Source organism: Amblyomma americanum, chromosome 9 (genome assembly GCF_052857255.1).
Source record: "Amblyomma americanum isolate KBUSLIRL-KWMA chromosome 9, ASM5285725v1, whole genome shotgun sequence".
Taxonomy (NCBI): domain Eukaryota; kingdom Metazoa; phylum Arthropoda; class Arachnida; order Ixodida; family Ixodidae; genus Amblyomma; species Amblyomma americanum.
Window position 1 is genome coordinate 71,997,741 of NC_135505.1, and position 144,179 is coordinate 72,141,919.

The following is a 144,179-nucleotide window of genomic DNA, read 5'->3' on the forward strand; positions in this document are numbered from 1 at the left end:
TTTAAATTCCTTTTAATCTGATTGTAGGGTAGTTGTTTTTGTTTTGGCTATGGTGTAATTTTTTAGGTTTTGGCGCTTTGCGTTAGACTTGTATTTATATGGTTTAGCACTAGTCTTGCTAGGACGTCTTCATCTGTTTCTTGATGAGGCGGTTATTTTGTGCTTCCATTGAAAAAAGCAAGCTTGATACGTGTCGCGTTCCTGGCTTTGCGACAATGAGCCACGTGGTTTTCAGGGTCTATAAATATGTCACCTGCTCATTCGAATAAACGCTTGGCAGTGAGTGCACTCGTGTTTTCTTCTGTCGTTTGCGTCTCGCCTTTAGCTTGTATTGTGATGCACTGCACCGGTGACCATGCTACGATTAAAAAAATAGAAACGCTATTGTAACTCACAATGCCTATGTTAAAAATATTAACATTTTTAAGTAACAAATTGTGTGTACAAATGATACAGGAGAATAAATTACGTGAATATAGGACCGCACAGCTTGATTATGGAATGAATAATGTTGTCGAGCAGCTGCTAAGGCTGCCTGAGCACGGAAGAATAAGTGCACGACGGGCCGTGTGACAGAAAGCGCAAGAGAGGGCCAACGAATCATTGTAGAAGGCCGCTGTGTGCCCGGCGGGGATACGTGAGCGAAGACGCAGCGTTCCAATGGAGGAGTGCTATCGCTCAAAATATAGCCTATTGTTTTCAATAAATCTGCCCTTAATAAACGTCCTTCTGCACGCATACATAGTCAATTGCGTCTTAAATATTGCCACCAGGCAGGGATTGACATTCGAGAGAAGCCAAAAAACTTGCGATAAAGGAAGTGTTGCTGCCATAACGAAACAGTTTTGCAGTTAATTTGTGTACATGAGCAGCCCCAAATTCATGGAATAAACTTGTGAGGGCCTATTTGAGTTCTGGAGTTTACACATCTTGGCTGAATGGATGAATTGTGTCGGCACCCGGTTTAAATCAAAGCGGTTGCTGAAGCCGCCTTGTCTAGAGTTAATGCCCATGTCCGCACTGCATTGAGCACAAGAAAAATTTTTGCTCGAAATCCGTCTTACTCCGAGTGATCTCTGCTTTATGTGCTGAGTTATATGTGATCTTAGGCTATTTATGTCACAGCTCTGGGCGATTGATGATATATTTGTTTCACCCGCCGTGGTGACTTATTGGCTTTCGCATTCGGCTGCTGATCCCATGGTCGCGGGTTGGATCCTTAAGGCGAGAACGTATTTTGATGCAGGCGAAATGCAAAAAAATGACTATGTGCTGTTCGATGTTATCGCAGCCTAAAGAAAACCAGGTGGTCTAACTTAATCCGGAGGCATCCACTACAGAGTCTCTCGTAGCCAATGAGTCGCTTCGGGAGGTTAAACTCCGAACTGTGATGTATTTATTTCGAACGTTTTTTGTAACTTTCAGACCTATTCAGTTTCTTTCCAATTCTAAGGTTTACATGGAGCGCCATATGTGTGCTCGTGTTTAAGTCTAAGATATAAATCCAACGTTAGTATGTGGCGATAGAGATGTTTATGTTTATGTATCGCTCATGGCGCAGTCAGCACCACTTCTCTAAGCTGTTGTTGATGTCTAGTCTCCTGGGCGCCCATCAGTAACTTGGTGTCTGAACAGCTGTGCTTCTCAAAATCAGCGGAAAATGGGACATGCATATAATTACAGCGCGTAACAATTTCAGTCTGGACGTTGGCGGTGTAAGGATAAAGGTTTTGTCGGGGGCCCAAATATGTCTCAGCCGTTTTCCATCTGAATGCCCAACTGCATGGCGAGAAGGCCCCACGTGTTACGAGAGTTTCGAAAGCATGTTTCAGTATTGGGCCCATTTTTATTGCCTTTGCATAAGTGAGGATTTAGAACTTTGACCCTCGCAAGCAGAAGATGAAAGCCCTTGAACGGTGTAGACTGAACTGACGTTTTTCAAACACGTTGTCTGTACGTATCAGGTTTGTCAGTAAGGTCAGGAGAAGTACCACGGTGCCTCAACCGTGCGAATCTAAAAAGACAGCAGCCACATGCTGCATTGACAAAGAAAACGCAAGCGAGAACGATAACTGGGGGCACGTGTACGTTGGAATTACAGCGAAGGCTGTCGTCTCTATGACTGTCCCGGGGCAATTCTTCGCACTAAATTTTGCACGTATACGTAGAGCACGAGCAATAGATAGCTTTTTTGCACACCGGCAACGCCACATCATCGTAACAAGTGTTGCGACATACAATAGCCAGCAGATTTAATAACGCAGGCTAGGGACCCTGTGGTCGTAACCTTAAACAAAAATTCTGGAATGGCTAAGCAACGCTAAGCGACGGCTTAACGTAAAATTTGCAGCGAAAGGTATGCCACAGCCATCTTGAGGTTTGCTTATCGGTATTTTTTTATGTTTTCACTTATGCTTTAGCTAGAAGAGTGCAAACGGAAATGACGAGGACTAACTATCAGCAGCCTGTGGCAGGTGACAGCTTGTCACCGGCTAACAAATGAACTTTTTATGAGACCTATAACCAACCCAGTATACTGCCTCGGATAAAACGAAGCTTAGTGTGCCACCTAGGATGTAACGACCTTTCGTGTGTTAACCTCGCCTCTAACCAATCCTGGTATGCCACTTCCAAAATAACGAACATTCTTGTTTTAACCTCGTACATAACGTACTTTCGTATGTTACCTCGGACAAGACGAAACTAAGTATGCCACGTCGGATATAACGGAGTTACGTTTCTGGTTCTCATGTCCAAACAACTTATTGGATATAATAATAGTGCCACCTTGGTCTTTAGTGCGTCAACCTGGCATATAACGAAAGGTGTGCTGCCTACACAATAAAACGTTCCAACGAGGACCGCCTAGGAGCTTTTATTTTTGTATCTCCTAGTATTTTTTTATTGTTTTTCTAATTTTATTCACACCTCATATTTCTTTAGCTAGGTACTAGCACCTGCTTCTACTTGGCTCTGACTTAGCCGCAGTTGGCTGTGTGGCTGGCGACTGCTGATCGAGGGTCATTGTGGATGAGCTCCCTGCAGCCAAAATAGTGCATGCGCAGCTTTTAATCGCGCTCTACTCAAAACATTGGTTGTCAGCCTGCTAGAACAGTTGCCTTTAAAGCGCAAGTGCAAGCACTTATTGCGGCATTCCGCTGTGCATACATTCGGGCTAGGAACTGCTTACTGAAGGCACCTCGCTATAACACCTTTTCATTGTATAAACGAAAATCAGAGCACCAAGCGGCTCGGCCTCACCTGAAACTAGCAGAGCCATCAAGAGGAACAGGAGGAGAGCCATTGGAGCTGCAGCCGGCTGCTACGCACGTTTCTGTTTTTGGAACGAGTGGGTGTCTCAGCGCTCGCCGAGCCGCCGCCGCTCGTCATATACGACCGAAAGAAGCAGAGTGAAACAAAATATACTTGTATTCCGCAATTTGCTCTATGACGTGCCACGAGTCGCGCGTGTCGTAAAGCCCCCCTCCCCCCCCCCCCCCCCTCTTCCCACTCTCCACCTTCTCTGTCGCTTTTCTCCCCGCCGCCCACCGCCTTCCGTTAGTTTACTCCTGGCCGCTTAGAGCGCGCCATGAGAAACAAGATTGCGGCTGCTCGCTTTGGTGCGGGCTGCTGGCACGCCGGGTCTCTACGCTGTTACTTGCTTCACGTGTTTTTACCCGTTAGTGAAAATCAGATGCCTGAAGCCCTAGTCAGTCGCTTTCCAAGGCGAGCTAAAACGCCTAAATGCGCTCAGTCACAGTCGGAACGTTTTCTTTCACCGCAAGAAAAGAACCCCAAGCCCGACTGAGAAGAGCCCGAAATCGAACTGTGGATATCCTATGCTCGACACCCAGTAGTTCCAAGTGGCGCTTCGGGGAACTGTTGGGAGATTCAATAAACATTTCCTGAGCAAAAGAAAGGGAATACCATCGACATCGACATCGAAATTTTTCTCTCACCCTCAAATCCATCCAGATTTATGCAGCAAGGTTCATTCAGTCTAATTACTTCTTTCATTCTAGTGTCGCCAATCTTAAATCAAAATCTAATCTTCGAAAGCTCTGATGACTTCGTAAACTAGCCATTCTATGTCTTTTTCATGCATTGAACTACTGAGCCCTTGGAACTTGTGTCATCACAGCTGTCGTGCAGCACTCTAATGGCTCCGATCTCCAATCTTTGCAAACTGATTTAGATTCCATTAACAACTGGTGTTCATCTTGGTTAATGACCCTTAATTCCTCTAAAACAAAACTTGTCTCTTTCACTCGCGAGTCATGCCGTATCCCAACATCTTACACTCTCCTTAATAGCCCGGTAGAACTTTCTACTTACTTCAAGTATTTGGGACTACATCTTTAGTCTAATTTAACATAGAATTACCATCTTAGCCAAATTCTGGCAGCTCCTAACCCCTCTTTTGGTCTTCTAAAACGCAAACTTAAACAAGCTCCTTTTCACCTAAAAAAAGTAGCATACGTTAATATATACGGCCTAAAATCCAATTTGTGCCGGCAATCTGGGACCCAGATCAAGCACACTTATAGATGAGTAGGAATCTTTGCAAAACCGCGCCCTTAGATTCATATTTTCGAATTATTATCGTCATTCTTGCGTCACCGCACTAAAGGCTCCCGACGAACTTGATACGTTATCACATCGTCGGAAACTGGCACGCTTGGCTCTTTCCCATAAACATTACCATCATGTTCTGCTGCATGACAATTTTTTCAATTACCTGAATCTTTTTTTCCCACGTCGCGACCACCCGCTGAAAGTTAACGCATATGGTGCCACACTTCTTCTTTTGCGAAATCTTTCATACGTCCTGCTATAGTCGACTGGAATAATCTACCATCGCACATCGCTTCAGAAAGGAACCTTAACAAGTTTCTGGATCTACTAACCAACATGTCTGTCTAGCATTACTCATTGATTGTACCATATGCTGCATTCAGCTGTTTTGTTATTTTGTTTTGTTCCAGCGGTTATGTTCAGCCTCTAATGCATTATCTGTTCTCTTTTCGTGTGAATTATAAATTATATTAGGGGATATTTTTTGTTTTCTACGTGTGCTTTGTTCTGTCTTTTTGTATTGCACCATGGTGCTAGCACATTTTTTGTTTTGCATTTTTGTGTGTCAATGCTCCCCCCTATGTAATACCCTCGACTGAGGGCCTTTAGGGGTTTATTGAATAAATGAATAAATAAATAATAAATGAGATATTTACTGCATCAAGATACAAAGCATTTATGCTTAACAGGTAGCAGTAAGTTCTCGTCGTTTTTAGTAACAGGGCGATAGACAACGCAGTCGTAGCAAATAATCGCATGCTCCAAATGACAACTGTCGGCAGGTGGTTAATGTAAATGAGAAAAAGCAAAGGCAGAGGTATGATACGTTTTGGCACAGCAGAATCAGTGTGAGCCAGAGGAAAAGAATGCCCAGTAGCACATGCAGTTCTGACGATTAGTGAGGAAGCTACATATCCAATCGAGAAGGGAGGCCTTTAAGCTTTTAACACCGCGGAGACAGGGAATTCGCACTGCAAAAATTTGGTTCGTGTGCGTCCGAGCTTTGGGCTAAAAAGAAGGAACAGACGCAGGGGGGTCAATATATAAAGAGCGCTTAGCTGTGCTAAATATTCGCGGCCGCAGATCCATCGCTGTGGGTGGCCGAAGGAACGCTGCCCCACGGCTCCCGGGTAAACAGCCCTGCTGCTCGACAGTGGAAGAACGAACGCCAGTTTGGGGAAAGAGCCTGGGAGGAGATACTGTTCGGCTGCCATGACTTTCAGGCCCAACAAGCCTCGTAGGCGTAATTTTTGCATTCACAAGATTCCTTCCATTAACTCTGGTGGTTGCTTGTGTTCGGTAGGTTTATCTTTTTTTTACTTCTAGTTGTTATAGCGCCATTCCAGGCCTCCTATAAGTCATGTTTTAACTATTCTTTCACGAAGCACACGACGACTATGTTGAACGGGCACTACCAGAGCCTCAAGAACTTCATTACTCTCGGCATTTTTTCTCCACACTTGAAAGCTTGTTTGAACAGTTGAGAGAAAAATGCCCCTACTTTTTTTTTTTACAATCACTGGAAAAACATATCGCACAAAAGAGCTCTTTAACTAGCCGCTTTATGGCACTGAAGTCGCATGCTGACAGTAAAGAAGTTACTGCGCAAGGGGAGTGTTGTGTATTCAGTATATGGCACCGTACCTGAGTACGGCCGCTTTGACAAGACAAAATTTTTGTCGCCTGTCACACTTTCTTTCAAAAGCGCCAGAACTTTTGATTTACTGCAGGCACAGAAAGAAGGCAGAGGGAGCGCTAAAAGATGATGACTCCGTTTCGGAGAATATTTTCGTTCTGAGTTGTGCGTGTGTGCTCCTGCCGACGGCTGCGGCTGGCACTGCTCAAGAAAGACAGGTTCTCCTCTCTTAAAGCAGGTTATCATTTGTAATTAAAAGCCCAGTGCACAGCCCATTACGCATTTTGTTTGACAGAAAATCTGATACAGCAATGGCGACAAAACGGACTGCCAGCCAGACTTTCACAGAATGCCTCCTGATCGGTCTGAGAACAAATGCACGGGTGCAATGCGCGTTTTTAGTAGCGCAGGCGGTGGAGTTTTTGACGCAGAAGTGCCACGATTTTGAGCTTTGCGCCCTACGCGTTCCTTATTTTTCGGCTGTTTTTAAAAGAGTACTGTCTTCTTGTCACTACTAATACACTTGCCTTCGACACGTGTGCCCGTTTTAACGCAAAAACGTTGGTACCGCCATGAGGGAAAAAATTGTGCGGTGTCAGCCGCAGCACCCAAATGGAATGTGGCGCCGGGCAAATAGGTCAAGTGGCCTTGTAACGTCATCCGAACTTGCCCCCTGTGGCAAGTGGCGAACTGTGCACCGGACTGCACGAAAAATGCTCACAGTCGCAGGTCGCAATTAAATGCATGACTGGACGCGAGAGGTTGCGCCGGAAGAGAAACCTGGGTCTCACAAGTGTCTCATGTGGCTCTGCTTGAAACTACTTGCCGGGGCAGGGGTGAATCTCTTAACCCCTGCACCACTGCGCCAGGAGGGTTATGAAGACTCCCCGCGATCTATGAATATAAAGCAGAGAATGACCAATTCTACATCTGCGGCGTTATATCATTAACGCAGTCGCGTCATACTCTTACGGTAGCGCTTCATTGTACACTCCAGCTTTTTTTTAAAGTTGACCACACTTTGCCCCGCCTTCAATAAATCACTCGAAAATGAGTTGTGTATTGTTGGGGTCTTAAAAAACAGCATGCCCCCGTAAGAGTCAGAGCAAAACTGTTCTCGATACAGCATGGAGGCGCGCCATGACGCGATTTCGCTAACTGCGCAGTTTGTGACGCCGACCGGCACGTACGACAAGCATTCAGGTTAAAAGGCTTGCAGTGCTTCGTGAAGTTTGACATAAACATTATTTTCTTCTTGCCACTCTCGGAAACCAGAACAAAACTGACCGACGATTTGCGCATCTCGGTAATGCGATTTTTCAGCGCAGCTGCTACGGTGTTTCAACCGTAGGCGACAGCAGACGAAAGACGCAAAGCCGAAAAGAGGTGGACATAGGATTAGGTTTCAGCAGCACGCACACACTGATCTGCCGCCGCTGAGGTTTTAGCTGATTCTCTCCTCGAGCGAATCCTTTCTGGAACATTTGCAAATGACACAACAGCTTTACTCACGTGGCAACGACGCAAAAATGGATGTCAATTGCGGCTAATGTCATTCTTCGGAAAAGGATTAAATTTTCCATGTAAGAGGGGGCTATTGGAGTTGTTTGAGATAACGTGGGTTCTGCCGCACAATTCAGTGCCCAGTTCGCCGTCCCCCCTCTTCTCCTCCAGATTCCTTAAATTGGTTACCCTTCCTTAACCTACAGACTCCTTAACCTAGTCTCTGACTGCCCTCGGCTTGACCGTGAGCATACCCTCCTAGCAGCAACGCTCCGCCGCTTGAATGCTTGTCCTCTTATAGAAGCCAAGATTATGGGTCTTTGTGCTAAGCCTTCATCTGAGAGGGCAGCTGTGAAAGTGCTTTTGAAGTTCTTAAAGGGCTCACGGTTGAGTTCAAGGTTATAAATTTTAATTGAGTGCCCTGTGTACTCTGATAGTGATGACCTAAAGACACGTGAAAAACTGATCTTTCATTCCTGGCTCCCCATTCATTCAGTCCCTCCGCTTCCCTTCCCACATGAAGGGCAGCACACTTGGCGTCGCCTAGTCTGCCTCCGTGCCTTTACGTTCTTCTTTATGTATTTCTATCTGCACCATGTAACACAAAACGTCACACATCACTGACTAAAAAGGGTCGCATATGGAGAAGGGCTCCCGCACATGCTAGTTAAAGCGCCTAGCAAAATGCCTCGGGCAACGGCTGGCACATCTGATTTGAAATGATAACTTTAGTAAGGAGTTCATTCAGTTAGGACGGGGGAAGAGGCGAGAGACTAAGACTGCATGCTGAAGCCATTATTAATAAAACCGTCGACGCGCGCGTGCGATCTGCATAGCGGTGTCGAAAAACCCAGCACGAAATTTCTGGAACTGGGCGGCGCTGGTGGGGGTGAAAACATTTATCAACTAATTAATGGTTACAGATAGGTGATTGGTTTAGGACATTATTGTACCCTTCCCCTAACAATACTGGGTGGAGCCTCTATTTCAGACCCATTTGGCAAACAACGACGCCGGCGTCCGTTGAACATAGGCCTTTTGGTCCACGAGGTCTTGGCAGCCGAGCAGGGCCGCTTCCCAGTCCGCTCAGGAAAGGGGGGGGGGGGGGGGGCGGGGGGGGGGGCGTATGGCGGCTACGCCGCGAAAGAGAGTAGGCACCTCAGCTCGCGTCAATCTCCGTCTTCCTACCCCTTACTTCAAGAGAAGGCTCAACGGATCTTGAAACATATGTCCATGCACATCGCTTTGCCAAGGTCGCGGGTAGAGAAAGACAAGGGCCGCGAATTCAAATGCGCTTGTTGAAGCCCGAGTCTTCGAGCAGGCTTCAAAACAAAGTTTTTCGCCTCTTTCTTTTTTTTTTCTGCTCTGGGTCTGTGCCGTGTGATCGTCCTTCACACTACCGTATCCCTTCTCGCGCTCTCTACGCTATCGCTGTCTTTCACCTCTCGCGGAGCTCTTCGTTCACTCTCGTTTATCCTCCGATGCACTCCTTTCCTCAGTTACGCCGAGCCATGCCGATCAACGCAGTAACAGCCGGCGCGCTCTAGCTAACTGCGCAATTCGTGACGCCGGCCATGCTAAGACTAAATTGCTTGCAGTGTAGCGTAGTTCAACAAAGAAAACGTAGCTGGTTTTTCTATTGTCAAAGACCGAAGGCTTCAGTGTCGAACAGCAGCGGGGACGCGAAAACACTCAGATACACAGTTTGTGCGACCTGCAAAAGAAACACGGGGAATGCCGTATGCTACATGGGCCGACTGTCACGGGCCCAGGTTGCTACGGTCTGTGCTCGGAGACACGCCTGCCCGCGCGCACGCGGGCACGCCAGAGGCACTATGCGTTTGTTGTTGAGGTCCATAGCTCTCTAGGCTGTGTGACGTACTTCCTGAGGCCACATTTTGCCGAGTGTCCGCTCTTCACGAATTTCTCTTTGTTAAACCATTTTTTAAGCGGCGGTTTACGGCGAAACGAGCCCTAGGCAAAAAAAAAAAGAAACAACAACCGCGCTAGTGCAAACAAAGTGTAAGTTATTGTGTACTGTAAGGCGGTAGACGGACGACATAGACAATTTCTGTGCGTTTGGGCACTGGGGAGTCGCTGCGAAGCAGTCGCTTAGTCGAGGACCACGTTTTAGTCATGTTTCCAAGTGGATGTATGAGGCCGAACCAATGGCGCATAAGTTTTCACTCAGTACTCCAAGAAGCTGCCACCGGACCTGTTTTCGTTACGTGTTCGTAGTTGACGGTTAGCAGCATATCATCTAGTGTGGTCTTGACCTCCCTCCCGTGGACGAGACTATAAGGCATAACCTGGGTGATCTCTTGCACTAGTGTCTTGTAGGCGAAGAGGGCGTAGAGGAGGGATGACGCAGCAAGTCTTCTTTCCCGTGTCGAGATATTTTGCAACCATGTCTGGGACTCTTTTTGTTCAATTGCTCCATAAGCCAATTATTCAGCGGGTGGTAAGGAGTGGTTCTTTTGAGGGTTGTATGTTGTAGTTGAGAATGGCTAGGGTAAGCTCCGCCATAAATACTGTCCCAATATTTCTGAGAAAACATGACGAGCGTTGTGGCGCAGAAGTATCGGTTCGATGAAAAATTTGGCGATTTATATGCAGTACCGCTCGGCAGGGCTTTTGTCTCGGCGTAGCGGGACGGACAGGTAGTCGCTAGTCTAGATGACCCACTTGATGCGTGACGTTCACGTTGCGATTGTGTCACATATAATAGGAAGTTTGAAATGGAAGTATAAACTAAAGGAGTTTGGAGAAGACGACGAAGACGACGATAAGCATGACGTGTATTAACCCAGGAATAAAGGAGACGTATTCGGCAAGGGGGGAAGAACGGAGAAGCTGAGGTTCCGGCGAGTCAAGAACCCCTCGGATGGAAGAGAGCAACGCCGACTACTGCTCCGGTGATCTCGAGTTTTACGGTGTCGCACCGTGGACTTCCTGCCGTTCTTGAGCCCATTCCGGTGAGTCAAATGCGAACGCAACAACCTGCTACGGCCAGCAGTGCCTCCAGCGCTGTTGCCCCTCGTCCGGATGATTCCCACAACGTCAACATCACCAGCCTCACCTGCACGCGCACTTGGACCGGGAGCTTGTACGACGCCGCCAGCGACGCCAGCCTCAGCACTTCGAACACAACCTCAACGCCAGCTACTGGACCCATGCAACGCTGAATCAGCACCTAATCGTGAGCACTAACGCCAAACGCTAGTGGAGTGGGTGTTCCCGGATAGTGTGTATTGGTAGTATTTGTGTTATGTTTGTTAGTTTTGTGTGCTAGTGTTTGTGTCATGTAAGGTGTATTAAATGTACGTCTGTGTGGGTACACCTGTCACCCAGTCCATTCTCTCGACCGAAGTGTTCTCCGGGGATCCGTGACAAAGTGGCGAGCCTGTGCCAGAGTTTATTTCCTTGTTTTTTTGTTTTGTCTCGGATCTTTCTGATCTCTCGACGGCAGAAAGTATGCATTTGGCAAAAGCGTTAGAACTGGCGCTCAAGCTAGGGTTAAGGAAGGAAGAGCGGAGCGTCTCTATGACGAGGAGGGAAAGAGGCAGAGAGAGGAAAGGGCGAAGCATGCGCAGACGCTCGCGAGGCAGAAGAGCGGGCGGATAAAAGAGCGCACGAGGCAGAAAAGCGGGAGGACAAAAGAGCTCGCGAGGACGAAGAACGGGAGATAAGAAGAATATAACGGGAGAATGAGTTTCTTTTTGTGGAAACAGGCGCATGTCGCGGGAGGATATGAGGAGATCACGGACGATGGTCTGCGTTCTTTAGCGTGTACAGAATCTCACTGACCGGCAAGAGTTTGTCTCAGAAAGCTGATGGCTCCTTTTGATGACAAAAGAGATGATTTGTAAGCATATCTGCAACAATTCGAGAGGATAGTTTTGTGGTTTTGGTGCAAGACTGGGAGCGGAGTGAATGGGCCACGGCACTGAGCATGTGTTTAGTCGGGCAGGCGCTGAATGTGTTTGGGAGGTTGCCTGCTGCTGATTCTATGGACTACGATATAGTCAAGAAGGCACTCCTCCAAAGATTCAAGCTTACGGCAGAGGGTTTTTGCGAGAGATTTCGCACCACGAAACCTGAGGATTCTGAAACCACTAAGCAGTTTTCCTGCAGGCTGAACAACTATTTCGACAGGTGGCTTGATATGTTGACCACAGAAAAGAGTTTTGAAGGGATGCGTGACAAGCTGGTAACAGAGCAATATTTAGCATGTTGCAGTCCAAAGCTAGCGCTATTCCTGAAAGAAAGTTGTGTTCATCGGAAGAGTTTGTCGACACTGCAAAACAATTCCTCGAGGCTGAAGGGCGGCGAAATATGAGTAAGGCAAAGGACGAAACTCAAGAGGTTCTAGAAACAATTGTGACAAAACCACGAGCCTATGGCGGTACACCTAAGGCGCCAGTAAGGTGTTTACTCTGTGGCAAGGTGAGAAACTGTGCAGTTGACTGTTGAACTAATAGCGTTGCCCAGAAGACACAGGTTGTGTGTCAAGGGTGTAAGCGGAGGGATCATACTCTGGATGAGTGCCGATACAGAACGCAGGACCGAGCTGCATGCGTTGTCGATTCTCGGGTAGAACTTGTCACACCACCTGAAGTTCCACAGCTAAAGGAGGGGAAACGCCGCTGGAAAATGAGGCGAAAATTAGCGTATTAAAAGAGAAAAGTAGCAAGAGCTCAAGCGCAGTGAATCATGCAAGATGTACGAGGAGATTGGAAAAGGTTGGTGGCTTTTGAACAGGGTGTTTTGCTGGTCAAGTTGGTTTGACTTCTGAACATTGGAGCGCTGGCAGACGACGGACGAAGAGAGGTCGAGAGAGACAGTTGTCAAAAAATTCGGCGCATATTCGAAAAAAACTGCGCTGCGCATAAGCAGTTGCGCCCTCGCGCGGTAAAATAAAAGAGAAAACAGCGGGGAAGGAATCCCGGAGAGCGCAGAACTTTGCGTGTGCTGCTGCCCTTTCCACCCAGCTCGCCGCCGCGGCGCCAAAGGAAACATGATCACTCGCGGCGTCGATTTTTCTAGAATGTCCGAGTAGTTTCTACTCATCGTCGATGGAGAGCGTGTAACCTTGACCGCGCTAAAGTGATACCCTCTCTCTTCGCTCTCGCGCCTGCGTCTTCGCATCTCAAGAAAGACCCAAGATCTTCAGGAAGGCGGCTGGTCGAGCGCCCAGCGCGAGAAGGAGAAGAAAATTGTGCAGTTAATACTGCATGTATGTGCGCGCCTGCTTGGCGCGAAGAACGAACAGACGCGGACCGCGTCTATAAATGAGGGGCTGTAACCGCTGTCTGTCAGCCCGAGCCGCGTTTAAGCTTCCGAGAAACGCACCCGCTCGACTCCCGGAAGAACACCACTCGCCCAGCCATGGACCAGCGGGGCAACGTGTGCTAGTTTGCGGATCGGCCTCGCGTTGCTCCTCAGGTCGTCGGACTGTCGCAGTGCCCACTGAACAAATTGTGTTTTGTTTGACTCTCTCTGTGTTAGTGCACTTTAGGTGCAAAGATTCTGTTGAATTGTAATCTCTCTCGATTGTTTGTTTGCATTAGTTGCATTGTATTTGTAAATCACTCCGTATGTGCTCGTACGAGTGATTGCGAAATCCTTTGTATCGTGTCTTCGTTGTATAAACTTTGCTTTGTTTTGTGAACCTTTGGCTCCTACCCATTCTCTGGCTTGCGACCGGCGAAAGCTGGGCACCAAACGACCAACCCCTTGTCACTTGGTAGCCGGTCTCCGGCTGAGCTTGCCACGCTGAGTCGAGGGCATCTCCTTTGTGACCGATACCGTTACCCCCACACGCTCTAAGGGTGTCTGGGAGCGCACGCAAAAGTGCGCGAAGTGGTGACAACAGTGCACTGAACTAACAACTTTAATACCAAAAGAGGGCAATCCGCACGCTTTTATACAGTTACCCATCGCAAGATTATCCAGTTATTGCAGCGCGCACACATAATCCAGAGGAAAAAAAAACAAAACAGAAGAAACGCTCAAGCGCATTTTTATAGCCTACTCTTCACAGAGGCAGTTTCAAGGAAGGCGAAAGCTAGCCCAGCGTCCTGTAGTTTAAAGCCGATAACGAATGGATCGCGATAATCGCGGCGATGTGAAATGATGGAAAGAGATAGCAAGTGAAGTGGCACACATTAGCAGCCTGGGACGGCATTTCGCACAGCGTCAAGTGGCACCGAGCGTAAGACGTAGATCGATCGCAGCGGCTTGTACGCGTTACACACTCGTCGGTTTTTCGGTGGCCCTGGACTGGAGGCCAATACGTTTCGTTTCGTCAGCTCCTCCCAGCACAATATGCGGGGCCAGCGGACTCCTACGCCCTGTGGCCGCCCGTTTTCCCTGCCAGCACGTCCTGTGCGAGTCCTGTTATGAGCTGTCCGCCCAGGGCGACCATGCATGCGTCTGTCCCCTGGACCGCCTGCAGTGTCTAGACGAGGACGTCGGCTTTCAAGAGATGGCTGCCGACGAGCTGCTGAAAATTAAGGTAAGCGTGGACGAACTTTTAAAAATTTATCTCAAGCGTGACTTTTTTGAAAGCATGGTGAAATATGGTAGGCGGGTCTCCAGGAGTTTTGTAGTGCATACTGATGATTAATGTCTCAGAAATAGCTATTTCCATTCCTACGTGTCTTGAGCAATACAGGAAGCATAAGTAGTAAGTCACCCCACATCATTCCTTAAGTTCCCTAAATCCTTAAATTCAAACTGTTCGCCTGTGACATGGAAGAGCCCTTTTGTTTTGGTTTCGCTCAGAGCGTAGAGAAATAGACCGCCTTTTATCAATTTTAGTAGGACGTAAGGAGAAAGCTTGCGTATACAACTCCGACTTCATTGCGAGCTCGATGAACAGTGCAGCGAGGACTCATTTAATTTGGCATGAAGCAAAGTCCCTCAAGTGGAGAGGACGCGATGGCGCATGTAGTCACAATATGGCAAAGTAGCTTTGCTTTTAAGCTAAGAGTAACCTAGGTTTTATGAAAGTAGCTAACTAGAGGCTTGAAACGAATTTCGTGGCTTTAATAGCCCCATGGCCTAGCCAGCAGTGCTTTTATTTTGCAGAAGCGTAGTTGGGTATCCGCCGGTGATACAAAGGGTACAAGCATCACCCGGTTTGGTGCTCGGCTTAATCAGGGTGAAATGCTTATTAAATGGGTCTTTGACCCCACCTCGAGCAAACGAAAAAGATACCTTGTGCCATGGCGTTCTTTGACCGCAGATGCGTTTGCTCCGAAATAAACAAACGTATTTATTTACAAAAGACAAGTCAGCTAAATTTAATTTTTTTGTGTCCGGAATGCGTCAGTGCGGAAGCTGTAAATCGTCCTTAAAAACTGCGGGCTTAAATGTTTTCTTGAAGCTACCTTTTAAAAATTGAAAATCAAAAAGCTAGAATGCTAAAGCTGAAATTTAGTCTGTTCTGGACAGTTTACTTCGCTTTTTTGGCGTTTTATTCAGCTGAGTTAAGAGAACCTGCGAAATACAAAAAGCTGCCACTTGACAGCAGTGCTTCTTGAAGGTCCCTAAAAAATTTCAGGACACTTAGGGGTGTGACACGATAGCGTAACGGGTTAATTCCCAAATTTGCAGAACAGATCATTCTCTACTTCAGTCATATATCCCCGGCAGTTCTCACACCACTCCTGGCGCAGTGCGCAAGCTGTTAGATGACACAAATACTGCCTTAAAGGAAAGGATGCAAGTGTGCAATTCACTAATGCCGAGGAAAGACGACGGGTAACCAAGTAGCACTGCTGGTACTGTTAGTGCACTGCACGCCAGCTAACACTGCTGTGGAGGCATTCTGGCTGTTTCTGAAGAGTAGTGCTTCCTTTAAAATCCCTCTGACTGTGCATTGCCGATAGCTGTCCTCGCCCTTGCCTATTTATGTTCTTTTTGTCCCCTGAAAGGACAACCGAGGAGAATGTGAAGTTTGCCTGCATCGACCGACTATAGCATTTTAGCTACAAAGGCACCTCCCTTATATAACGTGCCTGTAGAATTTCTATGTACTATCGTGTTCAATATGACTTGCAACACACGAGCGTATGGTCGCAGCGCTTTTTGGGTGCACGGTTGTGCTAACAAGCGGTGTGCTTGAAAACAAAGTGGAAATTATTCTATTGCTCCACCAGTCAGCTGCATCCCCCGCGCCGTCTGCTCTACACAATCTGAGATCAACTGCGACATGCGCCTTGCATTGTCACACAAATGTCGCCGCGTTGGCGTTGGCGATGCGATAACGCTATGATTCTTTAAAGACCAGAAGGCAGAGGGGAGAAGGGTCACTGCAGGAACAGCAAAATCATTTCCTTTTCGTTTTCAAGCGCGCCGCTTGCCGGCCCCACGTATTTAAATAAAATTTTGGGCTTTGTGGTGTATCTAATAGGGCACACTATGTAGTATTTTTATCGCCTAAATTATCAACGAAAGGTGCTGAACAGCAGAATGCGACTTGAATAATACATGCTTGCAGTTCATGTCAAACGATGCAGCAGCAAAGGATTCGACTCTACGCAAAGAAATAAGGATTTTGCTTCCTCCCGAACATCGAATGGCAAATAATGGCGTTGATGAATCCTATTATGTGTGTTATTAAAACATATACCACCGTGAACGCTTGCACATAATTCACCATGCGTCGACTGTGCACCTGGCCTTCGAGGGAAAGACAAAGTTTAGTGAAAATTGAGCTTTAAAAACTATGAATTGGGGGCGGGCTATAACCCAGAAATTACTGTACGAATGTGCTGCATGCCCTCATACGTAATTCGTACAATGAAACCTGCACATTGCACCATCTGCGACAGACACTGCTGGCGTCCATGTAGTTGTAATTCGTCGTAGTGAAAAACTTCCGTGCACGGCAGCTGTGTCCTAGTTGCTTCAGCATCCGCCTCGCATGCGGGAGGTGTGGAGTACGGTTCCCAGTGCCGCCGGGTATCTACCGGTGATAGAATCGATAGAAGCTTTCGCCTTGTCTGGTGCTCGGCATCTTTAGGGTTAAATGCTTGATAAATGGGTCTTTGACCCTACCTTGAGTACTAGAAACAACATTGTACCATAGCTCTCTTTGGCCACAGATGCCCTTGCGAGATAAAAAAAATTCCATGTGCGCGTGTAGCCCGGTGATAATTCAATTATACGAAAGACCTTCTCATGGCATTCTTGACCACGCAACGCAAGATGAACAATGGCGAGAGGGAGAGCTTCAGTCTGTAGGCTATCAGGATGAGGTTGCCCATCCACCGTTCTTCCTTTTGTTTTGTTTTAGGAACGCCATCTGACGGCATTTTCCACAAAGGCCATATCAGAGAGAACAAACTCCCCAGAGGTTGCCATTTGTGGTGACGTGTCGGAGAGCATTGAAAGGGGTCTCTTTCACCCTGACGATGTGACACTTAATTTTGGGAGGTGTGACTGAGTCTGGAATTTCGTTGAGAAATGTTCTATTTAGAGAGTAATTTCTCTGCACGAATATTTGGCATATACGTTGAGTTGTGCTCTGATTTTATAATGATTAATCGCCAATAGTAGAAAATGTGCGAATAGGTCTGTACCCCTTCAACCTGCGGGATCCATTTTTAACAAGTGAAGCGTTGATTAGGTTTACGTTGTAATCGAAAACGTAGCCCATAAGACACCGGTACTCACATTAAATCACCTGTGCTATGCTTACATCGCTTTATGCAATGTAGTATTTTCTTTTCTGTGCAGGTCAGATGCTGGAACGAGCAAGCTGGCTGCGACGCCATCATGCCTGCTTCAGAGCTGAGCGACCATTTCCACAATGAATGTGGCTATCACTCGGCCTCATGTTCCAAATGCTCGGCATCTGTTCTCTGCGCCGACATCTACCCACACCTAATCAGCGATTGCAGCGGCTCAGTCCTGTCCGCATCACTTTCATACCAACGAGGGTCGGACAACAGGGGTGAGACGGTGGGGTCAGAAGCCTTGATGAAATTGCTCGACCAACGCATGGCTGATATAAAAGCTGGACTGGAGCAAATTCTCAACGACCACGTGGTTCAGAACCAAACACTCAGTGAAGTCCAAAGCTGCGTAGAAGCACTCAATGAAGGACCGTGGACAGTGTTCGCCGAAACTTCATCACAGAGGCGCAAAAGTTCCATAAGTAGTGTAGCGGACCCCGCCGGTACTGTTGAAATGGAGGTGGGCGAGTCCTCAAACCAACCGAGTAGAGAGCTCAAGGAAGTTTCTGGGAGGATGCACAAACTACAGCAAACATTCAGACATGAATTGCAATCAGCCATGGGCCGAATTCGTGGCGACATAGCGCAAAACACTGCGAAAATCATGATGACGCACTCTGAATTTATAAAAAGCAGTCAGGCTGTACTGTCCTGCCTCGAGACAGTGATAGCAGAAACGTCGCTTGAAAGGACTTTACCGATTCCCTCTGGAAGGAATAGGACGTCTGTTGGACATTTCTGCAAGTTGCGGGTCATCCCAATTTTTCGCCAAAGGCGTTTACCTGAGAGGTTACTGTATGTCATCCGGAGTTTGCCTCCAGGGACATGGGGAAACGGCGTCGCTGCATCCTTGCATCGTTGTGCACAGGGGCGAACACGACGAATCTCTCGAATGGCCTATGCGAATGGCTGTAAAGTTCAGTGCCATACACCCTGACACGGGACTAGAGCGGACGGATAGCTTGATACACCCTGCCAGCGAAATCGTTTCAATAGGGGAGAAAGAACCCCAGTTACGCCGGTTACCGCAATCTTTCGTCTTCAGCAAGCTTCAGCGGGACGGGTTCGTGAAAGAAGACCGTCTTCTTCTGAAGGATGAGCTGCTTTCGCGAAGACGACCGAGCTAAACACTCCTTTCCTTCCTTGGTTGTTTGGTCATTGTGAACTCTGCCGAGGCTTTGTACGAAATTCCTCTTGACATGCATGAAATATACTTTGTGCAAGAAGCAGTTCAACTTTATTTGCTGGGCTGCAATTTTTATTCATGTTTTATTGCTTTATAAAGATATTCAGTGAAAGATATTTTATTAAATAAAACAAGCGACGCTTACATAATGCTGACGCCATTTTTCTGCGCGCGAATGATGCATTCGTGTCCACCAGTGGGATTTAATTTCAGTTCCACTTCACGTTTTATGTCATGCTGCTCAGAGCTCATTGTTTAAAGAGGCTAATTCATTTCACCCATTCTAGCTTAATTAAATTCAAACATTGCTGCGAGAGGTGGCTAGAGAAGAAGCCGGTTCATAATCGTGTGAAGCTTCTTACGAGCAAATGCAGTGACATTGCAGCCAACAGCGGAACGAAGACTCAGCACTGGGCGGGGCACCACTCGGCCAAAGCCTGCTCCGTTTTTTTTTCAATGACAGCCAAACAAGCACATCCGATCAAGGCCCTCTCCTTTATTCCTTACTTTCCTTACCCCGTTGGTAGCTTTCGCGCTTGCTTCAAGGCTGTGCGGGAGAGAATGTTCTCGGTCCCGCTGCACGATGAAATGCGGCTGAAAAGAAGGTGCCTCAGATGGCGTCACTCCGCCTTGGGTTAGTTCAAGCAGCCGTTCCATAAGACGAGCGCGGCGTCGCAGCCGCTAACTGAATTCTACCGTCCAAATGCTCCCACCTGGAAGCCAGCGACACAGCGGACATTCATATTTAAAGGAGGTGCTGGGTGGGGAGCACACATTCTGTGCGAATAAAAGCAACTTCGTGTGCACACGTGCATGCCAGTTATATTGTTGATTTCGAGAAAAAGAAATGTCTTGATACATCGCGCATTCGTAGGTGATAAAGACAGCAGTTTTCGTAGCGAGAGCTAGATTCACCGGGTATGCATATCTGCTTGTTCGTCGTGTTATCGTAGGCCTTCCAAACATGTTCATCCCTTAATTTTTTCTGGCGGATAATAGGTTTATGAGGGTTTAACGTCCCAAAGCGACTCAGGCTGTGAGGGACGCCGTAGTGAAGGGCTCCGGAAATTTCAACCACCTGGGGTTCTTTAACGTGCACTGACATCGCACAGTACACGGGCCTCTAGAATTTCGCCTCCATCGAAATTCGACCGCCGCGGCCGGGATCGATCCCGCGTCTTTCGGGCCGGCAGCCGAGCGCCATAACCACTCAGCCACCGCGGCGGCTCTGGCGGATAATAGTAGTCCGAGAAGTGGCGGTTATTTCTTTCGTGCTCAACCGGATCGCTGTGCGCAGCCGATTTTAGTGGTGTCCCGTTTGTTCAGGCATTTAAATGCGGATGAAAAAAAAGGATGCTGCAGTTGACGTCACGGCGTGTTGGTGCAGTTCAAACAGCCTTTCCACAAGACTGAATTCGACCATCCAAAGGCTGCCACCGGGAAGCCAGCAATGCAGCGGGCATTCAAAAATACAGGTGCTGACGTTCTGTGCGAATAAAAATAACTTCGTGTGTACACACGCATGCCAATTATATTTTTTAGCCCGATAGCAAGAAATGACTGGATGCATCAGTTATTCATAGGCGATAAACATAGTTTTTTTAGCAGTGAGAACTAGATTCACCGGGTATGCTTACCTGCTTGTTCGTCCTGTTCTCGTAGGCCTTCAACACGTGTTCATCCCTTAAACTTTTCTGGCGGATAGTACAAATGCGATGAATTGAAGGCGAGAAGTAGCGTTTATTTCTTTTTCGTGCACAACCGCATCACTGTGCGCAGTCGATTTTAGGTGTCACGTTCGCTACGCCGATTAAGGCTAGTCCTTTCGTCCAATATACATCGTCCCATTGTCAAAATCGCTGTTGGGGCCCGTTAAAAATACGGCACGCTTTCGTAGATGACACGACTAAGGCGCATCGTCCGACGAACGAGAAGTTTCTTTTATGTACAAGTATTCACAGTTCACTACACTATGGCGCGACAGCCTTGAAGGGTCACTGCAGTCGCTTAGTGCCGCCTGGCGCACCCTTTCGCATCCATCGACACTCTTGTTGTGGTCACATACTGGTTTATTAAGCGTATACAGCTCGTTCGGTCGAAAAGTCGTCGCTGTCGTAGTAGTAGTAGTTGCAGGCACCGCTCCTCGGAAATATTCGGGGGCTGCGTAAAAATCTGGGCATGTGCACTGAAATGAATAAAAAAAAACCGGGTTGTACATAGGTCAGGGATAGAACCAGGGCCTTTAGCGTTCGAGACGGGGAAGCTTCCACGCCGCCACGATGGCTCGAAGTTTGAACATGAAGAAATGCGCGTCTAGTGAATGCACGGATTTATTAGAAGCGTAGGTTCGAGATGTCCACTGAGGCGTACATGAGTAATTATGAGGATGTAACAGATGTCCAAATTAAGCGAACACCATGCGTTTACGGAAAATTTCACCCGTCCTCGGCATGCAGTCGTAGCGCCGTCATGTGGCACCCACCGAAATACCTCTTGGCGATGCACGGCACTGGCCCGGCAGATGGCGCGTGAATATATTCTAAGTCTGCGCTTTCCCTGAAGGGTGAGGTGCCATCTACATCAGTGGGCGGTTGACCACAAGGACACGCTATCGCGTTTCACTCGTAAGGCGGAGCTTAAGCATCTCCCAAGTTTTTACGCATCATAGTGCATAATATTTTGTGACGCTAATTATTGATACTAATAATCAAAGTGTTCCTCAAACGCAATTCACCTTCTATGCGGTGTAAAATGCTCGAACAAGGCCTCCATTTATCGAAGGGAACAAACGTTCCTCAGTAGTGCGTAGGTAGCGTGCCCAGCTCTTGACCCAATAGACAATGGTTAAGTTGCAGATTTCTACTTTTTCTTCTCGGCGAAACTTTTTTTATACGTCACTAACCTTTCGACGAATTGGGATTTTTCAGCCTTGGCAAGGCCGACGCGGGATTTTCCGCACATAGGGGCTGTTACTACTTTCGCATTCAAATGTGAACAGCGACTGCACATGTCTTCGATGCATTTCCAAAGACCGCGTGTTTTTCGATAGCGCACACCATTTCACTGGTTAAAGTAGGTGCAGAGAAAGATTTTTTCCCGAACCCAATGAGAGAGGATCGCCAGACTACAAATATATCCAGGAGAAGACGTGCGCGGATTTATTCCTAACCTGGCTGGGGTGCTGGTAGATTTCAGGAACCCATTTTCCAGCCAAAGCTACCGCCATGAGGACTGGTGCGTTTGTGTCCCACCCAGTCGTGTTGATATGTGAGGCAGGGGTGCCGGCATAGCTTGCAGTGCTCCTTGAAACGAAGCATTAACCATAGGGAAACGGATTGGCAAAGAGCAGAGCCTTCCATAGGGCGCAGCGGCCCAATTGACTGTAGCGCTCCAAGCGGCTAGGTGATAAAGTTCCGGTTTTAGTTTCAGGCGCGCGTAGTTTGAATGCTAGCATGCACTGCGGCCTGCCGCCCTCTCTTGGCTGATTTTTTCCGTTTCGTATGGTCTCCTTTGATCTATAAATTTTGGTCCAGAAAAATTACGTTGCAGGCGCCCTTTAACGGCCATCAACGCAGCTGCGCCACGGCCTTCGTTAGAGAGTACCAGTTTAGAAAAGACATTAAGTGCTTTGAGAAGTTAACATTTATTTACAACAAAAACAATCCGATACAGTTTCTGTCGCCATTTGGCACAGGACTAAACTCTTCCGCGCTTCCCCTGCGTCCGTTGTTGCGGGAGCACGGACTCAGCAGTGGTTGTCGCTCTCGCCAGGCACCGTCAGCTGAAAAATATCTCACAAGCAGGTGTCATTCCAATAAAGCTTACACAAACGCTGAGCGAAGAGCCGAAATGCACGAAAGCGGCGAAATTACAAGAACGTGAAAATTACTACAGCGTGAGTTTACGAACCTCGCATTCAAAACATTGATGGCCCACATACAAGATGACATCTGCCAATTATTTATTAAGCTCTTCTCCCCTCCGCGACATCATTCTCTGCCCTCTCAAAGGTATAATCTCCATTCCACGGCCCAATGTGCATTTTGTTCGACAAATGTTTGGCACCCTGACTGCTAGAACAAGGACTTTCAACCATTCGTTGAGTGTTCGGAGCATTAAGAACAAATTTGGGGGTGAAATACATGTCCTCGGAAGCGTAGAATACAATTTTCGGCGGACAAGCTCCTGATTTTCAAGCTTTCAGAAAGTAGACGGAGCTCGCTTTTTTTTTCCTGATCGTTTTAAAGCGCTTTTCAAAAGTACGCGGGTGAAAGGCGCGTTTTCACTACAGAAGTTGACGGCGTCTTCCACGCACAAGTTCGTAATTTTTTATCTTTTTATGCTTTATCCTTTTTTCGCGGCAATCTTGCAAATTACGCTGCCGAACTAAGTACGAGTGAACGGTTGCTTTCGACAGGTTTGTCAATTCTTTTTTCAAGCTGAGCATATTTTACCCGACCGTCCACAAATATCACTCGAATGAAGTTGTGTAGTGTTGGGGGCCGTAAAAATATTCGCGTCCCCGTGAAACTCAACGCGCAACCACGTGACACTAAGCGCTAGGTAAACCGCACAAGACGTGCCCTTCACTAACTGCTCAATTCAAGGCACCGGCCAGCGTGGTCTGCCTAAAATGCTTGAAATGAGCAGTCAGGTAAAAAAAAAGTTCTCTCTTTCTCACCTTGCCGTCGTCAGAAACCGCACGAGGTTCGTGTCGATGACCAAGAGAGACACATAAGCACGAAGTCTGCCCGCAAACAAAGACGCCGTGCGTTCACAGGCGCAACCTTGTGGACGACCTTCTCCTGGCTCCGTCCTGCCTTGTCTTCCCTGTCGTCGGCCGCATGCGCGCGCCAATGCTGGTCGCGTCCCTAACACGATGGTTGGGAAACTAATCCTTTACGCAGTTTCTGCGGCCAGATTTCGCCCAGTGTCTGCTCTTTATCAAATTTCTTTCTATGCATTTGCTTTGAAATCTGCGTGAAGCCCATACCTCCAGCAGAACAAGCACAACAGTAACCTCAGAGAAATGCCTTGCCTTAGGACAAGGAGCACATAAGTTAGAATGCTGAAGCGCAACAGATTCCTCTCTTCAAACGCTTGTTAGTATATCCGACTTGCTGGACCGAGTTCAGCTCGTTTTTATCTTTTGTAACGGGAGCCGCTCGTTTCTGAATTTTGCCTCCCCCCCCCCCTACCCAAAATCCCCGCTAAGTTTGCAGCAAAGAGATATAAAAATTTATAAAGAAAATTCAAAAGTGAAAAACATTATCGCTTTCAGAGTGACACTCTGGTCTGCGCGCCTACCCCGGTCAACAAACGTGACGTGAGTGCTACAAACGAATGACCTTCAGCCTAGACACGGTCAAAACGGGCCTAATAACCGGCAAAATGATGCCTGACGGTAGTGGCATGCTGGTCCGGGCTAACAAAGCGCTCAGTTAAATTCCAGAATGAGCAATACGATGGTGGTAACTAAAATTTTGCCGGGACGCCCCCAAATTTGCCCCACCCGTTTCCAGAACTCGACCTTGACGTAACGGGACCAAAATTCATATCTTAAATCGAGTACAATTGAGCTGCACTAATACGCGTCATAATTATCATTTATGACGAAATATTCAGCTTTACGCTACGATCTAAAATCATATATCGTTGGATAGCTCATGTGGAGTACAATTTAATTATACAAAATTACACGTCTTAATTACAACTAGAGAGTTAATAGTGACTGAAAATTGAATTTTACGCTATGACGTCGAGTAATATATCGTTGGATAGCTTATATCAAGTACATTTTTTATTTCCGTCAATTAGTAAACTGATTAAGATTAAACTTTACGCTACAATGTCGTCATACAAATTTGTATATGGTTGGATAGCTTATGAAGAGTACTATTTCCCTGTGCTAATCACAAGTCGAAATAATTACCGTTAATTAGTTATTCGTGACTAGAAATTTTACCTTATGTACTAAAATTTCGAGTCACATAGCGTTCGGTAGCTGATAACGTGTACAATCAGACTGTACTACATACGCTTTTTAATTACCGCTAATTATTTATTTGTAACGATACATTTATTTACGATACACTTTTGAGTCATACATCTTTGAAAAGGTCTTGACGAGTAAAATCTGAAGATATATTTATTTATTTTATCTGAAATACCTTACAGGCCCGTAGGGCATTGCGTACGGGCGGCGGCAAAACATCAAGAACAAATTTAAAAGGAGACAAACAAAAACAAGAAAACAATGATGATGATTATGGATTTTTATGGCGCAAGGGCAGCTATGGCCAAAGAGCGCCATGTCACAAGGTATTTCTTCTTTTTCTCAAGGTGGGGTCAGAGACCCATTTCCCAAGCATTTCACCCTAAAACAAGGCAACAAGAAAACAAGGCACTATACATGATCAGTAAAAAATTTGATACACTTCAATATAATACAGAGCAGTTGACATAGGAACACGGAAATAAGAACGCATGGTAAGTAAAGGTTAAGTTGACATAGGAACACCGAAATAAATTCAAAAAAGATACCCAGGGTACATCACACGAAAAATAAAATTTAAAAGCACATGGCGCGTTTTCTAGTGTCAACAAAATTTGGAAACAGAAATACAAACAAAAAGAGAGAAAATGTAAATGAAATGCGTAACAGAAAACGTAAAAGAGATTTCATCAACATTTTAAGATGGCTTCAGTGAAATATGCAATGAGTTGGTGATGGAAGGAATCAGGATTAGACAGCGAGGCGATGTTGTCTGGGAGGTTATTCCATAATCTGATGGCTCGCGGAAGTGCTGATGAATTGAAAGCTAATGTGTCACCATAGATGCGCGTAAAACTGAGATGATTGTGCAATCTTTTGGATGTGCGAGATGGGACATCAAGGTGAAATGAGCATGATCTATTGGAGTGCACGTACTTTTGAAATAATTTTAGCAAAGCGATGTCACGGCGTATGCCTAAAGATTGCAAAGAAAGATCGGTTTTAATCTATGTGACGCTTGAATGGTAGTTATAGTTTTTAGAGATGAATCAGGCTGCCCTATTTTGAATGGTTTCTAATGTGGTGACCATGTTGTTTCAATAAGAAGACCAAATAGAGGAAGCGAACTCAAGCTGTGGTCGAACAAATCTTATGTATGCTAGTTTCCGAATATTAGCAGGAGAATTTCGTAAGTTACGGCGTATGTAACCTAATGACTTTGAGGCCACAGCGCATATGGATGTGATATGAAAAGACCAAGAAAGATCGGACGAAAGGTTAACACCAAGGTATTGTAATGGGATACATGGGAGAGTAAGTCATCTTGAATACGGTATGTACTGCTAGAATTGTTATGCTTTCGGCTGAATGAGATGATTTTATATTTTGATACGTTAACGGTCATTAACCATTCACCACTCATTGATAAGATATTGCACCACTCATTAATAAGAAGATCTGATTGGAGTACCAGATGGTCGTTAGCAGATTTAATATGGCGATAGATAATACAATCATCCGCGAATATTCGCATAGAGGAAGATACGTTATTAGGTAAGTCGTTTATATATATAAGAAATAATAAGGGGCCAAGTACACTGCCCTGCGGCACACCGGAGGTAACTGGGGAAAGGTTAGAGGACAAATTATTAACAAATACGAACAATAGAATAACAATATACCATCTCACAGCTATTTCTAGATTGTTTTTTGAATACCTCGATTAATATATCGCCTAAAGAAAACTACTTATGAAGCAGCAGAAAAATCAACCATGCTGCTGGTGGGATTCGAACCCACGACCTCCCAATATGGCGTCCGGTGCTCTACCAGCTGAGCTACGGCGATGGCTGTCAAATCTGCTGCTCTCTTGATTATTTATGTTTTATTGCGTGTAAGCGAACCTTGAGAGTGTTCACCAGTCTCAAGTTAACGACTTCAGGAAGCTGTGGACCGAGATTTTGTTGTCTTTTTGTGAAAAGTAGTTGCAAAATGAAATTGGCATGGCACTACATGATAAAAATGTTATCAAGCTGGTCGAGCTGCAGGGTACCAGTGAAAAAATTTTGTTTTTTTCGTTACTTGACTGGTTATCTGCAAGCAGCATGGTAGTTATTTTCTGAAAATAATTTTTCGTAAGCGCAGAAGATTGAAATCTGCGGAGCATGAGGCCAGAACAGCTGCTTCGTTAACTCCGCCTGCTATTACATAAGAAGATCGCATCATCTCTCGCTTATTTAAGAGGCGTGAATTTTAAGGCGTGTAAGCACGAACAGTAAACAGAAAAAAGCACAGAAGCATGAAAAAAAGATTTTTTGGCATAATTGTTTTTACACACAACCTCTACACTGACTACTAAAGCAGTTAAGAGCTTCACAAAGGTAAACAAAATGGGCATATAAAAAAGAAACTTGATTTTATGCCGGTACGTCTTGCCGACAACAAATTGCTAAAGGTGATTTTGATGATGATTATAGATTTTTATGACGCGAGGGCATCTAAGGCCAAAGAGCGCATTGGCACAATGTATATTGGACTTCTCAAGGTGGGGTAAAAGACCCATTTCTCAAGCATTCCACCCTAAACAAGCCGGGCACCAATGATTTTAAAAGTGATTTTAATTACGGTGCTTTAGTTTGGTTAAACATCACTCTCCCATTTCGGCGTTACGTTCTACGTATTTCCTTACTACCTTTGCAGCGGGCTTGCGGATCACACCTTTGTTTAAAATAGCGCAGAACTTTTACAGCTGTATTTTTTATTTGATTACTGCGATATAAGCAGCGTAACCTTGGACAGATGTACATGATGAGATTGCTCATCTGCGTTTGCAAAGTCAATAAAAAATATTTTTTTTTTGTAATTGCCTTGCAAGTGAGTGAAGTGATGGAAGGTTGAGATGAATGATTTAATTTTTTAAACCCTTCCTCACCTATGGTTCAATATCTCGCTAGAGTATGCTGTCGTGGTGAGAAATGAATAAGGCCACGTGGATATTCCTGAGCGCCCCTGATTCTCTAAAGCTCATGAAGAGTGTCCACGGCCCTTTTTAGGAGATTTGGAAGCACTGTCTTCCAGATACAAAATCCCGGCCGCGGCGGTCGAATTTCGATGGAGGCGAAATTCTAGAGGCCCGTGTGCTGTGCGATGTCAGTGCACGTAAAAGAACCCCAGGTGGTCGAAATTTCCGGAGCCCTTCACTACGGCGTCCCTCATAACCTGAGTTGCTTTGGGACGTAAGATCCCCCATAAAGCATAAACCAGAAACTAAACTCAGTGGCACGCAAGTTTCATGTAAAAGCTTATAGTTAACGATTGCTTTTTTTAGTCTGAGAAATGCATCAACGTCACGAAGCGAACGACACCAGCTATGAAGTGATTATCAGCATGAATCATGAAGCCACTTACTTAAACATAATATCACTTAATACTATCAAAGTTTGTTTCCTCAGTGAGGTAAAACATGGCTACAGAATACTTTGCAAGCACTGCTGCAGACTCTATTGTGGGTCGCATGACGTGAAGTTGTCACATACTTTCACTTTGCATTCTCCGATCCAGCCGGAGGTTTCTTCAGGCAGTTCCCACTGCAGGCGTGTCAGTGAAGCTGCAAAGCCCAAATAAGTGATGTTGTGCGGTGGATTTGAGGTTAGGAAAAGAGGTAATAATTGTCTGAACCGTCAGTTGTTCTCTTGTACAAAGACTTAATCTTCAAAGATGCTAAAATTTCAGATCACTTCTATCCTATGCGATACGTAAAATATTTACCTGGACCAGGCGTGATAAAGCCGCTAAGTGAAGGCCCCCCTGACGCAATTTCTCGTGGCCCTTTGCGCAGGGTAAAACTCGCCCTTTTGCAAGCTTGTTCGTGGCTTCATGTGATGCGTGTCTGATAAGGGTAGATGATGGTTCCTTCGGCACATGAGACCCCGAGGTGCGTTCGAGTTTTACCGCCATTCTCATCGCTGCTTTCAGGCGCCTCTACCATGTAGTAGTCGAGGGGGCCCTCCACAGGCTTCCAGGTGACGATGAAAGAACTGCCATCTCTCGATTCTAATGGTCAGGTTTTTCACATCGCCAAGGACTGCAGAAATAATAATGCGAAAAAATTACTAGTACCACAACGAAAAAAGCCATCGGCGTGTGCGCGTGTCTGTGCTCTCAGATTGTGCAGAAAATCCCGGCTTTGGCAAGAAAAACAGGGTGACGTAATCAAGTGGGCGTATGGCACGTAAAGCAAGCCGAGCACCACTACTTCAGGCAAGCTTATAGAAGTCTGTCTGTTGCTGCCAGGAAGAAAGAAAAGAAAGTGCACAGGCCTGCTCACTGGCTCAAGCCGAGCCTCAATCGCTACCACGTGAAGATAGAAGGTGAGTTGGAAGATGGGATAGAAAGACAGGATAGTAAAGACGCGCTAAAGACAATGCCGATCCCGGAGGTAGAGCAGTACCGGGCCAACCGGCGGCGGGAGTGAAGCATCCTTCAAACTCTCCACCACATTTCCATAAATAAGTCCAATTGGACCCGTAACAGACATTCTACGGGGTCCGGACATTCGACTGAACTTTAGATGTCGTTTGTCTGCCTATACTCTACACTGGCCGACCTCCGTGTGGCGCTGGATTTCCCCATATTCGTACCGATATTATGACGCAACCGTTTATTGTAATGCCTTCCGTTGCTGACATATGATTTCTCCTTTTATATAGCTTACACGTTCTAGTCAAAATGGAGGCTAGCTGGAGACTGGGATTTGAATCGACGAGATATGCACTATGAATATTACGTCTTCCAAAACTTTCATATAAAATCTGTGATGCAACCGTTCGTTGTACAGCGTTCCCAGTGGTGCCATACGCACATTTGTGTGTGAGTGCGTCGTATTGCAGCAAGTGGGTCCGAACGTTAGCGGTCGGGTGCGCAACCAATGCACTAATACATAAACTCGGAGAAAAGAACTTTAATGCATGCACAAACTTTATGCCTAAGCAACTCAGCAAAGGGCAGTAATGCTTTCGCATTCCACAAATAAGCAGTTCTAATTATCTGTGCGAAATTTTTATGCATTTTCTTAGGAGCGAGCAACTCTAACGCGCGGCGAAGTAATATCAATATTTCTACTAAATGTTTTATTAGGCAGTGGATAGTACAGTTTTCGTATCGCGTTATTACAAAATCTCCCCCTGAGTCATCTAAATGTCACATGCGACGGCTACCTGTTAGAGGCTTCCACTGAAGAAGAGAAAAAAGGCACATGTTCAAGCAAGCACTATGGGCTGATCAAGAAGGCAAAGCCGGCCCTTCTATAACGGGGATGTCGGCGTCTAGTGAAGAGAGAGAAGTGAGACTGAACTGTTCCATTGGAATCTCAAATAAGCCTATAAATACTGAAGAAATACTAGAAATGACGGATGAAGAAAGCGATGTGAAAAAGCGAGTGGGCGGCCGCTCAATGGTTTACGTGCCTTGATATCACATGACACACAAAAAGGTTTTCTTTCTCTCCATCGCAATGAGGCAAGATTCTATGTACTACTTAGTGCTGAGCAGGTGAACACAGTGACTCGTCAGATAGACACTTACTATTTACGTTCAGTGTACGAAAATCTGCTTGTGTCCTGCTCAAATTATTTTGGGCAATTCTTTTCCAAATCAAAAGAATTAATTAGGAAATGAGGTTTTGAATTTTTTCAAGCCTATATTAAACATTCTTTATCCTTAGATTTCTGCCAGCTCAACTTCAGTTTGCTGGGTTACTCATCAAAGAATAATTTTCGTTATGCGCATCACATAAATATGTACAGTGGTAAAATAAAATACACACTCGCCAAAAATGGTTTTAAAACCACGTTTCGGGACCCCTACGGGTCTCTTGTTCAAAATGACCATGGACAGAATGGGCCGCTTCTTATATGCGCACTTGACACCGCAGGGAGTGGGTGTAGTTATCCGGAAGATTACCCTTCGGCCTGTTAATAACGTAATTCGTGGTCGGTATATAAAAAGATTTTGAAAGGAGCCATAACGATAAAGGTTTCATAGAATAGGGTAATCGCTCAGATAACGACGTCCACTCACTGCGCTATCAAGTGCCCATATAAGAAGCGGCTCATTCAGTCCATCGTCATTGTGAACAAGGGGCCTGTGGGGGTCCCGAAAGGTCATGTTTTAAAACCATTTCAGGTCGAATGGATGTTAAATTCGACCACTATGCTCCCCCCTCGCCAAGAAGGATTCTGTCGAACCCTTGACTACAGATAAATAACTCTCTGAACTCAAGCAGTCTGAATTAAATGAGGTCAATAAAATTTTCAGTCCAGAAGTTACTCCCACAGCCATCGCAAGTTTTTGCCTCGATTCTGGTTATGTGGTTTTTACATCACCGTAACTGCCGAAGCTCAAAATGTTCTATGAAGACAGAATAAACAGGCTACTCACTGAAATGCGAAGCGTGCTCGCCAGGGAATGACACCTAAACCAAGTAAGAGAAATTTAGATATCAACTGGATATCAAGAAATGCATTTGAATGCTCTCTTTCAAGGGATGTTCAAGGAGGGCTTGCCAAAATCTTTGTTCTTTTAAAAGAATAAAATGTGATCGCAATAGCGAAGACGAGCAGTCTACTTGACACAGAAGCAAAAACAAGAATCCGAAGTGCCCTCACACCGCGTTATGAACACAAGCAAGAAGGTAACAAAGTACTGAGGGCGTCAATTATAGCGGATAAGTGCGTAGAAGGGGAAACGTTTACTGGAGGCGTTTTTCCGAAATTTTTTTTTCCGCGGTAAGGCAAAGCTTACAAATTAAAAACGTAGATTTTTGAAAAACTGCGTACTTGATCCGCTAAAGCAAGCAGCAACTATTCGTTAGCGAGGAAATGGAAAATAATATTCTTTTCCACGAATCCGCGTCCAGGAAAATTTTGTAAATGTCTGTACGTGTTCAGAACATTAGCATTTTCTTTCCTAGTAAAATATTAAAGTTATCAGAATATCGAATATTGATATGACTCATTGTTCGATCTTAAAGATCTAGTCAAGAAAAAAAAATTGCCGACGAGTACGTTACTTCCTAACGCCAAATTCGAGCGCAGCTCATCAGCTGTTTCAGATTTTCGATAGATTGAGGCAAAGAATTCGAGTACACACTGAACACAGTGCTACCAAACTAATTGTCTGTAAACTGCCACCAGAAGGCCTTTGTGGCACCCTCATTCTTTTCGAGCCTTTCTTTGCGTGTGGCCTCAGTGGCGCGAACGGCAGGGTGTTCTCAACTGTGGCGCGTAGCCTCTGATTTAGCGACGCGCACTCCTGGATCGTCTCAACTGCGGCGACGGTAAGCTCCTGCTATGGCGGCACGCTTCTCTGGTTTCTGGCGGCGACGGCGCTGGGCCTCTGCCGGGTAGTTCGTTTAAGAGCAGCGCCAGACGAAGGACATACACCGGCTGGCTTGCTCGGGCTCAAAAAGAATTTTCAGAGAATAAACGATTTATACAGACAGGCGGTTCGCTGTGGCGAACGGCGGTGGCTATGCGTTTCGGCTCGGGCGGTGCACATATCAAGATCCGCCGCCACTGATCCGGCGCTCTTATTGCCCTCGCACAGGGGTGTCATTGCAGGAGAAGCGAAGATAACAATTAAGTTATACAGCTAGAAGCCGTGGGATGCAGCGCGGAAGCGCATAGGAACGTTGCGCAGCAAAGAGATAGCAGCGACTGACTGATGCCGCTGACTCCACCAGCGAGTCAAGTGACCGTGGCTCTGCGCTTCGGCTTATTATGCACGCACCGTGGCACGCTGATGCCGAGTCGGCGCTCCGGCAACCGGAGAACTCCGCGGGCTATCGCGCGGTCGCCGCCACGGAGGAAAAAGGGTTGGTTTGGTTGGTTTACAAGGTGTAGCGTTCCAAAGCGACTCAGGCTATGAGGGACGCCGTACTGCAGGGCTCCTGAAATTTCGACCACCTGGGGATCTTTAACGTGCACTGACATCGCACAGCACAAGGGCCTCTAGAATTTCGCCTCCATCGAAATTCGAGCGCCGCGGCCGGGATCGAGCCGCGTCTTTCGGGTCAGCAGCCGAGCGCCATAACCACTGAGCCACGGCGGCGGCACGGAAAATGGCGTGGTGGGGGGTACACGGTGTTGCGAACGGCGGCGGTTATGCGTGTCGGCTTGGACGTGCGGGAGAAATGGCGCCTGGAGCGCGAGGAGCTTGAGCAGCTCGCAGCTTGAGCTGCGCGCTGCTCCGGCTGCAGACCTGGTTACGAGGGACAAAGGAGACGCCGCGAAACGCAGGAGTGGGGGCCAACGTGCTGCGCTCTAAAAGCGGAAAAGGCAATTCAGTTTCAGATGAGACGTAAACACAGGAACCAGGAGGTTCTTGGGTTTTCCAGTGAGGCATGAGCTGCTGAATAATGCATGAAAGTAAAACCATTTTAGCATACCTTCTCCACATGCCGAAGCCAGAAGACCTGCTATAGTAAGGCATACGGACCACACAATCTTGAAAGCCACCAACGTTCTCTTTCTGCAGCTGTGCGTCTTCTGATGTTTTCGTGGCTCCGATACACTTGCTTGGCTCGTAAAGAGCTCCATTAGCTTCCCTGAATAATATTCCGGCACGCTGTGAAGACTGAGCTCCGGCCTATCTTCGCCCATTTTCACCTGTAAAGAACGCAACATCGTTATTCGCTCTAGTGTCTTCGCCATAAGGTCTCTTACTTCATTATACAACACATCCACAGAGCTTGTCAACAAGGCTATTGATATTCACAGTTTTTTTTTGTCGAAGCCTGGTCATTATCTAGTCCCCCGTCCCAAAAAAAAGAAAGAAGCGTAAGACTATTTCTTTGGTATACGAAAGGGAGAATGAAGCTGTCGCGGAATAGCAAAGAGGCATGAAATCGCGCAAGAGAAGCCTTAAAAGCGAAAAACTCACCTTCAACAGTAAAAGCTTCACAGCAGTAACATATGCTTGCAGTATTTCGTGGCAGTACTACTTTCGGCAGAGAATCTTAATTAAGGAGGACTTTTCTCTTAAAAACTTGTCAACGGGAATGAATTGTTTGAGTAAACGTACATGTTGCTCGTATTATTAGATGAAACACTTTAGTTGAGATGTTTATCGGACGCAACATGAAAGGCTAAGCCTGGCTCGACAAATCTCACAGCTCTAAGTCGCCTTCTTAATGAACGACCTTTTGGTCTTTAACCGAGCCGTTTCTGCAAGAACTGCCTCGTGGTGCAAAGATGAAATGCGGCGAAAAGGGGAGCAAGGAAATTTTGTCATAAAGAATCGCAAGCTGCTGATTACATAAGGGCCTAGAAATGCAACTTTCCCTCGGAAAAGTTCGCATGGCCTCAAAAGCGGCTGTTCCGTCTGTACATGAAATTTGGCTGCAATTAAACTCCTTTCAAACGAACTACTTTAGTGATTCCAGAGGTGGTGGGATATGCTATTGTGCCATCTTTAGTTACTGAGGTGCACTGTTGTAGCCAGTAGTGGCAGTAATGGTGCAGGTACCGCTAAAGCGTGTACAAAATGTTGTAAAGAATCTAACCCTCTACAGCACGGAGGCTATCTATTGCGCCTATTGTGAGCGCGACTATTCTCACTTTTCTATCGGAGCGGTCGTTTCTTATATTGAAAAAAAGAGTGGCGCTTCATGCGACGAAATGAGAAAGGTGTCACTGACCATAATCGAAAAAGCAAAAGTCGTTTCCAAACCTACACGCATGTCTCGCCAAAGCCCCTGTTCCGCACGTTGTGAAGAAGAAACCCGTACCTGACCAAACTAGTTTTCTTCGAACGCTGGACAACAGTGTTATTTTAACGGCTGTCGCTGAGGTAGGCCCTGTCGTGCCGCAAAGCTCAAACGTCATTCAAGTAAGTTAGGGGGAACACTTAAGCTGCGCTGTTAAAAGCATCAAGAAATATCGCTACTGACTCCTTTCAGCGGTTTTTCTTCGCACGCAGTGCGTGTTCGTTGCTCACATTCAGGCATGTATCGCATTTGCCAGGAGTGAGTTTCCGCATTGTTGTCCTTGAACTCTTCCGCACTTAATTTTACTGGCGTAATGTACTCACCCCACTAATTAGCATATTATGAAGCCTGAAATTAGGTCAGCCCTACTCATACATCACCGCTCCTTTACCTTGCAGTTGAGGCAAGTGAACGCGCCTAGGTCGCTTAATAAAGCAATGAATTTTCTTTGTGCAAAATATAAAAATCTTATTACATTGGGTCTTTTGATGCATGCGCCGAAGTTTATTTCATATTAAAAGTCCTCTCCCCTGATATTTGAATTGCAGTCATCCACTCGTGACGTTAAGGGTGTTGGGTTTCTGGACACAGCCCCGTAGACAGCGGATAACGCGGACTTTTCTGCTGAATGAGACCCTTAATGGTGTCTCGTTAGAACTGAACGCTTTTTCAAGACACACATTATCATTTTTTTCTTTCATAACGAGGTAGGTGCACGACAGAGTTTGCAAGACAACAAGGCGAGAGCTCTACAACTCTTCTAAGCTTAATATTTGCTCTGTAGAGGGCTTCTACTGCGGTCCGTAGGCGTTCCCAGAAGACGATTGGCCGCTAGGGTGTCGTGAAGTGCGGACGCGCTTCACGTTGGCTCCGTCCAAAGACAGCGTATTTTGCCAATCGTCTGCAGCACCAGCATTGAAACCTTCGCCAAGAGCCACGTGAAGGTGAGGGCGATATAAAAGAACAGCACAAGATAAAATAGCATGCGTGAGAACACCGCTCACAAAAGAGCACAGCGACAAAACAGCACAAGGAAAAACGACATAGCGACAGAACGGCACAGGGAGAGACCAGCATGGCGACAAAACAGCACAGGGAAAAACAACAGGCGTCAGAACAGCACACCAGACAAAACGGCAAAGCGACAAAACAGCACAGCGAAAAAACAGCCCGACGACATAAGAGCACAGGGAAAAAAACAGTACGACGACTGAACAGCACGTCGAAGTGCAGTGCAGCGCTGCTGGGGAGGTGAACTATCACTGCCGTAACCAGAAACGGTAAATCACAACACATACGGCATCGGCATCCGGAGTTAGCGAGTACTCGTTTCGCAGAATGGATAAGGAACACGGTAGGGTAATAATCACGATCTCAAATATTGTATTTTTTATAGCGTGTAATGGAATGAATCACGCTGAAGAACTTCTTCTGGAAGCATCGATTCTGCGGAATGACCATCTTGGTGCTGAATTATGGCAAATACGCCCGTAGCAGGGCTCTGGGTGTACCAGATGTTCTCATTTTTCAAAACTTTCACTTTCGTCAATTGTATCTTCAGCAATTTTGTTTGGAGCGAGCTACAGGGCCTTAACGCACTCAAAATATCCAGCATGCGATGCTTAGTTTTAAAGAAAGGATTGCCCGAGCTGACATTTTCAGGTTGTTTGGTGTTGAACATGGATGCTGCCCACTAGTTGTATGAGGCAAACCGGCGGTTACTCTACTTTGCGAAATGGGCTACACTGCTGACCAGAAAACTCATGCATCAATGCGCATTGTAATTTTGTTTAACTTTATATTGAGCCCTTTTTTAACTTCGAATAGAAATATCTCGAAACATCAGTTTTCCCCACATTTGACCAAAGCTGCTTTTTTCGCTAGGAAGCCAATCTTGTTAATACAAATTTTCGCCAAATTTGGCTGTTTTGCTCAGGAATAATAAGAAACACCTAAAACACACCTCACCTAACCAACACAGGTTGGAGTCTACTAAAGCAGAGTTGTAGAATGAACGCAGAAAATTTCGTTTCACAGGATGTTTATTGTCAAATCAGGCTTGAAGATTGGGAGCGTCCAGCATAGAAAATGACAAGAGTAACTAATTAATAATATGCGACGGCTTGCTTCATTATAGACAGACAGGAAAGCTGTTCATAATTATACCAAAAGGATGGCTCCAGCTCTGATAGTAGCAGTAGCAGCAGCAGCAGCAGCAGCAGCAGCAGCAGCAGCAGCAGCAGCAGCAGCAGCAGCAGTAGTAGTAGTAGTAGTAGTAGTAGTAGTAGTAGTAGTAGTAGTAGTAGTAGTAGTAGTAGTAGTAGTAGTGGTAGGGGTAGTTGTAGTAGTAATAGTATAAGACATTTATTACGCCAAGAGTTACAGGCTGAGCATATTTCTGGTAGATACTCATAAAAAGGGCCGCCAACCGCCGGGCTTCCTTTCATGCTATTTAAAAACTACAAACCAAAAGACGGCCGAGCTAAAGTACTTCCCTGAGGCGTTACTGACATCGTCGTATAAACTACTATAGAAACCCAACGACGTCTTGCTATAAAGCCGTTATGTGTTTAAATGATAGCTACGACGTTGAATATTGTTTCACCGAATATGCTTGAACTTCTCTAAAGACATTATCAGCAAGCTGTATACAGACAGCGTCATGAAACCCCGCGGCAAAAGCAAGTGCACTATGATAAACTACACGGGGCACTTGACCGCAGAGCGGATGCCCGGGCCATTTAATCTCTCAGTTTCCCAGATTATTCTTACATATATCACCGAAAGAAAGTAGATCATTGAAGCCAACCAAGCAAGGACTACTTAACCACTACTCCTGCCAAATGCACCGTTCAAGCAACGCTGTTACCCACCAGTGCCCAAAGTTGTCCCGAGTGGCATCTTTAGCGTCACAAATAAATAAATAAATAAGCAATGTTGTTACTCTATAAATGAACCTCCCCTGTTTCTTAATGAACCAGCAAAACGAGCACTCGCCAACTCCAAAGGTCGCTGCCGCATATGTTGTGATTTACAGTTTGCGGTTATGCTTATGATAGTTCATCCCTGCAGCAGCTGCACCGTACTCCGATGTGCTGTTTTTCCCTGTGTTCTTCTGTCGTCATGCTCTTTTTGTGACTTGCTGTTTCGTCGCTGTGCCGTTTTGTCTGGTGTGCTGTTTTGACGCGTGCTGTTTTTCCCCTGTGCTTTTCCCCCTGTGCCATGCTGTTGTTACCCTGTGCCGTTTTGTCGCTGTGTCGTTTTTACCAGTGCTGTTTTTGTGCTGTGCTGTTTTTTGTCGGCAGTTTGACACACGCTGTTCTGACGTGTGCTCTTCTTTCGTGCCCCCGAAGGTGAGCGCCACCAGCAGACAAATGTTTGGACAATCGAGACCATTTTCGGGTCCTCACGGCCCCTTTTTCACCAGAGCCAGCGCGCGGCTTGAGTTAGGCTTCGGTCCACCTGGAACCAGGTCTACTGCGTCAAGACCTAGCTCCCCTCGAATCCCCACCATGGAGGTGCATGTGCCCGGAGAGACCCTCGTGATGGATATGTACTTTTCCAAAGATAACTAGGGCGGTTGAGGTGGAGCAAATGTAGAGGTTGTTTGAGTAAGATTGCAAAAGAACTTAAGTTTTCAGCGCACATAAGAACGTCGTTTATATATGTAAGAATGCCATACTTGCCTGTGCGCGGCATAAGCTTTTGAGATATCATCTGTTTGCTCCTTTGGAGTCTGGATGGAGGAGAAGGAGGAAGAGGAAAGGAAGGGAGTTTTGCTACCCTGCACTAGGAGAAAGAACTGAGGGGATAACGAGATGAAGGAGAAAATAAACTACCAGAGAACTGAAGTCACTATCCAAACTCAGCAAGCGCTCGGTTAAGTGACAGCTTGTCGTGCAGGCCAGGAGTTCTCAAGAAATGAAGCGGTGCTTTGGATGCCTTCACCGCCGAAGATCGCCGCGGCCAGTAGGCGATGTGTGATAAACGTTGTCTTTTTTTAGTACGAAGGCCTGAGGCTAAATTGCCAATAAGCACTATAAAGGTTAATTGCTGAAAACTAGGCACATCTAGTAATGTATTGTATGATGTCCACTAAGAGCAATGGATGCACTACATATTAATGCACCGTCGTATAGTGGAATTTACTTCTTACCAGCGTTTCTTGTCTCCAAGGGATAGAACAATTGGAAAATCCCAGGAGCCAGATGCCGGAAGAATAATGCCTTGCTGCAACAGCATCTTGGTTTGAGTTTCTAGAAAACCGCGATCGTCAGGATCATATCTGTATATAGAGGTGGTCTTTAGTGGACAGTATTTGGCAAGAGGGCAGTGCGGATTGCATGCATGTGTAATCACCAAGGCCGTTATCATGACGGGCAAAAGTAGCGTTCCTTCTGGCCATAACATCTCTGATGGCTCACGACTGGTCCAAAGAGAGCTGCCCTCCATGTTGAGCTGGTGGAATGTTTTGAACGGGGGCTGAGAGGTTTTGTGTTGACTGTGATGCCAGGTGGAGTGGCAGAGGGACTGCTTGCCTCTAGGGTATGAGCCAGTAATGCTGGCCCGGGGGTCTGCTCTTCTGATGGCAAAGGACCTTTCTCCAGAAAATCATTGGAAGTAGACTGAGAAGACTAAAAATCTTTAACGAGCAGCAAGAATAGCGTTAGCCACGCGCTGGCCAAGCTTTTAACTGGCAATAAATTGATATTTGTGTCTGCGTGTTGAAACTGGACTGGCCTTGATCGGTTAAATAATCGAGCGAGCATGCGCTGATGAAACCCAATCTTTCCCTAATGTGAAGAGAACCACGTTGTTCTCCAGGCCTTAGGCTCCCACAACTCCTGAAATCGGGCCGATAGCTAATATTTGGAAGGCTGCTCGAATAGGTAGCACTGTACTGCATGCAACAAAGAGTAGAGGAGGCTCAGTACAAAGGAACAGCATCCAAATTACAAGGGTAGCTTTGATAATTAGTGTGACTCTAAGGGTGGTGACAATCCTCACGTCACGTCAAGCAGTTGTTACGGGGAGGTCTCGACAAATGCATGAGCAGCGCTGACAGGTACTGTATGGCATGAGTGTAGAAGAAAGCTCACGCATGCTTATTCTCAGCCTTCAAGGGCACTGATAGCCACTTCACGGTCGATTTTTATATATATACAAAAATAATTGCACCCATGGGGGATGCGTATTGTTTCAACTATTAAGGGCGACTAACGGCCGTTGAACGCACCTTATTGAAAGCGGTTACTAATAAAAGAATCAAAGCAAGTTAAAACATCTCAATCCAAGTATAGCGCTGAGAGTTGCAAAAATAACGGTAGATTGTAAACCTTGATTTATGCTGTGGAGAATTCTTGAAAAATTACATTTTTAGTGATCTTTTCTACTGTAGTCCATATTGGATATTTAAAATGGAACAAGACAGTAAACGAATATTTCTTAACATTATGCACCAACTAGCCAAACAATGTTTTACTTAAATTAAATAGTTGCTAGCAATGAAAATGAGCATCGAAAGCTGTGTTGGCGAGATGTATATAATTCATGAGAGGTGATAAGAAATCATATGGTGGAGAGTAGAAAATATGCTGAGTGAGTTTAGATGTAATATTGGTTCGAGGAACCGGTCAACGATGCAGAGGTAGATGTTTATTCCCTGATACATATCATAGAACCATGTTCGCACTTTTTAAAAATTCTAAATGTAGCATACCGCCACAGCCTAAAAACTTATGTTAGAAAAAAGATGTGTGCAAATAACGTTTTTACCTGGAAGTGTAAGTTGATATTTTCACTTCACAACGATAGCAGCACTTTCGAATAGTGAGCCGGCTTCTGAGTGCTGATGAATTCAATTCACACTAGAAGCATCGGACAAACACGGAGGTGCCGCTTGACTGCACAGTACAGTTGCACAGCTTCAGCAAAAAAAAGCTGAAAGAAATATTTTAAACGCTGAGAGAGCTGCAGCTTTCACGGCCATACCATCAGCATAATTAGGAGAAAGCTCATTACCTTTATGAGCAAACAGAAAAGTTCTGAACCTGAAGGTTAGGGTTAAGATATATTTTGTACGTTCTGAGAAGAAAGTGATCCTCTAAATCATAAAGTCATTGATCTTATTAAGCCTAATGATACATATCGCAGATATCACGTGTGTTAATGAATTTCGAAGAGCGCAGCAGATGTTTTTTGTATGCGAAAGCCGCATGGTGGTACCGCTGTATCATGGCGCTTTGTTGTTAAAAAGAGTGCACCTGAGGAGAAAAGGGGCATGAGTCGGCTTCTTTATTTGCAAACTATAAAAATGCCACAATCTCTTACGTAGTCGGCCGTTCCAAAAAGTCAAACTATGAGCCCTAAAAGCCGGTTATGTTTTCATTTATACTTTCGAAGTAACGTGTCTACATCAAGAATGTGTATTGTTCATAACATGAATCACGGTAGTCAAGTTTGAAGGTCTGAAGGCACACGGAGTGGATGCTCATAAAAGGAAGGTAGTTAATAGGAGATACACTTGCTGTTTCTTTTGTTCTTATGAGTGCAGTGTGTTATTCGATACCGCCGTTTGCCAACATGACGCCGTTGCCAGCTGCGCCACGTTAAAACAACAGTCTAAAGCTAGACATTTTTGGCAGCCTGCACTGATGGGTTCACAATGGGGAAGTGGCACACCAGATGATATGACACAAGTGTATTCCTCCTTCCAGATTGATCAGACAAGCTATAAATGCTCAAATAATAGCCAAAACAGCATCATGAAGATTACCCCCATGAGGCTACTTCAGCACTGCTCCTAACCAGAAGCGGTTGTCACATCATCAAGGCATAGAAGAAAAAAATTGAAGCAAGCTGAAAGATCTCCCAGTACAAGTAAAGTAAAAGTAGTCGATGAAGCCTGTGTGTTAAAGCAACATAAAGAACAACGCTGTCTAGCGAGAGATCTGTTTCAGTCATGTACCGTATTCAGGTTTGTTTTAGCAAACGGCCCACCAATAGATGCTTGTAAATGTCTGCTTAGACGTCTCGGCAGAGGCACACCGAACACGCAGCGGGAAGAAGCATCCGATGCCAGTCGAATTGAAGGTGTCTGGGGAAGTAAGGACAATCACCTGTCCTGCTTTCTTTTCTCCCCTCTTTTTCGTCTTGAATACGTATAGCATTTTCCCCCTTTCCTGCGGCGTTTCCATGTGTGTTTTGTTAATGGGTTGTCAACAACATCTTTTTTCTTCGCGCTTTTAACCTCTGCGTCGGTCTATCTTTGCCGTCTTATTAATTGTTAACTTGCATCGTTTTAGTTGCCTTTAATGTTCTGCACACACACAAACACAATACCAGTATTTTTCCTACTCGTTCTATTATCTTATATATCCACGTTTCATGTCTTCATGATACTGCTCTCTTTTTCTTTCTTAAACGCTTTAGGCTTCTACATCCTAGATGACTTCTTTCCCCTCTTCCCCTTGTATTGAACATTGGCGCCATGAACTTCGGCTTCCTCTTCTTTCATTTATTTTTGTTTTGTTTGCTGATTTTGCCTTTAAATATTATCGTTTCGTAGTTTGAGCGGTTAGAACAATTTCATTTATCTTGAAATGGCTTTCAGCTCGGCAAAGCGCACCTCGGTGTGATTGCCTCCCTGTTTCATTTATGTTGTTTCTTATATATTTTCCTGCAAGGATAAAAAGAAGGGTAACAAAAATAGGGGGGGGGGGGTGATCAAGAGTGAACGAACTAAACCCAGCATAGGGCACCAGACGTGCTCTTTTCTCGAGCAGAGGGTGGTGCACCAGCCTGGCAGAGTAGTTTTGGTGCTCGGGAGTCAGGGGCTACATACAGGAAAGCCACTGAAACTTGCTGGCTTTGTGTGGCTGGGCCCTTCACGTGGGACATCCCATGCTTACGTCACATTGACCCAGAAAACATTCTCAGTGTGAAAAACTGTCGAGACATCTCCGCAAAGCGCGGTGCAGCCACCGATGCTATAAAGTAGTCGCATTTTCTGAAGATCATTGTTGAAGGCGTTGCGGGCATTGAGAACGGGAGAAGTGAGGATGCACAAAAAAAAATTTGGCCTCCTTCATGTTGCCTCTTAAATAGAGGAAAAGGAATTCACGACTGAACTTAATCTATATATTAATGGTTAGGCTGACAAGGACAGTTACTTGGAGCAGTTTCTCAACTGTTCATCGTACAATATTCACCTTAAAGCTATTTCACTACATGACGTCACAGAATCTTGGCTCAATATTTATTTCCAGCATTCTTCAAATCTCCGGGAGGGTGAGAAAAAGAAAACTGCAAAACAACCGCCACCATTTTCTTCAAATTCCTGATCAGTTGGTGTGGCCGGGTTCTGTTAGAAAACGGCGTCCACCTTCTAACCACGGAAAATATGATGCACCAAGAGCGGACGCCTGGTGTGCATGGAAAAGCATCGTAACTGCGAAAAAGCAAGAATATAGACGCAAATACGTAAATTCTTCAATATTTTGCACTTTTTGGATAAAATAAAATATCATAGCTACTTTGAACAATAATGACGGCTTGACACTGCCATGCAAAAGTTTTTGCTTTGGAGTTTGAACGAAAATTTTGCAGCGATAATTCTTAAACACGTAGAGACTAAGAAACTAGAGAAAGTAAGGAAATTCGACATCATTCCGTCATGCGGGCTCCGCATTTCCAGAGCACATTAGACCGCAGTGTTCCGCATTAATCCGATTGTAACATCCTCATAAGTGCCTTGGAGTTAAAAACTTTTGCCGACTCCGTGGTTTTTTCTGCACAAAAAGGAGTGTTCTTATCTGGACGCTCTTGCGTGAGCAGTTATCCTGACGCGCCTGCGTGAAGGCTTTTGTTTTGTTTGTGGTTTTTCTCTCTTTTTGTGTGTTTCATGAATAAACGCTCAGTTGCGAGTAAGCGCTTCTGTTGTTTGGTCTTCCTGGTCCGATGGTCCTGAGTGCGCTTTGTATATTTTTTCCAACATTAAAAACTATTTTATAAAATCACTTAAAGGAATCCTCTTCATGCCAGGTGTAGCCATCGTTTTCTCAGAATCTGAATAACCTCATCAGCCTGCCTCGCTTTCTCCCGCACCCTGCTGCTCTTGGCTTCCCACGGAACCAAGTCCGTTGCGCTCTACGACCAACGCATATCTTGCCGTAACATTATATGCCCTGCCTATGCTCATTTCTTCAGTAGTGACCGAAATTTAGAGAGCAGCTCTGAGGTGCGCGTTGTCGGGTTCAGCCGCGTAGCTGTTGAAGGCGTAACCGTGCGGTTAGCAGGGTGCGGGATAAAATTAGGTGGGCGGAAGAGGTAAAGAAGATTACGGGGATACGGATGTCGCAGCTGGAACAGAACATGCTAAATGGAGAGGTATCGAAGAAACCTTTATCCTGCAGTGGGCGGAGTCCGGCTGTTGATGATAACGATGAAAATAAAGCTCATATATACTTCAACTTACAGGGGCAGTGGTAAAGCTCCTTTCATGAGTTTTGAGCAGGTGCTAAAGTAATAAAACCTGACCATATTGTCGAAGTTAATTGTACCTCGTGGTTCATATCTGCGGATACTACCAGCCCTGAGTAGCTTTATTCTGTTAGCCCTGCTAAAGCTTCCCGTTCTATTCTAAAATGTTCTTTTCTTCCAAGGCTATTGTACGGCACTTTCATTTTCTCGATATTGCTTTTACATCCACTGTTTCCCTTTGCCTGTCTGGGTGACTATTCATTTTTGAATTCGTCGCCTTAACTACTCAGCCAGGCTGTCATCTGCGAATCACACAATACTAACGGGCTCTATACTGACTTTTATCATCAAGTATTCCCTATCCAAATCTCTCAATGCCTACTGTAAACACACAGCGAACTGCATTAGTATGATCGTTGCTACGTACCTGACAGCTTTCCTTTTTGGCAATTTTTTACTTTCTCTATTAAGGATTGAGGCTGTGCTGCCTTAATTTACTCTTGGCAATTATTTTACTTATGACTCCTATACTGCCTGTTTCGTAATTTCTGCATAGTTAGTGAAGATTTTTCTTGAATTTTTGTGAAAGGTATATAAAAGAGTTCCTTATACCCCCGCAGTTGCCTTCACCTGGATTAGTGCATGCACGTTGTTTATTGTAGAGTAACCTTTAAAAATAGCAAGTTTGTATTTTGGTTGATTAAAGTCGTTGTTTTGCCGAATTCTATTAGCGTTTACTTGAGAACCACCTTGTATGCAGCGGACAGTAAGCTGTTCAGTCCCAGATTTTAAACTGAAACCGTCCTCTTCTTTATGGATTCGTATAATGTTAGCGCTATTTTAAGAATGTGTTGCTCTCACAGTAATCATAGCTCTGAATTGATATCTGTGTTATTATATTTCTTACGCTGAACACTATGGTCATCGTCCTTATAAAAGCGGTATGTCGGTTCGTTCTCACCGTTAATTTGTTGATGTGCTGCTTCCCTATTAGTTAAAACTGGTATTTTTTTCGTTATAAGCTATTTCGAGACCTTACTATCCTGCTGGCGCTACATCTCACATTGGCCAGCACTTCCGCAACTTACGCGATGGACAGATGTGCTGACAGTCAGCAGCATAATATGTTATTTCAATTCGCCCATAGGTCTCTTCGAAGTCCACTTCAGCTTCTAACGTAAGTGGTAAAATGGTATTAATGTCATGTGAAATATTTCTTTCTTGAACCTCTCTTATGCATTCTCTTCCAGAGTTCCTGGAACCTAAGCCAATGTAACGCACTTCCTCGTATCCTGTCTGTAACCCGCCTGCCTTTGCATAGAAGTCCCCCAGCAGTGCAGTCTGTAATGTATGTTTGCTGTTATGATGTTCGATTTCATGCCATCGTGGGTGAGTTTGATTATCTGGTGATTGTGACTGAATGTAGGTGCGACATCCTGTAGCAACTTCTGTTGTAACATGCTTTTCTTCGTAATCACGATAACTGCTGCCCTGTCATTAGTGCTGCTGAATTCTTCCATCATCATCATCATCATCATCATCATCATCATCGTCATCATCATCATCATCATCATCATCATCATCATCATCATCATCATCAACCTTAATGGACCCAGTGCAGGGAAAGACCTCTCCCATTGTCTGCAATTAACGGTGTCCTTTGCCAGCTGCGCCCACTTCTCAATCTCATCCACCCACCTAACCTTCTGCCTCCCCATGCGACGCTTGCCTTCTATTGAAATCCACTCCGTTATCCTGAATGACCGCCGGTTATCTTGTCATAACATTTCATGCCCTGCCCAAGCCCATTTCTCCTCTTGATTTCGCCTGGGATGGCAATAACCGGCGTTTGTTCCCTCACCCACTCTGCCAGCTACCGGTCTCTTCAAGTTGCACCCATTAATTTTCTTTCCATGGGTCGCTACCTTTTCCTTAATTTAAGCTGAACCCTTTTCGTTAGCCTCCACGTTTCTGACCCGTCGGTGATTACACGCAAGATACAGCTCCTGTACACTTTCCTCTTGAGGGATATCAATAAATTGCCATTCGTGATCTAAGAGAGCCTGACGTATGCGCTCCACCCAACTCGTATCCTCCTAGTTTTTCCCTATCATGATCCGGATAAGCTGTCACCCCCTGCCCTAAGTTGACGTATTAATTTACAACTTCAAGCACCTCGCTGCCAGTTGTGAGCTGTTGTTGCCTAGCCAGACTCTTCGATATTTCTTTGGTTTCCCGCAGATTACATTTTAGACCCACCGTTCTGCTGTGCCTGTCTAACTCATTGGCCATGATTTTCAGTTAACCTTCCGAGTGACTCAGCAAGGCAATCGCAGATTATTTAGGTATTCTTCCTTTACTCTTATCCCCAACTGTTCTCAATCCTGGTCAGAGAAAAAAATCCTGTTAACAGGAGGTGAATAGCACTGGTGAGATCGTGTCTTCTTTCTTGTCGCCCTTCCTTAGTGGAATGTTATTGCTGCCGTTATGAAGGACAATGGTAGCCGTGTAGTCCAGTATTTTCCCATCAGACTATTTTATACCCTGTTTCAGCATTTACTGCATGACTGCTGGGGTTTTCATTGAGTCAACTAGTTTCTCATAATCAGTACATGGTCTACATGTAGGGGTTGCCTATGTTCTGCGCGTTTCTGTGTCACCTGAATGGTGAATAGAGCCTACAGTCCAGGACCCTTTACGGGGCCCGCCTATTCATTTGGCTGACTAAAGTCAAAGGTAATCCTGATAATAATTATTAAAATTATTTATTAATCATTACCCTCCCCATCGTATCTGGTTGGTGACAAGTTTTGTACGGGCATTACTTTCTAAAGCGCTCAACATCATCCGATTAACTGCCAGTTTTCTTCCTATTTCCAAAGTACTCTTTTGACATTAACCAAGAATCTTTTAGTCAACTTCTACTTGCTTATACTTTCGAAAATTGAGCACCTCCTGGCTATTACGAAACTCTAGAGCTTCACGTGTACCGGCAGCACCATCGTGCACCACCAGTGGCAGCGCTATCTAGAAGCGGCAACTAAATGCCATTTCCACATAGCACCATTCCTACTGAAAAGATTTTCCTATCTGCTTCCTTAATCTCTTAATTTATGAGCCCAACTGCCAAACCTGTTTGCCGTTGTTAATGAATCAGTTAACCTTACGTGGTTTTTAAGCTGGGGTATGTTTATCAACAATCTCGAAATTTTTACATTAAACAGTTACGTTCTTGATTTCGTGCGCCCCCTTAATACCTAAACATTCATATTTTGGACAGCTGCTACCGCTGCTTGATACATGGATGCTTCCTCGCTATAAACGTTTATTTTCTCCTAACTTCCTTCATCCATTAGTATGGGAAGTTTCGCGACTGGTAGAATGAAGTGCTCTGACAACGGTAGCGATACCAAAGTCGCCATCCCATAGACGGTAAACATGCGTACAATAGCAGTCGCTATAAAATATTTTGTTGTCTTTGGGCTCCACAATATTGTTTGACATAGTAGGAAGTCACCTACTTCAAGCCCTACCTCTACTTCAGGCTATGTTTTATCCCATATTGTTTCTCTCCACAGGGGTCGCCCATCTCACATAAGATCTAGTTTTCGAGAAATTATAATCTTCAACTTTAAAATTAGTGTTACATTTTCAAACCCTTCGGATATGAAACTTGCCTTAAATCGACTAATGAATGCTCTCGCACTATCAACAATATTTATCAAAGCAACTTCCGCTATTCACAACGCAAACTTCAGCGTTAATTTGGTGGATTAAGAAATTTGCAGACGCCGGAATTGTCTGAGGAGTCCAGTGTCGCACGCGAGAAAATGGCTTAGAAAACAGATACGCACTGAACGGGCACATGTGTTCAAAATGCTACCAAAAGTTGGTCAATACACGTTTCGTAATTTTCTTGTTGTTTCGAGAAGCGCTTAATCGTATGTCGACCTCGTCATTGGAGTCTTACAACCCAATCTCATACATACTTAGTGCACAGATCAGAAAGAATCAGCCGACTATACATCCCGTACATTTATGTTTAAATTACTCCACCTACCACAAACAATAATGAGGAATCCAAAACAAAAAATGAGTTATTTAACTTGGTTGAACGTCAATGAAGTGCGCAATAGAGGCCTTTTCTAGAAGTGTAGTTACTAAATACCACTGAACACTTGGCAGTCATCAAATATGATTGTTACTTCTTCCTAATAGATGCTTCTTCAGTCATTGAACATTCGATACATCCTGTGAACATACCCGTCGTGACGGCTGCCAAAGCGACGAGTCCTGATAGGCTTCCCATAATTTCACCGACCTGGAATGCAGGAAGAAAATGTTTTCTATTTCAGATATTTTTCTAAAACGCTTCACTCCCGCTTCCAACATAAAAGGCGGGGTGTCTTGCCACTCTCCTGCCCTGTTCCCATCAATTTACGCCAGATCACGGCCGCTATGTGTATTTACTAGTGCGCATTTTTATACCTTCAAGGAAGGAATGGCAAACTTGCGCATTTTATTCCTTGAATATAAAATCAGTGTTTAGCTCGGGTTTAGAGTTAATTCCAGCAAGCGATCTTTATTGTGGCGAAATGCGCAAAGAGGACATGCTGAGAGGAGAGCGGCCGTAGGCTTGTGCTGCGATTCTGGATGCCTTTCATGTACTTTATGTTTGCGTACTTTATGTATGTAGCGTGAACTACACTGGCCGATGTTGAGCATTTTCGCGTGGCTCCTGGATAGACGTGCTGCGCGTGCGCGAGGAACAGTGATGCCACACGGCGCCAGAGCCGCCGCCGCCGCGCGCGTCTTGCTGGTCATAGCCGCGGCAGACGCACTGGCGCCGGCGCATGCCCAGCTGTGCGCCTCCGTTGCGCAGTAGCCAAGTCTGACGCGGCGCCGGAGCTGCTCTATAGCGCCTCTCATTTTGTGCGCATGCGCAGAGGTATCAGTGGGGGTATACAAATAGCGGGGCGTTTGCAGGTGTGGTATAGCCATGGAGCAGAAGAGCGAAATTGCTGCTCAGCGGCTCAGCGAAGCTCACGCTACGTATACCCTGGAATAGCCGAGCTAAACCACTGCTATTAATTCTGTGGTGGCCTGCTCGCGGCACGTCATAAACATCAGTGCCGTTCCCCACTTTATCTTTGATTATTTCCTCCGTTCTCCTAAGCACCCAGGTGAGCGTGAAGAGGTGGAGGGGCAGCATTCTATAATTGTATTGGGAGACCTAAAACGATCACCTGCACGCCGGCATGCAACAAAACACTGCCGCGGAAACAAAACAGCGATTTCTTCACGCCCGCAGAATACGGTACAGTCCCGAAGAAATGTTCCCACTTTTGCCTGCGTTCTGACCCCACGGTTCTTTTTCTCGAACAACGCTGGCTCTATACTGCTTCCTTGGAGGAACAATGGTCCCGATGTGGGTGCTAGGACTGAAAGCGGCACGTGAACTTAACGGGGTTTTCGGTAGCTCAGGGATATGTAGCACGCGAGATTGAGTAATGCTCCTGTTATGTGTTGGCTTCAGTGATGCAGTAGTCCAGACTTGTCCTCATAACACAGATAATGCAACACGTCGAACTGGAGCCGCTACAGATAAGACGTGAGAAGCAAAACTCAAACTTCTGCAATATACACCGACACGACAGGCATTGATAAAGAGAAGTAGCTGAGAGCACCCTACTATATTTCTAACATGACAGCTCACAGTTTTAAAATACGAAAAATTACCTGCAAAAGGAGCTGCAAAAAGTATTTCTTTTCTATGAGCTCCTCTTGATCGGAACAAGTTGCCGGCTAAAGTTATGAGCGGTCATCGAGATATATTTTTAAGGCTAATAAATCGTTTGTTATTTTGCTGTCGTTCCAAACTTTTACTTGTTGACCGAATGAAGTGTTGCTCCTCCTCTTGGATATTTATTGATTAATTTATCTTGACACATTTCTCCTTTGTTTCCGTCCACCTTTTCTTGTTCTTTCTCGCATGTGAGTTTATTTAACTGCTCCTCATTTATTCTTGCATCCACTCGACTGCTATAATGATTCAGCGCTGTAGGATTTACCGAAAATAAGTAAAACGAAATAAACAATTAGAATCATCCTAGCCTAGCGCATCACCGCAAGCGGACAATAGAGCGGGAGGTCCTCTGTCTCGTTTGCATCGACGGCTGCACTGAATTCGGTTAAAACGCCACGAAATGTTGCAGAGTCGGGTCTATCTCCTGAAGTTACAAAATATTTTCTTGCTAAAAGGGAACCCTGTTTCAAATAAATTTTCTGAAGTAAATACAATTAACTTGTTCACTCTAGCGCGCTACCTTACAATATTGTACATGGACACCCCACTGCGCATTTCACGCTCAAAGGGCCAGAAAAACAAATTCCACTGAAATTTAACTTGTTACTCAGATATCGTATAGGTTCCTTTCATTTAAAAAACTTTTATCGGCTTCTTTATTTTCTTCACGTGGGGAGAAGTAGCAGGATAAACCACTGTGATATTACGAACATCATAGAAAAAGTTTAAGCTAACGTATTATTGTACGTTTTCAGCTCAAGCCAGTGGAGCCCTGGAATGAGGCCCCACGCACAAGACCCAAACAACATCCCTTTAATTTTAATCATTGAAGATTACTTAGGTACCTAGCAATAAAAAATATAAAAAATCACTGCATAGTATTTCTATGAAACAATTTCATGGTACATATCAAGTACGTATTTTTTACAATTTTTTGTACCACTGTGTTTTACTAACATTTACGAATTTAAGATGGCGGAAATGAAACCAAGAACAGTACTTTGCAAAAAAAAAACACAGGAAAATAGTATCGCACCGCAACATCATTTAACATTATTTTTTTCTAAAGAAAGCCAAGTTAGTCACACGCACTGTGGCTATTTTTACTTGAAATGAATGTTTATTTAATTTGAGGCCACACACTTCTTTTCGGCAGCGTGCGTCGCTGTTTATCCTGACGAAATATTTTCTAAGCCCCAAAAGAGAAGCGTCAAAGTATTGGCCTTTATATCAAGGGCTGATTCTTGAACAAATTTAACTATTCCTACTAGATAGTCAACAACGTAGTTCAAGGATTTCAACGAAACGAGATTATCTTACTTCAGGAGGCCTAGGATTCTTTCGCCGAAAATAAATACACAAATAATAATAAGTAAATTAAAAACAGAAATGGCAAACATTTCCTACCGATCAGCGTGAATGCTACTTCAAAACAATTGCGCACTATATGGTAAGCAAACAACGAAATTATGTGCAGCACTGTGACTCGTAACTCGTTGCAGCGCAGAGGGGACGGCGACTGAAATGCGACGAAGGGCTTGCTTCTAATCCTGCTCCATGAATCTCAGCTTTTATACACTGAAGAGATCGGCCAACAAAGTCAATTAACGCATTAACGCACAATAGAGAGGGAATAGAAGGTAAAAACGCTTAATAGTCACTGCATATTTGATCTGCCGTCCAAGATTAAAAATGTCATTTTTAAATGTGCAACGAGTAGCTAAATAAGTTCGAAGTAAGTTAACTTCTACTGTAAGGCACGTGCTCATTTAATTAGCCCTCATAGCTGGAGTAGCTTTTCGATGTTAAACCTCCTTAAGCTCTAAAACTCTTAATTTGAATTCACGGCCTATTAAGCGTTCATAACAGTTATTATTGCTTATTTATCTAAATGGACTCCACGCAGCCAATGCCGCATCTGACAACTGCTCCAACTTTCTAGAGTAAGGATCAACACAAAACGTTTGTGACAAGAGTTCTATCCTATACATGTCAGTGTCGTGTGATGGCGAGTTGTAATTGCGCCCCAGTAATAGTCTCGTCAGACATTCCTGTCCTCTAGCAGTGACGGGGCAGCAGGTTGATTAAATATACGCCGACTTTTGAAAGAATTCCGTGATGATATACGACGACAAAAGCTAATTGGACGCGCAGCTAGTTAGAGATTTACAGCCTTATGTACTTGTTTTGAAGCTAGGGTTGCTTGCGTTTTTTGTAGGGTTTCGAAAATGTCCCAAAATTTAAAATGTCAATGAAATAATATTTTCAATAACCTCGTTCGGTTCGTGGAATTGTTTTCCTTTGGATCTTGAATGCTGAAAAGAAAATTATTTGAGAGAATTGTGATCTTCCCATGCTAACAAAATATATTTTCTCCAATTTGCGGCAAAAGCTTGGCGAATTTCTTTATAGGGGGACAGCAACATTATTCTTTATTATTTACTAAAGAACTACGCCACATTGCCAAAGGTCTTATAGGGAGGGGTCATATATTGAAAAAAAAAAACGCATCTGTGTTTATAGAGCACACTTGCATTCACGAGAGCCGGTTGCAATGTTGCAGAGCTTAAACAAAAAGTGAATTCGCAAACAAGTTAGTCCTTGCACGGTAATCACGAATTTAAAAGATTGGTCATATTGATTATAAACGAAAAAAGGCAATTTAACACAATTCTCACCATTGACCTCGTTTTTTCCCGTGAAATATCAAGTACAACTTCAGTCTTAACTTTGTGCTACACAAAGCAAATTTTTCCTTCTGGAGGTCATTTTTAACTTCTGTACAACTATCTATTTGAACGTACTTGCCCGAGTGAAATGATGCTGCCCAGTTGTATATCTTCTCCAATTTCTGAATTCATCATTCCAATGTAGGGTCCCATACAATACAGGCATATTTCTTGGTAGGTCGAACAGAGGACCGAAAAGCAGTTTGCAGAAACTTGCGGCTGTTAGGGCTCTACTGTAGGCATGAAGTTCTTGCGTGCATGTATAAATCCGTAGAATATTTTTTACACGATATTGTGCGATCTCTTTCCCAACGTTCGTTCAAATTGCGAGTTCTGAATGTTGCAAATGTAATCAGGTTGCCTAAACAAAAGATAAATCTGTGCACATCGTGGGTTTTATTGATTTTGAGACATAAACTTGGTCTTCTCGCAAAGATTACTATTCCAGCTTTCAGCTTGCTCACTGATAGCGTCAACACTATATTTAAATCTTCGATATGGCATTATACGTGTTTGTTTGGTCCACAAAATTGGATATTTGAGCGTTTGCTAATAACCCTTATAAAATAGTCTATAGATAGTCTATAGACTTCTTATATACTGTAATGCATTCCTAACTCTATTTATTTTTCTCTATTCTTAGTCTATAGTATGTCTATAGACAAAAGTCTTATAAAAGTGTATGGCCATAAATCTATGCATTATGTACAGACTATATACAGGATTTGTGTTGCCTGCAGACTGTTCTCTAGAGTTTGCCTCTAGACAGTCTATAGATTTTATAGACAGAATTATAGTGACAGTCTAAAGAATTTTTGTAAGGGAAGCACCGCTTCATGTGTTCAGTCAACACGATTTTAGTTCAGCACCCGATTTAATGTTGGAACCAAATTGGTAGCATTTACCATTGAGTATTCGGATAAGTTTGTTGTTGTGGAACCTATAGTTTTAAGCAAAGTCAGACTGTTAATGATATGAATGTTCTGCTACCAATAGTACCTAGTTGCTCAGTAAATCGGGCTGTGCCCAGTAAACAAAATTCTTTGCTGTTAAAATAGATTGTGCAATTCGAAAAAGCGGGGGAGGTGCAGGCGTAAGTAAACGGAGTAGGCTATTTTTTTCTAACTGCAATCACGCCTTCTCCATTTGAACTAACGAATCATCGTTTGTTTATGAAATGGCGCACTATCATTCACAATCGTGATGTGCATGCATTTTATCGCTTGCAACTTTAGTTACAAAACGTGCGAAAATCTTTAGAGGGCAGTGGCTTGCCCCTTCTAAATTTGTCCGCACCGCACAGTATGCCTCACATTTGTGTCGAGCGCTCGGGCAGTTGCACCATGAAAAAAAAAAACAAATTGAAATCAGAAAGTAACCCATGGCTTCTCGGGCAAGGTGCTTGCATCCAGGTGCATGTCCCTCTACTTCCGCTATGCCTGCACACTGATTACTGAATGCTGTGATGAGACGTCTGTGTCTGTGTCTAGCGTGCGTACTATGAACAGTGCAACGAAAAGCTCGCCTAGAGCCTCTAGCAGTAAACAGCGCTTTAGGTTCTTCAGCCTGCCCTAGGCAACAGATACATGCAATTAACTTTTTGTTAGCTTATTAAGAAGATATTGGACACCTTGATAAGCTGTAATTTCACCTTGCATGTAGCCCTAATGTATTCTTTTCGCAGTGAACTTTGTTAGCCCATTTATCGGGTTATCCACTTCACCATTTCATATATAACGTCATTACTCAGCGAGACACGTTAGTACGTATTCAATGGCAGCATTTTATCTTCTCACCTTTTTATTTCTTTTTTTACACTTTGTTTACTTTTTCCGCCCCGCTCTCTTTTCGCCTTTATCTCCCAATTCTTTCCCCGCACAGAGTTGCATGCCAATATTTAAAAGCCGGATAAACTCCCTGTTTTATTTTCAGTAAATAGCTTCTCTCTGTCTCTGCACACAAGGGTAACGCGAGTTGTACATATATGTTGTCGCCGAAGGTTGTAAATGAATTTTTCAAATACTAAATGGAGCTCTACGTAAAGTTCCCAATCTGTCTGATTTGAAATCAGCATAGCTCCATACGGCCAATTAATTCGTCTGCCAAGGTATTTCCAATGGTAGTGGAAGATGAAGGAAACGGAGCGCCAGCGATTCGAGTACTATGGCTTTCACATGTTTCAGCAAAGTTACGGTTTGAAGTCACTTTTTCAAAGTGGATGTATTGGGACTTATAATACGCCATTATGATTTTTCATTCATCCTTAACTACCTCGCAGATCGCTCGTTAAAAGCAACATCTGAAAATACAGACACGCAGGTAAAAATAAAGGAGTAATAGCGGCCTTTCCGGCTGTCATTCAGGACTCTGAGCATCGATGCGTAAAATCGCGATAAGGCTTCCCGTGAAACAGGCATCCAGGTACCACTGGCATATTGTGACGAACACTGGTGAGAAAAACGTATTGTAAGGCATGCGAGGGAGCCGTCAATTTTCGCATTACCACTGGGATTGTAATTAATATATCTTATAACACAGGAGTGATTTCTGAATTCCAGAAGGAATGACACAAGACGAGGACCTTTAACTTTCTACTGAAGTTTATTTTCACCATTCCACGTTTAAGAACCTACTCATCTTGACACAAGATTAGAAGGCAATGAAGTAAAGCAATTGTCTGTAACAGGAGCTTGATGAGCGCTGGAAATAAAAAGAGAGATGACAAAATTACTTCTAACGTCTTTAGTTCAAACATTTAGAATAAACTACCACTACTTCTCATAAAGCAAGATTCATTTTATACTGAACATCCCCACAGACAACCGTCTCCGAGAATACGCTAATGCTGAACGGACGCCAAGTGTTACTCTTTTTAGGTCTCATGTCATTCGCTCAAAATCGAACTCATTAAAACCAAAATAGCACTGCTCTTGGTACTTTGGTATAAACCTGGCGGATTTGTATGGAAATCTGTACCACTGGCGATAAATCAAGGAAAAATTTGAGTCACTAACCATAGATTTTCTCCGAAATAACAAAAAAGATTAACAGCAGATTTCTAATGTTTCCAAAGCAAAAACTAAAAACCAGTAGCACTATTTGAAGAAAAATTAACTAAAAAAATTCTCAAGCCTTTCTTCGAAGACCCGACATGAATACTTCATGGAAGAGCGCAATCAAGCAGGCAAACATCAGTCAACCACATGTATTTGTTCTTTTGTTTTACACTGAGTTAAGGCGTAGTACTAGGTGAGTTCCAAGGACTGCAGAACATGAAGTTTAAAAGCTTTTTTATATTGGAAACAACCTGATGGTGAGGATCATCATCATCATGATCATCATCATAATCATCATCATCATCATCATCATCAGCAGCAGCAGCAGCAGCAGCAGCAGCAGCAGCATTAATACACCCACTGCAGGGCAAAGGCCTCTCCCATGTCTCTCCAATTAACCCTACCCTTTGCCAGCTGCATCCACCCTTTGCCTGCAAACTTCTTAATCTCATCCGCCCACCTAATCTTCTGCCGCCCCCTGCTACGCTTACTTTCTCTTGGAATCCACTACGTTACCCTTAAGGACCAGAGGTTATCTTGCCTTCGCAATACATGCCCTGCCCAAGCCCATTTTTTTCTCTTGATTTCGACTAGGATGTCATTAACCCGTGTTTGTTCCCTCACCCACTCTGCCCGCTTCCGGTCTCTTAACGTTACACCTATCATTTTTCTTTCCATGGCTCGCTGCGTTGTCCTTAACTTAAGCTGAACTCTTTTCGTTGGTCTCCACGTTTCTGCCCCGTAGGTGAGTACCGGTAAAATTAAGCTGTACACTTTCCTCTTGAGGGAAATTGGTAAACTGCCACTCATGATCTGCGAAAATTTGCCATATGCGCTACACCCCATTCTTATCCTTCTAGTTATCTCCCTCTCATGATCTGGATCAGCTGTCACTACCTGCCCTAAGTAGAGGTATTCCGTCTCAACTTCTAGGCTCTCGCTGCCAATTGTGAACTGTTGTTCCCTTGCTAGGCTTTTGAACATTACCTTGGTTTTCTGCATGTTAATTTTTAGACCCATCGTCCTGCTCTGCCTGTCTAACTCATTGATCATGATTTGCATTTCACCTCCTGAGTGACTCAGCAAGGCAATGTTATCCGCAAATCGCAGATTATTTAGGTATTCTCTATTTATTCTTATTCCCAACTGTTCCAAATTCAGGCCTCGAAATACCTCCTGCAAACATGTGGTGAACCGCATTGGCGAGATCGTGTCTCCTTGCCTGACGCCCTTTCTTATTGGAATTTTATTGCTGACTTTAAGAAGGACTATAGTAGCTGTGCAGTTGCTATATATATCTTCCAGTATTTTGACATAAGGCTCTTCTACCGCCTGATTACGCAAAGCCTGTATGACTGCTGAGGTTTCCACTGAGTCGAATGCTTTCTCGTAATCAATGAAAGCTATATATAGAGGTTGGTTATATTCTGCGCATTTTTCTATCACCTGAATTATAGCGTAAATATGATCTATTATGGAATATTCTTTACGAAAGCCTGCCTGATCATTTGGTTGATTAAAGTCTGACGTTGCTGACTATTAGAGATTACCTTAGTAAATACTTTGTAGGCAACGGATAGTAAGCTGATCGGCCTGTAATTTTTCAAGTCCTTGGCGTCTCCCTTCTTATGAATTAAGATAACGTTTGCATTCTTCCAAGCTCCTGGTACAGTCGAGGTCATAAAGCATTGCGTATACAGGGTGGCTAGTTTTTCTAGCACGATATCCTCTCCATCCATCAACAGATCTGCTGTTACCTGATCCTCCCCAGCTGCTTTTCCCCTTTTCATTGCTTCTAAGGCTTTCTTTACTTCATGTTTCGTTACTGGCGGGATGACGCATTGCTGTGCACTGCTGTCTTTCTCATTAGCGCTCTGATTACATTGGCTACTGTACAGGTCTGTGTAGAACTCTTCGGCTACGTTAACTATCTTATCCATATTGCTAATGACATTGCTTTGCTTGTCTCTTAATGCATACATCTCGATTTTACTTATGCCTAGTTTCATCTTCACTGCCTTTAGGCTACCTCTGTTCTTTAGAGCATGCTCGATTCTCTCCATATTAAACTTCCTTATGTCGGCTACCTTGCGCTTATTTATTAACTTTGATCGCTCTGTTAGTTCTATTCTATCGGTAGTGTTAGACGCCCTCATGCATTGGCGCTTCTTAATCAGATCTTTCGTCACCTGAGATAGCTTCCCGGTATCCTTTAGAACTGTCCTACTGCCTACTTCTACGGCGCACTCCGTAATTATTGATGTCAGATTATCGTGCATTGGATGAACATCAAGATCGTCTTCCTCAGTTAAAGCCGAATATCTGTTTTGCAGCGCTATCCTAAAATCTTGTGCTTTCCCTCTTACGGCTAACTCGTTAATGGTCTTCTTCTTCACCGGCTTCTTCCGTCCCCTCTTCAAGTCTAACCTAATTCTAGACCTTACCATTCCGTGGTCGCTACAACGCACCTTTCCGAGGACGGCCACATCCTGAATGATGCCAGGTTTAGCGCATAGTATGAAGTCGATTTCATTTTTAGTTTCACCATTGGGCTCTTCCAGGTCCATTTCCTGTTTTCTCGTTTGCGGAAGAAGGCATTCATGATCCGTAAATTATTTCCATCCGCGAATTCGACTAATAACTCTCCCCTGCTATTTCTAGAGCCTATCCCATAGTCACCTACCGCGTGGTCGTCAGCCTTCTTCTTGCCCACCTTCGCATTGAAGTCGCCCATCAGTACAGTGTAATGCGATTTTACTTTATTCGTTGCCGATTCTACGTCCTCATAGAAACTTTCAACGGTCTGGTCATCATGGCTGGATGTGGGTGCGTAGGCCTGCACCACTTTTAGCTTGTACCTCATATTTAGCCGAACTACTATAGCTGCTACCCTCTCGTTAATACTATAGAGGTCCTCTATGTTGCCAGCTATATCCTTATTAATGAGGAATCCCACACCTAGTTCTCGTCTATCCTCTAATCCGCGATAGCACAGTATGTGTCCGTCCTTTAGTGCTGTATACGCCTCACCTGTCCTCCTAACTTCGCTAAGCCCTATCACATCCCATTTAATTTCCGCTTGTTCCTCGAACAGCACTGCTAGGCTGGCCTCACTAGATAAAGTTCTAGCGTTAAACGTTGCCAGGTTCAGATTCCAATGGCGGCCTGTCCGGAGCCAGAGATTCTTAGCACCCTCCGCTGCGTCACAGGTCTGACCGCCGCCGTGGTCAGTTGCTCCGCAGCCGCTGGGGACTGAGGGCCGAGGGTTAATTGGTTTGATCATAGAAGGTTGTGGCCAAATACTACACCAGGGTGGCCAAATCCTGCTCTGGTGAGAGAGTGCGTTGTCGCTTCTGGTCACCGAGATCAGGCCGCACTCCAGGCCTGGTTATGCAATTCCATCGACACGCGGATTTTTTTTTAACCCGGTGGAGAATTGCGCGGCACCAGGATTCGAACCCCGGTCCTCTTGCACGCGAGGTAGATGCTCTACCTCTACGCCATCACTGCAAAGCTGATTCACCAGAAATTCTCACAGTCAGGTAAAAGAGACTAGTGCTGCGCGGAGTAGAAGGCAGAAGCTCATTAGAATCATAAAAAAAGTGTTATTTGGGCCACATGTAGGCCTACTGGGAATAACATTCACAAGCCTTCAAAGAAGACAGACTGTATACAGAACAGCAATGAAAAATCATTATAAAACCAAAGTTAATGTTTAACCAGGCCGGATCAAACCCAATTTCAAGCACGTTTTGAAGGCGTAGAGATTGTTCGCTGCTTCGGCAAATAAGCCTCTGGGAATAACATTGACAAGCCTTGAAAGGAGACAAAGATTGTATACAGAACGGCAATAGAAAAAGCATTATAAAACCAAAGTTAATGTTTAACTGCGCCGGCTCAAAAACATATTTTAAGCACGTTTTGAAGGCTTAGAGATTGTTCGCTGCTTCGGCAAATAAGCCTAGGTTAGCAAGACGCGAAAGGGTTTCTCTACTGCTTCTCAACGTACATTAGGTGCCCAGATCGGATGAGGGTGGTCCTCCTTTGCCGATGCTACTTTAGTCACTGGAACGAGCTGCAATATGGATATCAAAAAAAGCAAGTCATAAACGCCTTACTACATTCAGTCCTTGCCTCAAGTTTTTTTATTGTCAGTAATATAGGTTGCGCAATTAATCGGTCGTATCCATGCACCTCTTATAACCTGCACGAAGAGAAGTAGACAATCCTATCGCGTCTTTCTCTCCTGATGGGAGACGCAGTGTATCCAACTGAACGCTTTACATAACGAGAAGCTAATCTGAAGCACTTAAAAAGTTATACGTATATGCCTCTCCACAAGCTGAACACAAACACCTGCAGTGAAGTCCTCTAAGAGTATATTTAATGTGCACTGCATAAAAACATAGTATTGTAGCAGAATTTTCTACTCACCACGCTACCAGTGAAGCGAATTGCAAAGATGGCGACCGGTGCATCATTGCCATCATCATCAGCAGCAGGACTATGCCCACTGTAGACCATATCTCTGCCATATCTCTCCAATTACCCCTTTCATGTGCCAGCTGCGGCCACCAAATCCACGCAAACTTCTTCACCGTATTCGCCCACCAACTTTCTGCCACCGCTGCTAAGCTTGCGTTATTTTTAATCATTTCTGTCAGCTTTAAAAACAATGGGTTATATGGCCTTCGCATTACATGCCCTGCCCAAGGACGTTTCATGTTCTTGATTTGGACTAGGTTGTTAATATTCCCGTTGTTCTCCTGATCCACTCTCTCCTCTTCCCTTCATCGAACGTTGCAGCTATCATTTTCCTTTGCATAGTTCCCTGCATTGCTATCAGTTGAAGTTGAACCGTGTTCGTTAGCGTTCACGTTTCAGCCCCATAACTCAGTACCGGAAATGCACAGCAGTTATACACTCGTCTCTTGAGGGATATCGGTAAACTGTCGTTCATGATCTGAGAGAACGTGTCAAATGTGCGCAATCTCATGATTATTATACTAGTTATTTCATACTCGTGATTGCCTTCTCTCGTCACTATATGCCCTAAGTGCACACATTACCTCATCATTTCCGGTGCCTCACTACCAAATATAAACTGCTGTTCTCCTCCGAGGTTGTTGAACAACACATTTGTCTTCTGCATATTATTGTTTAGATCTACCGTTCTTCTCTGCCTGTCTCTTATTGATGACTCTATGCGATTCATGTTCTGAGTTCCTGAGTTACTTAGCAAGTAAATGCCATCAGCGCATCGCAAATTTCGAAGGTATAGAATAGACAGCAGCGAGTTGTTACGTAAAGAGCTGGAAAGACTGCAGTGACAGAAAAACTGTCTGATCAAAAGGTGTTTACAATAATTGCTGACATCTGCGGGATTTTATTTGTTACTCCAGTGGCACAAGTATGCACCAGGCACTCAGGCCCCAGCCTTCAGTGAGGTGGTTAATATCCCGAATATTTGCCGTCAGAAAGAACCGCCGCGTGGTAACTACAACAAACTGAGTATGTGAACAAAACTGCCCTTCGGAAAACATTGCGTGTGCCGAAAGGTGGTTTAAACTCAAATGATTGTTCTCCTTGATCTATCGTTAAAAACGGTGCCCTTTCCAAAAAGCTAATTTGTGCACACACGTGGCACTTTCTCGTGCAACGCAAGGAAAAAGGCTACGTTCATGCACCTTGCCCTGGGAATTTATTACGTGCAAAAGCACTACTCTTAGTAGCAAGGGTTTAAAGGGGGCTATTTGGTCGCACATGTTTTTCTCCGGTGGCATTGATGAAAAATAAAACGTTTTTATTTTGTAAAGAAAAAGCAAGGAACAGTTACTTGTGTCAGACTTGCTAACCTGTTTTCACTTCCGTTTTCTTTGTTTTTCTCCCACTGCTTCATTGCTTTCTGATCTTGTGTCATGATGAGTAGCTTTTAAAAACGTGGAATGGTGAAAATAAACTTCAGTAGAAAGTTAGGGGTCCTCACCTTGTGTCATTCCTTCTCGAATACAATTACTCCTCTATTATAAGATATATTAATTACAATGCCAGTGGTAAGGCGAAAATTGACGACTCCTCGCATGCCTTCCAATACGTTTTTCTTAACAGTGTTCGTCACAAGACGCCGGTGGATTATGGATACCTGCCTCACGAAATGCCTTATCGCGATTTTACGAATCGGCGATCAGAGTCGTGAATGGCACCCGTTAAGGCCGCTATTTTTTCTTAATGTTTATCTGCGTGTCTGTATGTTCAGATGTGGCTTTTAACGAGCGATCTGCGACGTAGTTAAGGTTGAACAAAGATCATAATTGCGTATTACAAGTCCTAATATATGCGGATTGAAAAAGTGACCTGAAAACATAAGTTTGCTCGAACTTGTGAAAGGAATACTTCTCGAATTGCTGGAACTCCGTTTCCTACATCTTCCACTAAAATTAGAAATATGTTGGGAGACGAATTAATTGGCAGTATGGAGCTATGTGGGTAGAGATCCTGTTACCCTTGTGTGAGGGGAGAGAGAGAAGCTCTTTAATGAAAATAAAACAGGGAATTTAACCGGCGTTTAAGCACTGGCATGCTTCTCCGCGCGGTGGAGAGAATTGGGAGATGAAGTTCAGAAAGAGAGGGATGCGGAAATGTAAAATAAAAGTAAATAAAAGAAAAATGTGAGAAAATAAAATGCGGGCATTATATGCGTACTACGGTGCCTCGGTGAATTATGGTCTCACATACGAAATGATGAAGTTTATAGTCTGATAAATTGGCTAACAATGTTCACTGCGAAAAGACTGCATGAGGACATGCAAAGAGAAATTAGAGCTTGTGAAGGTGTCCAATGCCCTTTAAATATGCAAGCAAAAACTTCGTTGCATGTCTCTGTTGCCTAGGGTAGGCGAAGGGACTTAAAACACTGTCCTTTGTTAGAAGCACTGGGGCGAGCATTTCCTTGCATTGTTAATAGTGCTCGCTCTCGTCAACATATGCAGGGCACTCGAGCAGGATATGTTCCAGAGTTTCGTGGGAGCCGCAGTTGTCACAATGCGGACTGTTCTTTTGACCGAAATGGTATCGGAAGCCGTTTGTAAATGCTGCGTTCTGACGATGCCGGTGATAAAAGGTTTCCAGATGCGAGGAATTCTGTGTGGGAGTCTTGATCTGAGGTGAGGGTCGACTGAGTACAGAAATTGGTAGCGATGTGAGCACTAGAGCTGACACTTTTCTTCAAAAGCGAATCTTTTAGTCGTATGGGACGCAGCAGATTTCGTGAAGAAGGTTCTAATGTATCGCCGATGTTGGTGGCCTTTACAGGCCGCTTCATCTGCTGTTTCACAGACTAGAATGCACACTGCACTTGTATCCACTAAAATGTTATGCAGTGGCCTGCGTAAATAGTGTCATGATGACATATCCGATGCCAAGAGAAATGGGCTGATGATTAATGTTCTTCAGCAGGTTTGACTGGATCTTTAGGGATGCTGTGAAAAAGTATAAATAACCTATCGTCTTGTTGATCAGTGCATGATGTAGGAAACAGCTTATTTAATGCCGTGAAGCGAAGCTGTCGTTGAGGATGTCTTCCGCTGTAGCCGGTAAGAAAGGACATGGGTTGTTGAGGGCACATAAAGGCCACAGGAAGAAGTTTCTTGAGTATTTGACCATCGGTGAAGATGTGGGAGTGCTGCCTATATTCCTCGGCTAATTAGGCTATATTAGCTTGCAGTAGCGCTGTAAGTGGCATACTGCTATTTGCATCCGCAGATAGAATAAACTTCCTCAGCTTCAGAGGGGAGAGAGTCCATGAGGGGAGAAGACAGAGGTAGTAGTTTCTGTGGCTGATTAATAGTGGGGAGTGGTAGCAGCTGCACAGCTTGGCCACAGCCAGAGTTGCAGTGAGTTAGGTGGAGACTGTGTAGGAAATGTTTCTTCTATTGAATGACATGACGGAGGTGGGTGCTCATAGTTTCCTGGGCAGCAATCACATCATGTGGGAGACAGCCTGGTTCCGCCACTGTTCCTGATGCAAAGAAGCCCTTTGGGAGGCCAAGGCATATTCGCAAGCAGTAGTTCCGTGCAGGCTGGATAATCTTTTTGCTTTTTGCAGATAATCTTTAAAGCACCGGTAGACAAGAGCGCAAGATTCCTATACGTCGGCTTTTTCAAGCTTAACTACTGAAACGGCACTTGCTTCAACAACGTTGTGACATTCCGTGTGTGCTACGAGGATCCACGTTCGACGGCGCGGCGTAGACGGAGACCCGTGACAGCGGCATCATCAATTACCCAGCCATGCTCTTTGAGTGACGACCAGAAAAACCGGACCCGCCGCCGCCCCGGGGAAACAGGCTTTATCCTCCCCAATTTCCGGTTACATTCCAGGACAAGGGAGCTGTCAGCGGGCCAGAGCGCGCCGCACCACAGCCGACGCTATGCGCTACCGCGAAGACGACATTCTTTCCCTCCCCCCCCCTTTGTCGTGGGCTATCGCCGGGAAGGCACCCACAGCTTCCCAGAAGGGCCGTGACGGACACCTGTCAGACAGACAGGCAGTACTCGCCAAGAATGTGGAAAGACAGGCGCTAGTGAATTAGCTCCGAAGAGAGAGCCTGTGTATACTCTCACTTGAGAGAGAGTGGTGGCGTTTTGTTGTTTATTTAGTTTGTATTGTTAACAGACTCTGGGTTCGAGGCTAAGCCCAACCCAAGGGGTGGTCACCATCTCGCATGTTATTTTGGATTGGAGAATTGATGCTTTGGGCGGGCCACTGGAAATGACCGCCCTTAGTCCTTTGTTAATCAAGTGCTTAAAAGCACATGTAAACGGATGCAGTCCAGTCTGAGCTGGGGCTCCATGCTTAGCATGTAATGTGATGCTACTTAGGCACTAACCTGCCCGGTCGATGAGTAAAGTAGTGCAAAGTTTGTTCTGTTGTAAAATTATGCTCTGCTGTCATCATCTACAAGCTCGCCTCCTGTTCATCTTCCAAGCCGAACGACACTAGAGGAAGGGTTTGTGAACCATCCTCGAAGAAACGGACGACTATTGAAATTCTACTGCATACACGCTCAGGACGACATCGTTCGCCAAGAGGGCCTTCAGCGCCGAAGCCCGACGGCGTGCAGCTTCTGCCAGCAACCGCTCGAGCCCAACTCCGGAGCCACTCCATCGCCCCCATGAAGTCGTCGGCACGTAAGCTCGGACGCCCCAGCCTCTGATGTGTAATCTTAATCATGTGTAATTATTGAATATACCTGTTTGTTTAAACTGAGCCATACGGTGTCTCTTTGCCTCTCCGTCCCGTGTGGACCTGCGCATTATGGGGGTCATCACACTGGTGCCAGAAGTGGGGTCTCAAAAGCAAATGTCCTCTGAATGCTGTGACATTCATGACTTCAAAATTGTAATCAAAAGGGAATCACGGGACTGATTGTGGGACTTTTACCCCCATTTGAGAGGCTTGAGGCACTGGAGGGCTTGAAAAAAAAAATGACTGTATCTGAGGGAGCTCCCACTCCACAGCCGTCGCTCGGAGCAAGCATGCTGGCATTAGGAAGCGTCATTCCGACGTTTACGGGAGATAAGACAGGGGTTCCAATCTGCGATTTCTTTTCCATGCTAGAAGAGATTGGGAAAATGGGGGGATGGTCCGATGCTCAAATGCTGGGAATGGCGAGGTGTAAGATGGCAGGAGCTGCTCATGATTTTGCATGGCGAGACGAAAAAGTAAAATCCACAAAATCATTTGCGGAATTTAAGAAGCTCGCGTTTGAGCATTTTGACACTGAACCACGTCACGTGCGAGTACAGAGGTTCCGTGACGCCGGACAGATGGTAGGGGAGGACGTGCGAACGTTTGCGTCGCGGCTTCAGCGCTTAGCGCGCGATACGTTAAGCAGGGAGGAGGAAGAGACCAGCTTAAGAAGAAATACGCGGAGGATATACTTAAAGAGGAAATGACCGCTTTGTTCGTGGCTGGTCTGCAAGACCCCGTGCGCCGGTTCGTGCTCTCGCGCAAGCCGAGCAATTTCGACCAAGCCGTGGAGGCCGCATTGGATGAGGAACAAAATGAGGCGTTAACGACAGCCGCAGCGAGAGTACGCGTCATAGAGAGAGCGGTGCTCAACCCTGAGGTTGCTCTCTTGACAGAGCGGTTAGATCGCTTAGAACAGCTGCTATCTCAGCAGGTAGAATGCCAGGTTGAAGCGCGCGCTCAACAGCGCCCATTCGCTGGAAACCGGAGACCGCCACAAAGCTACAGGCGCGGTATGCGAGATTTTGAAGAAATCGTATGCTTCGCTTGCCAGGGTCGCGGACACATCGCCAGGTTCTGCCAAAACGTGCGCCGTGGGGAGCCACAAAGAGAAGCAGGCGAGACACGCCCTAAGCAAGCCTACAGCGGGGCTCCAGATACCGAGTCAAAAAACTAGTTAGTCCTCCCCAGCCTGAGGAGCGTGGGGAGGGAGCAGTAGATGATGAGGTGGTGGTAGTTTGTGTGGCCGACGAGGCATGCCCTGTTGTGCGTTGCAAGTTAAATGGTTGTTGTATGGAATTGTTGATAGATACGGGGTCAAAGGTGACATTGCTTAAGGAGAGCAGTTTTAACACGCTTCGAAGGAAGGGGGACCGCGAGGTGTTGGAAGCGTCTGGTGGTATGGCAACCAAATTTGTAGGCATAACGGGGGATCCTCTTGGCATAAGTGGACTCTACCGGTTACACTTCTCCCTCGGCGGAATTGCATTGGAGCACCCCTGCTACGTATGCCCGGACACGGTGTCTCTGCCAAACGGAGTGTCAGGTATATTAGGGCAGGATTTTTTGAGAAAAGGGAAGGTAGTAGTCTCATTCTCTGAGGAAGAGGTTAATGCGGGCGGCTCAAAAGTTCCGTTTTTGAACAGGAGAGGGGCTGAGATTCGCATTACCGATATTGACACCCGTCAAACAGTGGGATCATTGGAGAAGGTATATTCGCGGGTTGCCGTCCGGCTGGTCGAGGAGGCGGTCGTCCTTCCTTGGTCGGAGCACATTTTGTACGCGTTTGTGCCTTCAGATGTAGAGAGCGGCGCCGTGGGAGTGCTTGAGCCGGTCGACTCTCTCAGCAATGGCCTGAAGGCAGCCGCGTGCCTCGTGACAGTTAATGACGCCAACAGAGTGCCCCTACGGGTGGTTAACTGTAGCCAGCAGCCACTGAGCCTTCCCAAGAACAAAACATTGGCTTTCTTCACCTCTGCGATAGAGCAACGTGAGCCCACCGATACGGTACTCGCAACTGTAGAGCATGCTAGTCCTTCGGCTGCTCCAAAGGTGTCGTTCGATCTTTCTCACGTAAAATCCAGGGAGAGGGAGGCTCTGGCTGGTTTGCTGAACGACTACTCGGAGGTATTCGCCGCGTCCAACCTGGATTTGGGCTGCTGTGGCGTTATAAAGCACAGGATAGAAACCGGCACTTCATCGCCCGTTTACCAGCGTGCGTACAGGATTCCTTACTCCCAACGTGAGGAGATGGAGCGGCAGGTGCAGGACCTGATTGATCGCGGCATTGTCGAACACTCAAAGTCACCCTGGGGAGCACCAGCACTATTGGTGGAAAAACCAGATGGCTCGTATCGATTGGTAGTGGACTACCGCAAACTAAATGCCGTAACTCGCATCGATCCATACCCCATCCCCAATATACAGGAGACGCTTTCTCAGCTGGGCTCTGCCAGGTACTTCACGGTAGTGGACATGGCGGCGGGATTCTGGCAGATAGCAATGGATCCGGCAGATGCCGAGAAAACGGCATTCAACACGCCCTCAGGGCACTATGAATGGAAAAGAATGCCGATGGGTCTGGCCAACAGCCCTGCTGTCTGGCAGAGAACCGCTGATGTTATCCTGGCAGGTCTTTTGGGAAGGCTGTGCTTCGTGTATATGGATGACATTATCATATACAGTGACAGTTTTGATAACCATTTGCGCGATATTGAGCAGGTTTTGGTGCGACTAAGAGCAGCGGGTCTCAAGCTGAAGCCCTCTAAGTGCCAATTCCTCAAAAACGAGGTGAAATACCTCGGGCACGTTGTTTCAGCTGACGGCGTGCGACCGACCCTGAGAAACTAAGGTGTGTCTCGGATTTTCCATCCCCGACTAGCGTCCGCCAGGTCCGGCAGTTTCTCGGCGTGATCGGTTACTACCGAAGGCACATAGAGGAGTTCGCCAAGCTCGCTAAGCCGCTCACCGCCTTAACAGCCAAAAATGTCGCCTTTCGCTGGGACGAAAACGCGGAGAATGCTTTTGGGGCCCTGAAAAGGAAGCTAATGAGTGCACCGCTGTTGCGCCACCCGGATTTTAGTTTGCCCTTCGTTATGGCCACAGATGCGTCAAAGTTCGCAGTTGGTGCCGTGCTATCTCAGGTTATCGAGGGCAAAGAACATCCCGTTGCTTTTGCTAGCCGACAGCTGAGCCCCACAGAGCAAAAGTACGGAGCTACGGAAAGGGAGTGCCTCGCCGTTGTCTGGGCAGTAAAGCACTTCAGATGCTACCTTTACGGCCGCAAATTCAAGCTAGTCACAGACTGCCATCCTCTGAAATGGGTGATGAGTGTCAGGGACCCTAGCTCGCGACTCGCTAGATGGAATCTACACCTGCAGGAATACTGCTTTGAAGTTGAGCACAAGTCAGGAAAGACACATCTGAATGCTGATGCACTCAGCCACACAGCTGCCGTGGCAGCTATAGATGAGTTTGTCCCCGTAGTCGACACCGCCGAATTACGCACAGAGCAGTGCAAAGATCCTGACCTGAAGCGAATAACCGAAAGCTTAGAGGGCGCACCGTCTCACCCCGAACAGCTAGGTTATTTCATTGACAAAGACGGCACCCTGTGTCGGCGCACGAGGCCAACCAGGAAAGGGAGACCAGAGAAAACCGCTTGGGAGAGAGTCGTCATACCTCGGTCGTGGACAGAAAGGGTTCTTCGCGCGTTTCACGATGCGCCATGCGCCGGTCATTTTGGCGTAGCGAAGACACGCAGGCGTGTGGAGCGTCTGTACTTTTGGAGTGGCATGCGACAGGATGTTAGAGACTACTGTGCGAAGTGTCATTCCTGTCTCGAAAGAAAAACACCCAAGGGACGAAGACCAGCTCCAATTCAGCCGTTCCCTGAGGTTTCGGCTCCCTTCGAGCGGACAGGTATGGACATAATGGGCCCATTGCCCACGACCACTTCCGGAAACAAGTACATTTTAGTATGTGTCGACCACCTTTCAAAATACGCGGAAGCGGTAGCACTCCCAGATCAGAAGGCAGACACGGTTGCAAGAGCATTTGTCGAACAGATCGTGCTCCGACATGGACCCCCGAGGCAACTCTTGACAGATCGGGGAACGAACTTCGTGTCGCAGCTAATGAGGAGAGTTTGCGAGCTGCTTAAGATCGCTAAGAAACAGACAACACCGTACCATCCGGCTTGCAACGGCGCGGTGGAGCGACTGAACCAAACCGTGGCCGGGTTCCTGTCGCATTTTGTTTCGCGCGACCAGCGGGACTGGGACTTGTGGCTCCCGTATGCAATGTTTGCCTACAATTCCGCAGCACACGAGAGCACGGGCGAATCGCCATTCTTTCTTCTCTACGGCCGAGACCCGGACCAGCCTAGTGAAGTGCCAGAGGGCCCCCGTCGTGTCCCATACGCTTCACTGGACGACTATAAGGTTGAGCTAGAATCGCGCTTGCAAGTGGCGAGGGACATCGCAAAGGAGTCCTTAAAGAAAGCGGCGAAGCGCAGGAAGGAGGTGCACGATCGCAGTGCTAGAGACGCGCCGTTTGATGTGGGGAACAGCGTGTACATTGAAAACTGCCAAAGGCAGATTGGGCTAGCTCGTAAGTTCCAGACGAAGTGCAGAGGACCGTGCGAGGTTGTCGAGAAGCTTTCTCCGGTAAACTTCAGAGTCCGAGACGTGAACCGGCGTTTGATAAGGATACACGCAAATCGCCTCAAGTCGGCACCGGTTCAGTATTCACGAAATGAGGAAAGGGAAAGCGCGGATTTTGATGGGGACAGAAGGGAAGCGGAGCGCGCAGATAGTTCGCAGGAAACGCCCTCTCCTGCATTTGTTCGGCAGGCGCCCGAGGTGACGGCCGGAATGCCACCGGATTTACTTCATGCATTGCTAGAAGAAGAAGCGCGCGAGGTTGCCGCGCAGATAACGCCAGGAGAGGCTCCTGCCACGAGCCCTCGCGAGTCCCAAAGCAGACAAAGGGGCACAGACTTACTTAGTATGACTCATGAAGGCCGATATCCGCTGCGAAATCGGAAAGCTAAGTCGGACTAATGGCGTAAACAGAGCGGAGTTGTGAACTGGTTAGAATTGTGTAATGCCGCAGCTCATAACATTGCTATATGCATAGGTGTTAAGTTATCGGAGTTATAAGTTAAACCTTTCTGTCATTAAGTAACACCTGCACAGGAGAGCATGCGGAGCGCATGCAGAACCTGCCCTACTTCCTTTCGTTATCTATATTTTTGTCTGTGCCGTGATCGTGCTAGAAGTGGGAGCTCCTTTGTAACTGTGGTAAATTTATTTCGTCCAGTTTGGACTAGAAAGGAGAGGCTTGGGTGTTGAGTTTCATGTTTATCTGTAAAAGAAGATCAGTGCTGCCCCTGGAGACGCCAGTATTGACAGCGGAGGCATATGGAGTTGTGCAGTGGTGTTGAGTGCAGCGAAAAGTGTTTTGTCGGACGCACTGTGCGAGGCGATTCAGAAAGACAAGGGGAGCTGCGTGGACTCAAATGTTCGGAGAACATTCTTCTGGAGGGTGAGCGAGTGTGACATTCCGTGTGTGCTACGAGGATCCACGTTCGACGGCGCGGCGTAGACGGAGACCCGTGACAGCGGCATCATCAATTACCCAGCCATGCTCTTTGAGTGACGACCAGAAAAACCGTTCCCGCCGCCGCCCCGGGGAAACAGGCTTTATCCTCCCCAATTTCCGGTTACATTCCAGGACAAGGGAGCTGTCAGCGGGCCAGAGCGCGCCGCACCACAGCCGACGCTATGCGCTACCGCGAAGACGACATTCTTTCCCTCCCCCCCCCCTTTGTCGTGGGCTATCGCCGGGAAGGCACCCACAGCTTCCCAGAAGGGCCGTGACGGACACCTGTCAGACAGACAGGCAGTACTCGCCAAGAATGTGGAAAGACAGGCGCTAGTGAATTAGCTCCGAAGAGAGAGCCTGTGTATACTCTCACTTGAGAGAGAGTGGTGGCGTTTTGTTGTTTATTTAGTTTGTATTGTTAACAGACTCTGGGTTCGAGGCTAAGCCCAACCCAAGGGGTGGTCACCATCTCGCATGTTATTTTGGATTGGAGAATTGATGCTCTGGGCGGGCCACTGGAAATGACCGCCCTTAGTCCTTTGTTAATCAAGTGCTTAAAAGCACATGTAAACGGATGCAGTCCAGTCTGAGCTGGGGCTCCATGCTTAGCATGTAATGTGATGCTACTTAGGCACTAACCTGCCCGGTCGATGAGTAAAGTAGTGCAAAGTTTGTTCTGTTGTAAAATTATGCTCTGCTGTCATCATCTACAAGCTCGCCTCCTGTTCATCTTCCAAGCCGAACGACACTAGAGGAAGGGTTTGTGAACCATCCTCGAAGAAACGGACGACTATTGAAATTCTACTGCATACACGCTCAGGACGACATCGTTCGCCAAGAGGGCCTTCAGCGCCGAAGCCCGACGGCGTGCAGCTTCTGCCAGCAACCGCTCGAGCCCAACTCCGGAGCCACTCCATCGCCCCCATGAAGTCGTCGGCACGTAAGCTCGGACGCCCCAGCCTCTGATGTGTAATCTTAATCATGTGTAATTATTGAATATACCTGTTTGTTTAAACTGAGCCATACGGTGTCTCTTTGCCTCTCCGTCCCGTGTGGACCTGCGCATTATGGGGGTCATCACAACGTGTTCCCTCCATAAACTCCAAAACTTGAGATGCTGCACTGATCCTAACGTGAAGTTTTTTGATCTCAGGTGCCCACGAGAGATAACTGCCTATCGCCACACCTAATAATCCTAGTGATGGTACACAAGGTACTGACCGTCCACCTAAGAAGAGCGGACATCTGGTCATCTTTATTTTTGTGAAATCCGTGGCGAACTTTCTTCTTGCGAGAAACGAAGAACTAGGGAGCCAGGTGCGCCGAAATGTGCTGCAACACTCACTGAAGACGTTTCCGGGTAACACGGCATGAACGTGAGGTGTTCCAGATGGAGATGTCATCAGTATAAATCGTTATGCGCACTCCTCGGGCAATGTTTCCTGTTATGAATATAATGTTAATGTCGAAGCGGAGATGACTGAGTACCACTGCCTGAGGTGCGCCTCTCTCCACTGCGTGATTAAGTGTAGGGCCATTTGGAGTGGTCATAAAATTTTTTCGTTTTTTTTAAATGGTGTCCAATTCATTTTACAGTTTTTTTCCTAGGCCAAGACTCGCCAAGGCCGGGAAAATCGCATGGTGAAATACACATCAAAATCGACTCTGTTGGGAAGGAAAACAGCTCTCGGGATGTACGCTGCATGAAGAAACTCTTAAATGATGAGACGAGGGCAATGACATTATGAGTGACAGACCTATTTTGACGGAACTCGTAAATTTCTTGGAGATACTCGTTTCGGCTTTTGAGGAACCAAGTGATGCGATTGCAGACCAATTGCTTATTAAGCTCACATACGCAGCTAAGTAGGGCATTGCTCCACTAGGATGGCTGTTGGCTGCTTACAAGGTTTCAAAACAGGCACAGTTTTGGCCAGCTTCTATTCTGTGGGGAGTCACCAGTCATCCAGGAATAACTGTAATATTCTCGGGGTCGAAGACGGGACTGTGGCGTAGCTTTGAAAATGCGTCATAGGTCACCTCACCGTGTTCAGGAGGCGTGCGCTTGTTGAATTCCGCGTCTATTTGATCCAGTGTTCAGCTCTCGCGCGACGCAGCTTTCTGCCTAGAAGCGGACGTCTCATTACATCATCCAGTAATTAGAGGGCATGCTGGAGCGGAAGAAGAGGGACATGCCCCTGGAAGCAAAGTAATGCAAGCACATTGCCCGAAAACCAAAGGCTACTTTCTGAGTTCAATTTCTTTTTCTTGCATGGTGCAACTGCCTGAGCGCTCGAAAAGAGGTTACGCAGACTATACAGGTGCGGAGAAAATTAGAAGGGGCGAGCAAACGCCTTCTAAACTTTTCCCCACGTTTTGTAACTAAAGTTAAAAGCGACAGTATGCATGCACATCAGTGTTGTGAATGATAGTGTACCATTTCATAAACTAACGATGAATCTTCATTTCAAATAGAGAAGGCGTGATTGCATTTAAAAAGAATAGCCTACTCCGTTTACTTCCGCCCGGAACCTCTACAGCTTTCTCTAACTTTACAACTAATTTTAAGAGCGAATAATTTGGTTACTGGGGCACAGACCCATTTACTTAGCAACGAGGTACTATTGGTAGCAGTACATTCATATCATTAACTGTCTGGCTTTGCTTTTATTAAAACTACAGGTTCCACAACAACAAACTTATCCGAATACTCAATGGTAAAAGACCACAATTTGGTTCCGACATCGAATCGGGTGCTAAACTAAAATCGAGTTGACTAAACACATGAAGCGGTGCTTCCCTTACAAAAATTCTTTAGACTGTCACTATAATTCTGTCTATAAAGTCTATAGACTGTCTAGACGCAAACTCTAGAGAACAGTCTGCAGGCAACATAAATCCTGTAGATTGTCTATAGATAATTAATAGATTTATGGCCATACACGTTTATAAGACTTTTGTCGATAGACATACTATAGACTATGAATAGACAAAAAGAAACATATATAGGAATGAAATAGTGTCCATAAGAAGTCTATCGATTGTTTAGAGACCATTTTTATAAGGGTTATGAGCAAACGCTTGAAAATCTAAGTTTTTGGACCAAACAACGCATATGTAAAGTGCCATATCAAAGATTGAAGTATAGTTTTCACGTTACCAGTGAGCAAGGTGAAAAATATGTATTACCATTAAGTGGAATAGTAAATTTTGCGAGAACACCACGTTTATGTCTAAAAATCAATAAAGCCCACGATGTGCAGAGATGTATCTTTTGTTTGGGTAACCTGATTACATTTGCAACATTCAGAACTCGCAATTTGAACGAACGTTGGGAAAGAGATCGCGTAATATCGTGTAAAAAAATATTCTACGGATTTATATATGCACGCAAGAACTTCATGCCTACAGTAGAGCCCCAACAGCCGCAAGTTTCTGCAAACTGCTTTCCGGTCCTCTGTTCGACCTACCAAGGAATATGCCTGTATTGTATGGGACCCTACATTGGAATGATGAATTCAGAAATTGGTGAAGATATACAACTGGGCAGCATCATTTCACTCGGGCAAGTGCGTTCAAATAGATAGTTGTACAGAAATGAAAAATGACCTCCAGAAGGAAAAATTTGCTTTGCGTAGCATAAAGTTAAGACTAAAATTGTACGTGATATTTCACGGGAAAAAAACGAGGTCAATGGTGAGAATTATGTTCAATTGCCTTTTTTCGTGTATAATCAATATGACCAATCTTTTAAATTCGTGATTACCGTGCAAGGACTAACTTGTTTGCGAATTCACTTTTTGTTTAAGCTCTGCAACATTGCAACCGGCTCTCGTGAATGCAAGTATGCTCTATAAAAAAAAGATTTTTTTTCCAATCTATAACCCTTTTCCTATATGAACTCCGGCAATGCGGGGTAGTTCTTCAGTATATAGTAAAGAATAATGCTGTTGTCTCCCTATGAAGAAATTTTCAAGCTTTATCCTCAAAATAGAGAAAATATTATATTTTCTTAGCATGCGAAGGTCACAAATCTATCAAATAATTGTCTTTTGAGCATTCAAGATCCAATGGAAATCAATTGCACGAATTGAAAGAGGTTATTGAAAATAGTGTTTCATTGATATCTTAAATTTTAGGATATTTTCGGAACCCTACATAAAACGCAAGCAACCCTAGCTTCAAAACACGTACATAAGGCCGTTAATCTCCAACAAGCTGCGCGTCCAATTAGCTTTTGTCGTCGTATATCATCTCGGAATTCTTTCAAATGTCTGCGTATAATTAATCAACCTGCTGACCCGTCACTGCTAGCGGACACGAATGTCTGACGAGACTTTTACTGGGGCGCAATTACAACTCGCCATCACATGACACTGACATGTATAGAATAGAACTCTTGTCACAAACGTTTTGTGTTGATCCTTACTGCTGAAGGTTGGAGCAGTTGTCAGATGAGGCATTAGCTGCGTGGAGCCCATTTAGATAAATAAGCAATAATAACTGTCCTGAGCCCTTATAACGCCATGAATTCAAATTATTTCATTTCATTTCATTTTATTACTCTCAAGGCCGGTCAGGCGTTACAGAGAGGAGTAGGCAAGAAAAAAATAAATACAAAGAAACAAACAAATAAACAGTTTACAATTCATAAGCATTGACAGTATCCTTGAATTTCTGAGAATCATTGATGACGACGACGGTGGAGGGCAGGTGATTCCAGTCCGAGGCTGTTCTGGGGACGAAGGAATTTAGATATTGGACAGTCCTGGACTGTGGAATGTGCACCTTTAGTTGATGATCTCTGCGGGACGATATGTGCACCGGAGGATTAAACAAGGACTGCTTTAAGGTTTAGTTGCCGTAATATATTTTATGAAATGTGCAGAGGCGCGAAATGCGGCGCCGTATGGCAAGATCCAGAAGATTAAGCGTTCTTTTCATTTCTGAAACACTTTCATGGCGGGAGTAATTTGACATTATGAACCTTGCAGAGCGATTTTGGATGAATTCAAGCAGCCCAATGAGAGAGTTAGTGTATGGGTCCCACACTGGAGCAGCGTATTCAATTTTTGAACGGACGAGTGTTTTGTAGAGCAGTAGTTTCACAGGGATAGGGGCAAGGGAAAAGTTACGACGGATGAAGCCAAGCATGCGGTTGGCCTCGTTAGTAATATATTCAATGTGAGCCTTCCAGGACAGATCATCTGTTATTTGAACTCCAAGGTACTTATACTTGGTAACTTGGGTCAGTGGGGTGTCGTCGAGAGAGTATGAGCACGGAATGTTGTGATTAGTCGTGCGCGTAATTCTCATTAATTTACATTTGTTAACGTTTAGTTTCATAAGCCAGGTATTACACCAAGTTCTAATTATATTCAGATCATTTTGAAGAGCACATGCATCATCTTGGTTAGTAACTTCTCTGTATAAGACACAGTCATCAGCGAATAGTCTTATTTTGGAAGTAACTGAGGAAGGAAGATCATTAATATAGATAAGGAAAAGAAGAGGTCCTAGAAGTGATCCTTGCGGAACGCCAGAGGTTGCGGGGGAAATGGGGGAGTCATGATCGTTAGCATTTACATACTGACTTCGATCACTTAAAAAACACTCAATCCACTTTAAAATACCATTATCAATATTTAATTTACTTAACTTATAAAGTAACAGTTGATGTGACACGGTGTCAAAAGCCTTTGCAAAGCGATATATATACAATCAATGAGGGAAGAGTGGTCCAGAGCGAAAATCAAGTCATTAGTGAATGCAATTAATTGAGTTTCACATGAATGATGCTTACGAAAACCATGCTGTGAATCTGTAAAACACGAATTAGCTTCCAGACAGTCAACAAGGTGTGAATAGATAATATGTTCAAGGAGTTTGCATGGAATAGATGTTAAGGAAATAGGCCTGTAGTTATTAGGATTATGAACGTCACCAGACTTGTGGACTGGAACCACCTTGGCGATCCTCCAGTCGTCAGGCAGTGATGCGCTACGGATGGACTGCATAAAAATTTTGGAGAACATCATGGATGAATATAAACGTACTTTTCAAGAACTTATAACTAATACCGTCGACCCCTGCAGCTGAATCAAGCTTTCCTTTCTGAATAAGCCTGGCAACACCTTCATCATTGATAGTTATAGGCTCCATCTGAACAGATTCTGAAACCGCAATATCGGGTAAGGTGGACACAACGGAATTACTAAAGGATAAAAAAAATGTATTGTTCAAAGCAATGCAGCACTTGTGAGGGGGAACCGGGATATTATTTATGGAGCGAAGTCGGTCCTCTTTTGTTTTGCGCATATTAACGACGTTCCAAAATTTTTGAGGGTTGGAAACGAGCAAATGAGGCAGTGTCTATGATAAAAGACATGCTTAGCGCTCTGCAGCGCCTGCTTGTACTGTGACGCGACAGCACGATATAGGTGCCACTTATCAGTAGTTGTTGATTTTTTCAGCTGCCGGAAAATGCGCTTTTTTTTATTTAGGAGGCGCTTTAGCGATACGCTGAACCAAGGTGCTTGTTTGGAGCAGGAAACGCGACGAATGGGAATATATTCATTTATGAGATCGTTCACCTTCGTTTTAAATATGTGCCAGTTTTCTTGAGTGGAACGACTCCAGAACTGCGGGAAGAAGGTGTCGGAAAAGCGCTCGAGCTCTGCATTAATAGCTTGGAAGTCCGCCTTGTTGTAGTTCCTAAGTAGCTTGTATCTTTTTGGAGAACGAGCCGAGCGTGAAGGCATAGTTAGGTGGATTGCACTATGGTCACTTAAGCCCGGAAGAAAGCTGATTGAAGATATAGTTTCAGGAGAAGTGGTTAGCACAAGATCAAGTATGTTGGCAGATGTCTGAGTAACACGGGTTGGTTCTTTAACGATTTGATCAAGGTTGAACGTGGAACACAATTCAATGAATGCAGAACATTCTGAGAAAGGGGCTGTTCCATGAAATTGCGGGAAGGTTGAAATCACCAAAAATATAAAGAGGAGACCTCGGATACTTAGAAAGGACCGAGTTAATGGCGTCATGTAGGTCATCGCAGAAGCAAGGCTGTGAGCTAGGTGGTCGAAAGCATACACAGAATAAAACGTCTTTGTGGTTCAAACGTAAGCAAGTGCAGAGAAATTCCAGTGAAGAATTCACGGGAACGCTATAGGAAGCAATTTTATCTGATACGGCAATCAAAACACCACCACCAACACGCTGGCAGCGATCAAATCTATAAATGTTATAATTTTTTTCACAAGTGAACAGTTCCCGAGAATCAACTTTTTCAGACAGCCACGTTTCGGTCAGGACAATCACATCGGCAAAACACGTGTCGGCTAGAGCTGACAATGAGTCTCGTTTATTTAAAATGCTGCGAATGTTAGTGACAAGAATTGAGTAATCTGGATTCGGCAATGCCTGAACGGCTGCGTTTTCCTATGGCGAACCTGAGGTAGAAGTTGATGCAGGCGTACCTGATGCAAGCGGAGGAGATGCAGGCGGGGCTGTTGCGTCATTTTCAGAGGCATTCCCGCTAGGCGCTTCAACTTCGCATACGGCATCCGTGTCGGCAGAATATACGTAGCACTTTTTGTTTACGTACAGCCTGTTGTAACGCAGGTTGTATTTATGGCCACTTGCTTTACCATAGTCCATGAGCTTTTTCCGCGAAAGCCTAGTTGCTCTGCAAAAGTCCTCCTGCATAGACACGCCTGAATTCTTCAGTTTTGTTCTCTGAGCCCAAATGCTATCTTTAACTTTGAACGACGCGAACTTCACGACGATCGGTCGGCATTTCTTTTGAACGAATGCTCCAAGGCGATGTGCCCTTGCAATGCCTTCATCGGTTAGTTCCAGGGAAAATGAGCTTAGAAGGCGTCTCCGTATCTTCCGCTCAGATTCCGCCCATGTTTCATCTGCTGCATCATCGACACCATAAAATATAAGATTATCTCTTCGAGACTGATCTTCAAATTCATCAAGGCGTGTCCGCAGAAGATAGCTTTCATCAAGAACAGCTTTAGTTACGAAGTGTTTCACGTCAGCCCCATCCAGAAGAGCTGTAGAATCGCTTGCCTTTGCTTCGAGAGCTGCCAGTCGATGTAATGCGTCTGACACCGTGTCTTCAAGCTGCTTTTGACTAGCCTCTAGCTGTTTTTGACTGGCCTTTACCTCGCTCAAAGATGCCATTACTTCCCCAAGGCGCGATTCCATAGATTTTTTGAGGTCATTAATTGCGACTAATATATCCTCATTACCCAGGCCTTGCTTGTTAGGACCAGGGTTCGATTCTACATCACCTGACAACAAAAGCAACTTCACAACATGAATACAATCGGCAACGGAGCATCCCAAAGTGTGTGGGCATGGGACAAGCAGTAAACAGCGATTACTGGTACGCTTAGAATATAGTGAAAGTGGGCAACTAACCTGCGTAAGCAAGTAGAAGGGCTTTAGCACCATCATCGCTGCTGTCCCACGCCCACTGACGAGCGGATGCATCGGTTGATTATTTATACACGGCACGCTGGTTGATGACGGTGGCGGTTCGTCTTGCTTGTCGCAGCGCGGTGGCAGCGCGCTTTCATGGTCCAACGGCGCGAAGTTCAAAGTGGCAGGACAATGACCGGCCGAGAAGAAACGGGCAGCATTTGGCAGCGATGGTTCTCCTCCAGGCAAATCCAGGCAAAAAGCAGGGAAGTTGCAGTCGATCACGAGCAACTGCGTAAGCAAGTAGAAGGGCTTTAGCACCATCATCGCTGCTGTCCCACGCCCACTGACGAGCGGATGCATCGGTTGACTATTTATACACGGCACGCTGGTTGATGACGGTGGCGGTTCGTCTTGCATGTCGCTGCGCGGTGGCAGCGCGCTTTCATGGTCCAACGGCGCGAAGTTCAAAGTGGCAGGACAATGACCGGCCGAGAAGAAACGGGCAGCATTTGGCAGCGATGGTTCTCCTCCAGGCAAATCCAGGCAAAAAGCAGGGAAGTTGCAGTCGATCACGAGCAACTGCGTAAGCAAGTAGAAGGGCTTTAGCACCATCATCGCTGCTGTCCCACGCCCGCTATGGAGATTTAACGTCGAAAATCTACTCCATCTATGAGGGCTAATTAAATGAGCAAGTGCTTCACAGTTGAAGTTAATTTACTTCGAACCTATTTCGCTACTCGGTGCACAATTAAAAACGACATTTTTAATCTCGGACGGCAGATCAAATATGCAGTGACTATTAAGCGTTTTTACCTTCTATTCCCTCTCTATTGTGCTTTAATTGACGTTGTTGGCCGATTTCTTCAGTGTATAAAAGCTGAGATTCATGGAGCAGGATTAGAAGCAAGCCTTCGACGCATTTCAATCGCCGTCCCCTCTGCGCTGCAACGAGGTACGAGTCGCAGTGCTGCACATAATTTCGTTGTTGTCTTACCAAATAATGCGCAATTTTTTGAAGTAGCATTCACGCTGATCGGTAGGAAATGTTTGCCATTTCTGTTTTTAATTTACTTATTATTATTTATGTATTTATTTTCGGCAAAAAAATCCTAGCCCTCCTTCAAGTAAGGTCATCTCGTTTCGTTCAAATCCTTGAACTACGTTGTTGGCTATCGAGTAGGAATATTTAAATTTGTTATAGAATGAGCCCTTGATTTAAAGGCCAATACTTTGACGCTAGCCTTTTGCGGCTTAGAAAATATTTCATCCGGGTAAACAGCACCACACGCGGCCGAAAAGAAGTATGCGGCCTCGAATTCAGTAAACATTCATTTCATGTAAAAAGAGTAAGACTTTGTGTGACTATCTTGGCTTTCTTTATAAAAAAATAATGTTCATTGATGTTGCGGTGCGAAACTATTTTCCTGTGTTTTTTTTTGGCAAAGTACCGTTTTTGGTTTCATGGCCGGCCTGTTAAATTCGTAAATGTTTCTAAAACATAGTTGTACGAAAATTGTGAAAATACGTACTTGACTTATACCACGAAATTTTTTAATAGACATACTATCTAGTGATGTTTTCTATTTAATATCGATAGGTAGCTAGGTAAAATTCAATTAATAAAGTTAAAGGAATATTTCTTGGGTCTTGTGCGTGAGGCCTGATTCCAGGGCTCCACTGGCGTGAGCTGAAACACCCAAAAAGTACAATAACACATTAGCTTAAACTTTTTAACGATGCTTTTAATAGCACAGTAGTTATTCCTGCTATTTGTCCCCACGTGAAGAGGAAAAAGAAGCGGGTAAAATTTTGTTTGAAATGGAAGGAAATTATATGGTATCTGAGTAACAAATCAAATTTTGGAAGGATTTGCTTTTTTTGGCGCTTTCATCCATGATATGCATAGTGAAGTGTTCCATGTTGAATATTGAAAGCTAGCTCGTTGCTGCGTACCAGTTAGACATTTTTTTCAAATAGTTTTTGTAACAGGAATCGTTTTTAGCGCGAAAATATTTTTTTTTAGCAATTTGAGGAATTACCCTCGATTCTCCGAAACTCCTTGCTGATATTAACCTCATCTCGTGCAGCCGTCGATGCTAAAGATACACAGGACCAACGCCCCATTGTCCGCTTCAGAGAATGTGCTCAACTATTACCATTTTGTTTATTTATTTGTTTACCTTTTCCTATTTTCCGTAGACCCTGCAGCACTAAAACATTATAGCAGGGTAGTGCGTACAGCATTTAAATGAGGAGCAGGTAAATAAAAATCACATGAGAGAGAGAACAAGAAAAGCGGGAGGCAGGACAAAGGACTGATGTGTCGAGAGAAATCAAAGAAAAAATATACAAGAGGTTGAGCAACAGTGCAATCGGTCAACATAGAATGGTTTCAAGGAACAGTAAAATAACAAAGCAGTGACTGACCATAAAAACGTATCTCGATGACAATTCACAAATTCAGTCGGCAACTTGTTCGAGTCAGAAATAGGCAGGTAATTTTAAACCTGTAGGCTATCATGTTAGAAATATAGGGGGGGCGTCTCTCAGCTACTTCTCTTTATCAATGCCTGTCGTGTCGGTGTATATTGATTGCAGAAGTTTGAGTTTTGCTTCTGTTGTCTTATCTGTAGCGGCTCCAGTTCGACGTGTTCCTTTATCTGTGTTATGAGGACAAGTCTTGACTACTGCAGCACTGAAGCCAACTTATAAAAGGAGCATTACTCGATCTCGGGTTGAGCATATCCTGGTGCTATCGAAAACCCCGTTCAGTTGACGTGCAGCTATCAGTCCTAGCACCCACATCGTGACCATTGTTCCTCCACGGAAGCAGTATAGAGCCAGCGTTGTTCGAGAAAAAGAACCGTAGGGTCAGAACGCCGGCAACAGTGGGAACATTTCCTAGGGACCTTACTGTATTCTGCGGGCGTGAAGAAATGGCTGTTTTGTTTCCTCGGCAGAGTTTCGTTATAAGTCAAGGTGAGCAGCTGATCGTTTTTCGTCTCTGAATACAATAATCGAATACTGCCCCTCACGCTCACGTGGCTGCTTAGGAGAATGGAAGAAATAACCAAACTATAGTAATCCTGAGGCTGCCAGTAGCTATTCAAGGGAGAGAGATCGAGTTCGTTACAATTCCTGTTGCAGCGGCACCCTGGAAAGGAGCTTTCTTGTTCATCGCTATTCAGTCTCCACCATAGATGTACGTCCTTGTCGACCACAGAAGCATTTGTAGTGTTTGAACAGCAAACCGCCTTTCTCCAAAAGAAAATGTGGAACATCCACTTGGAGAACCTTGGAGGCGCCTCTGTGTAGGCTTAGCTCCTGCGGCTGCCTAAATGGGAGTGCAATGCACGCAGGGAATATCGCAGGAGCACGTTGCACGTTCTCTACTTGCAAAATTATTTTCATGCTGAAAAGAAAAGAAATTACTTAGTTTACACTTGAGGAATGCATGCTGTTAATTTGTGAAGTTTATTGTACTTGTACTTGGACCACCTTATTGTCCATCGTACAGTTGCATATGTCGCAAGAGGCCAATATTTCGAAGTTGAGGATTTTTGCTCCGGAAAGACTTATTTTTCCTAGGTTTGTGTAAGAAAAAGAATAGATGGAAACTGCTCTGACGGCAGAAAAGTTATCTTTAAAAATCAAAGCCGGCCACTGTGGTAGCATTGCTGTTGAGCATCCGCCTCTCATGCGGGAGTTGAGGGGTTCGATCCCAAGTGCCGCCGGCTACCCACCGGTGACACAATATAACCTTCCCCTGGCCTGATGCTCTGCTCAATGAGGATGAAAATTTTGGAAGAAGGGTCCTTGACTCCATCTTGAGCAAAAAAAAAATATCTTGTGCTATGGTGCTCTCTGGACCGGAGATGGCCTTGCGCCATAAAAATTCACCATCATCATTATAAAAAATCAAGGCCATAAATTTGCATTCTCTTGCTGCTTCATATTCGGAAAACATATCAAAATTTGTTCCAAATTAATTTATATGCAGGCACAGTAACCAGTATTGATGTGAAACCTTTTCAGACGTACGCAAAAATATTAGTTTGTAAACTGTTTTGTTAGGCTGTGTTTTGCTACAATCTACGAACTTAAGATGGCGGGCACGGTTTACAAAACTTTTACTCGACAAAAAAAAAGCCCAAGAATGTTCACCAAATAAACACCATATAGTATAGCTTTTTAAAAGAACTCATGATAATTAAACACTGTCCGCGGTTATCAGGAGTGAAATGATCTTAAAATGAATAAAAATATACAAAGATATTCGAAATGACAAAAGCGCCCATTTTCTGCTTTGCACACGTAAGAAAAACAAAGCCTCCAGAGGCGGCATTATTAGGTTGCCAGCGAGTTATTGGAAGTTTTTCAAAATAAATAAAGTCGGCATAAATTAGTAATGTAATAAAGAATTTTCATATACTGCTGTGGAAAGAGCATTGCAATCGGCAGTCGTCGTGGCGGCGCCTCATGGAACGGAAGTAGAGGAAGCCTACGCGGTTAAGCCAGAAAATGAATATAGTCACTGTACCGAGACCTTTCCAGGGAGGAGCGAAAGAATACCAATAACAATGAGTGTGAGTGAACCTCTTCAGTTTTGATGTGTTAAAACGAATGACTTCGAAAGAAGATGAGGATGCTCAGTACCCGAGAATCACTCGTTAACTTTAATTGGGATCACATTGCTAACATCAGACAAACTCTTCATGTTCCCAACTCATATATATCAAGCGATTAATACAAGGATATTGTGGGCAAGAAGACGGGCAAGTTCAAATTTCGGCGTTGAATGAAAAGTGATGAAAGCCATTCTTCTTAAGACAAGAATGTGGGCAGCAGCCCATGTAGGGCAGCGAGACATCTGAACTAAGGACCCAGGGGCTAGAACTTGTCAAATATTTTTGTCCGCGTGTCTGCTAGAGATATATTACTGGGGGATCATGTCTAGAGTCTATCGTGCACGCGTTTTGTTGATATCGGCGGGCAGTGGTGTTTTTTTTAAATGATACATAATATTTTGTTGTAAGATCTGGTTTCATATGGGCAACATTGAAGAGTGCAAACGGGCTTAAAATCCCGAAGTACAGATCGGACAGAAAATGATGGAAAGTAAATGAACGATTAGCATCACTAAGGGCAGGCATTGTAGTTGCAGGGGCAAAACGGGGAATGAGAACAGCAAAAGCTTTAAAAAGTTGGCAACGCACTGCGGTGAAATAGATGAACATAGATTTTTGCGAAGCGCTGTCGATTCGAAGGTGGAAAATTGCAGCCTTTGACAGAGCAGACTGAGGAGGGAGACAAAGTGGGGATGGCATTGGTGTTTATGATGTGCCACGAGTAGGCCACCACCACAGACTAAAGTAAATTATGCTTTAAAAATGGGGTGGTCTAGGCAGAAAAGGCATCTAGAATCGGAGTGCCATCCAGTGGCCGCTCTCTTGTCAGCATGTCCTCTTCGTGAGTTACGCCAGAATGAAGATCGCTTGCTGGAATCAACGCTAAAACTGAGCTAAACACTGATTTTATATTAAAAGAATTAAACGTTCATGTTGGGCATTCGTTCCTTGATTATATAAATATCCGCAGTACTAAATACACATTGATAGGTTCAGGGCAGGAGAGCGTCCAGTCATCCCGCCTTTAATGTTCGAAGCGGGAGTGAAGCGTTTTAGGAAAATATCCGAAATGTAAAAAAAATTTCTTCCTGCATTCCAGGTCGTTGAAATCATGGGAAGCCTTTCAGGACTCGTCGTTTTTACAGTCATCATGACGGGTATGTTCATAGGATGTACTGAACGTTGAATGACTGTGGAAGCAGCTATCAAGCAGAACTAACACTCATTATTATGATGGATAAATGATCAGTGGTGTTTTGTAACTACACTTCTAGAAAAGGCATTCATTGGGCACTGTATTGACGTTGAGCCATGCTAGATAACTCATTTTTTGGATCACGCATTATTGTTAGTGGTTGGTGAAGTAATTTGCATATAAAAGTACGGGATGTATAGTTGGAAGATTCTCCCTGATCTCTGCACTAAATATGTGTGAGAGTGGGCTGTAAGAATGCAATCACTAGGAGAACATACGGTTAAGCACTTCTTGAAACAAAAAAAATTACGAAACGCATATTGACTAACACTTGGTAGCATTGCTAACACATGCATATATTCAGTGCGTATCTGATCTCTAAACCATTTTTCAGCGCGCACTGAATTCATCAGACAATTCCGGCTTCTGCAAATTCATTAATGCACCTAACGTTGAAGTTTGCTTAGTGAATAGTGGCAGTCGCTTTGATAAAGGTATTTGATAGTGCGAGAGCATTCACTAGTGGGATAGAAGGCAAGCTCTATATAGGAAAGGCTTGGAAATGATGCAATAATTTTAAAGTTGACGATTATAATATTGCACAACCAGATCTTAAGGGTGACGAATCTGCCCTGCATAACTAAACGCTCACGGCATCAAAGATAGCCTGAGATAGAGGTCGGGGTGCGGGTTGGCGATTTCCGGCATGTCTTATGTTATTGTGGCGACTCAAGAGAGCCAAATATTCCTTAGCGACAGCTATTGTACCCTTGTTTACCGTCTAATCGACGTCTTTGTCGCTGCCGTTGTCAGAACACTTTATTCTACCCGTCGCGAATCTCCTCATTAAGAGATTAAAGAAGAAGATAGGAAAGCCTTCAGAAGTTAATGGTGCATGTGGAAATAGCATTTAGTTGCTTTTAGATAGCGCTGCCACTGGTGGTTCACGATTGCGCTGCAGGTACACGTGAAGCACTACATTTACGCAATAGCCAGGACGTGGTCAACGGTTCTATCACGTGACGCTGGAGCATGTCGGTCACCTGCGCGTCAATGATGCTGCGCTCAGCGGCTGACACGCGGTACGGACGTTGGTGCAAAGGGGCATGGGTTCCAGTGTCAATACAGTGGGTAACGGTGGTGGTGCGGCCCAAGGAAGGTTGCTGGTAGTCACACGAAGCTTGAAAACGCTGCAGAACGGCTACAAGCTGGTCTCGTTGGGTAGACGTCAGGGCGGCGTCGACGGAACGGTGAAAAATATCTACAGACGACTGATTCGTGATGGGAACAGGCGTAATGGCGCTGACGTGAAGGCCGGCCGCGCTATCGACGATGGGGTATGCGGAGGCGGGATCGAGGACGGCAACGCTACCAAACGATTGGCCACGGAGTAAAGTGGTAGGGCAGGAGAACGAGTTGGCCACTTAAATAGCGCTGGAGCCACGAACAATTGTCAGCACAGCATGAGGCAGCAAAACAGACTTCTGGTCAGCGCATCGTAAAGAGGGGGTGTAAGTCACTGTTGCATCTGAGAGCGCAGCACAAGAAAGAGGCACCAGCACTGAAGAGAAAGGTGGAACGTCTGTGTCCTCTGAGACGACCACAGTAGCGGCAGCAGCACCGGTTACGTCCTAGAAGGCGTCACTGTAGGGCGACAAGTCAAGCTTAGCACGGGCGCAATCAATAACGGCGTGATGTGAGGAGAGGAAGTCCCAGCCAAGGATAACGTCGTGAGAGGAGCGGGCGAGGACGATGAACTCGATTGTGTAGGGAACGTTCCCGATGAGCAGGCAGGCGGTGCAGGCGGCTAACGGTCGAATGTCCCGAGCGCTGGCCGTCCGGAGAGAAACGGGAGGAAGGGGCATCGTCACTTTTTTGAGTCTGCGACAGAGGGTGTGACTGCGAACCGAAACGGCTGCGCCAGTGTCAAGAAGTGCTTCGACGACGACTCCTTCAAAGAAAACAGTAATAATATTGGCAGGCGCAGAAACAGGTCTTGAGTGAGCCGCTGGCGACGCAGTGCTTGCCTCCGGAACTGCGGTGGTTAGTTTTCCGCGTGGACGGCGGGTTGGCGACGGAGCATTGGGGAACGGGAACGACGGCCAGGAGACGGCGAGTGGTGGGAGCGGGGATGGTAACGAGGAGAAGAAGAATCCGGAGGCGGCAAGTGTGACGCAGGCGAGGACGACGGCGGAAGGTCGTACGTCGGCTCACGCCTATAATCGTAGGGACGGTGGTCACGACTGCGACACAAACGAGCAACGTGACCAGCGACGCCACAGGCGTAGCAAATAGGGCGGTTGTCTTGTGTGCGCCAGGGGTTGAGTGGCTGCGGCTGTGATTGGGGGCGGGCAACCGGACGGTAAGGTGGGGTTGCAGGTCGCTGGGGTTCTAACTGCCGGGTAGGTGGCCTGCAGACAGGGGCAGCAGGTGAGGGCCGCGACCGCACCACGGCATCGGCGTACGTAAGAGGAGCTGCGATCAGGGGTGGCTGAGAAGGAAGGTGGCAGGACTTCAGCGGCCTGCTCCTCAATAACACGCGGTAGGTTGGGAGTGAGCGACGGCGCAGGCGTAGGCGGGCAGGTAGACAAAGATAGCTGGCGTGCGACTTCCTCACGTACAAACTGCTGGATGCTTTGGAGGAGCGACTGTTGGTCCACAGCTTCGTCCCCTGGCAGAGCCAAGCTGCAAAGTGCGGCCTCCTGTAAGCCTGCACGCCAGGTAGAAAGGCGTTGTTTGAGCAGCTCATCGAAGCTTTGGCAGTAGCCGATGACACCGGAGACAGTCTGGGGATCTTTGGCGACGAGCATCTGGAAGGCATCATCCTCAATGCCTTTCATAATGTGCCTGATCTTGTCGGCCTCGCTCATAGAAGGGTTGACATGCTTGCAGAGGTCGACGACATCTTCTATATAATTGGTGAAGTTTTCACCGGTTTGCTGGGCTCGGCTTCGCAAGCGTTGCTCGGCGCGAAGCTTTCGCACGGCGGGACGGCCAAAGACTTCTGTCAGACTGGTTTTTAGAGCTGCCCAGCTTGAGATGTCAGCCTCGTGGTTTCGAAACCAGAGATTGGCTACGTCGCCCAGATAAAAGATAACGTTGGTGAGCTTGACGCTATCGTCCCACTTGTATGCGCTTACGCGTTCGTAGGAGGCCAACCAGTGCTCCACATCCGTGTCATCTGTGCCGCTGAAGATGGTCGGGTCACGCTGCCGCGCGGCGCCGGAACTGAAGACAGCCGACGGAAGCGGTGAAGCGGTTTGGGTGACATTGCAGAAGTCGTAGTCAATGCGCGGGTGCGAAGCTCCAGGGCGAGGGATCGTTGGCTCCTCCACCACTTGTAATAAGAACACAGCACACTACTAATATAGCACACACAGCACACCACAGCACAGCACAGTAATAAGAGCACAGCACAGTAATAAGCAAAGCGTCACGAACAACCAGCCGAACTGTCCAGGCACAGAACAGAGACCGCGTTCAGTCCAGAGCACGCACGAGCGACCGAGCGTTCGGCGCTCGATCTTCGGAGTGTTCGGCGCTCGAGCTTCGCAATGTTCGGCGCTTCTCGTCGTCTTCTTCGTTCAGCGCCAGCCTCTGAAGATTCTAAAGCCCGTGTCCAGTCTTATAAAGTATTTGACTCAATGAAAACCCCAGCAGTCATACAGTAAATGCTGAAATAGAGTATAAACGAGGTTTGTGTGAAAATACTGGACAACGCGGCTACCACTGTCCATCATAACGGCAGCAATAAAATTCCACTATTGAAGGGCGACAGGCAAGGAGACGCGATCTCACCAGTGCTATTCACCGTTTATTTACAGCATGTTTTCTATGTCCAGGATTGTGATCATTTGGGGATAAGAGTAAATGAAGAATACCTGAATGATCTGTGAATGCGTTGCTGAGTCACTCGGGAGGTGAACTGCAAATCATGGCCAATGAGTTAGACAGGCACAGCAGAACGGTGGGTCTAAAATTTAATCTGCAGGAAACCAAAGAAATATCGATGAGTCTAGCTAGGCAACAACAGCTCACATCTGGCAGCGAGGTGCTTGAAGTTGTAAATTAATACGTCTACTTAGGGCAGGGAGTGACAGCTTATCCGGATCATGATAGGGAAATAAGTAGGAGGATACGATTTGGGTGGGGCGCATCCGTTAGGCTCTCTTAGATTACGAATGGCAGTTTATCGATATCCCTCAAGAGGAAAGTGTACAGGAGCTGTATCTTGCCTGTAATCACCGACGTGTCAGAAACGTGGAGGCTAACGAAAAGGGTTCACCTTAAATTAAGGACAAGGTAGCGAGCCATGAAAAGAAAATTAATAGGTGCAACTTGAAGAGACCGGTAGCGGGCAGAGTGGGTGAGAGAACAAACGCTGGTTAATGACATCCTAGTCAAAATCAAGAGGAAGATATGGGCTTGGACAAGGAATGTAATGTGAACACAAGATAACCGGTGGTCCTAAAGGGTAACTGAGTGGATTCTAATAGAAGGCAAGCGTCGCATGGGGAGGCAGAAGGTTAGGTGGGCGGATGAGATTGAGAAGTGGGCGCAGCTGGCAAAAGACAGTGTTAGTTGGAGACAATGGGAGAGGCCTTTGCCCTGCAGTGGGTGCAATAAGGCCGATGATGATGATGACGGTCGAACTCAGCAGCATTAATGAGGGCAGCAGTTATCGTGATTCCGAAGAAAAACATGATACAACAGAAGTTGCTACAGGACGTCGCGCCTACATCCAGTCACACTCACCAGATAATCAAACGCTCCCACGATGACATGAAATCCGGCATCAGAACAGCAAACATACATTAAAGACTGAACTGCTGTGGGATTTCGATGAAAAGGCAGGCGGGTTACAGAGAGGATACTAGGCAGTGCGTAACATTGGCTTAGGTTCCAGGAACAGTGGAAGAGAATACACAAGAGAGGTTGAAGAAAGAAATATTTCACGTGACATTAATACCTTTTTACCCCTTACATTAGAAGCTGAAGTGGAGTTCGAAGAGCCCTCTGGGCGAATTGAAATAATGTATTACGCTGCTGACTGTCAACACATCTGTCCATCGTGCAAGTTGCGGAAGTGTCGGCCAATGTGATATATACTGACTGTAGAATAGTGAAGTCTCGAATTAGCTTATAACGAAAAAAATACCAGCGTTAACTGATAGGGAAGCAGCACATCAAAAAATTAACGGCGAGAACGAACCGATATACCGCTTTTATAAGGACGATGGCCTTAGTGTACAGCTTAAGAACTATAATAACACAGATATCAATTCAGAATTATGATCACTGTGAGAGCAACATATTCTTGAAGTAGCGCTAACATTATATGAATCCACCAAGAAGAGGATTGTTTCTGTTTAAAATCTTGGACTGATCAGCTTACTGTGCGCTCCAATGTAGTTCTCAAGCAAATGCCAATAGAATTCGGCAAAACAAGGATATAATCAACCAAAGTACAAAGTTGCAATTTTGAAAGTTACTCTTTAATAGACAATATACATGCACTATCCCAAGCAAAGGCAACTAAGAGAATATAAGTAACTCCTATATATACCTTTCATAAAATGCAAGAAAAAACTTCAGTAACCATGCAGAAATTACTGAACAGGCAGTAAAGGAATCATAAGTAAAAGAATTGCCAAATGTAAATTGAGGCTGCACAGGCTCAATCTTTCATGGAGAAGCTAATAAATTGTCGATAAGGAAGCTGTCAGGTACGGACGCGCGATCATTCTAATACAATTCGCTATGTCTTTACAGGAGGCATTGAGAGATCTTGTTAATGAATAGTTGACGATAAAACTCAGTACAGAGCCCGTTACTGTTGTGTGATTCGAAGATGACAGCCTGGCAGAGAAGTTCAGGCGACGAATGCAAAATTGTATAGTGACGCAGACAGGCAAAGGGAAACGGTGGATGTAAAAGTAATATCGAGAAAAAGAAAGTACCGTACAACTGCCTTGGAAGGAAATAACATTTTGGAATAGAAAGGAAAGCTTTGGTAGGGCTAATAGAATATAGGTACTCAGGGCTGGCAGTGCACGCAGATATAAACCACGAGGTACAATTAACTTGGACAATGAGATCAGATTTGCTTACTTTGGCACCTGCTCAAAGCTCATGAAAGGAAACTTACCAGTGTCCCTGTAGATTAAGGTCATCATCAACAGCCGGACTCCGCCCGCTGCAGGATAAAGGTCTCTTCGACATCTCTCTAATTTAGCATATTCTGTTCCAGCTGCGGCCTCCGTTTCCCCGAAAAATTCTTAATCTCATCCGCCCATCAAATTTTCTCTCGCATCCTGCTAAACGCACGGTTACGCCTTCAACGGCTGCGCGGCTGAACCCACAAACGGGCACCTGAGAGCTGCTCTTTAAAATGCGGTCACTACAGAAGAAATGAGCATAAGCAGAGCATATAATGTTACGGCAAGATAGGCGTTGGTCGTAGAGCGCAACGGACGTGGTTCCGTGGGAAGCCAAGAGCAGCAGGGTGCGGGAGAAAGCGAGGCAGGCTGATGAGGTTATTCAGATTATGAGAAAACGATGGCTACACCTGACATGGAGAGGATTCCTTTAAATGATTTGAGAAAATAGTTTTTAATGTTGGAAAAAATATATAAAGCGCACTCAGGACCATCGGACCAGGAAGACCAAACAACAGAAGCGCTTACTCGCAACTGAGCGTTTATTCATGAAACACACAAAAAGAGAGAAAAACCACAAACAAAACAAAAGCCTTCACGTAGGCGCATCAGGATAACTGCTCACGCAGGCGCGCCAAGATAAGAAAACTCGGAATAATGCTGAACACTGGAGTCTAATGAGCTGTGGAAATGCGGAGCCCGCATGACGGAACGATGTCGAATTTCCTTAGTTTCTTTAGTTTCTTAGTTTCTACTGGTTTAAGAATTATCGCTCCAAAATTCTCGTTCCAACTTCAAAGCAAAAACGTTTCTTGGTCGTGTCAACCCGTCGTTATTGTTCAAAGTAGCTGAGACAATTTTTTATATCCAGGAAGTGCATAATATCGAAGAATTACGCATTCGCGTCTATGTTCTTGCTTTTTCGCAGTTACGATGCTTCTCCATGCACACCAGGCGTCCGCTCTTGGTGCATCATATTTTCCATGGTTAGAAGGTGGACGACGTTTTGTAACGGAACCCGACCACACCGACTGATCAAGAATTTGAAGAAAATGACTGCCGTTGTTTTGCAGTTTTTTTTCTCACCCAACCGGGGATTTGAAGAATGCCGCCAATAAATATTGAGCCAGGCTTCTGTGACGTCATGTAGTGAAGATAGCTTTATTGTGACAATTGAACGATGAACAGTTGAGAAACAACTCCAAATAACTGCCCTTGTCAGTCTGACCATTGATATATAGATGAAGTTCAGAGTGGCGAATTTCTCTTCCTCCGTGTAAGAGGCAGCGTGGAAGAGGCAGAAAGTTTTTTTCTGCATCCTCACTTCTTCCGTTCTCAATGCCCGCAATGTATTCAAACAATGATCTTCTTCGAAAAATGCGACTACTTTATAGCATCGGTGGCTGCACCGTGCTTTGCCGAGATGTCTCGACAGTTTCCCACAGTGACCCAGTTTTCTGGCTCAATCTGACGTAAGCATGTGATGTCTCACGTGATGAGCTCAGCCACACAAATCCAGCAAGTTTTAGCGGCTTTCCTGTAGCCCCTGACTCCCGAGCTCCAAAACTACTCTACCAGGCTGGAGCATCTCCCTCTGCTCGAGAAAAGAGCACCTCCGGTGCTCCATGCAGGGTTTAGTTCGTTCACTCTTGACCCCCCCCCCCCCCGTCCTATTTTTGTTACCGTTCTTATTATCCTTGCAGGAAAACATATAAGGTACAACATCAATGAAAGAGGGAGGTAATCAGGCCGAGGAACGCTTTGCCGGGCTTAAAGCCAATTCAAGATAAACGAAATTTTGCTAACCACTCAAAATATAAAACGATAATATTTAAAGACAAAAGCGGAACAACAAATATAAATGAAAAAGAGGAAACCAAAATCTATGGCGCTAATGTTCCATACAAAAGCGTTAAAGAAAGAAAAAGAGAGCAGTATCATAAAGACATGAAACGTGGTTATATGAGAAAACAGGACGAGTAGGAAAAAAAAAAAACTCACATAGAGCGTTTGTGGGCAGAACATGAAAGACAACTAAAACAATGGAAGGGAACAATTAAGGAGATTGCAAAGATAGACCGACGCAGAGGTTAAAAGCGCGAAGAAAAAAGTTGTTGCTGACAACCCATTAACAAAACACACATGGAAACGCCGCAGGAAAGGGTGAAAGTGCTATAAGTATTCAAGACGAAAGAGAGGGGAGAAAAGAAAGCAGGACCGGTGATTTTCCTTACCTGCGTCGACACCGTCAAGTCGACAGGCATCCGATGCTTCTTCCTCTTGCGTGTTCGGCGTGCCTCTGCCGAGACGTCTAAACAGACATTTACAAGCATCTATTGGTGTGCCGTTTGCTGAAATAAGCCAGAATACGGTACATGGCTGCAGCAGATCTCTGCTTTGACACACAGGCTTCATCTACTCCTTCTATTTTACTTGTATTGGGAGATCTTTTCATTTCGTTCAATTTTTTTCTTCTATGCCTTGGTGAACTGACAACCGCTTCAGGTTAGGAGCAGTGCGGCATTAGCATCATGTTGGCAGTCTTCATGATGCTGTGTTGTTCATTATTTGAGCATTTATAGCTTGCCTGATAAATCTGGAAGGAGGAATAATCTTGTGTCATATCATCTGGTGTGCCAATTCCCCATTGTGAACCCACCAACGCAGGCTGCCAAAAATTTCTAGGTTTAAGCTCCAGGTTTCACGTCGCGCAGCTGGTGACGGCGTCATCTCAGCAAACGGTGGTGTCGGATAACACACTGCGCTCAAAAGAACAACAGAAACAGAAAGTATATATCCTATTAACCAGCTTCCTAGCATAAGCAACCAGTCCGTGCTGCTTTCTGACCTCCAAACCTGACTCCCGTGACCCATTTTATGAACAAAATACATTCTTGTTGTAGAGCTGTCACTTCGACAGTATCAATGAAAACATAACCGGCTTCTAAGGTACATAGTTTGACTATCTGGAACAGCTGATTATACTAGAGATAGTGGCATTTTTATAATTTGCAAATAAAGAAACCGACTCATGCCCCTTTTCTCCTCAGGTGCATTCTTTCTAACAACAAAGCGCCGTGATACAGCGGTACCACTACGCGGCTTTTATATAAGAAAAAACATCTGCTGCGCTCATCGAAATCTATTAACACACGTGATCACTGCGATATTTTTCACTAGGCTTAATGAGATCAATCACTCTCTGACTTAGAGGATTTTCTTCTCAGAACGTAAAAAATATATCTTAACCCTAACCCGCCGGTTCAAATCTTTTCTGAATACTCATAAAAGTAATGAGCTTTCTCCTAATTATGTTGATGGTATGGCCGTAAAAGCTGCAGCTCGTTCAGCGTATAAAATATTTCTTTCAGCTTTTTTTTTGTTGAAGCTGTGCAACTGTACTGTGCAATCACGCGGCACCTCCGTGTTTTTGCGATGTTTCTAGTGTGAATTGTATCTATCAGCACTCAGAAGCCGACTTACTGTTTGAAAGTGCCGTTATCGTTGTGAAGTGAAAATATGCACTTACACTTCCGGATAAAAACTAAATTGCACACATCTTTTTTCTAACATATAAGTTTTTTGGTTGTGGTGGTATGCCAGATTTAGAATTTAAAAAAGGGCGAGCAAGGTTTTATGATACGTATTAGGAAATAAACACCCACCTCTTAATCGCTGATCAGTTTCTCGAACAAACATTACATCGAAGCTAATTTATATTTTCTACTCTCCACCATTTATTCCTTACCACCTCTCATGTATTATTTAGATCTCGCCAACGCAGCTTTCCGTGCTCATTTTCATTGCTAGCAACTCTTAAAGTTTAGCAAAACATCGTTCTGCTAGTTGGTGTATTATGTTAGGAAATATTCTTTTTCTGTCTTGTTCCATTTTAATTATTCAATCAGCGCTACCCCAGAAAAGGTCACTAAATAATGCAATTTTCTCAGGATGTTCAACAACATTAGACAAGGTTTACAATCTATCGTTATTTTTGCAGCTTTCAGCGCTATTCTTGAATTGAAATGCTTTAACTTGCTTTGATTCTTTTATTAGTAACCGCTTTCAATAAGCTATGTTTAACAGCCGTTAGTCACCGTTAACTTTTGAAACAATACGCATCCCCCATGCTGATGGTCTGTGTGCCATAATTTTTGTATATATGTAGAAGTCGACAGTGACGTGGCTGTGAGTGCCTTTGAAGGCTGAGAATAAGTATGCGTGAGCTTTCTTCAACACTCATGCGCTAGAGTACCTCTCAGCGCTGCAGATGCCTGCGTAGAGAGCTCTTCGTAATAATTGATTGACGTGACGTGAGGATTGTCATCACCCTAAGGGCCCCACTAATTACCAAAGCTATGCTTGTAATTTGGATGCTGGTCCTTTAGACTGAGCCTCCTCTACTCGTTGTGTCAGGCAGTACTGTGCTAGCTATTCGAGCAGCCTTCCAAATATCAACCATTGGCCCGGTTTCAGGAGTTCTGGGAGCCTAAGTCTTCGAGAAAAACATGCTCCTTCTCACATTAGGGAAAGATTGGGTTTCATCAGCGCATGCTCGCTCGATAGTGGACCAATCAAGGCCAGTCCAGTTTCAACACGCTGACACTAATATCACTTTATTGCCAGTTAAAAGCTTGGCCAGTGCGTGGCGAACGCTATTCTTGCTGCTCGTTAAAGATTCTTAGTCTTCACAGTCTACTTCCAATGATTTTCTAGAGAAAGGTCCTTTGCCATCAGAAGAGCAGACCCCCGGACCAGCATTAGTGGCTCATACCCTAGAAGAAAGCAGTCCCTCTGCCACTCCACCTGGCATCACAGTCATCACAATACCTCTCAGCACCCGTTCAAAACATTCCACCAGCTCAACATGTAGGTCAGCTTTCTTTGGGCCAGTCGTGAGCCATCAGAGATCTTATGGCCGGAAGGAACGCCCTTTTTGGCCGTCGTATTAATGACCTTGGTGATTACACAGGCATGCAATCCGCATTGGTATCTTGGCAAATACTGTGCCCTAATTTCCACCTCTATATACAGATATGATCCTGACGATCGCGGTTTTCTAGATACTGAAATCAAGATGCGGTTGCAGCAAGGCCTTTATCTTCCGGCATATGGCTCGTAGGTTTTTCTAATTGTTGTATCTCTTGGAGACAAGAAACGTTGGTAAGAAGTAAAACCCACTATACGACGGTACATTAACATGTAGTGCATCCATTGCTCTAATAATAATAATTTAAATACTACTAATAATAATCTAAATAATAATAATATTAAACCTGGGCTGGCCCTTTCTGCAAGAAAGAAGGAAATGCATCAGCCTAAAGCTACTCCATAAAATTTATTCAGGTGGAACGCGTATAATGAAAGAAACACATATACTTGATCCGACATACAGATCCGCGAGAATAGATCATTCATTTAAAGTTTGTGAATATAAGTGTCGAATCAACATATTCAAATATGCGTATTTCGCAAAGACAATTCATGATTGGAATGGTTTGCCGGAGTGCCGTCAGAGCCGTCCTCTAGCTTTGACGGTGCTCTTGGCGAATTTTTGTTTACTTAGTGTATAAAATTTTCTTCGTGTGCTTTGTATACACAATTGCAGTTTTTGTATCCAGTTCTTTTATATGCATTGTCTTGAATATTTTTTTTCTTGTTTGAATACGTTGTGTATCTCGCGTTATGTTTTGAACATGCGTTACATTTTTGTGCTGAATTGTGTTAACCTGTAGCATTTTTTATGTCCCCCTGAAATAATACTCGTTTCAGGGCGCTGTAGGCATCTGAATAAATGAATAAATAGTAGACTTCATGCAATACATTACCGGATATGCCTATATTGAAGCAGTTAGATTTTATAGTGCTTATTGACAAGGTAGCCTCAGGCCTTCAGACTACAAAAAGAGCGTTTATCATACATCGGCCACTGGCCGCGGCCATCTTCTGGGGTTAACGCCTCCAAAGCACTGCTTCATTTTTTTAGAACTTCTGGCCTGCACGATAAACTGTCGCTTTACCGAGCACTTGCTGAGTTTGGATAGTGGCTTCATTTCTCTGCTAGTTTACTCTCTCCTTCATCTTTTTATCCCCTCGCCCCTTTTCTCCTAGTGCAGGGTAGCAAACCTCCCTGCCTCTCCTTCTCCTCTTCCTCCATGCAGACTCCAAAGGATCATACAGATGATATCTCAAGAGCTTAAGCCGTGCCCAGGCAAGTATGGCATTCCTACATAATTAAACGCCGTTCTTGTGTGTGATGGAAACATCTTTTGCAATCTTTTGTGAAAGATCCTACAACTACATCAAGGACTTCCTCACGGACAGGACCGCTGAGCTACGAGCAGGCGACCTACAAACGCAAGAGAATAAGCTCGGGAGCACCGGCGCACCGCAGGGATCGGCCATTTCGCCCATGCTGTTCAACCTGGTAATGATCGGAGTGGCCGAGAAGCTCGCGGACATCGAAGACATCGAAGACCTACCAACAATGGCAGAGGCAAGACCAGACAACGCGAATACGAAAAAATCAGAATCGTAACCAAATCCGGCAACGTGATCTCCGAGGTCAGCAAAATCAGGATCCTAGGCATGGTCATCGAAAAGCATGGAAGAAACGGCGAAACCATCACCCGTCTCACGGCAAAAGCGGCGAACGCTATGCGACTCCTCAAAAGAGTCACTTCCCGGAAGGCTGGCATGATAGAGGAGAGCCTAATCAGGCTCGTCTAATCCTTCATCATCAGCCACGTCGCGTACATTGCAGCCTACCACAGATGGCTGCAACACGAACGACACAAAATCAATGTAATTTCAGAAGAGCGTAAATGACGGCGCTGGGCCTGTTCGAGTCCACGAGCACGACCCGCCTCTTAAACTCGGGATGCATAACGCGCTAGAAGAAATAGCCGAAGCGCAACGGACCTCTCAACTGGAGCGGCAGTCCACGACCAAAGCCGAGAGGAAGATACTGGACGACCTGGGAATAGGACACTCGAACGAGGCGGAGATGAAGCTCCCTGTCCCCGAAGAGGTCCGATGCCAGACCAGAATCGACCCCATACCCAAGAACATGAACCCCGAGTTTAACAAGGGAAGAAGAGCGGCGAGGGCAAAGGCTCTCATCGACCTGCACGCCAACGACGAGCACGCGCGGTACGTGGACGCGGCCGAATACCAACGGAACGCCTTCGCAGCGGTCGTCATAGAGGCGTCGACCGGCGCCACGAGGACGGCAGCGAGCGTGAGAAGCGCCGGAACGGAACAAGCGGAGGATGTGGCCATCGCCCTGGCCATCGCTGACGCAGACTGTTACACGGTGCTGAGTGACTCGAGAGAGGCGGTGCGAAACTTCGCCAAAGGCCAAGTCTGTAGGGAGGCCGAGCGCGTACTACGAGCGACCAAACTGCAAGACAGCAGAGTAAGAATCAAGTGGTTTCCGGCGCACGCGGGCGACGCGTCGGAACGCAGAGAGAACCACAATGAGACGGCACACGAAGCGGTGCGAGCGCTAACCAACCACGCCCCGGCAAAACACCGTCCGACGTTGTTCGGAGCCAAGGACCGCATGACGGACTACAGCGAAATCAGAAGGCCTACCGCTTGGCTCGCAGGACTCTCCCACCCCCGCACTCGAGGCTGAGTCGTGCGGAGGCGGTACTACTGAGTAAGCTCCAGACCGGATCGCTACCGAGCCCGGGACTGATGCCTCGCATGTACCCCGAGACCTACCCGACTGATGCGTGTAGAGTCTGCCGGAGGGAGACGGCAGATAACGCGCACATCTTGTGGGACTGCATCAAAAATCCAAGGGAAGCAAGATCAAGAACAATCCCGCCGCGGCTGGAGGCAGCCGCGAAGAGTAACGACCAAGACCGTCAGCTATGGGCCGTCCAGCAGGTCCTCGGGGCGCTCGAAAGGCAGGGACCTAGCGAGCCGGAAACGGCCAGCGGAGACCCGCGCCGAGTAACGGCAACCTCGTAGACGACGTAGGCCCTCGTCGTGGCGCGCGAGCACCCAACTGCGGGCACAAATAAAGTTTGCTCCAATCCAATCCAATTTGCAATCTTACTCAAACGAGCTCTACATTTACTCCAGATACACGGCTTTAGTTATTTTTGGAAAAGTACAAATGCATTACGTTTATAGATTAATTCGGGCACCTGGTATATAAGCTGCCAACAGTATCGAATAATTTTTGTCTCTGAAAACATCTCAAGAAGCGCATTTTCCTCCAGCCTGGAGAACTGAGGCCGTAGATATTTTATGTTCACGTTTACTGCGTTCGTAATTAAAATACGATAGAATCTCGGTTTTTACATTTTTTCTTTATATCGAATAGGCGTGACATGTGTGCGTTCAAAGGGTGTCGATACGCATGAGTTTCAAAGCTAAATGCCCTTCCAGTGTGCCGTGAATTCATCTCTCGTATATCTGAAAAACCTGCCCGTCGCGGTGGCTCAGTACTTAGGGCGCTCGGCTATTGAGCCGAAGTTCCCTGGTTCGAACCTTACCGTGGGGGCCGCGTTTTGATGGAGGTTGAAACGAAAAGACTCCGGTCTGCTTTACGGTGTCAGTGCACGTTAAAGATACTCAGGTGACCGGAATATTTGTGGAGCTTTCCACGACAGCATCTCCTTGCCTCTTCTTTTACTGCCACCTTCCTTTCTTCCCGTACGGTGCAGTGCGGGTGTCCGCGGATATGTGAAAAAATTACTGCACAATTTCATTTCCTAAAATATAATTTTTATACTTTCCATTAAATGTTACTAAGCATTATCAAAAGCGCTTCTTAATGCTGCCGAACAATTTTCTTTCTGAGTGGAATAATTTTGCAATTTTTTTTTGAAATAAGCAGGCAGGCAAGCTGAACAAAAATTTACTTTACGGTACTGCGCACTTTGCCGGTATGAAATGACATGTAAAGCCCTTAGAACAACATTAATCTAATTGGATTTCTCCTTCCAAGTTTCTAAAAACTTAAAATGCGTTTTTTCTAAAGCAAACAAAGGCCACAGCGTTTACTCAAATGGTCATGAAACAAGCAGTGGACGCCGCGCGCGGCACCGCCATCTTAAAGGGGCTAGCAAGAGTGGCGAGTACTCCAATGTCTTCCTTTTTTATCACTTCTCTTCATCGCATGATGGATGTTGCGTCCTGCTGGGGCTTTGCATTCACTGCCTTTTTTACTAAACCCATGCCATATCACCAAGCAGCTGCTGCTGCGAAAAGGAAGCCCAGGAAACGCATCGACGAGGAAACACAGGATGAACCCTATATCCGATATAATAAAATGACTTCAGTACGTTCTTCGGTGACTGGCGTATCTGTATAGTTTCGGCTGGCGTATCTGTATAGTTTAGGTTTCAAGCTAGCGAGTTTCACACGTAAATTTTACTCAGCGACCCGTGTCCGCATTGACTGTGCGTGGGGCATGAATCCCGAGAGAATGGGGAGTGATGTCCTGGATTGGAACAAAATGGTTTGCTGGCTCTTAGTACCTACTTAAAAAGAAAACACATGTAAGGTTGCTCCGAGGTGTTTCATAAAAGGTATGTGACACTCATTGAATCCTGCTTAAGCATGGTGCCAATTCTGAAGAGAGGGCTCTGGAGCTTGTTGTTCTCGACAAAAAACCAATGTTTCTTATCACTGATAGGTTGTGTTCTTATTTTTATTCAAACTTGGCATATGACCAGGAGCCCTCAGAAATGGAGGAGCTCTTTAATAAGTCGCACTTGTACTGTCTTAGAATAAAGTTTTTTTTTCGCCCTTCAAATATATATGAAGACGGCCAAATGTCCCTTCAGTAAGCAACTCAGGATATACTTTTTTCTGGTGCATTAGAGCAGTTGCTTGTTCCTGTGCTGTAGGAGCAAGACTCATGCCTATTGTTCTCTTTTAAAATACCCCAAAACAGCACAGAAAAAAAGATCAATTATATTTTTCTCCATCAACAATGCAGAAAAAAGAGCAGTGACTGTTTAGAGTGCTTTTGTTAGCATCTTCTCTCCCATAAACCGCAGCCCGTGATGAAAATCACAAAAGGCCCACACATGACTTGGCCACTTTGCAGCAATACGCAATACATTGCAGACAGCGCCTAGTCCTTTTTCACGCAGGCAACATACTCAATGCAGCTAGGAAATCGCTTGAACAGGAACTTGGTAGCACCCTGGGCTCAGGCATCTCTAGGCACAGCTTTTGTACTATGTAGCTACACGGATCAGGTGATTTCAAAACAAGTTCCCCATAAGCAGGAGGCGATTTAACTACGTTGTGTTTGCAAACAACGCTCGAGCACACATCTTTTCGCTGAGAACAAAAGCTTAAACCTTGTACTTGAAAAGCAGCGTTGCTGCACGCTCCACGTTACCGTTTTTTTTTTGTCGACTGCTGCAGCATTTATTAAATAGAAAAACGCTGTGATCTGGCTTGCAGGATACAGCGTCACATCATGCCCGGCCCGGTGATTACAACTATACTAGTAGTATGAATCATGCCGTAAGGGGGGGGGGGGGGGGCAGAGCTTTGCTGCTAGTGCTTTTTTTCCGCTACTTTCTTCCCATCGGAAACTTCTTTGTTGCTATCACCACCTCTTTCTTCGCCCTCTGTGTGCGCAATACTTCCTCGCAGCGCTAAGAATCTGAAGCCCTCTATTGGCAGTAAGGCGTCAATGCGGCAACAAGGCTCGAGGGCTGTGCGGCAATGAAACGCCGCGTTTTCTAATTCAGTGCGCGTCCAAACGCAGACCGCGTCGACTACTGTCCGCGAGGCCCTGCAACTAGTGAATTTGGATCACAGCTTCTAATTTCAATGCCGAACACGTAAGTGAGTTAAAGTTATACGCAGGAATTTCGTGCCTGCTGTAACTCAAGGACTGTTCGCATTCCAGCTCTGTTCATTGAAGCAGTCGACGTGAAGGAACAAGTCTCTAAGGGCGGTGAGCAAACTTTGAATCTGGAATAAGCGAATTTCGTTACTATCAGCGTTATGGTGAAGTTAAAGCAAAGGTAGAAGCTGAAAGCGCTCTATGCTTGGCTCTAAGCGCCCGTGAGCAGGCACAATGGAATGAGTGATTCCCTACTTTCTTTCAGTTCGAAATGGATGGCGGAGAAAGCTCGACGCATGTTCGATACGAAACCGAGAATGCGTCTCTAAAGTTTGTCGGAGGATTCGAAGCGATGGCTCATGAACGGCAACAAGTGAGGCCTCAAAAAAACCTCCGTCGTATGCTCAGCCGCATCCGCTTCATAATATTTATCTCTCTCGCCTGCCTTGCTGTCACGGGGCCCACTTTGACTTACTTCTTACTACGGGAGAGGGGTGAGGTAAGTGTGCACTTATTTCTTTGCTCACCTTAATTTGTAATTGTCTGGCCAATGGAAAGTGAACAGAGAAAAATGACAAAATTGGACGGAGAAATTTCTATGGTCTCCAATGTACAGCGAATCTCGGCCGCTTCAGTAGTTAACGAGGGCAATGCAGAAAGCCGTTGACAATGTTGCGTGCAGAGGCAGCAGTAACTTGCCCAGTAATGACAGGAAATAACTAAGAGGATTCAAAAATATGCGAGCACAGATAAGAAAGTATGCATTATATGTTCATATAAATAGGGTTGAACTTTCTCTGCCAGAAAAAGTATCGTTTAGATTTGAGGCCAGTCGCGGCAATCGCGTGACCTTCCTGTAGTGAAACCTACTAAAATGACAAAGTTTAGCCGAAAGTAAGTATGCTGCATTTCACCGTCATCATGTGACGATGGCTAGCCGTCGTAACATTGAAAAAGAATAATCGAAATTTTAGTATTCCAGAATTTTCGTTTACTATGTAAGAATCTCTTATTGCTGTATAGATTTAAGGGCTTTTATTTATTTAAAAAATTGAATATCATCGTGAAGTAGCCTGTAATCGTCGAGGAGGTAGTACAAGACACAATGCGTGAGTATAAACGTGTCTTGCAGAGTACGTAGTGTTAGCCTACGCACGCGTCACGCTTTTCTGTGCTTGAAAAATAATCTGAACATTACGTAGCTGAAATTTTTTCTATTAACTGCAACGTGTTTTGCACAATCACAAGCATTTACAAAACTTGCGATTTGGGTTGTGCTTAAGAACTTTTTTTAAATAAATACACACAGCGCCTTAAGAAATTATATGCTGAAGGCGAGAACGACGAGCAAGAGCGAAAAATGCCCAAAGGCATGGAATTGCTTCCAAAATAAAACCTTTACGATAGACGAAATATAAGAGAAAAGGTTGCAGCTTTATCCAGCGTTACCGTTCGCATTTTATAATCTAGAACCAAAAGGCTAGACATGCCTAAATTGGAAGCCTCCGCATTCCACCCCGTTAGGCTTCTTAAATTCTAAAGCATCTTCAGGTTTGATTAAGTGTCACATTCCCATGAATTGCACTGCCTCCGCACCTGGTGCAATAAGGTTGCCCTTGAATTAAGACACACTGCCCGCAAGCCGCTACGGGGAGAAAAGAAATGGGTAATTACATGCTGGTTAGACATATTGTTAGGGTTGGGACTGATAAGAGCAATTCATCACTTTGCAGGCACAGAGTTGCTCGTTTCAGAGCGGCGCATATAACAGCGACGGTGAGTGCACTTTGTATTTCTCCTTGAAATACTCTCGAAGCCCACTGCTTCTTTAGGAGAGCAGTAGACATATCGTTGCGTACATAGCACATCATAACTTTATGCACAAAGAATGGGAAAGCGGACGGAGGCGTGTGCATGAGGTTAACTCCCGTGGAGGCAGATGCAAGTCTATACTATTAAATGGAGACGTTAGTGTGGGACATATTTATATCTGCTCTTGAATGGTGTTGTCTGTACTCCCAACAAAATTGAAAACGGAGGAAACAGACCTTCTTCAGGACGCAACTTGAAGCTCAATTCTCCTTATAGTTCTGTGTTCCTGCATCTGTTCTTTGCTTATTAAGGCCGGTCGTTCACACATGCCCGGTTCAGAGGACATTTCATCAGTTAGATTTATCAGCTACTAGCAAAAACCACCAGTGTGGTCTTGACATAATAACCTCATTCTTTTTCACGTGTTGCTCAGGATGTCAAATTATTCTTTTTTATTACTTTTACAGTGCTGCAGACCGATGGCGATTGTTAGTCGTTGTTGCCCTTGGTTCCTTGTCACCATATTGCGCGCCGTGCTCATTATTAGCCCACATTGCGTGTAGCTGCGCATAACTGAGCGAGGTGCTGTTAGAGGATAGTTTACAGTGTAAGCCGCTTCACGTGTTTATAGGCCACGAGCACAGGCTGGTGACGGGAGGGCATACGCAAGCCCCAAAACTTGCTGCTTAATCTATAAAAAATTGGCTAGATGTAACGGCGCGGATTGTAGAGCCAGAAACTGGGCAAAATAAAATATCGCCTTTTGAAACTCTTCTTACGATGTGTTTTCTACAACTTAGCCTTTCATACAACGTCAGTGTCGTTGCGCACTGGCCAACGATGAAAAAGACGATATGATGATAGGTTTAATTATAACTTAGTGGCTGCGAGTCTAACGAAGACTGCTTTCTTTGTGCTAGTCTCGTTCTTAGCACTACTGGGGCCATCGAGCAACTATCGCGATCTATTACTTATATTTTGAAACTGACGGTACAGTGCGGGTAGTGAGGAAATGAATAAACGGAATGAAAATACTTGCCTTCATGAGTAATTAGATGGTCGAATGAACACTTGCCTGGGAGCTTCATGTCCACCTGTCGTCACATGCCTGAATCCAAGCAGCACAGATACTCCGAATGCTTTGAGAAAAAGGCGCCGTCCTGGCCCCTGTCGTAGTGTTATCACATCATCATAGTGAGGTCGTAGGGGTCGACCACGCTAGGTTTAATTGTGCTGCTAGTGTCTTGCGGGCGAGGTTGCGTAGGGGGCAGGCGAGAATGGCGTCATTGGTACAAAAATCCAAGAAGACAAATGGCGCGTATGTGCCAGAAGTCGGAAAAGGCGAGCGTACCCAGCTCCACCAAATAGTGCGCGGTTGCGAGAGAAAGATTTGGACGTCATGATTACTGAATGAAATAGACATGATGGCTTCGGACCTATTCCAAGCAGTCTCTCCGGCGTAAAGCACTCTTTACTGTTGAGTTTTTTCGTAGCATTCCCCAGGGCGACGTATTAGCGGCGGCCTAGAATGTCCTTCTGGAGCGGAAGTTTTCTTCTCCATCGATTGTCACTACGGCTCTTGATAAATTGCAGTGGGTGACCATTACCAAAAGTAGATATCATTTTGCACACCTGGTCGATTGTACAAATTTAAGCCGGCGCCTTTCTGTTTATGCAACGAGCCAGCCACATTCGAAAGCCGGATGAATGCCTTTTTGGGTGCCTAGTTGGGTAGAAAAGTTTACAAGAGCTTGTTACAATCCGGTGACCGCCCGTCTGTATTAGCGGCGTCGTCGGCAAGGGCCACCTGCTGGAAACCAACACTAAGCTTCTTCGGGATGGTTCCGAGTCACGCGATAAGCATCGCTCCCTCCTTCTTGACCATTTACTCCGAAGGGCGTCGCTTAGGTGAATTCCGGGCGGAGCGGTGAGGCCGCCGCAGTAAACGAGCGGCAGCTAATCGCTAATGGTCATGGCTAAGATGGGGGAACTAATGCGGCCTCGAACCCGGTGGAGGACGGTCAGCGTAGGAATACGGCGGCGGGCTAGCGGTCGTCGTCCGATACCTTCACCGGCCTCGCTAAAGGCACAACCAATTTGGTGTTCAAGTAGGCCGACCTGGGGCTCCGGCCTTGGTCGTTGGATTCTTCGAATGAAGAAACAGGTGTCAGCACCGCGTCGGAACTTTTGGCTGGCCAGAAAACATCCTCTCCGCAGTCGACGTGAACCCGACGGCATCCTCCTCTCTCCCTGGCTCGACAAGTGACGGGGGCGTGTCCCTATGTGCGGTGGTGCGTGTTTGTGCGCAGGAATGCAAGTTTGAGGCCGCTCCCACCCCGGCGAGGACATCCTCAGCCTGGGAATCTAGGGACGAAGAACTGTTTAAAACTAGTCAGCGAGTGCAATGAAGATCATACTCTTTTGCGTCCTCCATTATGATCCTACCTTAAAGGACCACAGAACGGGGTGTGTGAGCTTGGCTTTAAAATGGTTGCACTATGTAGAGTACAGGCATCAGAGCTTCCATGTAGAGTACGAGACCTCTAAAGCGAGCGGGAAATTTACAGTACCTTTTTAAAAATTCCCGCTTTCCCACCTCGCGGCGATGCGTGGTGCCAGGCTTTCGCACTAAAACCTGGCATACGACGTCACGTCTTGCAAATGACGTCAGCAGCCGGGGGTTATCATTGCTTCAAAGCGCCAAATTCTTTCAGACGTCACGCGCTACCGTGGCCTCCGCCACTCCGCGTGCGCCGCAGCCGGCGACGGCAGGGGAGGGGCCGAGTGAGTGGGGCCGGTGGAGCAGCGCCGCCGTTTTGGCTTGAGAGAGGAGAGAGAAAGGCGCGAAGACGCGGAAGTTCAAATTATAACTCAGTTTCCACAAAACGCAATGAAATATTTCTTGCTGGGGGGTAATTATGAACCGTCGTCTTCTAACATCCCAGACATATCGCACCTTTACTGAGACCCCGTTTCTAGGTCCCTTTAAGATCCTCTCTTCGGAGATAAGCTCACTTCTGAACTCACGTGCTTGTAAATATGTAATTAAAACAAAGTCTTCTTTCTCCACTAACGAACTCTTTCACTCAGCGGCGCTCCTGTCTGGGTCTTAGCAGGCGCCGTCTTGACCGAGGTTGAGTCGAGAAGCGACATCGATCCCCACCTTCAACAAGCTGTATCATACCGGTACTGACATATGGGGCAGAAACGTTGGGGCTAACGGAATGGGTTCAGCTTGAGTTAAGGACAGCGCAGCGAGCTATGGAAACAAAAAATATAGGTGTAACCTTAGGAGACCGGAGGTGGGCAGATAACAAAACGGGCGGAATAGGCGAGATAACAAAAGCGTCTTAATGACATCCTTGTCGAAATAAGAAGGAAGAAATTGACTTGGGCAGGGCATGTAGTGCGAAGGCAAGATAACTCCTGGTCTTTTAGGGTAACGAAGTGGATTTCAAAAAAATTCGAGCGTAGCAGAGGGCGGCAGAAATTTAGGTATCAACCCAGAATCAACCCGGAATCACCTTGTGTCAACCACGAAAGAATTGTGCTTTTGTACAACATTTCGTGCTTAGCAATGCTAGAACGCCACCCTTTTTTTCGTAGAAGTTTTACCCACTTGGCCGCCACCTCTTGCTCCTTGTGCCAAGGCACATCCGAAGTGCTGTCCTCAAAGAGCTCCATGACCTCCCCACTGCAGGTCGTCTGGGCGCCTCGCGTACTTATAACCGCGTGCATGGACGACTTTTTCGGCTACGTCTACTTCGTTCTGTACGCTGATATGCTAATACCTGTGACTAGTATTGGTACAAGCACCTTGCAACACCGGCACCCATGCAACATGCCTAATACCCATGCAACATAGATAATTGTCCCCGTATTGCAAATAATTGGTTTCACCATGGTCCTTTCTTGCGCTACCTTTTTCCAAAAAGTTTCGGTTTTGTTTGGTTTGTATAGGTTTAACGTCCCAAAGCGTCTCAGGCTATGAGGGACGCTGTAGTGAAGGTCTCAGGAAATTTCGATCACCTGAGGTTCTTCAACGGGCTCTGACATCCCACACTACACGGGCCTCTAGAATTTCGCCCAAATCGAAATTCGAGTGCCGCGGCCGGGACCGAACCCACGTCGAACCCATATTCGTGCATAGGCTCTGTTTCGTGCCATGAGAAACTTCCGTGAACCCTCCCTTTTCTTTTAAAAACTATTTTTCCCGTGCCAAGTTCTGGCTTTCACCATGTCCTTGCTCTGCGCTCACAGATTTTACGAAGAAAGCGTGAATTACGAAGCGGAAAGCTTTCCTACTCATAAGTGACGGCCATGTACATGCTGACAATAGCCGCATGCGGGTATTCGTATGAATAAATTCATAAAGTAGAAGTCGTTCCTGCATGCAATGAGTGGCCAACGCCAGGCTTTAAAATGAAGCAAACGCAATCTAGACGAGCACGGTCAACGTACGTCGTACTTGTAGAAAAATGTCTCTTCAAGTCCCGAGGTCAATGTGCAGAGTGGTCACAGTAGCGAACTTTTGAGCTTTGAATTCAGGATAAACTTTGTTCTCTTCCACATTTCAAAGCATAAGTAGCATAGGTTCCTGATCACCAAATCCTGATTGCTGCATAAATTTCCCCAAGCGCACAAAGCGTGCAAAATATAAGCGCACAAAAATAAAAACCTCCAAAATATGAATTAAAACTAAAGTCAAAAACAAAATAAAATCTTTCTGAATGCAAACTGAATAATTGAATTCAAACAGAACTGGATCCCATGTGTAACGCAGCGATCAAGCGACCAGATGTCAATCCACAATGCACAATGCAATTATACAATGCAGGCATAATATCCCTTGTGAATGGCTGCTTCATGCGCTCGTTCCTAAAAGCTCCAAAGGAACTGCGTCGTCAAATACCCTTACCAAATTTTATTTAGACAGTCTATAGACTGTCCATAGACTTCTGTTTATAAAGTTTATAGACTCTCTATAGACAATCCCTAAAGAACAGTCTATAGACAATACAAATCCTATAGACAGTCTACAGACAATCTATAGGTTTATGGCCATACACCTTTAATAGACATTTGTCAATAGAAAGTATATAGCTTATGAATAGACAAAAAGATATATCTATAGGAAGGCAATAGAGTCAATCAGAAGTCTATAGACTGTCTATAGACCATTTTTATAAGGGTAGCGTCGTCTAGTCAAGTTGTTATAGCACTCTTTCGAAGAAGGCGCCAAATATATAAATAGTTTCATCCCGCCAGCTGAGCGAAAACCACTGTATTAACGAAACTTTGCTCCAGAACGTTGCTTGATTTAAAACTGAAAAATCACTCTGATGCGCACGACCGTCCGCGCAAACGCTGCTGCGAAACTCTATTTACGCTAATGATAGCTGCACTTGAAGAACGCGATAGACCCAGAAGCGTGGAGCAGTGACCGCACAAAGGGCTATGTCTCTTGTACACAGCAACCCATGAAGGCTTGGCCTTTGTGTGCTCGGAAGCTTTGTTTGTGTTTTTGCTGCTAGACCGACGTCGATGCACGCACTTAGACATACGATCGCATGACGCTCATATTTTCAAGCAAGCCACAATGCGTTCCTCAGTACGATTTTTGACTTCCGCCTGAGCTGGAGGTCAGATGCGTTTAACCTCGTTTCCTTCTCACTGCCCAGAGTAAACGTGCTTAAACGTCTGGCAACTCCTGATAGGCGCAGTTATTCATTTCGTGTGTTAAATGTACACTGAGCCTTCTAGAGCGGCAGAATTTTTACTTTCTACTTTTTATTTAACCCTCACACAACCACTGTAATTCACTTGAGTGCTCGGAGCTCCAAGCTAGACGGTATATAAGCCAGGTCCTAGAAGAAGCTCGCTCCATTTCATAGCGTCTGCAATCCTGTGTGCAAATTTTTCAGTTCTAGTGTGTCTTACAGAAACTGCGCTCAGGTACTGCGCGAAAACATGCAGAGATTCGAGTGTGATACAGAAAAGTTCAGAAGAGATACGAAATTTATTACAGTTGTCATTAGAAATCCTAAACTTATACTTCACTGTTATAGCATGTGGGACAGGGAAAATATAAAAATTTGGTGTTAGGGAGAGAGAAAGTTCTATAAACTTCTCCTATCCAGGGTGGATGACGAATTCTCTTAACTTGTGCGGCTGACTTGGATTTTAAAAAGAAACCTACATTCTGTGATTTTCATATGCCATTTGTGAAATTATTCTTAAGAGTGCGACAAAGAGGCTGATATGTTCTGGCTTAAGGCATTGTCTAGTTCGGGCAATGAATAGGGTACAGAGCACGAAGGCGATAAAGCATGAGAATTATTATTTTTGCTTCTCCGTTTATGTTGGCTTAATGGTTTCAAAGTCGAGCACGATAGGTCAAAGTTTAAAGTGTTGCATAAATATTCCAGTTTTGATATATGCGTTTTACGCTCATTGGGAGTGCGGACCTACTTGGCAGTGTGTCCCATTTGTTCAAAAGCTCTGGTCAAATACAAATGTTAAGATATCAGTATATGTAACCTGCTACGGTGTGCTATTGGCAGCTTTGCGGATGGAAACAATGCATGGAAGAAGCAGCTTGTGTTCTGTATGCAATCTTAAATGAGGCTTAATCTGTCAAGTTACAACCACGGACATGGATCTCTGTGGATGCAAATATCTCGAAAGGATAGGTTTGTTATAAGGCCTGTTAGAACAACCGGCTGACTGATGCGAGGTCGCGAACAAACTTTATTGCAGCCCTTCCTGAAGTAAACAAGCTTGCTTTGGCGTCTGTGGACATTGGCTCCATCACTGTGACATGGGGGCGACCAGAAGGTCGCTTCAGCTACTACTTGGTAGAGGTGACCGGCGGCCAAAATGCGGTCAGAGGCGCTGAGGAACCGTACCCCTCCGGATTCTGCACAAGAGGCAGAATCCTTCACCCCAACCAGACAAGCGTCACTTGTGACCGCCTCGAAGCATGTACCAATGTCAGCTTCACGTTGAGGACTGACCTCGATGTATCACCTGAGCTCACTTCCACAGGTACCGTACTACGGGGCATCTTCATCCCTGGGAAAGGTACATATCCACTCTGCATTTACTACAATCTATTAGTGTTCAATGATATTCACTGCTATTTACAGAGGATGCATTTTGACCTTGAAGTTGTATGGATAATGAAGAACTTTTCTATTGCCGTCTATTGTGTCCTGTGTCTATATCGGAGGCAAGTGTGAGAAAAACGAAGGCTCTTGCGAAGAAAAGAAAAAGATATTCACAATTACAGGCTGCCTGAATCCCGAAACCTTTCTTTTGCAGTTCATATTGCTGTCGAGGTAGACGACGACAGCCGAATAAAGTGGTCTGTTAGCAGAGCGAGTGGGCAATTGCTCCCAGATTTATCGTTGAATTTCTTGTGGCATGACTGAATTTAGCATGCAAAAGTTCGCAGTTGACAGTAATTTACTTCAATCTGTTTCATTTTACTTTATATTTTTCCTCGGGTTATCGAAGCCGCAACAAAGAAAAAAAGAAGTCAGTCAAAGGCTTTTGATATGTGTGCAGTTCGGCGCACCAGCAGTACAACAAATTAGGGAAGCACAAACCCCGCCTTTAAGATTTTGAAACGATAGTGGTAATGGATCCTTTCAGTGGTTTCTCTGCACACATGCTCGCACTCAGTCACAACACAGTTTCCACATTCTCGTTTTTAAACTCTTCCACACAACACTTGGCGGCCATAATATTTCACAATTTTATGCTCCCTTCCTATCATGTCACAAGTCAGCAGAATGTAGACTTACTGTTCTTTCGCACACGTAATATTTCCCTGTATCAAGTTGCTGAATGCACAGGTAATCTGAAATAGAGAGAAAAATAACTAGCACACAACCCTGCGTTAAGATATTTGTGTGCAGCCATCGCGCAGTCATCAAATCGTATCTTCCACACAAGGAACGTTGCAGGACAACTTGATCCTCAGTAACATAATCATGTTGTAGCTGCTGTTCCTAAACAAAATAAAACTACTGCCGCTGGTTCTGTTGCTGCAGGGTCAGGCAGCAAAAAGTTTTTGTTGGGTGAACGTTGTTCATAGCGATGCTTTCTTACCTGCTTTTTAACCAGATCCGGATCCGCCAAGGAACATCACGATAGTCGCAGGAGTCTTCCGCAGCCGGATCCAATGAATGCCTCCTGCAGATTGGCACGGAACTCTGGCAGGCTACGCGGTAAAGCTCTGCAGCGCATGTCGCACGTGTCATCCGGAAGCAGACGTCACTTCTTGCACAGACGTCCAGACATTTGACACGTGGCAAGAATTTGACAGCACTATAGATACCGCGTACTGTGTTTTGGTCACCACTACCGCATTTTGCGGGCCAGAAGTTCTCCAGAGCGCCGCCGCCGCAGCCCAAGTTCGAACACCTGCATTTCGTAAGTAATTCCGATTTCTGTTCACGCACTTATAGCATTCAAGAAGAGGGCTTAGTCGGCATGGTTGGTGCAAACAGATGGAAATGAATGACCAGTGCTAACAGATAGATTGGAAGGAATAGAAAAAAAAATCAATGTGTGTTCTCCTCTTTCGTCTTAACTGTTAGCGTTTTCAGTAGTTTCCATCAACTTTTTGCATGTACAAGAAACGCAATGTCTTGGAGGTAGTCAGACCAATCAGAGTCCTCTTCTTGTTTTCTAAAGAAATCTTACTTTAGGTGCAATTTTGCGTACTGAAATTTGTGGGCAACGTGCCGCCCGGCAATTTTCTCACTAAAGTCTTTAATTTCATGTAAACTTTATTTGATCTAATGCGCAAGACTGCGAAACAAACAAGCCTGGAATCAATAGCGTAACAGTTGCCTGCGTAATACAGTGGAGCAAGAACACCTTATGGCAATGGGTCACAACGCTTACCTTCGATATACACTTCGGTTCTAGAACATACCAGGCCTGACTTGGTACAATATCCGAAGGTAATGCATATTTGGTCTTCCACTAATATATTTTGATAACAAATTTTTGCGATAGGTGGCGTCTTGAGCGCCGAAATTTGTGGTGAGCAACTTTTGTACTTGAGTCTTCGCCAAAGTGACTCCTACCTTTATAAAGTTCTCAGCGGGCACTCAGACAATGCTGTCGATGGGTTCACGTTATGGATTTACAGGTAAGACACTCAGGCGTTGATGTGGACATTGGTGTAACGGAACTGGGTTGAGAGCCAGTGCTGATACAGCTGTCAAACCGCCACCGTGATGGGTAACAAAACTTGGGAAGTTATTTTCCTACAATGTGTGGGAGTTGACAAATGTGGCTGACGGGAAAAGGTGGTTCGTCATGACAGAACATATAGCTGTTGAAAGTAGCGGGCAGATCCGAAATGTAGCACCTGCTGTTGACTTTCGAACAATCCGCGTCTGGCGACCGCTGAAAGCTTTTTCTTGTGCGTGTCTCTTCAGTTCTTCTCGGAAATCGCTTGTGTTTCTCTTAGAAACTGATCACTATATCTGCCAGTTCTACTACGGTTCTTTGTTTTGTCTCCATGATAGCAGCTAAATCGCAATGGCACAGGAGCTCAGCATCAGTGGCCGCGAACGGTGTTTGTAGCAGAGCAAGACATTACGAGCAGGTTGGTGCAACATCTGGCAGGTGTCTCAGAGAAACTGGCTACTAATTCCGAAAAAATAGGTTTGTGTGCAAAAGGGAAGCTTTTTGCGGAGTATTAATACCATTGCAGGCAGGCGTCAAAAAACAAGCGAGTCATTTTAATTACTAAAGTGAATAAATATATTCTTTTATTTAAATGTTTGCTTATTTTAGATAGGCACCTCATGGTAATTGAAGCAGGCCATTAGTAAGAGCCATATATGTTTTTATAATTTCGAAAAGAGGAGTATCTTTTCCGCATCATTTGAGCCATTTCTCGCAGAATTGGAAAACCATGGCCTTTTAGGAGGGCGCAAAGAGACATCAATCAAATTGGGACACTTCGTGAGCACCTACCACGCAACAATCTTAGCTCCACCCGAACTGCAGTGCTCCCCGCTCCTCTCCACTTCGCTGCTCCAGGGAGGGCAGTGCAGAGGATGCCACTTTGCATGTGCACAACGTCGCTCTGCGGCCTCCCGCAAGTGCGCGTATTTCGAGTGGCGCGAGAATTGGGCCAAATTAGTCGGGCCACAGCGGCAAGAGGGATCTCGTTTTCGAAATTTAGAAAACAAATATGGTTATTACGAGTGGTCGGCTACAAATCTCTAATCACAATTGGTGCAAATCAATAATCGTGAAAGAGTAAGCTATTAAAATTCAGTTAATGATTTCACTAATCATGATTCGGCTGTTTTTTTACGTCCGCCAACAGTGGTAGTAATATTGCCCAAAAACGTCCCCTTTTCTTAAAGACCCTGCATTTAAAAAAATTAGTAGCAGGCTTCCCTGAAACACCTGGTATGTCAAAAGGGACTTGGATGCAAACCTGCACCGAGCAAAAACACTTGACCAAAACACAACGCTTGTAGACAAAAGTTGCAATGAAGGCTGACTATCAAAAAATGTCTCCTCAGGTCCTCCAGACGTGAGCGACGCTGCACTTACAGCCGCGGGCGAAGATTCCTTTACTGTCAGTTGGGAACGGCCCGAGGGCTCGTTCGATTACTACTGGATGGTGGTCAAGGACAGCGACAGTGCCCTTGATGGCTCGGAAAACCAACGTGTAGGTTCATGCACGAGTGGAGCACTCCTTCGACCACAGCAGACACACATCACCTGCCATCACATGAAGGGCTGCACTAACGCCAGCCTGACCATTTACACGCACGTCAACGGTCCTCCAGAACGTACTTCCCAGGGGGTCACCGTGCATGGTATATTTATACGAGGAAAAGGTATGCTGTAGTACTGTTGCTTATAGAATTGTAGTGAATGACCATTATACTCCAAATTCCGGCAGTGAAATATGAGGGCCTTGAAGGCAAAAGGTAGTTGATGGTAGTACCACTGCAGCGGCTTATGGCAATAACTGTCATGGCATCCGAACAGCTAACATGTAGTTTTTGAATAAAATATTTGGCAGCAATGCTCACTTGAGCTATGCGTTTAAAACACAATGACGTCCGCGCTGCGCCAGTCAGGCGTACTCAAGTGCCCTACGTTACAGTATTGTCTAAAGAGAGAGAAAACGTTTTTCAGGGAACTTGCCCGCCATCTACTGTGAAGGTAGGCGAACTTAAAGCTGTGCATTGCAGAGGGATGTTGCCTGAATTAATATTTTTCGTCATTGGTGATGAATTACTTATCTATTTACGCAGACATAACTTTTCTTGCGTCTAAGAAGGCCAATGAAGAACAGCTTATAACGAATGATCACGAGTGGTAACGGTACAGTAGCATCGTAGAGTTGAAATAACACCTCGTTTAAAAAATGGCTGTGGTAAATTTAGCTCTTGTTAGACCTGGAGTGACGCGGTAGCTACATGTGGCCGAATGGAACTCGCTCAGTCGAATTGAAAACTCAGTGTTTCGCCGCTCCTTTCGCTGGGCGTTCCTTCTTCATCTTCGTCCCACTTGACACGGCGCATGCGCACAGCTGTTACAGCTCTGTTTCTCCGGCGCGCCACACCGCCGGCAGCAGGAGCTGCGCCTCACCACGTGACCAACCACGCGGCCGGTCACGTGACAAACCACGTTATCAGGGGTGGCTACGGTGTCCCCGTTGGCCACGCTGAAGGCTCGAAGAGGTGGCGTAGTATTGCTACCGTTACAAAATGGCTCAACAAGCTGCTGTAGATGGTTTTGTGTGCTGATAGCGTCATGATAAAAATGGATTACGTGAACCTCTGCAGTAGGTTTTGTACGGCCTGGGCCTACTCGGTTAAGTAAACAGATGCAAAGAGATTTTCGATGTGTGGATGCGCAACTAGCCATCTAGAGCGGCCAAAAAGGTCCTTTCTTCATACGATGTTAAGGCAAATAAACGAGTAACTGTTGTTTATCCTCCACGCAGCTACAATTATAAGGCTACACACGAAAGCTATATATAGCCGCCGCTGTGGTGGTGCTGAAAAACTTCTTTAATGTTCAAAAAAAAAGAGAAGACCACACATGGTCGGTATCCTTAGTCTGGGACACCGCACGACGAGGCCCCGTCTCGCACCCGCTTTAACATGCAGCGCCATTTGGGACCCCAGTTTGCAGCAGTTGAGGAGGGCAGTCTACAATGCCTCTCGGTAGGGGTAGATGAAGGTTGAAGTGGAGCATTCTCAATACATGCCCACACCATGTGAAAGATCGTGGTGGCCGAGTGGTTATGACGCTCGGCTGCTGACCCAGACGTGGGTTCGATCCCGGCCGCGGCGGTCGAATTTCGATAGAGGCAAAACTCTAGTGGGTCATGTGCTGTGCAATGTCAGTGCGCTTTAAAGAACCCCAGCTTGTCGAATTTTCGGAGCCCTTCAGTACGGCGCCCCCTGATAGCCTGTGTCGGTTTGGGATGTTAAACACCCTAAACCGTAAACCAAAAACAAAAGCTATATTGCTTTACAAAGCTTTCGCGCGTCAGTCTTGGGCATTTTATTGACACCACTGCCAGTCCGAGAGTCAGTGAAATTAATTAAAATAAATTCAGTGCAATTGCCATCTGCTCAACGCGTCGTTGCGCATAAGCCTTGTCAAGTTTGCGATGAGCCAACTGAATTTAGAAATTCCGACCGTTGTCGCTGCTTCAAACAGCGACCCGCCTGCGCCGTCGCGCATCTTTTCGGTACGACGACGTCCACGATCTATGAATTTAGTGCCGGGAATGACCAGTTCAACATGTATGCCATGTAGAAAAAACCAGGGTGAAAGAGAGAGTACGTGCAGAGAAGGAATCACTAATTCTATCGCTCTGTTCTCTTAAGGATGCACTCCTCGTTATGTGATGGTATTATTAAATACAGTGTTCGTGTCAGCGAACGGATGTGTAAAGAGGGCCCCCTGTCTGTCGAAGAAACCTATTAATGGTACCGTATGATAGCCCTGAGTCGGATTTCAAGTGCCTACTAATGTTTTTTAGGATCTCTAAGATACCATTCACATAGCAGCTGCAGCGCAAGCAATTTCTAGCCGCACATGAGCGAAAGCGACAGCACGCTACCAGAACGGCTACAACTGCGCCTCAGAGGTATGCGATTGTCACGTGTTCTTCTCGCCGCGCCAGAATGCGAGCGGGCAGTATGTTGCAGGAGCAGCGCTATGTGACGACCATTTGTAGGTGGCGCTGACGCCCTTTCTCATCGGTCGCACTACTGCGGTATCCGCGTTGCGTGGCTTCTGAATTAAATGCGCTGCAGTTGCGACGATAATAGAATTTTCAAAAAAACTTAAAGCTAATATGGGCATTGCTTACGCTGGCTTACAAACCTCTCAATAAATGAGTAGCCTAAAGGTAGTAGTGAAAATGAAATATTAGGTATTTGTCCGCCGGCCTGCTAGTTAGCACGTCTTACTTTTACTCTGATCAACTACACATGTGACTCTGCTGTGACAACCAAAGCGCTCTTTTGACTCAAAATACTTGTTTGAAAGCTTCTGAGAGCCTTTGGTGAAACAGCTTGTGTAGATGGATGAGACGGGAGCACAAGTTTCTTGATTAAAAGTAATTACAGTGATATGAAGTTCCGCCTTATGTGCAGCACGAGCTAGCGTTATTAGGTTCCTAAGTGGCCTGGAGGTCGTTTTTACTTTTCACTTAGCAGGCACAGTAACTACTCTTTATTACTCCTTACATTTTATTGCTTTTGACAGATTTAGATATGTGTTTTTATAATCATAAATTTCATTTTTTTCTACTTTTAACTAATTTTTGCTTCAACGCAAGACAAGCGGGGCCTCAATTTACCCTGCAGAGCGCTCGTTTCCAGATGGCCTTGGCGTAGGTTGCACGACTCGGGACTCCAGATTTCCTGGTTTGATTCTATTTTGAACGAAATATTGTTTTCAGCCCAGTTAATTTATTTATAATCTTACTTGTTAGAAACATTTGGAGTCATGTTTTTCTTTAAAATGAGGATTTATCTCATTTTTAATTTCAATTTTACGTGACGTTGACATCCTCAAGATTATCGAACAATTAAAGCTTTTTTCTTGTACCCCTGAGGTTGCCCTAAAACGCGTGCTCTAAGGCTACTGCATTGAAAGCCTCAAGTTTTTACACTCGTGACGGGGGGCTTCTAATAAAATTTAGTTTGTTTTCTAATAGTGAAATTGAATATATGCTGCCAAAATTATCTTATACAAATGCTGGAGGCACGCTGTTGCAACATGAAATTCTTTTTTCTATCAGGATGAACCATCGAATAGCCCAAGGGGCGTATTCTATAATGGTCTGTCGCCGCTGCGGTGGCTCAGTGGTTATGGCGCTTGGTTGCTGCCCCGAAAGACGCGGGTTCTGTCCCGGCCGCGACTGTCGCCTTTCTGTGGAGATAAAATGGTAGAGACTAGTGTACTATGCGATGTCAGTGCAAGTGAACAGACTCCAAGTGGTCGAAATTATCCGGAGCACTCCACTACGGCGTCCTTCATAGCTTGAGTCGCTTTGGAGCGGTAAAACCCACAAAACAGCATCCTTAATGATCCACTTCATATTCTTTTTCTCTCGGTAGTTACGTCACTGAGCGAAAGCAACATCCCGTGGCAATACCACACATCCAAAGATTGACGCAGCCGATCTGGTCCTGCCGCAGCTTCCAGTCCGCCTGATCGACACGCCCCATGCTGCACTAACTCATCGCCGGCCACTCCTCCAGTGCCACACTAGCTCAAGACGCATTCTCGAAAAGAAGGGGCATGTGAGGGCGCGTTTCTGTCAAGACCAATGAATTATATTCTCTGATGCCATGTTTCAGTAGGAGAAGCTATTAACGACAGAGGAGAAAATGGAATGGAAAGGAATTCGATTGATACACAGTACGGCAACCTCTCGCCGCCGTGACTGGCGGATGATACGCTATGCTGTGCTTCGAGCGTAATGCACCCGCGCATATCTTCCTTGTTTCGCACGGCGAAGTGGCACAGATATCTGACCGGGGACCGTATTCTATAGCGATGCATTCCATTGCCATTATATTTCTGCTCCACGTCAGCGGGATGAAAGCAGAATCACATAGTAAAGCTTTCGGCGAATCACACACACAGCTGGTCAGAGCGCCACTGTCGGTAAGCCGCGTTGTTCTGCACATCCAAATCTTATGAATCCCGGGAACCACGCTGCGCCAATTTTTCGTAAAAACGACGACCAGTTTCTTCGCCAAACGACGACTAACGTTGTCTGGTGCGTAAAGTGTGTCGTGATCAATCACTTGTAGGCGCCGGCGCTGCCGGCCTATGTGACACGACCTCGGGAGGCGTTCATTCAAGCCGGGAGCAACTTGGCCACGTTTCCATTACGGCAGGAGTTACGTCTTCTCTAACGCACTGCGGCAGTGGGACGAGCAACCAATGAAATAGCACAGAATAGAGTGTCAAGAAAATGGATCGTTAGAGAATACGGCAGCAGGCTGAATGAAAGGCCTGAATGAGGAGAGTTACAAAAACTTGTGCGCATGAAATACGACACTCTGGATGAGCGCGAGTTCTAAAACGAAATGCTTTCAGTAATGTCATACCAGAAAGAGGTGCTATGACGGCATGTTATAACAAGGACGACGATTGTGGAAAACCTTAGCAAATGGTTTGCGTCAAACTCTTTAAGTAAATGAGGACTTAAATTTGAAATGAGATGTTGGTTTAGTAACGAGCATTCTGTACTGTGAAAAGCGGCCACTAACAAGGAAACGGTTATCGCTCCCGTTGTCTTTCTGTGCAGATTCTCTTTTGATAGCACGGACAGAATATGCATCCCGGCTGAAAAAATGAGAGTGCATGATGTTACATTCTGGACGCAAATCTGTTTGAACTAGAAATACGTGAGGACTTGTTAAAGTGCGCGTGAACGATCTTTTCCTGAGAGTTCTAAATCTTTTGCCTTGAGCAAGCAACCTATAATTTTGAACGCTGCAATAAGTAGAAGTGGAGTTTATATTTCGCTAAAAAGAATATGTGTCATCTGGTAAGCAGTTCAAGATGGGGAAATTTTATGGCTTGTCCCAAAACTTAATACAAGTAAGGTATAGCGCGACGAATTATGCAGATAGGCCACACTTATCGCGTCACTTTATTCTCACAGACCTACATCCACCCAAGAACGTGACATTCACAGGCCAGTCACCATCACTGACACGCTTGAAGTGGATCTCCTCATCGTTTACTCAGGGTACGACAGATGGCTACACCGTGAAAATCTGCGACGCCTTCGAAGTTTGCAATTCGACCGACGGCGTCCAGAAGTGCGGGCATCAAGAAACTCCGCTGCCGTGGCTGGAATTTGTTACCACTCCGGACACAGAGTACTGCGTCCTGGTCGCATCTACTGCACTTTGTGGACAAGACACCATTAAAAGCAGTCCCACGGCTGCTTTGGTGAAAACGCCCTCGTTGGGTAAGACGGAGCCTTTCTCAACTCCTTGCAAGCGGTTAGCTGATATTTTGTAAGTGCCTAAGGGATGTGTAAAGTGTTCATTCCCTAATACTTTAAAAATTCAGTTTTATTTGAGCCAGTCAATTTTTGTGGTGATGGCATAGCCATTACAATTATGAAGCCTTCATCTAATACGAAGCTTATGTAGCATTTCTACGAAGGAGAGGCATCCGGGGCCGTATTCTATAAGCTGTTCATTTTAAAATTGCCATTTCGTGTCCGTCTGGTCCTCTGTCATTGCGGCAATCAGATATGCCCGCGTCTTTCAAGCGTGTGTAGAAGCGACCTGGCGGTGGTTGACGACCGAACCTCACCGTTGGCTGGCGTTGACTGCGGTATGCACCCACTGGTGAGATGTACCACATAGCTCTGTATACAGCATTCGACTAGACCTTCTCATTGGCTGGCATTGATTGGCTGCGATATGGATCCAACGGTGAGGCCCAGGCGCCTTCTACTCAATGGTCGGGTCTCTCACACAGACGCTTGAAAAACAAAGTATATAGATGGCTACAAACAGAGAAGCAAAAATGCGCGAAATGAGCATTTTCAAATGGACAGCTTATGGAACACGGCTGTTTGATTAAATTTTGCTGAAAACAGCCATGCTATTGCGGTGTCGCTGAATTGAGAAAACATATGTGGGTACTACATGGCGTCTTCAAGTGGTCACTTCTGAGCAATTCTGAGTTCACCTGGTTTAACAGTTGTAGTAAGTGCCCATGTTTTGCTCTTTCTTGTGGTGTCTTCGTTGAGCTGAAACTTGCGGCAATATGTCTGAAAACCAACTGGCTCAGCAGTTAACTCTCTGATAGCTAGGTGAAGTATCCAGACTGCCGGAATGATCATTTTGAGCGAGAACGTGCCGCCATCAAGGGAAAGCCGTGTGGAAGCGAGCTGTGTCCTAGCCTAGCAAATGGCAACCAGACAGCATCGCGTAGACGGATCGTACAAGGGAAGGAAAAGCGTGGTTTAAAATTGGGCACAGACGACGACAGGAGAGCCCAAGAACGAATTCACGTTTCATTCAATTTAACGATAAGAGCCCCAAAAACTAGACGATAGCGAATCGGATAAAAATATCGCTGGGGGGGGGGGGGTGGCTGGAGCGAGTAGCGTGCTAAATAATCTGCCTGCCCGTCGGGAGTAGAAGGCAGCTGTCTTCTTAAGCTGTATTCCCAGTGACAGCTTTGTAGAGTCGCTAAATTCAGGCACGAAGCCCACAAGGTGCCGGCGGCATGGATTGGCGGGCATATAGGTAGAGTTGGTCGCGCGTCTTATATCGAACTAAAAGAACAGTGAAGCCGGCACGACCATTGACTCAATGCCTCATCCAGGAAGAAGTCGCATCCAGGTAGAAGAGCGGACAGTCACATTAACTGCTCGGGTTCGAGCCCTTTTCAGCATGACGATGGCAATCGCCGCCGCTTCTCGTAGTGCCACAAAGAAGAAATAGAAAACCGTGAGATGCTGCAAATATGAAGCCAACATTCACACAAATACAGTGCCGCTTGCGAACTCGGTCCAGAAACGAACATGCCTGGCTTTCTATAAAACATTATGTATTATGTCAAACAAGAATCGAGCTATACGGGTCCCACCCTGTTCGCCGCATCCTCCAGGAGAGGTGGCGCTCGCTAGATGGATGTTTAATTCCAGAGTATTGACTAAAAAGTTTACTTGAGCTAATGCACGAGCTTTTGCGCTAAACACATTAAAAAAAATCTAGATGCAGGTGCCAGTGCCAGAATTTACATGATGCACGATTTTGATGATTTGACTGATTGTGACGTGTTTAGTACGGACAAAGTACACTAGGACATTATAGTTGACTTTACTATTGCAGCGGCGAAGAGTAGTGCTGTAGATATCGTTTTCATTATGGGCCGTTACTGGTTTGAGCATGTGCAGATCAATCGCGTAAATCGGATTGAACTAAACATTAATTTGAGATCATGCAATCACTCAATAGAAAGGTTTGGTATTGTTTATGAACGAAGAAAGGCTAGGAAAAAGCAGATTTGAAAAAGAACGCCGGAAGAAACTCGTTCAACGAAATGACTGTTCCAATTGCTAATTTTGTGGCATAAATTAAGCGCACGACTTAATGCGAGAATAGAGTGAGGAACAGAAATAGGACGCTCTAAAATAGTTATATAGAAACTTAAACTATTTCACTTGTCTTCAAAGCGAACAGCTCTTTCAGGTATGAAGTCGAGGAATGGTAAGCTGGGAGAGAGTATGTCTGCGCTGGGTAAGAACCATAGATCTCTTCCACGAGAAAGAAACTCGAGCGATCATGAATACCTTTTAGCGCTCCGTCTCAAGAGCTTAATCCTGCGCCGTGGCCAATTTGGGGTGGTTTTTTTTTCGTTTATCACAGCGCATACCAAAGGTGCTGCTAAAAGCAAGCAATAATGGCAGCGCCACTGAACGGCGCTGTGAGCAATCAATCAGATCGGTGGTCGCGGTGTCGGAGCTGCTGGCGCCTGGCCGAATGGATGAGGAGTATGTTCGGAAAGGCGAGAGGGTTAATGCGTATGCCGTTTCAATCCTTGAAATAGCACAACTTTTTTGGCCCGTTGTTTGCAATGTGATCACTGGGATGGAGGGGTAGCGGTTGTGTTACTGTGCATGCTGTAGCGCTTTGTGTACTTATAAGGATGCACATGTGTCCCTAAGTCATACTGACGTATTGGGCAACGATTGCCTTGAACGAGGTCTCATAGTCCATGTAGAGGGTGCTGGCATACGTTGCAAGAAGCATAGTGCAGAAATTTATCCACACTGGAAAAGGAAGATCAGGAACGAAGCATTTTGTGATAACTCAAGAGGCAGTGCCCTACTCTTTGAAGCTAAGTCAGGGTGTCTTAGGAGGCGCAGCTACAAAAAGAAATTTAACGAAGAAGGTGACACATGTACTTTGTGTGGTAAGACTGTAGAAACAATAGAACACATCCTATTCAAATGTGATGGTATCCATCCCGATGTCGATGCAGGCACAGTCACTTGTCCTGAGGCCTTATAGGGTGTAAAGATAACAATGGCCATGTAAAGCAATGAGCGGTTGAAATTAGCAAAAAGCGATTGGAAGAATGGTGGCTCAAAATCAAAGAGGTGACGTAAGGTTAAAAATGTAGGAAGACGTATTCAGAGAAAATGGCGAATTTTTTTTAACTTACGGCACACTTAAGCAAGAATAAAGGAAAATAATGCTGAGCAGGGTGGCAACTGCCATCACCCTGTTTCAAAAGGGACGCTCCTACCTTCCATCCGTCCATCCGGGCCAATTGGAACGTGACGTCGAGATGAGAAGTGGTGACGCCAGGGCACGGAAATGAGGATCAATATCAAGCATCGACCAAGCATGAGGTCGCATGCTGATTTCGCTGACTTCAGCGATTATGCAGCAAAGCCCACACAAAGTTCGTTTTTTTTAAGCCTACTCTAGCAGCTGTTCTTGTCATTATGTTACGGCGCATCATTAATGTGTATGTTAAGACGTATTAATACACACAGCTTGTGAAAACTCCAGACAGGGAATGTTGCGGCGGAGCAACGCCATCAGTAGACAGCTTGTCATATATTGTTAGGCTATGCGTTCGGATTAAACTGAAACGCATTTCGATTTCTGCAATTATATGGAGGCTGATATGCAGTCAGTGAAATGTTTGCAGCCGTTTTTAGAGTTATAAATACGGCAAGATGTTTTCTCTTCTCGGGAGTTTGCGTATTTTCTCATATACGAATATTTAAATGCACCTCTGTATTTTTCGAAAATCACCTCGAAACTGTTTTAGAGCTTTATGGCGAAATATGATTCATAAAATATGAAGCAGGCTACAACAGTTCACCTGTTCACAAGTACTTCTCAAATTGGAGATGGCATCATCGTTCATTTTGAGTAAAATCACTATTTTACGCTTTAAAACCTAAAACTGTTTCCCTACAACCCACTGATCTAAATACTCTCACAATAGTGTTCTGTCTTTTAGCTTACTAAAGATCACTACTCTTCAAAACACCAATGTGTATCTGAAAGTGGAATAAGGTTTGAGCCTGTAAAGAAGTCGCCTGCATTTTGGACCCACTGCATTCACGAATGGACGTTCTGTCCAGCGCCGCCCGACGTGACAAATCTGACCTTAGAAGGAATTGGCGTTGACTCATTCACCGTCGCGTGGGAGCGACCAAGGGGCGACTTCGACTACTACATCATCGCGGCCTCAGATGAGGAAAGCGACAGCGGTGGTGGCGAACTCTACCGCGTGGACGCATGCCGAAACGGCACCATCCTTCGCCCGAACCAGACACGGCTCACTTGCGGTCACCTGCAAGCCTGCAGTACCTTCACCTTCAACATACGCACCTACATTGTCGGTACACCTGGACGTACGTCTGCAGGCGTCACTCTCAGAGGCATACACATCCCCGGCGCAGGTACTGCTTAATATTGCGCACATATAAACTTGCTCATTACAATGGCTTTTGAGGAGCTGAGCGCTTTTACCAGCAACCAATGTGGCATGAGAGAATGAATCTAAACTCTGGACACTACAGTATGATACGTCTGTAACACAGTGGTCTAGAGGCCTGCGTGCATTGCTCAGCTGCCTATGAGCCTAATTGTAGGAATATAGCGCGTACGTGCACACTGTCTAGAATTTCTAGACACTGAAGTGCAAAAGATCGGCCCATACGAAAAGCACTGAACTCACAGGTGAATATTTCAGTTCTAAGGAAAACATGTTGACCAGTTACTGCCTGGCCTTCTTTAGGGGATATTAGGAAGTGCTGAGGTATATTCCTAAAAAAAAAACGAGAACACCTAGAAGAATGTTATTCTCGAAACTAACTGTGAAAATACAGTATGTATATTCTTCTGCAGCGCCTTTTAATTACTCGAAGAGTGTGCCGCTGAACGGCAGTGAGGTAGCGTTCTTTATTCTCAGAAAATCAATGAAGTAAACAGTCAAAGTCTAGCACATTCTGTAGAACCTAGTACCTAAAGAAATACACCAACAGTCTTGTCTTGTCTAAGCTGTTTTCCTCTAAATAAAATATGGCAGCAAAAGATCACCCCGCTGGTGTACGAAGTCACTAATGTTGATTAAAACTTGGCAACTTTCGCTTCTAATCTTCTGCCTTGCAACTTAGCTGCAGTCAAGGTGGGCGAGAACTGTTAGCTGTAGGATAAACTGCATACTGTTTTGGATGTTAGTAGGAGAAATATTTAGGGGTTTATAACTCCACTGCAGACGACTAAATTAAATAGAGGCTTCAGCACTTTGAAACTGCCATGTACAGTGAGGCTAAGCGATGAAATTAAATCATTATAATGATTGAACAATCGCTTTGACACGCTAGGCTACATGTTCTGACAACGTTGTGGATGCAAAAAAGTGGCAGGCTGTCAATTACGCTACACCAACACTGGCAACATTCTCCCAGAATATTACTCCAACTATTGGCAGTGCTTATATGGCCCGGGTGCATGACTGCTGAGCAGAAGTTGGCAGCATTTAGTTCCCGCCTATAGGCAGCGCCTCACTGGAGGCCGTAAGCAGGGTCGCCCATAGTCTTGCGATGACCGAGTACGTAAATAACGCTGGGTGGTTTATTTACATAAATTTTGTGTGCTGCAGTTCAGCATTCGTGTAGCATATATCAAGTTCTGGGCGTTATTTCCCGTAAACCAACCAAGATTGTATTTCAGCTACTAATTAGTTGCCTCTAGTTAATATTTTTCGACGTTAAAGAACAATTTATGAGGCACGTTACTAAGGTGTGTTGGGTGTTGTATTCGGCGAAATACGGGACGAACTATGATCAGGTGCAGTGTCATTTGCAGGACAGGAGAACCTGACGCTTCTATGCCGAATTTAAGTAACCAAAGTGCCGACTCTGATCTTTCCAGGTTTAATCGCACGTTCCTTTGTCGTTCCCCGCTTCTGCCTTGTTGCGGGCATGCGTACTCTCCTCTGATGCTTCCCTCATTTAAAAACATATTAAGAGTGCAAAGGAAATACATAGTTTCCTGTGTGGTCTTCTTCCATCCATTGAAGATCCTGGAGATTTCAAGGCTGTGGGCAGAGCCGTTAGCAACACTTCCGTGGAAATCCTGGTGCACGTGTCCAGTGTCAAGAGCTGTCTCTTAGATGAATGCTGGGGCCACTGCTTAGGACCAGGTTCTGATTTTCCTTCGTTCAATTGTGATGATCACAACAGCAACGTTTCGACAGTCATATTGAGTGGCCTTCAACCTTACTCGGATTACAGCTGCTACGTGTGGTTGGCAAATGTGCACAACGGCTTGAAGATGCAAAGTATGCAACCTGCTTGGGTTCACACACTACCATGTGAGTAAATAAGCACGTAAACAAAAACTACCTACAGGTCAGTAGAAAATATAAATAATAAAGGGAGCTTTTCAGCGATATGTTGGAAAGAATTTGCGCTGAATGTTTTTCTTTGCGCAAATGCAACCATTTAATTATTGCGTCGTATTATTGAAGGTATTAGAGAAAGTTATCTGAGTAGGGTTAGAGGACTGTTTGGCAGCATAAAGACCTTTTGGTTGCTTATTGCCAGTTCGCACTACGATTTCTTTAAGCCAGTGTAGTCGAACTTAGTGTGGCAGGAGCCAGTTTTTTCTTGGGGGCATAATATTCATTTTTTGTTGGCTTTTCTCTCAAAGTGTTTAGAGTGATTCCGTTTGTTCTAGGAGGCGGAATGTGGTTACGTTCCATGAACTAGAGGTTTGCTGCACAGTACTGATAAGTCTCTCAGTCGGGCAATGTTATAAACACGCTGAATACGGCAGTCTAGCTTGAACTTGCCCCATTATTTTTGCTACTAAAATATCCCCTCTTCTAAAATATAGACATCCAGGGTTGTAACCTGGTTTCCCAAGGCGCTATTCTTTCTTCGCGCTTGTAGCATCCCTCTTTTTCCACTAAACATGTATAATGAAAGTGGAGAACAAGAAACGACCCGCACACAACAACTCAGCTAAAATTCCGCTCATTTGTTGTTATACTCTTCTTCGATTGCCGTCTCGTAACGTGAAACTTTTGGGCTAACTTGGCTGGGTTGTGTTGTGTACTATAATTAACTAAATAAATGTTTAGAGAGCACAAAACGAGCCGCTGATCATGAGAATCGTTCAGGTGTGTCGTCATGCTTGTTTGCTATCCGTGGTAGTCTTTAATCCTATTTTGCAAGCCCAAATGTTTTACCATTCCTTATTTTACAAGTCCAACTTCGAAGGAAGATTTCTCAGGCATAGGGTAAGCCATGAACGCGTTAGGCACACTTTCTGTTGCGATGTCAGTGTAGGTTAAAGGTCCATGGTTGTTGACATTTCTGGAAACCTTCACTAAGGCGTCCCTCGTAGCCTGATAGCTCTGAGAAGTGATCTCCGCAGAGGGCAGGATAAGAGAGAGCCCCAATTCCCTCCCCAACGAAGCGACACTCAGTCATAGCCTGAGTAGGTTAAGGGTATTAAACTCCCGTAAAAAAATAAACTCTTTTTATGCGTAAGTTTTTTTTTCGGGGGGGGGGGGGCGCCTACGGAAATGCCATGCGTTACTTTCACACATAATATAGGCCTTCAAGAAGAGCTGGATTTATAGCTTGATTTCGCACTTAACATGCCTTTTCAGAAACGGGAACGACAATGAAAATCTTCTGGACGCCATCCTCCACCTCTGTCGGCGGGTTACGCCTAGTCCAGGATTTTTACTCATTGGAGTCGTCATCACAAAGCGCTAATACACAAATGCCTTGGAAGCAATATGTTGTGCATGCTTGGACGTTTCTTTCGTTTGGAGTCATATACTACCGGAAAGAGTCCGCACTTCGAAAAATATTTGAAATAAAGTGTTAACAACATACATGAATATTACAGCAATATTTTTTCTGTTTTAGTTTGGTGCAGGTCTCAGCTACCTAAACAAATGCGTAACAAACACAATAAAGCCAACTTTTTGTTCTTCTAGTCAAGATATAATAAAACTTATACAACAGAATATGAATAGAGCGAATAAATAAACGCAAATCGTCGAGTAGTGTGCGAAAACTTTTTTCGATGAAGAAGAGAAGAAAAGCTACTCTGCACTAATTAAAACATCAAGAAAAATACCATGCGCTCAATATAATTCTTCCTGCTTCCGATTTTCCCTAAAAAATATTTATTGACAATGTGTCGCAAGGCAGGTAAAAATTTCCTCTCTTGGAGATACCGCAACAGCTACCGCCCAGCAGAAATCTCTCCCTGGTATACTGTTTTTATTGCTGCTGCTCTGCAGTTTCTTTTTAACATGTGCGGGGAAATTTTTAAACACATTTACAACAACAACGTTTGTTTAACGGGTGGAAAACACAAACCAGAAGCAAACAAATTTGCATTGACAAAAGCACTTTAAAAATTCAACTCTCTTTTTACAGGTCTTCTAGCTTGTTCGCTCGTTTGCACAAAAAGAAGCAAATCATATTCAGAAAACCACGTAGCATTCTTCCTCTCAAAAGGGTCATGCAAGAGCACCACTCAGTATGTCTATTATTCTGCTTGCAGGGCTTGTTTTCCAAAAGGACTGATACGAGCGACAATTTAAACTCACACCAGCGATATTTCAACTCACGCATACAAAAGACGACCGGCATGCGTGACCCGTCTGCTGTAGTACTGACCTAGGCATTACAACGAAAGATGAGGCCTTACTTGAACTGAGGAACAACCGACGATTGCTATGATCAATTAGTGGTGGAGTGTTTAAGGGACGGTGGCACGCATTCATTGTACACAGTAAAACGTCTTCATTCTTTACTGGTAGAGCCAACACTGCCCAGCATTAGTGACACGGTACATGTCTGCGGACACACGCAAAATCAGGGCAGCTGATGCCGAAGTACGAACATAACACACTGAGTTAATCTGCAGCCTTAACGGGGAAGGGTGGCTAGCACATATAACACATTGAGTTCATCTGCGGCCCTGGAGAGCGGGAGAGGGGATGCTGGAGTTAACCGCCCCCTTAGCGTCCTTACCTTACGCTCAGTTCAATTCCATGTGCTAAACAAAACAGAACACAACATCAAAGGTTAAACTGCGTTAAAATTTCGAAAAGACAGTCAGAGACGACGTTAACGTTTTTACTGAGAAAACTTAATCCGTAAACTTGAATCGCCAGAATATTACAGAATAACAGTGTCACAATAGGATAACTAGTGCCTTTAGTAATTTATGCAGTGCTCTCAGCCATCGTATATATGATGACTCCTGTGCTCTTAAGGTATGTTCTCTTCTGCCTAATTTCAAGCTCGCGCCGGTAGGAGGTTGACACAACGTTTGATCGCTAAAATTTCTTCTTGGTGCGATCGCCGGTTTGTGGCTAAGCAACAAAGAGACGCGATGCGTCTGCAACAGAGGATTGCTTAGCGCTCGTCTGGCGCAGTAGAATTGTAGCATCTATGTTTTAGGCAAACGACACTCCACAACTACGAAGTCAACACCACTATCACTAAACGAGTGGGACCAGCGGAGAAACGCGCCAGCGTGGAACTAGGCTTCTTCGGTGCGCACTCTGGTCTACAGGTGTAGCTATGCTCGGTGAACAAACCGTCATATTCCTTTCAGTAGCAATAGTACATTTTTCTAAGCTCTCTCTTTTTGCATTGTGATGTCTCTCATATACAGCTGTGTTACAGAGAGCATACGTGTTAAGAATATTTCCTCTGTGTTTTCTTCCTCTTCTTTGAACATTTGTCGAACAGTGGGCCACTAGTTCCTGTCCATCCCCTGCCTTGCAGACGACGAAAGCTGGAATGCAAGCGCTGACACAATCCACATGCATTTTTTAATATGTTAGCACCCTTCTGGCTTCGCATCTCATGTAAACTCAACGGCATCTCCTATGTCAGTGTCCCGAACAATTACCCTTACACGCTCTAAAGTTGTCTCAGGACAAAGCTGTTGAGCACGTGACATACTTATAAATTTTGTGTAGTACGTTTACATTATTTCATATGACCGTTTTGTTTCCACAGTATTTTGTATTAAGGAAACAACGGTATACACGAAGGGAACTGTTACGAACAGATGATATCTAAGACGACGAGGTGCTTTTGAGAGGACCATTGCGCATTGTGGACAGCAGTGCACCCCTTTGACTTGCAGGAACAACTACGGGGGAGAGACAGAGTACTGCAAAAACTGGAGCCAAAATGTTTAGCAGAGGCCCGCGAGGGAAAGGGCAGGGTACTCTCTGAAGATGAGATTGAAGTAGCTTGACATTTCACTTCAGTGTGCTCTGCTGTTGTACTTGTTTCCCAAAATGAGAAGCTTGCGTGGCGCGCCGCTGTTTCTTGAGTGCTTGATTTTAAGAAACAGAAAATTGGATGGCGCGTACATAGAGGCAAAATAAATAAAAGATTGCGATAAGTAATGGAATGCGTTATCGTTACACCGTTCGTGTTTTATTATTTATTTATTTATTTTGCACAACAATACATGGTGTCCGCAGGGAGAGGCTAAAGAAGACTAAGATATCTCCTGTCGAGGCCTAACACCCGCATTACACGTCGCTGCAGATGGTACGAAGTAACAAATCAATGAGAACCGGGGTACATCAAACCCAGCGAGGCAGGAATTCAACATTGCAACTACACAAGCACTCGTCAGGCATAAAATAATACTGAGGAAGTCATCAACAACGAGCGATAGTAAGTGGTGTAGAAAAGGATAAAAAAAAAGCGCATTCGAAGAGAACAGTGGGAATAACATTGAAATGCAGCAGGTATGCATAACATGATTTCATACGGGGGTGTTCGAAAGGTGCCACATTATCTTCTTGAATTGGTGAATGGTGACACTCGCCTGGGCATAAGCAATTAATGTTGGATATGTGTTGCAAAGATCTGATATTTGGTGATCTGTAGTCGTGGTGCCGTAATTAGTGCGAGGCCAGGAACCAATCAAAGAAATTGTGCGCAAGTTATGTGTGATTTCTCTGTTCAAATAAGGAGAGAAAGATTCAAAGTAATGTTTTATTTTTTGCTAGATTACGAGTGCTAAGTAGTGTTTGTAGCATAGAAAAAAATTGTTACACCTTACGAGAGGTAAACATGTCATTAGTACTAATAGGATATCTACCCAAAATGCTCATGGCTCTTTTACGTAGAGAAAACAACGTATCCGAATTAGTTTTATTACATTTTCCCCACACTCAGAGACTATGCAGAATATGAGAATGAATAAGAGAAAAATATAACAGTTTTTTGACATGGAATGGAAGATAAAGAAGTCGTTGAACTAACCCAATTGATCTTGATATTCATATCTGCAGACTGTTGACGTGATCGGTTCAGCCCAAGTCACTGCGAGAACGAAATCCTAGAAACCTATGAGAATTAACCTGCTCATTTTTTTTGTTATTAAAATATAGTCGGATATTATGATCAAGAGGCTTATTTTTGGCGCGGAAAAGCGCATATTTAGTGTTTTTTGCGTTTAGTTCAAGCTTATTGCATTAAGCCATGTCCCCAGTTTATTGAGCCAGGTATTGGGTCGATATTCAAGCAAGCTGAGATTGGGACCAGAAAAGAAGACATTTGTATCAACAGCGTAGAGGACCATATTTGAAGTTGAGTGTGTATTTATAATATCATTAATATATAAAATGAAAATAGAGGGCCGAGAATAGAGCCTTGTGGTACACCGAATATTATTATACTGGAACGAAGAACATGATACAGCACCGACGCCAACGATGACGAAGCGCTTGCGCCCTCGTTTACTGAGATATAGAAGTCCGTCGGTTGCTCGTGATGGAACGTTGCCGCTTGTGTCCCAGTCTCTCGCCTCCCTGGCTCTTCGATTACGTGTACTGTCTTCGTCGCCGGCTCTTCCAACGTGCCAATAAACCGCTCTACATTTGGTGGAGGTTGCTGCGTTCCCCTTTTCCCCATCACCGTGGACCTCGGCAGCCGCACCATGCCGATGTCAACGACCAAGGCAAGTCAACAGCCCGCCGCCCCGTCGCAGCCAGTCACCCGCTTCGGTGCCATCCGGCAGCGGGACCCCGCTGTTCTCAATGGCCACAGCGACCAGGATGTGGAAGATTGGCTGGAATCCTACGAACGGGTGCGCCTTCATAACAACTGGGACGACCGCGTCAAGCTTACCAATGTCATCTTCTACCTCAGCGATGTCGCGAATCTCTGGTTCCGCAACCATGAGGCCATCCCCACTTGGGCCGTTCTTAAGAGCACACTTTCGGAGGTTTTCGGCCATCCCGCCGTGCGCAAACTGCGCGCTGAGCAAAGCTTGCACGTCCGAGCTCAGCACACGGGCGAGACAATCACCAGCTACGTTGAAGACGTAGTTGACCTCTGCAAGAGTGTTGATCCGGCTATGTCAGAGGCTGACAAGATAAAGCACATCTTGAAGGGTATCGACGACGATGCTTTTCAGATGTTGTTGGCGAAGAGTCTCACCACCGTTGCCTCGGTGTATACTCTGTGCCAAATTTCTGACGAGTTGCGCAAGCAACGTCTTAGCGCTCGTCGGCCTCCCCCGCCTGCCGGCATCTCCGGCCTGGCTATCGACCCCGATTTACTCGCTACAATCAAAGACTTCGTGCGGGATGAGGTCGCCCGGCAGCTCTCGCTCCTATCTCGCCAACACCAGTCACCGCCCGCTCTCAGTGCTGAGATCCGGCACGCCATCACGCAGGAGGTCGCCGATGCACTCCCTACTCTTCGGGAAGCAGCTTCCTTGGCTCCACAGTCTCCGATCCCGCCAACCCCTGTTGCTGCCAAGTTGAGCTACGGTCCTCCAGCTTCCATGCCGCCTGCCCCCGCTCCCGCCCCTCTCACGTATGCCGAAGCTGTCACACGACCACCGCGACCGCAGGCTTATGCGTACGTTCCTCCAGCGGTGCCTGCACCTGTTGCTCCACGGAACCGCTTCAAGCCCGCCACCTGCAACCCTTGGCGCACAGCTGACAATAGACCGATATGCTACGCCTGCAGTCTTCCGGGCCACGTCGCGCGCCTCCTCTGTCGACGCACTCTTCCTGCGCCGGTCCACCCTCTGCCGGACTACCCCGGTGTAGACCGCACCTTTCGCCCACCTTTCGGACCATTACCTCAGGGGATCTCTCCTGAGCGCGAGCTCGGTCGCCAGCCCTCCTTTTCCCACCGCTCGCCTTCCACTCGCCGCCGCTCACTGTCGCCCATGAGGCGTCGCAACGTCCCCACCGGTTCGGAAAACTAGCAGCCGCAGTTCCTGGGGCACGAACTGCTCACTCCTTGCCCTGCTTAAGTCCTCGCCTTTCTCCGCCGAATCTTCTTGATGTGTTTGTCGACGGGGTCAAGACACTTGCGCTTGTGGGCACTGGGGCCACCACTTCTGTAATTGACGAAAACTTCTGCCGCTCGCTTCGCAAAGTCACCACCCCATCTTCTGGACTCCCACTCCGTACAGCCAGCGCCGAGCCCGTTCATCCTTCTGCCGCTTGCACAGCACGCGTCGTCATCGCCGATGTTTTATATGTTGTCGAATTTTTGGTCCTCCCTGCAAGCTCCCAATACGTAATCCTTGGATAGGATTTTCTATCCCTCTACAGGGCCGTTATTGACTGTGCCCGTGCGCACGTCTTCTCCCCGCTCTGCGATACGCCCTTCGACGAGCCTCCGATCCGCCGTGCTGCTAAGCTTGTTGTCGCTGAGGACACTGACCTGCCCCCCCCCCACAGTGCCGTGCTCGTCCCTGTTTGCACCGCCTCTGTTTCTGACGCCACTGTTCTCTTCACGCCTTCTCACATCCTTACCTCTCGGCGACACATATCTCTTCCCTTCGCCGTCATCGACATTCACCACGGTGCTGCCGCCATCCTCGTCTCTAACACCTCACTCTCCGCGCTCTCCCTGCTCCGTGGCGAGTGCCTCGGTCATTTTGAAACCGCTGACTTGATGTCTTCCTTGGACACTGATGTGACTTCTTCCAGTGCCGACGTCGCTGCCCTCACCCCATGTTGCGCTACTCCAGATCATCCGCCGTCTTCGGACACTTTCGACCGCTCCATCGACCGCGCTCTCGCCACAGCTCACCGCGCGCAGCTCCTTGCCCTCCTCAACCAGTTTAGCTCATCGTTTGACCACCAGTCCACTTCTTTGGGCCGTGCGACCACTGTCGAGCACCACATTGACACCGCCACCCATGCTCCTCTCCGCCAGCGCCCCTACCGTGTGTTGCCTACTGAGCTCCGCGCCATAACTGAGCAAGTTGACGACATGCTACAACTCGGCATTATTCAACCATCCTCCAGTGCTTGGTCATCGCCAGTCGTCCTGATGAAAAATAAGGATGGCTCGATACGATTTTGCGTGGACTATCACCGGCTTAACAAAATTACGCGCAAAGACGTCTACCCGCTACCACGTATTGATGACACCCTTGACTGCTTGCAAGGCGCCGAGTTCTTCTCCTCCCTAGATCTACGGTCCGGCTATTGGCAAGTCCCGATGGCTGAGTCCGACCGTCCTAAAACAACGTTCGTCACCCCTGACGGACTGTATGAGTTCAACGTGATGACATTCGGCCTGTGTAACGCTCCCGCAACGTTTGAACGACTATGGACAACATCTTTCTCGGCCTCAAGTAGAACGTTTGTCTCTGCTATTTAGATGTGTTATCGCCCGAATTTCCTACGCATCTCAAGCGCTTGCGCCAGGTACTGAGCTGCCTCACCAGTGCTGGTCTTCAACTTAATTTAGAAAATGTCACTTTGGCGCCCGGAAGCTGACAGTACTCGGTCACTTCGTCTCATAAGACGGCGTCCTGCAAGATCCTGACAAACTCCGTGCTGTGGCTGACTTCTCTAAACAGACTTCTACAAAACAAGTACGCCGATTTGTGAGTCTCTGCTCCTATTTTCGGCGATTTGTCCCCAATTTCGCCTCTATAGTCGCGCCCCTTACGAAACTTCTTAATGGTCCCGCCGATCTGTCTACGTGGGACTCGGCCTGCGACGACGCTTTTGCTGCGCTCTGTCGTTTTCTAACCACACCACCTATCCTTCGACACTACGACCCCAGTGCTCCTACTGAGGTGCACACCGACGCAAGCGGAATCGGCCTCTGTGCTGTCCTTGCCCAGCGCAAGCCAGAATTTGCTGAATACGTCGTTGCGTACGGCAGCCGTGCCCTCAGCAAAGCTGAGTCGAACTACTCCGTGACAGAAAAGGAGTGTCTTGCCGTAGTGTGGGCTCTAACAAAATTCCGCCCATACTTATATGGCCGCCCGTTCACCGTCGTCCCTGACCACCACGCCTTGTGCTGGTTGGCCTCACTCAAAGATCCCTCACGGCGCCTTGGCCGTTGGGCCCTCCGTCTTCAGGAATTCGATATTACCGTAGTTTACCGGTCGGACCGCAAGCACTCCGACGCAGACGCCTTGTCACGCTCGCCACTGCCCTGTCCTGCGCCCTCTTCGCCAATATCTGCTTCCGTACTCACAGCGCTCACTGCCATGGACATGCCCTTTCAACAACGCCAAGATCCATGGATTGAATCCTTGCTCGACGTACTTCGTGCACCCTCTACGGCCTCCTTCTCTCTGGCCCTTCATCGCCAAGCTTCCCATTTCGCCCTCCGCGACGATCTTCTGTACCGCCGTAACTATCGGTCAGACGGCCGAAAGTGGCTTCTTGTGATTCCCCGACATCTCCGCTCTGAGATTTGTGAACACCATCATGCCAACCCGCAGAGCGCTCACGCTGGCTCGCTGAAAACGTACGAGCGACTACGCCAGAGATACTATTGGAGGGCATGTACTACTTCTTTCGTCGCTACGTTCGCTCCTGCACTGCTTGTCAGCAGCGGAAGTCGACGCCTCGCCCTTCGACTGCCCCGTTACAACCAATACCATGCCCGGTTCGCCCTTTCGATCGCGTGGGCATCGACCCATATGGGCCACTGCCCTTCACCACCGCTGGGAATCGCTGGATCATAGTCGCCGTGGACCACCTCACTCGGTATACTGAGACCACTGCCCTACCATCGGCTACTGCTCGCGATGTAGCCTTATTCCTTCTTCATCACTTTGTCCTGCGTCACGGCGCTCCTCGAGAACTTCTCAGTGACCGCGGCCGCGTTTTCTTGTCTGAAGTTCTTCGCGAGCTCCTCGCTGCGTGCCACACAGTCCACCGCACCACTACTGCTTACCACCCTCAAACCAACGGCCTCACCGAACGATTCAACCGGACTCTTGGGGACATGATCGCCATGTACATTCGCTCCGAAAACTCTAATTGGGATCACGTTATTCCGTTCGTCTCCTAACACCGCCTCTCAAACAACCACCGGATTTTCCCCTTTCTTTCTTTTATTCGGGCCCGAACCTTCTTGTATGTTTGATACAATCCTTCCCTACAACCTCGACAACTCAGAATTTACTTCCCTTTCTGACATTACCCGCCACGCTGAGCAATGTCGCCAGTTGGCTCGCTCCTTCACCGAAGACCGTCAAGGCCTCCGCCACCAAGATTCCGAACCAGACACGCCCGCTGTTAATTTTTCCACTGGCTCACTGGTTTGGCTCTCGGTTCTGGCTACGTCCAAATTTTCGGCCAAGTACATCGGCCCTTACCGCATCTTAGAGCGCACGTCACTGGTCAACTACGTTATCGAAGCGGTGACACCTTCTTCGGACCATCGCCGCCGTGGCCGCGACGTCGTTCATGTCAGCCGCTTGAAGCCTTATTAAAGCCCCCTCGTCGTCTCCTCGCCTTGAGTCGCCAGGGGCAGTTGGAACGAACAACATGCTCCAGCACCGAGGCCAACGACAACGAAGCGCTTGCGCCCTCGTTTACTGAGTTGGAAGAACTCCGTCGGTTGCTCGGGCTGGAACGTGGCCGCTTGTGTCCCAGTCTCTTGCCTCGCTGGCTGTCGATTACGTGTATTAAGCCTTCGTCGCCGGCGCTTCCAACGTTCCAATAAACCGCTCTGCGATACCTATGTCAGATTTTAGCTCCTGTAGCTATGAAGGCTGCCTCCGTCCTGTAATATTGGTTCCCAACAATTTGTGGGCAATACCGCGAATTCCATATTTTTCTAGCATTAGTAACAAGATATCGTGTTTAACTGAATCGAATGCTTTGCGAAAGTCTTGAAATATTCTGATGGTGAAAATCTTTTTTTCGAAGTTGGAACGACGGCGAGCTTTTATGTCTTGTAGAGCAGTCTGCGTGGATTTACCAGCCTGGAATTCATAATGTTCTTTGCATATTATGTTTTTTTTATCTAGGAAGTTTTTGTAGTCTCTTATATGCCACACGTGCGGCAATTTTAGAAAACAGTGGCAATAGCGAGAGGGGGCGATGGTGGTTCATATCATTTTTGTCACCTCCCTTGTAGATTACTGTAACTCGAGCTGATTTAATCTTGTCAGCAAAGATACCAGTCAGGAGTATTCTGTTGCATATATGCGTTAAGGATGCAGTAATGCTTCTTATAGCGGCTTTTACTGGTACCGTACTTATGTCGTCATCACCTGGTGAACTATTATATTTAAGGTAATTAACGATAGCTACGACTTCGTCTTCAGACGGGGGGTCAGAAATAGACTCACAGCAACTAGTTTTCATATAAAGCTCTATAGGTGATAGGTGACACGCGCCTGCATTTATATGACAAGCGCCTGCATTAAGAAAAGGTTCATTAAATGTATTAGCAAGTGCTACGCCAGAGCAGGAAGTTCCATCAATCAGTAGCTCGGAAGGCAGACGAAGTTTCCCGTTGAATATCATGCCATTTACAATGTTCCACACTGTTGTGGGCTTCTCCGCAATTGAAGCAAATTTGTTTTCAGAATAGGCAGTCTTGGTCTTTTCTTGGATCCAGATTTAATTTGTTCCTGAATTTCTTAAATTCTTCGAAATCGATTGGGTCTCTTGCTTCTAAGAAATGAGCAAATAAGGAGTTTTTATATCAAATGCGCCTGAGAAGAAAAGGCATAGTCTAGTCTTTATCAGCTTTTTTATGCTTATGGACGGCAACCATAGGAAATGCAATGTTGTAATTGTGTTGCAGCTTTTCTAAAAATATAGTGTAGGCTACGGATGGATCATTTTCCAGATATACTTCTGCCCAACAAGTTTCAGCTTTAAGGGAACAAAAATAGGCAACTGTACCATCATTCACTGTTTGTCGCTTGTACTTAGGTTTAGCATAGTGTTGTCTATTTGAAAACAGGCCAAAAAATGCCATATGACTCCTAATGCTCGATGAAAAAGCACCTGCGGCCACTCTATGTGGGGAAAAAATTCTAAAACTGTCATAAATGACTGTTTCTGTTTGCTGGCTTATACTGGTAGCTAGGTCGATAATATTTTGACAACCATGTAAGAACATCAAGTAGTTTAGTCTGAGTCGGGTTTCTCTTAAGTAAATCAAAGTTCATATGAGGAAATATAACGACACGCCAACTGTGTTGATTAGCCGAATTAGGGAAACTATCAGAGCAATCAAGGAAAGCATCAAGATTACCGTGAGGGGGGCGTAATACTAAAAGTAAAACAATGTCTCGATGAAGTAAGTTAACAACTTCAAAGTTTCCATTTACAACACATGAGTATGTAAGAACGTCATAGGGGAAACGTTCGTGTACATATAGAGATATAACACCTCCGCGTTTACCTTGTCGGCACATAGAAATGTGATTGTAGCATGGAATCTGCACAACTTCGGCATCAGATCTAAACCAAGTTTGCGTGAAACCAATAACATCAAAACCGCTATTTAGTTCCTCTAATTCAGCTTCAATTTCTGCGACCGTATTCTTCAAACTGCGTATATTTAGGTGATACAAGAAGCAGACCTCTTCAGGAGCATAGTGCTGACATTGAACAATTGATTAAAAAGGTCAGGGTTATAGTAAGCCATCATTCCAAACAGAGATTTATCAAGGTTCCAAGTTTACGAAGCTTATACAATCTTGCTTAGGTCCTCCTCTGAAGCTATCCTTATTGCTGTAGTGCTGCTCTTCGCCCTCACAAAAATTTCTCCCTTTGTTCACCACACAAAAGAGTAGTTATGCTCGCGAGCTTTTGTTTTCGCTAGCCGTCGAAGTTTCTTGTTAGTGGCAGTCAAATTATCAAAAAACTGTATCTTGTCATCCTGTTCATAGAGTGCCGGGTGTTTGCAAGCCATGCATCTTTAACAGCCCCCCCCCCCCTTTCCTAAAAAATTTATCAGTGGCACAGGTACCTTCTTTTGGTGAGGTGGGAGACGATGCAGGCCTTCAATATCAGAGTTGTATAGGCAGGGTAGATCAAGCGTCACCACAAGATCATTTATCTTAGATAGCAAGTCTTTTTTTTCCTCAAAGGGCATGCCATGAATTTCTACGTTCTGTCTTCTCCTGTACTGTTGCAGATTGTTTAGCTCTTTCTTTAGCATGTTTTGATCTTTTTCAGTGCTTTCAAGTTTAGTGCACAGCGTTTAAATCTCTCCATCATGTTTCTCAGAAGTCGTTAGTAGCGTGTCGCATGTCTCAGAAATATACATAACAGATTTTTCAATGCTTGTTACGGTCTCTCTTGATGGTGCCAGGCCATCCAGCTTGATAGTAAGTACAGTCAAATTCTTCTTGATTTCAGAAAGTTCTTTACACAAAGCAGGTGGGAGCACGAACGTTTGCCCACTACGAGACGAATGTAAACGACATGTTGGGCATTTTATTGCTTCCTTATCTGCTTCATTTTTCTTTTGTACATTTGCTCGCTAATGGCAGCGCTTTTACCAAGGTGATAGAGATGACGAAATTCTGCACTTGCCATGAAATCTTGAGCATCAGAAAAAAAGGCCACCACCGTCTAGAAGACGTTGAAGTAACGAGCGTTAGCGGAGCGATCGACGCCTAGCGCCATCTATCAGAGAAATTACGATGCACGTTGTCGAGTTACACCGCCTCAAGGTATGTCCCAAACGGATATTGCTTCGTTTGGGGATCAAGGTGGGCCCCGAATTCGGCTGGCGGTGCGATATGGTAGCGCTTCAATTAGTAATTGCATGTATACAATGTTTATCGCTTATTTAATTGTGGTTTTATTTATATACCACTAGCCGTAGTGTTTTAATTGGATACCAAATTCGGTACACAACTGTCTCTGAATGGGTGCTTCTGCTGTCGGAGTATATATATTTAGCGAAACGATTACATCGCAGCGGTCCCGTAAAGGGGGAGTTTTTTTCTGACCCGTTATAGATTGTTTTTTTTTTTTGAGAGGGAGTCAAGAGAGAAGGACGAAAGGGATGGGTAGGCACAGCGAATTTTAATGCCCACCATTTTAGATTCGAGGAACCGAAACTATGCCGCCATTTCGTCCCCTGACGTCGAAGTCACATAGTTCCACCTCTATCCACATTATGGACCATTGCGTCATTATTAGCATGCGGCAGGCGGTTGTTTCTACAACGCTATTGTAGATGGCGCTCAAGTCTCAATGCGAGATGTGCTGCTGTCTAGTTACTGCCGCAAATGGCACTTTGATGTTAAGTAGGTAGCATACATTACGAAATCTCGAAACGTGATGAGTAGTTGCTGCCACAGATGGCGCTGTGATCTCCGGGTGATAGCAGACCACACGAAATTTCAGAACGCGATGAGTAAGAGCTAACGCTCTTAAAATTCTCAAAACATGCACGACAAGTATATATTAAGCACAAGCTAGGGCAGCAGCGGCAGCGGGACAAATGGTTACTTGTTAAATATAGTGAAATCAACCAACATGCGTAAAGCAAAAAGATGGTCAGGCGCTACAGGATGGTTCCTGCCGCTGCCTCTGCTGTCCGAAGTGTGAAGGATCTGTCGGCAATCTTGGCTTTTATAACACGCTTGAAGGGGGCGTTGTCTGCTGTCCGTGCAAAATACCAGCACGGCGAGCGACGCAGCAGTGTCGATGTTAGCTGGTAGATAGTCGGCACAATGCTGGTTCTGTGTAAAGCAAAGACGATGGTCAGGCACTACACGATTGTTGCTGCTGCTGCCCGAAGTGTCTGGGTTGTTCCAGAAGACTATGCACGTCAGGGCGCATCCCATAAAAGGATACGTAAACTTGGTACTTTATTTCCAGATCAGAATATTTTAACCTTCCTGTAGTGTTCTGAGCTGTATGTTTAATTTTTTTAAGGGAAAAAAGTAGCGCAACGAACAAGTACCGTGGAAAATACGCCCGGTGAGCATTTCTGAGCCTGCTCCCTGAATCTTTCGGGTGTGCTCAAATGCAAGAAAACCAACGTATCAGGAAGACCGCCATTCCGGCAGGAACGGAGGCAGAGCATAACAAAAATGCCTCTTACTGAGCGACTGCGTTTTTTCTCCCCATTGGAAACATTTTTTTTAAGAATGTGTGCAAGTCGAGCCGTTACATCCTGGGTACTGCCCGCTGCATGCTGAAATTGCGTAGTCGGATGGATCAACGTTCGCGGCTCGTTGCTGGGTTCAGCTGGCGTGATTTCCCAGCTTTGCGTAACCTCCCAACTCGACGTAACGCGGGAAGTCCAACGTAGACACATTGCAAAGCAAGTTCGTACAACGTTCTCCAACAAAGCTTAAAAGTTCTACTAAGTTTGTAGAAAGTACAAGAAGTTTTTTTGTATGTGGTTGTATGTGCTCTCTTTCAGCGCTTCGTGCGGTGATATACAGCCGCAGGTCTTCTCTCGGTGAAGGATACAGATTTCACCGCATTGACCAGATTGGGGTCCCGCAAAAAATAACTATTTTTTTACGGTTTGTTACCAAGAAAGTACGCACCTGATGAGAAATGCGATTAATAGAGTCGATGTCAAATGTTTGATGATTTGCCGCGTGTTTTCCTAGAATCCTATTGCCGCGAATATTTGCAGTGTTTATTCGTTTTTCAAATCTGCCGCGACACCACCTTATCGCTTTGTTTGCGACGCAAGACGCGACTAGATTTATCTCGATTGATCGCAGCCAGGCAAAGCTGATTCTACGTTGTTCCGGAATGTTCTAGTAACTTTGCGCCCTTTATCTCGAATGTTCGCTATCAGCTTTAAATTGAGCACAGCCGACAGCGGCGGGCATTCTGTTCGACGACCGCCGAGCACGCTTGTCGCTTCGCCGCCGCCGAGTGATTCAGTCCATTTTGGGTGCAAGTCAGCCCAATAAACAGTTCTTTTAGAAGATCCTTTCGTCCGTCTTCATCGCTGCTTCGACTGCCGTCACCACTACGTGACATCTGGTGGAGGTGCGGGGTAGCCTTCCATGTTCCGGACGCCCCCTTCAAGTCGTGAAGCCAGCCCTGAGCGCTTCGCACCCCAGGACGAGCCAGCAGCTCAGCGAGCCAGCCGACGTCTCCAGGGAGAGGAGCCTGAGTTCGGGAAACTGCCGGACCGCACAAGACAGCGAAAAGACGCGGCTACGAGCACCGCAATCTCGCCGAAGATGTCGACACCGATCATACTGCAGCAGCCGCGGGTGCCGCCAACTTTCAATGGATCCCTAGGCGAAGACCCTGAAGAATGGTTGGATCAATTTGAGCGCGTGGCGTCATTCAACAAGTGGGATGATGCGGCAAAGATTGGACACGTTTTTTTCTCATTGGATGGCTCCGCACGCACGTGGTACGAAAACTACGAGTCGTCCCTTACGACATGGGAGCTATTCAAGAGAGAACTATTGAAGGTATTTACCAGTGTCGTGAGGAAAGAAAGAGCCGAACGACTCCTCGAGTCCAGGATCCAGCTTCCGAATGAGCCCGTCCGCAGCTACGTCGAGGAGATGAAGCGTCTATTTCGCCGCGCCGATCCCGGGATGACCGAGGAAAAGAAAGTTCAGTTCTTAATGCGCGGCGTAAAAGAACAACTCTTTGGCAGCCTCGTCCGTCAGCCGCCAAAAACGGTCGAGGAATTCATGCAGGAAGCCTGCACGATTGAGAAGACCCTCGACGTCCGAGCTCGGCAGTACAACCGCCCTTCCTCTGCCTATGCAATCCGTTCGGACACGCCGGCCACCACCAGCGACAGCTTGCGGGACGTTATCCGCGAAATCGTCCGAGAGGAGCTACGCCGATTACTGCCATCCTCCCCACAGCCACAAGCATCGACTCTGATGGACGTGGTACGGGAAGAAGTGCAACAGGCACTTGGCACCCCGACGGCCACAGAACCCCAGGCCTTGACCTACGCCGCTGCAGTAAGGACTGCTCAGCCCCAACGACAACCCCCACGTCCTCCCCGAGATGAGCCACTTGGTCCACAACGCCGCCTCCCAGCCCCCGCCCGCCCAGCCTATGACCGACCCTCAAGCCCCAGGAAATGCGACGCCTGGAGGACTTCCGACAACCGGCCGTTGTGCTTCCATTGCGGTGAGGCCGGCCATATTCTTCGTCACTGCCCGTACCGACGTATCGGTCTTCGAGGATTTGCCGTTAACGCCCCACGACCACGCTTCGGACAACGTCCGCACGAAATCGACGAGTACCTGCGTCGAGAAGAGTACACGCCGAACCGCTTTTCGCGCTCACCATCGCCGTCAACCTCGCGCTTTGCGTCGCCACGCCGCAGCTACGCAGCCGCCGTACGAGGAAGGTCGCCCAGCCCCCGTAGGGGAAACTAAAGGCAGCAACCTCTGGAGGTGAGGTTGCTCACGAGCTAAACGCCGAAGATCCTCCACCGACCACGCCCCATGAAGACGCTGCACCCGCGACGCCGCATGAAGAACCGACACTCGCTGCACCGACGCCGCACACAATGAGAATCTCGACCACGACGCAAGCTACCTTGAAATCGACGCCGCCACCCAGAGGAGCTTCGACCACACGCCCAACCCGTGACTCGCATACGCGACGAAGCCGTGACCCGACGCCGAGAGCGACATGCAATGCAAGAGCCAGGACCTCCGACCTAGAAGTGACTATCGACGGCCGGAAAGTTACCGCTCTAGTCGACACAGGAGCCGATTACTCGGTGATGAATGGAACATTCGCTGCGCAGCTCAGAAAAGTCACAACGGCTTGGGACGGCCCACAAATTCGCACCGCTGGGGGCCACCTCATTACGCCATCAGGACAATGCACAGCGCGAGTGACTGTCAAAGGACATACCTATCCTGCGACCTTTGTTGTGCTACCGCAATGCTCCCGCGAAGTGATCTTGGGTATGGATTTCCTTAATGAGCATCAGGCGATCATCGACCTGCGATCCA

The 144,179-nt window shown here is 45.8% G+C and overlaps 3 protein-coding genes, 2 long non-coding RNA genes and 1 other non-coding gene across 6 annotated transcripts in view; 3 read left to right on the forward strand and 3 right to left on the reverse strand.

Moving 5' to 3' along the window:
• The window catches only part of LOC144105268 (defensin-like), an 11,824-nt gene extending 8,410 nt beyond the window's left edge, over window positions 1-3,414 (reverse strand). The window contains exon 1 of the mRNA XM_077638414.1: window positions 3,262-3,414. Within this exon, the coding sequence (XP_077494540.1) occupies window positions 3,262-3,304 (43 nt within the window). The 5' untranslated portion in view covers window positions 3,305-3,414. The remainder of the gene's footprint in view (window positions 1-3,261) is intronic.
• A 9,688-nt stretch (window positions 3,415-13,102) lies between these two features.
• Window positions 13,103-18,397, forward strand: LOC144103418 (uncharacterized). Its single transcript, XM_077636139.1, has 3 exons — window positions 13,103-13,120; window positions 14,094-14,231; window positions 17,462-18,397. The coding sequence occupies exons 1-3, from the start codon at window positions 13,103-13,105 to the stop codon at window positions 18,395-18,397; spliced, it is 1,092 nt and encodes a 363-aa protein (XP_077492265.1).
• Window positions 18,398-26,416: 8,019 nt separating this feature from the next.
• TRNAW-CCA (transfer RNA tryptophan (anticodon CCA)) lies at window positions 26,417-26,486 on the reverse strand. Its single transcript has one exon. It is a non-coding gene; the product is annotated as a tRNA-Trp (tRNA).
• Window positions 26,487-28,515: 2,029 nt separating this feature from the next.
• LOC144103419 (uncharacterized) lies at window positions 28,516-78,531 on the reverse strand. Its single transcript, XM_077636141.1, has 2 exons — window positions 77,817-78,531; window positions 28,516-28,694 (listed from the first exon to the last, which is right to left on the reverse strand). Exons 1-2 carry the CDS (start codon window positions 78,529-78,531, stop codon window positions 28,516-28,518), a joined length of 894 nt encoding a protein of 297 aa, XP_077492267.1.
• A 1,128-nt stretch (window positions 78,532-79,659) lies between these two features.
• LOC144105269 (uncharacterized) lies at window positions 79,660-91,895 on the forward strand. The gene is made up of 2 exons (XR_013308742.1): window positions 79,660-79,726; window positions 91,684-91,895. It is a non-coding gene; the product is annotated as an uncharacterized LOC144105269 (long non-coding RNA).
• A 10,088-nt stretch (window positions 91,896-101,983) lies between these two features.
• On the forward strand, window positions 101,984-103,971 carry LOC144105270 (uncharacterized). The gene is made up of 3 exons (XR_013308743.1): window positions 101,984-102,082; window positions 103,317-103,359; window positions 103,863-103,971. It is a non-coding gene; the product is annotated as an uncharacterized LOC144105270 (long non-coding RNA).
• Window positions 103,972-144,179: the final 40,208 nt, after the last annotated feature.

Excerpts from the sequence above, each read along its gene's own strand:
- LOC144103418 (XM_077636139.1), top strand. Across the intron at positions 14,232-17,461 it reads ACGAGCTGCTGAAAATTAAG|GTCAGATGCTGGAACGAGCA; the intron begins GTAAGCGTGGAC and ends TTTTCTGTGCAG.
- LOC144103419 (XM_077636141.1), bottom strand. The coding sequence starts at position 78,531 with ATGGCATCTTTGAGCGAGGTAAAGGCCAGTCAAAAACAGCTAGAGGCT. Across the intron at positions 28,695-77,816 it reads ATCTCCTCCGCTTGCATCAG|AATCGAGAGATGGCAGTTCT; the intron begins GTACGCCTGCAT and ends CCTGACCATTAG.